The sequence below is a fragment of the Rhipicephalus sanguineus genome, chromosome 11, assembly GCF_013339695.2.
Source record: "Rhipicephalus sanguineus isolate Rsan-2018 chromosome 11, BIME_Rsan_1.4, whole genome shotgun sequence".
Classification (NCBI taxonomy): domain Eukaryota; kingdom Metazoa; phylum Arthropoda; class Arachnida; order Ixodida; family Ixodidae; genus Rhipicephalus; species Rhipicephalus sanguineus.
The window spans coordinates 85526194-85670372 of record NC_051186.1 but is presented as its reverse complement, the minus strand read 5'-3'; the positions used below and the strand labels follow the sequence as shown (position 1 = coordinate 85670372).

The following is a 144179-nucleotide window of genomic DNA, read 5'->3' as shown; positions in this document are numbered from 1 at the left end:
AAGCTCACGTAAAAGTTCTGTCTTCTATGCGAGAGACACACGACTGTCATTTTCCTGTTGCCCTATAATTCCAAACATAATAGGTCCAATCGTCACTCACGAATTCTCCTAAGACGACTCGAAGGCGAAAGTCATCTCCTTTCCTTGCTTCTTTTTTTTTTTTTTTCTCGTCAGTCGATTGTATTGGCTTGCCACAGTTTAAGTGTATTTGTGTCTTCTCTACGAGGGAAAGATCCTCAAAATCTTCTAGATTAATTTGTTTTACGTTTTTTTTTTGATGCAGCAGTGTGCTTTCACATCAATAAATTACTTACTGGAACTCGCGAGGCGTACTGCCGAAACGTATGACGTCAAGAAGCGCTAGTGCGAAAATACAAATTTGACGTCGCTATGTACAATGAGTTTCAAGAAATGTGCCTGAAAATATTCAGAATAAGGGAACTGACATATTTGCTCGCAACCTTCGGCATTGCTCTTTCTGTGGCGGCAGACGTCTTAATGTTACTGGAGACCCTGATTACGGCAATAAATATAGAAATTAAACTAAGTAACTATTTGATTAGAGGATGCAGGCGGTCGCGTCAACCTGGGAGAATTGAAGTCTTTCCTGCGATGAGCCCATTGCCGATTTGCGATTTTGAGCTTGCCGCCTTACGTGCTGCTATCCTTTATATCGCGGAAGCCCAGCCTCAAAAGTGGGCTGTCCTTTGCGACTCTAAGGCACCCCTTCAGAGTCTGCAATCAGCATTACGACGAAGGGTGCACGAGCAGTTAGTGAACGAAATGAGAGAAGCTCTTCATCAAGCTTTATCGAAGGGACATGGCGTTGTGTTCGAATGGCTGCCGGGACATTCGTGGTGCTGTGGGTAACAACCTCGCTGATGATGCTGCTCGGTCCGCCCACGAGGATGCCCAGACAACCCCAATACCCTTGTCGAGGACAGACACTGCAAGGGGTCTGCGCTCGTTCGCTGACACCATGACGCAAACTTGGTTGAGTGACCCCAGTGTCTGGAACCGTCGCCTGCATGAACTAGACCCATCGAGGAAGCTCCAAGTTCCATCGCACCTCCCCCGCCGTGATGCAACTTTACTGTGCCGCCTGTGGTTAGGAGTAGCTTTCACGAAGGCGTACTATTTTCGCATAGGAATGGCAGACACCTCAAAATGTGACTCGTGCAATAGCAACGAAACGATAGAACATCTACTGTGTTTCTGTGGACGTTTTGTGAACGAACGAAACGTTCTGCGCGATGCGCTGAACAAGTTAGACGACAGACCGTTTTCCGAATAGAAGATCCTCGGATCGTGGCCCTACGTATCGCAGGCCAGCAAAGCGACGCGATCATTACTGCTGTTTTTAAAATCGACCGGCTTAAACGACCGCTTGTAGGCATTCAATGGACAGGTGCATATGTACCCTGACAGTGCCTTCTTCCCTCTTCTTTTCTTCTTTTAATCCCTTCATCCCTTCCCCCCCCCCCAGCGTAGGGTAGCAAACCGGACGCGCGTCTGTTTAACCTCCCTGCCTTCCCTTCATTTCCTTCCTCCTCCTCCTCCTCCTAAAAGCGACCACTGGTAAACTTTGCGGAGTGATGAATTTCTACCAATTCCACCGGTGAAACTGAAGCGCCTAAGAGCACAACTGCAATAACCTTCCGAGACGTCCAGAATGAGCGAGCGTCGTTATAATCCACCAGGGATGTACCAAGGTAAATGTAAATGGTAGCGAAGCTTCTATAGAAGCCCATACGTTCAAAAAATGGCGGCTCATCAGCTGCTCATAGGGCTTAGCGCCATCTGTGTGAGGAGGGAACGCTTCCGGCGGAACAAACAATAAAGCGGATGCGATGCAATATCCGGTAAAAAAGTGACGTCAATTTGTTGACACTAGCGCGAAACTTGACCTCAAAATATTTTTTAGGCCCCTGATCGCTAAGGACTCGCGCTACAGCGAGCCGGCAACCCCTTCGCGAGTGCGCTTGAAGCCAACGCTAGATAAACTAATATCGACCCGTGACTAAACAGCGGTGTTACCGCCGTTCAATTCGCCTTGGCTTTACTAGGAAACCTTATTCTTAGAGCTTTTATTCTGCGTTCGTGACATCTTCCATAGGGTGAATAAAGTAGGCAACAGCGTACCTCTCATCTTTGCAACGTTGCTGATGTTCTTCGCACATGCGCAAGGGATTAAAGAGCGCATTGCATGTGTGCTTCAGTTCTGATTAGAAGACATGACTCCTGGTCACGCCAAAATAATGATATTTTAGTTTTATTCAATGGTCACAATAGCGCAATTTTATCACACCCTACGCAATGCGCAACAAATGTCGTAATAAGTACAAAAAGTGCGTACACTACATGCACTATGTTTTGCCTTAGGTTCCGATAAATTAACCTTACGTGTAACGTATCAAGACATGCGAATTGCAGCGCGACAGACAACTTAGCGATCTGCTCACCTATAGCAGGAAATAAAGTAGGCACTGCGTGTTCACGAAGGAAACCGGGCAGCAGGAATACTGATCCATGAAAATCCAGCAAGCACACAACTCCGAACCGTTGCCCCGGTGTCTTATCTAGACGAGAAGGCTCGCCAGGCATACGCGTGTTGCTATTGCATCCTTGGAACACCACTAGAGGTGTGCACGGGCTCCGGGTAGCCCGAAAGCCTGAGCCCGACCCGGCCCGCGGGCCGGGCTCGGGCGGGCCGACGTATTTTCACCTCGGGCCCGGGCCGGGCTCGGGCTACTCGGAGTTTTATTGGGCCGGGCTCGGGCCCGGCGCAAAGTCCGACTCAAGCCCAAAATATAAAGAATGAGCGGGAATTGTTTTCCAGCACGTATACAGCGCCTTTTCCGCGACCGCCCTTTACCGCTTTTCCTTTCCATTCGCTACTTTAAACAAAAAGGGAGCAGGTGAAGCACTGCCTCTGTTGCACTCCGACAAACAGAGAAGTAACGCCACCTGAGCTAGTGACGGTGCCACGCGACTGTTCGCGTTAGATTTAAGTCCAAATCCCATATGAGTTAAAGTGCATGCGACAGCGACGAGCGACCCGTCGTAGATCGCCTTCGTGCAAGCTGACGCTTGCATGGGCATACCCCATACACGTGACGGCTTTGGCGAGCGAACTCCATTGTTGCTGGCATGAGACCGCCTACTTGTATAGCAAACGTGCCGCGCTTTCGCAGGTATGCAATGCAAATAAAATATTTGTTGCATGTTGGTACGTAAAACATTTACCGTTGTCTCGCAGTATTTTTATATGCACGTGCATAATTATTACGTTATTTTTTGTGTACAGCTGATGTGCTTGGTACGTCGCTGATGTACTACCGTTACGGGTGTTTTGTGACTTCCGGGCGATGAGCGACGGTTTCCAAATGTGAAAAAACCGAGCGATCTCGCGATTTCGGCCACGCGATACATCACGGGAACGGCCCGTTTCGTCGTTTGTCGCTGTCGAGTGCATTTTGGCACATACGGGGTTTGGCCATTACTCGTAACTACTCTACGCGAAATCTGGCAGCACGCAAGAAGAGTGGATGTGACTCGCCGGCTGTCTCGCGTTCCGTTTCTCCTCCACCAGCCAAGCCCGGTAAAAAGGACAATAAAAAAAATTCCCTTCATTCTGTGAAAAAATCGCTCGATATAGAAATGCATTACCTGCTCGTTCAAATGTCGTTCAAAAAGCCGGGCCGGGCCGGGTCCGGGATTGTGTTTTCGTACGTCGGGCCGGGCCGGGCGGGCTTGCAGCCCTTTGCCGTCGGGCTCGGGCGGGCCTTCGACAAAGTCAGCGGGCCCGGGCCGGGCTCGGGCTCGGAAATACGGCCCGTGCACAGCTCTAAACACCACATCGTTTCCGCGAGTACCGAGGAAAGCGTTCGACGTGAAATGTTAGCCGCGTCGTGCCGTTCGGCCCGTTGAACACCGCAGCCAACACGTTCACCAACAATGAAACGCACCTCGCAACTTCGCGAACACTAAAATCAAATTCTCACCACAATAATTCACAGAACGCATGCAAGTGCGAAACACTAGAACACGTGAGGGGACGTGTGGTTGCAGACGAGTTTACGAGCGCGCCTTTCGATGGCAAGGGCTACACAAGGGCAAGGGCAAGGGCTACACTGAATAACCAATCGACCTCGGAATAACAATGACGTGCGCCTCTCTACAGAAAGCGCTAAGAGAAAGGTTTTTCGTAATAATTAAACACTATCCTACATTCTTGGCACATTGCACCTACATAATATTGTTCACGAAATAAACGTAACTTGTAAAACATCAAGATTGCTTCGCCCTTGAATAAAACTTGGTTTTTCGGTATTAGTGTTTGTTCCCTCCAAACATAGTCGCGCTTCAATCGCAGCACCCGTAATTCCCCTCGCTGGTGTCTTTGGCAATAGATTCTGAACCGCTTTTCGCCCGAAGCTTCGCGACCTATTTGGATCGACCTTGGATGTACTTCGCTTCGTCAGTTCGCGGGCTGCACTTGTCATGATGGTGCACGTAGGTTAACGAATGCAGAATAACTTGCAGTCCTGCAATCGTTGTTGGAAACAGTGACGTCATTCAGGGGACCTGTTAGGCACACTATCACACGCACCTATATATACGAGGTGTTTCTACAAATAAAGTAATATTTAAAGATATATAGGGTTATCTCTGGCTGTCATATATAGATGGTGTAACTGGGATTAACCAGCCACCCGGCGGCACGTAGCAGCGACAAGAACAAGGCGATCTTCGATGCCAGACTCATGAAGCAACAGCGTGACCAAGTGTGCTTATCGAGGTCGCAGCATAGCGTGTCATTACTTCCGTGTGCATTCTGTAATGCGGACAACAAAACCACGCATTTCCTCGTCGCCGATCGCCTGCTTTTTCCCTGCCGACGTTATTTGAGATGGTCTTGCATCAACACATTCGTCTGTGTTTCGTTATTCTCGATGAGGCGCATTTCACTGAAGGCGAAAACTATCTTCAGTGGCGTTAATTTGATTCAAAATACACTGTTACATATAGCAAGCCTGACTGAGCTGTCGACTAAGCGAGGCTCTTGAGAACACCGGCTTGGGTTTAACATATACACCCAATCAGACAAATGTGGCCCTGATTACGCGTCTGGGGATAGGGATTACTGTAGAGAAAGTGCTTAGAGGAGCCTGTATACGAACAGGCCAGTTCAGGGACCGCGAACTGCTAATAATCATAAGCGATAAGCTATACAGGTTAATTATTACGCTCATTTACCAAGAGGGCAGTCACGGAATTACTTCGTCATAATATACCGTATGACGGACCTTAGGGTAATCTTTTTTTTTTATTTAAACAATCGAAAAATGTTGCCGATAACGAGTGGCGCGTTCACTATAAATGGTGTTTCGTTGATTCAAATAACTTCTAACAGCGCAGCTGTTTAACAAATCGTTCCTTGTATCTCGTAGCACGAGACTATCGTCATCATAAACGGGTATGTGCCCCAAAAATTTCGTAAATCCCACTACTCACCACTGGTTCAATAAAAATTAAAAAAAGAAAACTATCATCATAAACGGGTATGTGCCACATAAATTGAGTAGATCATACTCACCACTGGTCTACTAAAAATGAAGAAGGCAACAGTAAGCCCAACAAATGGCTGCGAAGCGACGGCGGCGAGCCGAAGACCCCGAGTACGTACAACGAGAGAATACTAGGGAACGGGAAAGGCAACGGCGGCTGCGAGAAGGCCCCGAAGCGATGGAAGGCCTATACGCCAACGACGACGTGCCCATATGTATCTACGAGAGGTGCGAACACTTGGTTTCAGCGCACAGTTCTGTCTCTGGAGTTTGGACATCCGTGTCGTGTCTGTGACTGTCTGTCGTTTAACTCGAACCTCTCTGCGCTGAAAATCAACGGAGAAACAACCTAGCTAAAGCCTAGGAACGACCCAGAAGCAAACCTAGAAACAACCTGCATCACCTAGAAAAGGCCTAGAAACAACCTAGAAGGAACCAAATTAGTCTTCAGAATCGTCCAGTATCGCTGTTTCAAGCCGTGCGCGACTTTGTGCAAGCTTCGCAAATTTTTTTTTAAAGGCGATAATGCCTTAGACGCTCATCAAACGCGAAAACTGACCGTGGACGTCAACACGAGTGATGCGAAAAATCATAATCAAGTTGTGACTTCACATGATGACGCCATCCCATGACACCGTCGCTTAGTCAAAGGTGGGCCGATCACGGAGGCGGTGCAAAACCAGGTGTGGTGCAGAAATCTTGCAGTGCCTCCGAATCTGGAGGCAGCGCCAAATCATGTTAGGCGCCATATTGACGATTTGGTATAGCGCAACACTGACAGAGACGAAGACGACGACTGCGTTAGTGCTGCGCGACCAAATCGTCAAAATGGAATAGCCCTACCGACTCGCCCAAATGTCTACACTTTTACGTTAGGTGCAGAAAGGTTTCGGAGAGGGTCGGGGAGAGGGTCAATACATCGACTGAGTAGAAAAAAAAAAGAAAATGACTTTCGCCTTCGAGTCGTCTTATAATGGAATGCATAAGGGGACACTGTGAAATTTTCTTTTTCCTTTTTTTTTTGCTTTTGCGTGAGTACAAGAGTGCTGCTGAAATACTGCGACAGCGCCTAGCTCACTCGCGAAACACGAGACGATCTGCGTATCGCTCCCTCGGCGCAGTGCGTCCCGCTGTTCGCCCAGGTTGCGCATATATACCACGCAGCAGGTCTGCATTCGCGGTTTTCAGTTGCAGCAGAACGTTTGCGCCAGCGCTCGCGTTTTCAATATGTGAAGAGGCCCGTCGTCGGTTACAACTTAGGAAAGTACTTTTACAGCGAAAGCTGTTATGAGATCATTTCATTTTCACCGGCCGTTTTTGGTGCCGTAGTTGTCCGCCGCCGCCGCCGCCGGTGTCCGTAACCAGTATCGCTCGAAATAAGAAAAAAGAACTAAATAAGAAAAAATTCCAGGATGGAACGAGGTTCGAACCTGGGCCCTCTGCGTGGGAGCCCAGTATTCAACCTCTGAGCCATTCCGGTGCTTGAAACTGCTTTGCAAAAAGGTCCTATACAGGCTTCATGTCGGGAAGGAACCACATTAGCATATGCAATATAGCGTGGTAGAAGAGTAAAATAAGCACCAAGCGTCGCACAACGCGAATTATGTAACCAGGCGTCATACAATGCGAATTGCGCAACGAGTAGGTTGTTGAATGCTTCCAACCCATTACAAAGAGCTCTGCCATAATTCTTCATCGTCATCACGCACATCATCAACGAAGTACGCATAATGCCTTACATGCGTTTAGCAGGTAACCACGGCTGTCTGTAAAATGACAGAAAAATGGCACAGTGCCTACTGCCCTACTTCTCAAAATTACAATGATTTATAGCGTAGTGGGTTCCTCGCAAGTGCACTTCTGTTGGTTGCCAAGGAAGCCATAAGGCTCCCATGATCCATTTCCTCAGGGTCTCAATAAAGTCATTCTCTCTCTCTCTCGCTCTACGTTTCTCCGGTTAAAGTGTTTATAAAGCGTGGTGGGACAGGTAAATAACGACCGGGCGTCACACAACATGCATTACGTAACTAGTGGGTCGTTTAAAGCTTCCAACCCATTACAAAGGGCGCAACCATAATTATTCATCGTCATCAACCGCCGCATCAACAAACTGCACATAATCGCTTACATATGGTACCTCGCTTCTTTGCAGAACAACGAATAATGTCGCGCTGGGTGCTTCCAAACTTCCCAAAAATTACGCTTTGTGGCGTAGTGGGTACGTTGCTAATATACCTGTATTAGTAGCCACAGGAGAGTTTATAACGGGCTCTAGAAAAGCCGCTCTTCCAGCTTTCGCTGTGACTGTGCTGCGCTTTCCGCGCAGGCCTGGCGTTTTTTGGTTGCTAGTGTAAATACTTAGCACATTACGATTTAAGGGTTAGTCGTCAATCCTTAAAAGTTCACGCTTTGCTGAAGTTAGGCAGGAAATTCAAGTTTTCGACCCAAAACCAGTGACACGAACGTGTGGCTGTATGGGAGAATGAATCACCTGTACCTTAAATAGGCGAAAGGTGCTTGACGTCACGTAAATGAGCAAATGCGATTGGATGGGGCACCTATGCGAATTCTCTCTGGGTGGGACAGCGACGGCCGTGGGCGGAGCTTGCTTGTCAAGCAAAGCTTGATATATACTCACAGATTTTGGTGGTGGCGCGTTGCCGCGTGAAACCCGCGGCGCCGGCGAGCGTACAGATATGCGGCCCTCGAAGGTGTGTGATGGCCACACGCGTGTTTGTATGCGCCGTTTTGCAACAGCTGATTCTCTCTCGATAGTGGGCTTGCCGGCGATCAGTCGTTTCTGATATGGCGATCTGATCTTTAGTCGAGGCCGCTTGTCGTTTCTGTTTGCCACATTTCGTTGTTGCCTGAATATGAACGCATGATCGCCGTTGTTGCCTGTAGTAACCGAAGTGTCGCACTGCGTGGATGAAGGACCGATTCTCGGCATGGAGGAAGGACCATAGCGCATTGAGAAAGAAAGAAAGAAAGAAGAGAAAAAGAAGAAAGAAAGAAGAAGAAAGAAAGAAAGAAAGAAAGAAAGAAAGAAAGAAAGAAAGAAAGAAAGAAAGAAAGAAAGAAAGAAAGAAAGAAAGAAAGAAAGAAGTACGTCAGACAAGCACGATTTTTATTCTATAAACGATCGACTATAGTAGCGACAACAATAACAACCATTTTCTATAAATGCGCATGCGCATTTTTATACATTTGAAGGTTGCATCATCACGTATGCAGTTTCGCGCGTAAGAATTCCGAGAACTGCCGTAGTTAAAAAGCAACGAAAAAAGATAGACGAATCTTGGGCAATGTTGCAGCCGCAGTGTTCTTCGTATTTTCTATTGCGATGACAATTATATGGACAGTCTCGGCTGGTTTTTGCCGCCGCCGTCATTAGCGACCTCTCTCTCAGCAGCGCGTGGCGCTAACCACTACGCCACAAAGCGCAGATCCTTCATGTACCTAACGGCGACCTTTTGCCGCTGGCAGGACTCAGAGACGGCAAGTGCTTATAAGCGTTTCTTCATTACCAGCGAGATGGCGCGAGAAGCGCTACGGGCGTATTTAAAAGTCGTCGGCCAGCTCGCTCGCATCTTCTAATATTTGCGCAGGGAGATCCTTGTCCTTCGGCTGTCTGCTCGCGCAGTAGAGGTGTCTGCACCGTGCATATGTTAGGAGCCGCCACAGTCGCGCGCTGCCTCCAGCGCCAAAGCGGCCACGGCAGCAGATTTGGCGGGATAAGGGAGCAGACGACGCAGGCGGCGGCAAGCCACTGCGCCGTGCTTTGGTGCTTCGCTTGAGGCGTCTTCTCTACCGTTTGCTTCCAAAAGACGTCAAATTGTTAGCAGCTGTCAGAGAACGTAGCGTTAGCGCGTGTGCTTCTTTTCGCCAGGCCTCGTGTATCAGGCGAACGCGGCAACATAAAATGCATGAGCTGGGGGAAGACAACGGAGGTGACGAGCCCGTTGAGCGAAACTGCGCACGTGTAACGCGGGCCGCCTAAACACTCACAGCTTATCCCCATCGGGCTAACGCGGCAGCGAACTCAGCGGCAGCTTGCAACTAGCGATACCAGCAACTGCACTGTCACGGCCGCTGAATGAAAAAACGCTTTCCATCGAACGACTATGGCACTGCATTCGCTGCGCCGACTTAACCAGTGCAGCCGAGTTCGTCGTCGCGGCTCGTGTTTTGTTGCCATGGCACTGGAAAGCGTGCCAATTATTATTACGTTTGGATTCAGAGAGCTACGTGATATGGATAGTTTCTTCCGAGGAGCTAACCCGAAGAAGGGCAGGGACCTCCTGGAAGCGGGGCACGCTCACGGCGTAGGTGTTATTGCACCATGTACCTGCAGGTGTTATTGCACCCAACAACGCAGCAATTATTCCTGGAGTTCGGCATTCCTACGAATAGCGCAACCGACACAAAACGAACTGCCCGCGAAAATACGTCGCGCCGTAACAGCGGGAGCGTGGAGCGAACAGGGTTGCAATCGCGGAGCGACGTTTTATTCCATATTATTCTCATAGTCCACCACCTGCGGCTGACTGATCGCGTTGATAACGCGGACGGACCGTCACTCTGGTCACTGGCCAAGCGTGAAAAGCACGAAAAGTATAGTCATCGTAAAAAGGCATCGTTCCTCGATTTCACCCCGGTGCGAGCGCGTGAGAGCATCCCGCCAAATCTGCGCTTCTTGCCGCTAAGGACGCCTTCGCTCGGGCAGCGTAGTTACATAGCAGCGCGTCCATCACGGGCCGCTTTTCTTGCTTTCGCATTCATTAGGCAGTTTTCGAATAGCGTACGCAAAACTTTGCGTTGGCTTTTCGCGCAACTGCGCATGAGTCGTACGCTAACCGCTTGCGGTCTCCCGTTAAGTGATGGAAATAGCGGGCCGCAAATGCTAACTTAGCGTACGCTATTCGAAAGCTCCTTCGCCCTTTTTGCGGCGAAACTGTGACCTTTTTTTTATATATACCTTGATACGTTTATATAACCTTAGTTATGAAGCAGTGTCAGACACCAAGAAAACGATTACCTCAAGTGAGAACGACAGGATGGGTGAATGGGCGTAATGGTAACTTAGGTCGTAAAAAACTTACATTAGCCACGCTGTAGACTGATCTTAGCGACCAAGAAAAGACGCACCCGGAGAGTGATTCGAATTAACGAGTCCCATGGCATCGTCCACCGCAGCCAGAATCCGCTGCGGCATCCCGCGGCTATGTCGCTGGTTTAATCTTAGCCGCGGATGCTTCATTTCGGTATCGGCAAAATGCGGAAACAATGGAGTGCTTGACTTAGGTGCACGTTAACAAACCCTAAGGGATCAAAGTCTTCGTGGTGCTTCTTTACATTGTCCATTTGTGGGTGAGCTGCCGTTCTAACATGCCCCACCAAGCTACAGTGTATAGTAACCAAGCTATCCTAAGTTGGTCTTGTTCCAGGTCAAAGTTAATCCAGAGTCCCTCACAAAGGCATGTCTCGTAACCACATCACGGTTTTGCCACGTGAAAACCGGAGCAGATATTTTTTTTTTTTCAAATCATCGGTGCTATTCTGGACACTGTCAAATTGCGTCATCGGTCAACTTCGATTCGCCCAAAGGGCTTGACGTCTCTAATTGTCTTAAAATGCCGCCGTTACGAAATTTGACAAGACGGCGGAAATTGACAGCGTCAAGAATAGCCTCCATTGTTTGTACGTCTGTGACTACGTGCGCGAATGTTATCCTGACGTCACTTGGACAGAACAACGTTTGGTAACGTCGGGTAGCACTAAAAGGATGTGTGATGATGACGTCGTTATGGTCCGTAAAAATGTAAAGATTCATGGGCCTTCGTTCGTAAAAACGTATCCTCCTATGACGTGCCCACCATCACAGACAGTGAGGCCAAAGACTTCCGACAGCCGCATCACTCCAACAAACATAGCCGAGCGCAAACATTACACCCACTGCGCCTTTCTCGCGCACGCGCACTCCAACTCACGAGCATCACCTTGCGGAAGAGGGTCACCGCGCGCACTTGCGCTGAATGACGCGTGCAAGTCGCTCTCACATTTTGCGCCCTCCTTCCCACCTTCTTCGACGCAAGATGGCGCCACCTGACGTGTCTGCTTCACCTTCTTTTGTAGACCGGCGAAGGAAGGAAGGTGGCATCACGTCCAGCGGGAACAGGTGTTTTCCTTCTCTCCAGCCTCACCTCTCCTCGCCTGAGCTCGTCTTCTAAACCGGCCAGGTCTCGCCCTCACCCCTTCTCGCGGCCCCGGCCGGAAAAGAGGCAGCAACCGAGGAAAAGCCCGGCTCGCAGTCGACCGAACAGGTCGCATACCCGGCGAGCGCCCGTCCCGTCCATCGCACCGAACCCGTGCCTTGTGTCCGAGTGTCCGCACCCGCTGTATCGCCGTACCTCGAGACACCGTAACCCGGAGGCGAGGCTTAGCAGTGGTCGGCCATTGCCGCTCAAAAAGACAGACGACGTCAAAGAAAGAAAAATCTACGAGGAAAGCAGCAGCGGCAGCAGACGACACAATGGACATAATTTCCAGGTAAGCGTCCCCGTTGGTCGTTCCTGCCACTGTCCACGGTACTTTTCCTTCCTTCGTGTTTGTGCATATGCGTGGCAGTGGTCCGCGACGCATCCTGGAGAAGCGTCGCGAATTCGGTTACCCCTGAGTTAAGATGCGTGCGCTTGTGCCACTTCAGCCACCGCTTTTTGCAAAAGTCTGCAGACGCCGACGCTGTAATGCTACCAAACATCGTCATGCCGCATGCTAGGTGCTTGTTATAATTTAAGCATGAACGGAAGCTTGTAGTAAATGCGTGGCAGCAGCTGTGGACTGCACTACATCATCCCTTACTTAGTGTAATAATATCAGTAAGCTAGTTCCAAATGCACACACCTCAAATAGTTGATCTGAAATAGTTTCAAACGACGGCTTAAATTATCTAAATTCCTCAAATTTTCCGGAAAAGAGCCTCCTATACTCTAAGAAAGCGTGCGAGCCTCTTCCATAGTGTCTCGTTTTCCCAGTTCGCGTGTCTGCTAAGCGCGAAACAGGACGTGACTAAGCTATAAAGCACCTCCTTGTTACCGCTAGAAGCCTGCGCTCAAGTGACTGACCAGCTACCATTAAAAACCCTTTCCTTCCGCCCTCCCCCTTGGTTCCGCTTGAACGTTGAACTTTATTTTAATCTTATACCTATCCGCCTTCTGGTCCCCTTCTCAAAAACTTTTTTTTTTCGTTTTTAACCCAAACCTTCATCACGCCAGAGCAGTGTTCTATTCTCTGTATGGTGTTGCCATTTAAAACTGTCAGTAAGGTGCCCGCCCCTGTGAGTGGTTATGGTGCTCGGATACTGACCCGAAAGTCGCGGAATCGAATCCCGGGCCGCCGCAGGCGCATTTCGATGGAGCCGAAATTATTGAGACCCGTGTGCTTAGATTTAGACGCTCGTGAAAGAGGCCGAGGTGGTCGAAATTTCCGGGGCCCTCCACTACGGCGTCCCTCGTAATCATACCGTGGTTTTGTGACGTAATATCCCAGATCGTATTATCATTATTAGAACCGCGGGATGTTAAATCTAATCCGGAGTTCACCACTTAGGCAAGCCTCATAACCGCACGTAAAACCCTAGATTTTTTTTTTTCACATTGCAATCCTCTTTCGGAAGATATGCCACCTATGCGCTAGCAAAAAAAAAGAAACAAAGAAACTGGCATTTATTGTCGACGTCTACTTTTTCCAACGTGCGTTTATTGAAGCATGTCACGCTCTGTACTTAGTAAGCCTTTCCCCTGCGTTTCTTTCCTTTTTCCTACGTGCGTCTTCCTCGACTCTTTGTGCAAGACACAGGAAAAGGTGCCGTTGAAAAGCGTTGGACACCATCCTCATATGCGGATTACACGATACCACGGCCTTTGTCGCACCTGGTGCTTTAGGGAAATCCTTCAGTGTAGATGACTTCAAATAAGCAGCGCATAAAAAACGGTGGCAACAGTGTACGAGTCGAAAGTTTCGATGAAAACTGATTCCTCCAGCGTGCTTAAAACGGAAGTGGAAATAAATATCACGAGGGAGTGTAAGTTACTACTAATAAATCTTAGCTGGCTTTAACCCTCATATATATATATATATATATATACCTACATACGCGTGTCTTGGCTACCCATGCCTTGTCCTATCACTTGAGTGTGCGCGAATTCTGTTATTTGATGATAATACACTTGACATTTAGTTCATCCTGCGTCGCTCGGAGGTGCGTGGGTGCGTATATACATGAACTATCGTTTCTGAAATAAATTTAGTTGCGAGTGTCGCGTCTTTCTTGTCCCCTTTGACCTCGTCAAAAGTGTGCTACTTCGCCATACAGTTTAATGATCAGTCACCCCCCGCCGCGGTAGTCTTGTGGTTACGGTGCTCGACTGCTGACCCGAAGGTCGCGGGAGCGAATCCCGGCCGCGACGGCTGCATTTTCGACGAAGGCGAAAATGTTTGATTGTCGTGTACTTAGATTTAGGTGCATGTTAAAGAATCATATCGTGGTTTTGGGACGTTAAAGCCCAGATGATATCATTATCCGTTCATTGTATTCTACGTTACTCGTATCTCACACATTTTCCAAGTGCCTGTGACGTTTCTTCATACCTCGCAATATATTTCGTGCGACGAGAAATCTTCTAACAGGGACTGTCGCCGGAGCCGATGTTTCGACAAGAGTACAGCTTAGAATAATAGACTGTTGGTCTATTGATGATATGCGCCGCTGTTGAAAGGAAGGTGGGCGGGACTGCGCAGAAACGGCATGAATGTAAAGGTGAAACGCAGGGACAGCCCTTCAGTTTGTGGCAGGGGAGTTGTATATCAGGTGCCTTTCACGTGCGGTAAATGCTATATAGGACAGACAGGCCGCTGTCTGAAAGCGCGCGCCTGCAAGATCACCGTCTATCTTTGAAAGGTCAGCCTTCGTCAAATTTCTCCCTGCACTGCGGTGGGTGTAGGTGTACTGCTCTCCTGTCTGATGCCAAAGTGCTCGCACGTCATAGGGACCAGACGGCACGTAAGCTCGTTGAAGCTTTTTTTAATTTTGAAAGCTGGAGATAACTGTGTGGCAAAGCCTTCGCTTGCGTTAAATAAGGCAGGGATAAGGTAGTATCTGCATGCGCACGTCTGAGGTTTTTGGTTCTGTTCGTGGTGAACATGTGATTTCGTGCTTCCTAATAAAAGTTCACTTCTTAGTATGCGCTTGTCCCGTAGCCTTCTTCGTCTCGTCCTACGTTTCTTCGCGCTATTTTCATTCATCGAGAGTACAGCCGTGCAATTTCCTCATAATATCGCGCGAGCGTCGACCACGTGATACGGTAGCTTCTAATATCGGCGAGAAGCAGCGAGATCAGCGATGCGACGATCAGCGTCACACCGGCTTTCTGGAGACACGATCGCACAGATAAGGCTGATAGTGCGTATGCATCTCTAAGCAAACAGCGCAGCGGACGCCACTCGCGTACGATTGTGCTCTCTGCGCTCGCGCGTCATGTGTAGGACATCTCGTTACTTCTCGCCTATATTGGCGCTACCATGCCCAGGGGTCAACGCTAGCGCTATGTGAATAAAAAATTGCAAGGATGTACTTGTCATCGTACGTATACGTTCCCTGAGGAGGACAAGCCTACTAGTCATCCCCCATGGTAGTCTAGTCGTTGGTGCTCGACTGCTGACCAGAGGTCACGGGATCGAATCCCGGCCGCGGTGGCCGCATTTCGATGGAGGCGAAATGCTAGAAATGGCCCTTGTACTCAGATTTAGGCGCCCGTTAAAGAGCACCAGATGGTCAAAATTTCCGCAGCCCTCCGGTACGGCGTCCCTCGTAATCATATCGTGGTTCTGGGACATTAAAACCGCAAAAATTATTATTATAAGCCTATTTGTGGAAAGGGTTGACTCCAGGGGTCAGACATTTTCTCGTCACTATAATCCTCTATTTGCGTCTGTCTGTCCTTTCTTGTGTAAATACTGAAAAATTTCGGGGGGGGGGGATTTAAATGAAAGTACTTCATATTATTACATAAAAGGATAGCCTTCACTGTCCGTGGGAAGCAGGGTTGTGTGCCGAACAGGCGGTCGCTCAATAGGGTTCTTTTCAAGTACCGCAGGCTGATATGCTGTTTTCTTGTTTGAAAGTACTTCATATCCTTCGTATTACATACTAAAAGGATAGCCTTCACTGTCATGAATCGTCTGGGAAGCAGGGTATGCGTCACATACACAGTGCCGAGTTTCACAGGCGGTCGCTCAATAGGTTCTTTTCAAGTTTCGTGTGGCTTCTGGGCTGATATGCTTCTTGTTGAAAGTACTTCATATCCTTCGTATTCACTATAGCCTTCGTCATGAATGCAGCAGGGTACTAGTGCCGAGTTTCACAGGCGGTCGCTCAATTCGTATTACATACCTTCATATCCGAATCGTATTACATATTACTTCATATCGTATTACATACTAAAAGGATAGCCTTCCTGTCATGAATCGTTTTTTATAATTTTCAACTGGGAAGCAGGGTATACGTTTTGGCTATTTCATGTCGGTGATCCATAAAGTCGTTTTTTTTTTTTCTGCACCAAATCGAAGTGGAGAAGTACACAGAGAAAGAATAAACGTGTATGTTTCATCTATGTGCGTCCTTGTCCACTTTGATATGGCGCAAAAAAAAAGGGGGGGGGGGGGCGTTATGGTTCAACCGAAAAAGAGAAAAGCATTTTGCAAAAGCCACTCCATTCATGACCCGCGGGTCCCGCTTGGATGGGTGTGGGCTATCACCTCTGGCGTTCATTATCATCATTATCGTATCAACCACCGCCCTTTTCGTACGTAACCGTGCAAGAAATTCCTTGCCACGTCGTCTGCATCGTATACGAAGCGGGAGGCTGAGTTCAACTGTGGTGCCCTTGGCACTTCGTGCCTTGTTTGCCTCATTTCGTGCTCGTATGGTTCAGGAGGCGATTCAAAGCTCGTAGCAGCAATCAAGACACACACTTAAGGCCCCACGTCTCGCCGTAATGAAGAGTATCGTTACGATCAACGCAGCGGCGCGCTTATACGATTACGTAAGGCACTCTGAAGGCAATGGACGCACCTAACGGCACGGCCGTTATGATTCGCTTCCCTTTATTTGTGTGTGTTGGTTTGCGCGTGCGTAAGCTGTTATAATCGTGGCTGCGGAGTCTGATTGCCTGCATTGATTGCGCAAAAGCGTTGCTCGTAGTGATAGTCTTGTTCTTTTAAACCACCAGCGTTGTCCATAACCTGGTATCGTTAAGGAATATATCGGGCTATGCGACAGTGTCCAGTCAGCGGGGGTTCTTCTGAGTGTTTATTTTTTTTAGCTTCCTCGTTTCAAGAACCAAGGCCAAAAAAAAAAAAACGGGTTCCCGTGGTAAACGGAATCGAGGAAGGAAGAAATGGGTGGCACTCCAGTTCGGCGGAAGCCTGCAAAATGAAGGAAGCTTTCTGAAAGGAAAATAATATCCGGGTACGGAATGTTTCTTCATCCGCGAAGCCTTCTTCGTAAGGAAACCTGTGTAAGTTTTACGTGTAGCTTCGGGCTTCAAGCAGGTGAATGACCCTTTCCTTATTATTTTGATAAAATGGTGCCCCAGGAAGACTAAAGCCACGCGATTATTGCAATTCCGTTCTGCTTTCTGGGTGTATTAATATACTGAGGTAAATTGAGATGGCGTTAAATGTTACTATGCCAGCTGTAAACGCTTATACTCAAGAGCTGCGATGAAGATGGTGCTCTATTAGCCGAGGGAAGCCACAAATATTTGATCATAGATTCGTTTGACAAAACAAGCACCGCATGACGCATCCATCTTTGTTTCAAAAAAAAAAAAACATAAGTCCGCCGCCATGACATTTTTTTTTATGAAGACCATGCTTGATAAGAAATTGTATCGCGTCTTTTTCCTTTTTTTTTTGCAACCCTGCATCACTTCAATCTGTTTCCTGTTGATTACCTTCCTGTTCCAATGTTCCTATCTTAGGCTTCTATTTCTATTCCCTCCTCTCGAAAGAGAGTATACAGGAGGCGTTTTGCCTCTTTTGGTGGCATAAGTACATGTCTATATGATTTACCCAATCACGCTTTCTATATGTCTATATGTTTGTACAAAAAAAATATATTTGCCTTTTCTAGCTCACGCTTTGTCAGCTAGCTATGTAAGTTCGCCGTTCTTTAACTTTTTAGTTATACTGCTCATTACAAACACACGCACGCACTGCAGGAAAAAAAAAAGACGTCTATATTGCTACATGAAAACTTGACAAAATCTGTTTTTGGAGAAGCGCATTCAGTTGGCACTGTAGGCGTGCCGTTTAATCCAAGCGCTTGCAGATCAGCATCGGCCTATAGCCCAGCATGGACCTATTTTACAGACATATAGTAGAAGGTTTACGGCACCGTTTCGAAAAATTCTCACGGCTACGTGTTCGTTGTAAACTCGAGCACAACTTCCTCACCTCAACTAAATTTCGACCGCTGGGTGGTTTAGGGGCCCTTTAAGGGCACAGGGCAGGCCCTATACCTCCTGTGTATTTTAAGGCTTCTTTAAGACCCATTTTCTCGGGAACTGCTATATGTAAAGTGTTCGTGTTTGTTTCATTTTATTCCTCGGCATCTCTTCTCGCAGTTGAACTAGAATTACAAGTAAGTAAAACCTCATTAATTCGAACTCGGTTATTTCGAAATACCCCTTAATTCGAAGGGTTTCTGCGGTGCCGTATTTTGCAACGCAAATCTGAGTGGATAATTTGAACCGGCGGTCAGCGCCAGCACGGTTAATTCGAAAACTTTGGGCGCCATGTGCCAATTCCCGATCCCGATTTCGCCGCAAATCCGCTGAAGCGACGGCCCTTAGCAGCCACAGGGCAATGTAGTGTAGCGATATTAAGGAGTGACAGTTGAAACAACCCGGCCTCGCTGCTGCTAGCGCAAAAAAAAAACTAATAAAAAAAAAAGAAAACACGGTCTCGTGGCAGGGCTTAAAATCAGGGGGGGCCCGGGGGGGGGGGGGGTTGGGCCCCCTTCGATTTCTTAAGGAGGGGCGGCATGCATGTGTGTATTTATGTATGTAGGTCGCCGCCCTCTGAGGCCCCACCCCCTCCAACGAAGGGAGACTTTAAAGGAGCACTGACGTCAAATTTCAAAGTCGAGATGTGCCCTTCATTTGATTGCTCGGTATGCATAGGTCTCCTTGGCCAAATTTGAATGGCGTCCGTCGCGTGGAAGTAATTTTATTCCGAGGGCAAACAGCGTACGAAAGCTCAATGGAAGATTGATCACGCTGCGACATCGACACTAATGCTACGTAACAAGTGTGATACATTCCGCAAATACCATCCTGAGTGACGATACGCCAGTGACAGTGACGTCGACGATCTGAGTGTATTTATTGCAGGGTGTCGGAACGAAATTTTTTTCGTTTCGGTTTCAGTTTCGTTCCACCGCAAAACGTTCCGTTCCGTTTCTGTTCCGGAACGAAAAAAAAAAAAGTTCCGTAACGGTTCGTAACGGTTTTTTATGGAAAATTTTCAAGCTAAAGTAATCATAAAAAAACATTTAATTTGTGATGTAGTTACTAGTGCCGTAATTGTCCGCCGCCGCCGCCGGTGTTCGTAACCACTGTAGCGCGAAATAAGGAATAAAACGAAATAAGAAAAAATATCCAGGTTGGAACGAGGTTCAAACCTGGGCCCTCTGCGTGGGAGCCCAGTATTCTACCTGAGAGCCATGCTGGTGCTTGAAACTGCCTTCCAAAAATACCCTTTACAGGCTTCATGTCGGGAAGGAACCACATTTACCTACGTAATGTAGTGTGGTAGAAGAGCAAAATAACAACTAGGCGTCACACAATGTGAATTGAGCAACGAGGGGGTTGTTGAATGCTTCCAACCCATTACAAAGGGCTCTGCTTAATTCTCCATCGTCATCAGCCACAGCATCAAGAAAGTGCACATAATGCCTTACAGGTGTTTAGCAGGCACCACGGTTCTCCGCAGAATGACGAAAAATTGCATAGTGGCTGCTTCCCTACTTCACAAAAATTATGATTTAAAGCGTAGTGGGTTCCTCGCAAGTGCACTTCTATTGGTTGCCAAGGAAGCCCATAAGGCTCGAATGATCGATTTCCTCAGGGCCTCAATAAAGGTAATTCCATCTCTCTTTGTCTTTCTCACGTTAACGTATGTTATAAAGCGTGGTGGGAGAGTTAAATAATGAGCGGGTGTCACGCAATGCGAGTTACGTAACTAGTGGGTCGTTTAAAGCATCCAACCCATTACAAAGAGTTCAGCCATAATTCTTCGTCATCAACCGTCGCATCAACAAAGTGCACATAATGCCTTACAGCTGTTTAGCGGTAAAGCGATGGCGTAGTGGGTAGAACATCAGCTTCGCATGCAAGAGGTCCGTGGTTCGAATCCCGGTGCCGGACAATTCCCAACCGGATTAAAAAAAAAAAGAAAACGCGTGATGATGGAATTGTGTAAAAGGCCTGGGGTGCAGCCTCACTGGCGACCACAGCCAGCAATGCACTCCCTCACCAGAGCAGGATTGGCCACCCTGGTGTAGTACTTGGCCACTACCTCCCACATGAATACACCAATTAACCCTCGGCCCTCAGTCCCCAGCGGCTGCGAAGCAACTGACCAAGGCGGCGGTCAGACCTGCGACGCAGCAGAGGGTGCTAAGAATCTCTGGGTCCGGACAGGCCGCCATTGGAATCTGAACTTGGCTACATATAATGCTAGAACTTTATCTAGTGAGGCGAGTCTAGCTGTACTATTCGAGGAATTAGAGGGTGTTAAATGGGATGTAATAGGGCTCAGTGAGGTTAGGAGGCCACAGGAGGCTTATACAGTGCTGAAGAACGGACACGTCCTATGCTATCGTGGCTTAGCTGACAGAAGAGAACTAGGAGTGGGGTTCCTTATTCATAAAAATATAGCTGGCAATATAGAGGAATACTATAGCATTAATGAGAGGGTGTTATGCATCGTGATTAAGTTTAATAAGGGGTAAAGGATGAAGGTGATACAGGCCTACGCGCCTACATCCAGCCATGATGATCAACTGGTTGAACGCTTCTACGAAGACGTAGAATCAGCAATGAGTAAGGTAAAGACACAGTATACTGTACTGATGGGCGACTTTAATGCAAAAGTAGGCAAGAAGCAGGCTGGAGATCATGCAGTTGGGGAATATGGCATCGGCTCTAGAAATGCCAGAGGGGAGTTACTAGTAGAGTTCGCAGAACGCAATAATTTACGGATCTTGAATACCTTCTATAGAAAACGGACTACTCGTAAGTGGACGTGGAGAAGTCCTAATGGCGAAACTAAAAATGAAATAGACTTCATAATGTGCGACAACCCGGGCATTATACAGGATGTGGAAGTAGTTAACAAGATCCGATGCAGTGACCATAGAATGGTAAGATCTAGAATTCAACTAGACGTGAGAAAGGAACGGCAGAAACTGATACGCAAGAAGCCGATTAATGAACTAGCTCTGCGAGGGAAAGTACAGGAATTCAGAGTTTCACTTCAGAATAGGTACGCGGCTTTAACCGAGGAAGCCGACTTTAGCGTTGACGCAATGAATGATAATCTGACTAGTATCATTAAGGAGTGTGCAGTGGAAGTCGGGGGTACAGTCGTTAGACAGGACACTGGTAAGCTATCCCAAGAGACGAAAAACCTCATTAAGAAACGTCAAGCTATGAAAGCCTCAAATGCAACAGACAAAATAGAGCTGGCGGAGCTTTCGAAGTTGATCAATAGGCGTAAAGTAGCCGACATAAGAAAGTATAATATGGAGAGAATTGAGCATGCTCTAAAGAACGGAAGAAGCCTCAAAGCTACGAAGAAAAAACTGTGCATAGGCAAAAATCAGATGTATGCATTAAGGGACAAGGATGGCAAGGTCACAACCAATATGGATAGAATAGTTGAGGTAGCGGAAGAGTTCTACAGAGATCTGTACAGCAGCCGAGACAGTCAGGATGATAACGTACGAAGCAGTAATATCCCAGAGGAATCTGACATCCCACCAGTATTAACAGGAGAAGTAAAGAAAGCCCTAAAGGGAATGCAAAGAGGCAAAGCCGCTGGTGAGGATCAGGTAACATCAGACCAGTTGAAAGACGGTGGAGAGATTATGTTAGAGAAACTGGCCGCCCTGTATACGAAGTGTTTCTCGACAGGGAGGATACCAGAATCTTGGAAGAATGCCAACATCATCTTGATCCATAAGAAAGGGGACGTCAAGGACCTGAAAAATTACAGGCCCATCAGCTTACTGTCCGTTGTCTACAAGCTATTCACAAAAGTAATTGCTAACAGAATTAATACGACATTACAGTTTAATCAACCAAGGGACCAGGCAGGATTTCGTACAGGCTTCTCAACAATAGACCATATTCATACTATCAATCAGGTGATAGAGGAATGCGCGGAATACAACCAACCCTTATACATAGCCTTCATAGATTACGAGAAGGCATTTGATTCGGTGGAGACATCAGCCGTCATGCAAGCACTGCGGAATCAGGGCATTGACGAAGCCTATATAAACATAATGGAAGAAATCTACAGCGCATCCACAGCCACTATAGTCCTTCATAAAGAAAGCGACAGAATCCCAATAAAGAAGGGCGTACGACAGGGAGACACGATCTCTCCAATGCTATTCACCGCGTGTTTACAGGAGGTTTTCAGGGCCCTAGATTGGGAAGAATTAGGGATAAGAGTTAATGGAGAGTATCTCAGTAACCTGCGATTCGCTGATGACATTGCATTGATGAGTAACGCGGGAGACGAATTACAGCTCATGATTACTGAACTGGATACGGAAAGTAGAAGAGTAGGTCTGAAAATTAATATGCATAAAACTAAAGTAATGTGGAACAATCTTGGCAGAGAACAGCGCTTCGCGATAGATGGCGAGACGCTGGAAGTTGTAAAGGAGTACGTCTACATAGGACAGGTAGTAACCGCGGAGCCGAACCATGAGAGTGAAATAACTAGACGAATAAGGATGGGATGGGGCTCATTCGGCAAGCATTATCAAATCATGAATGGTAGTCTACCACTATCTCTCAAGAGGAAGGTATATAACAGCTGCATCTTACCGGTACTTACCTACGGAGCAGAAACCTGGAGACTTACAAAGAGGGTTCAACTTAAATTGAGGACGACGAAGCCAGCGATGGAAAGGAAAATGATAGGTGTAACCTTAAGAGACAGGAAGAGAGCAGAGTGGGTCAGGGAACAAACGGGGGTTAAGGATATCATAGTTGAAATTAAGAAGAAGAAATGGATATGGGCCGGCCACGTAGCACGTCGGCAGGATAACCGGTGGTCATTAAGGGTAACTGACTGGATTCCAAGAGAGGGCAAACGCGTGAGGGGAAGACAGAAAATTAGGTGGGTAGATGAGATTAAGAAGTTTGTAGGTATAACGTGGCAACAGAAAGCACAGGACCGGGTTGATTGGCGGAACATGGGAGAGGCCTTTGCCCTGCAGTGGGCGTAGACAGGCTGATGATGATGATGACACATAAACAGTGCAAAAGTCATGCAGGTGATGCAACTACCGGCCGAGGTTGCCAGGCTAAGCATAGGCGGCTAAACGCGGCTGTAGGAAAAACGCTTCAACCAACCAACACTTGTCTCGAGCAAACTATGTTGACGCTTTAAGCGGGACAGTAAACAAGTATTTCTGTTATACGTGAAGACAGCCACGGCAGGCGAGGGACTGGCGGCGAAAAAAAGCAACGTGTTGTTTGCCGTATAAAATCGTTCACCGTCTTGACGTCGAGAGAGACAGCGCGGATGAACCAACAAAGACTGGAACCTGTTTCTCCCGAGCGCGTGCACGTAAATACGTAACGACGCCTGTGACGCGCGCACCGAGTCGTCAAGGAGAAACCGAGTAGCACCACCGGCGGCACCATATAATCTCGGCACATACTCGTTTTTTTTTTGTTTTCTTTTTCTAGGCCGTCGCCTTGCGTGCATCTTAATAAACATGCTTATAGAGGCTCCTAAACATAGAATACAGAGCCATCTTTGCTGGCGAGTTGGGTTTTTCAACCGCATTGTGCTCTTTTTAATTTGCTATGCGAACCGTAGCGAGAAAAAAAAAGACAAAGAATCAAGTGCGCTATAGAATTCCCCGCCTTTCTTTTCTTTGTTGTTTCTTTATTTTATCGGCGGCGGCGGCTGCCCGCCTTTTTCCTCTAACCCTTTGCCGCTCTTCGCGGTGACATTCTGAGGCCGTCCACTGAAGGCAACTGCTGTCGCGAGGCAGCCTGCACGATGGAGTGAAAGTCGTTAACATTCGGCGGACCGTTTAACGATGTCACGGTGGGAGTTGCGTATCATGCACGTCCGCTTTTTCAAAGCGTCTAAACAGCTACCTATAGCCTCTGACAGGTAAAATTGAACGAGTTGACTTGGGGGCTAAGTTAAACTGCGAGGTCCTAATAGCGCAATGTGCTAAAAATAAAATTAAAAAAAAATACGCTGACGTCGCCTCGTCAGCAGCGCAGATATATAGTGTGGTGCAAATAGCTCGTTCCCTTCCGTGTCAGTGGTTCACTGAGCCTGTATAGTATCCCGCAGAAGTGTCAGAACAGTGTGATATATTTATTGGCGCAGTAGCTGCCTTCTGAAAAAAAAAAAATCTGACAAACTAACCACTTGTAGCGATATTTTTCACATTATACCCCTAACGCTAAACAGGATATCGATTTTTCTCGTATTAATAAATAACCCTTTGACAGCAGCAAAAAGCGCCGCCATTGCGCGAGAAGACGCTTGGCTAGCGAAAAAAACGTGCAAACAGAAAATGCAGCAGGCGACACCGCGTTGAAGTTTCAACACACTCTCCGTGACGTCATAGATTTTGACGGCGTCTCTTAGGCCCGCATAATTGTCCATCTGAAAGGTGAGTTATACTCTGTTCTAAGGGAGACTCAACATGTCAAGGTTCAGAAAACCTTATTGAGCCAAGGCGACCAAATTACGCAAGAAAGATTCGTGATATCTGTGACGCCACACTGACGTTCAGATGCCGAACTTTACGTCGCGAAATTCAAAGGCGAAATTTTTACCTCCATTTTCTCTTCTAACGATGAACCTATGATGGTGAAATTAACGGTATTAACGTCTTAAAAAGTAAGATTCACCTGTCTGAACTCATTCATCTTTTCACTTTAACGTCCCTTTATAAAAAAAAAAAAAAAAAAACAGCCGCTGTCCAGGCTTTGAAACGAGAACATTGGGGCATCGTTGAGAGAGCAAAGGGTGATCTTAAGAACAGAAGTGCCTGCACCAACAGCTGGTCCAACAGTCGGGGCAACCAACAGTCGGGGCACGGGCCCCGACTAGCTCGGTTACGCTAACCTGCCACATCGCGACCGCATTACAAACAGCGCAACGTGGCGGCAAAACGATTGAGCAAGCGTACTCGTCGGCTGAAAGGCTTTCTTCTTGCACGCAGCATGTTTCCCGAAGGTCTTCTAACCGGACGGGCAGTTTCATACCGATTATGTAGAAGCTCGTGAACAAAAGTCTGGGTGATTAAAGCCCCACGCTGATATGACGTCAAACGCAGGCGCTAGGGCGGGGACTGTCGACAGGCCTCGCAGAGATGTATGGATCCATCTGTCGCTTGCATCATCTTCAAGTGCTTGTACTCAGGCTCCGCTATATTCTCGAGCAAAAACACAAGAAAAGTTGTAATTTTTACCCTATTCAGCCAACAAGTCGTTAAGGCTCAAATTACCTTTGAACTCGCGGCTATTTGCTGTGAAAGCGTATGTGCATGTACTATATCTATGCGGCCATGCAGAAGGAAATGCGAACTGACGCTATGCGGAAGCTGCCAAACGGACGGTTTTTCTTGTTTTTTTTTCTTTGTAAAAATATGCATCAAAGGAACTGTTTCATCATCGAAAAGAGTGACCGGGTCCGTCTTCGCCCACGTTCACGCTCACGCTTCCAAAGTTGCAGACGCTTAGAGGTTGTGGCGTTGTAAGCACGAGGACTATAGAGTTACTGTATATACTACCTTTAGGTAGTAGAGTTACGCATAGGTCTGGCTAGCAACCACAGTCGTGCGGGGAAGTTGCACTCCATTTTTGCAGGAGACGTGCCTACCGTGTCGACGATTAACATGTCTGGCGTGTCGAAGAACGGCCATAAACACTGACTATCGATCACTAATCCTTAACTCAGTTCGTTGCATCGGCGGCGTCGACAAATACAAAAATTGGCCCGAGTGTCAGCTTCTCCGCAATGCATGGTTGCTAGCGGCGTTTGGAAGACAGATGCGCAAGTCTGTTACCTAAAGGTAGCATGAGTTGAGCGTAGGTGCGGCTAGCAGCCACAGCTATGCGGCGAAGCCGCACTCCGTTTTTACAGGCGCAACATGCCCATGGCGTGTATCCGATCGACATGGCTGACGTGTCGCCGAGTGGCGATAAACTTCACTGGAAATGGGTGTCAACCCACTTCTATGCAGCGGCGACGTCGGGATATAGAAAAAAAAGAATTAACCTGAGCATTAGTTTCTTCGCAATGCACGGTTGCTAGTGGCGTTTAAACAGACGCCCAACTCGGCTACCTAAAGGTATAGCAATATATACCGTAACTCTAAAGGACGCGGGATCGGTTCCCTGCCATGGCTGCCGCGTTTCGACGAAACTGGAATGCAAAAACGTCTGTGTACATAATTACAGGCGATAAAAAAAGGGCATTTTCTCTCCCGTCTTCATTCGTCTCATCGACCGTTCAGTGTCTGATGCAATAAACCTATATTTATTCGGCGCCTTGTGAGGTAACCAACTCTACGGTCGTCGCCTTCACAACACTGCTTATGCGCGAAATATCAGTGATTATCTAGGTGTTTTTTTTTTGTTTTCTGCTTTTTTACCTTGACTCAAGGATATCTCGCCTTCTGCGTTGACCTAGCAAAACCTCCGATCGCGAGCTCAGGGTCATGTGTATACCTTGAAGTCACTGCGCTGCTCGAATTTTGCTATCAGATCTGGACACTTGTAACGGGCCTGACAGCGAACTTCGTACTTTCGCGAGTCGAGTCACGTGCTTAATATGTTACGTGTTTTGGGAGTTGGTGCCAGAAGCATCATAGAAAACTTCATTACGTAAGAAGATACCATAAGAGCAGCGTCTGTGCTGGTCTGTGTGTTCGTTGTTACATAAAATGTGTTTGGTGGTAGCTCAGTGGGCTAAATGCCCGCCAGCCATCGTCGCCGACCGAGAGGCCATGGGTTCGAGTCCTGTCAATGACAAAAGTCCATGGAACTTTTTCTTAGTTTTTTTTCTTTGCCATCTGATGGCATTTATTTTCCTGACGTATTTCCGTGACGGAAATGCGTCATAAAAGTCTTGGTGGACCCGGACATAAAACACTTTCGTGTTAATAAAGAACACACAGGGCCAAAGTACGAAAGCATTCGCTCGCTTTCGGTGGGTTATTGTATTTTCTAAATAAACAAAATTTACTCAACCAACATAGCCAGAGCCACGTGCCAGCGAAGTCTGCGTCGCACGAAGTGTAACATTAATTTTCAGACGTCTACACGATAATTTCAAGACGCGCGTAGAGACGGCAGTCGCCAAGCGGCCCGTAAGTTGGCCGTTGGCCATATCTGCCTGGCTGCATTAACCCGCTCTGGTGGCACCAGGGCTACGTTTTTTTTTTCTTTTCTGAGCAACATAGCGATATGGGCAAAGAAAGCTCCAAAGCACAATGCGTGCATATCAGCACGTCTAAATGGAGGTGGTGGTGGCGCAAGATAAAGACCTACAAAGCGGCTCCATTCTTACGACAGGACCTCGAGGTGCTCGGCTTCAGTTCAGCCAAATTACCGACCTCTCCCGCTTTAAATGAAGGATAACAGCATCAGCGTGGTATGTATGATATATATATATATATATATATATATATATATATATATATATATTAGAGGTGGCACTTCAAGAAGACTTTGTTTATTTAGTCAACGTTGACTAAACGTTGACGTACCTTGACTAAATAGTCTTCTTGAAGTGCCACCTCTTATACTTCTACGGCAACCAAAGACAGCCCCTCTCCTGCTCTCTCTCGGATATATATATATATATATATATATATACAGCCGTCTTAGTGAGGTCGGACGAAGATAACGTCTCTACGTAACGGGATTGTTATCAAATTCAGATCGGTCGCAGCATAGTAATTCTGCCTCATTTCCTCCGATGACCTTGCGCAGCTGTAGCATGTGAAGGGTGTGCAGTGGACGATTGTATAACAGCTGCTTACACGTTTTCCTGTATGTTTCTGCTGCCTATAGCGGTTGTTACTTGGCGCGATGCTTCGTGTATGTGCGACGGTGTAGCCACGGTCTCGTCGATTCGCGTGGCCATGAGATGCGTGCGCTGCGGGTCATTGCGGTTACGCTTACGGATTATCAATGCTGATGTGAGCGCACGAAACGCGGTCGGCTCGGCAGATGGAGAAGTCGGCCGCCGCGCACCGCTTATCTATGGATGCACGGTCTCGGTCCAGTTAGTGCCGGCTACATACGACACGGCGCCTAAGTGGAGATCTTGCTGCAGCTTTTTTTTTTTTTTTTGCACTCTGGTAAAAACGTTTACTAAGAAAAATTCGGGAAAACACTGACACCACATTTTGGACATTTTGGAAGATGGGAATGCACTTGACTTGTGCTTAAAGGAGCCCCGGCACCAAAATTGCAACCTCAGGATGTTTGTGTTGTTTGATTGCCCTGTATACGTGGGCACTTCTGACTTGATTATTAGTGGCGGACGTTAGCTTTAAGACTATTTTAATGTGGTTTTAAGGTAAGCCTGAGTGCTCATCTGAGTTTGCAGCACCTCGCGACATCGCCACTCGTATGACGAAGATCGAGGGCCCTTGTGACATTCCACGAGTAAAGCGAGTATTGTGGACGTCACAGAAGATTTGCGGGGCGCACACAGTACCACGACCATGGCACCCGGCGAGGCCTATATTGTTCCTCACCCATCTCGCGCTGTGGTCGGGCTGCTCTCAAGGTAGTTCTGGTTACTTAGGCTGATTTGAAAAATGCGCTTTTTCAACGACACGAAAGCTTGAGTGCACGTTGTCGTAGGCGCTCCACCGCTACGGGGCGCTAGTTCGTTAGGGTTTTAGGCGGGAATTTCGAAGTGACGCAAAACTGGTTGCCATTAACGACGCTGGCATTAATTATACGATACGTCATTTACGATTCAGTTTCGGTATTACCAGACGCAAAGCTACAAATTACAGTACAAAAATCACGACCGATAATTTTGCTTAAAGGCGAAGAGAGAACGCGCATGGTCTTCACTTTTCGTGAAGACCATATTTGTCTTCACCTTTCGTCCACGTCTTACGTGCACATCCGCTTCTTCATTATGATTAACTCACATGAAATCGCTCGCTTTCGGTTTCGGTAACTAGTTACACTGACCAGCGTTATTTTCAATTCACCATCTCCCGCATGGTAAACTCGCTATAACTGATCGCGTTGACCAACATTATTTGCGACTCATATGTTAGCTTTATGCCAAGGTCTGAGACATCCACATCCGATAAAAATAAGCTGTATAAGAACGTTCGAAGCAACATAAATATGAAATGCGATTCAATAACTAGTTCTGGTTTCGTGTCCAAGAAATAGCTGCCTCCTAACAATAGTGTTCGGGCTTGATGGCACATAATGGCAGAGCAATAACACAAATTTAAGACAGGTACAGGAGTCTTGCCTCAGCTGGACTCTGCCTCAAGTTTGCGGTATAGCTCTCTTGTAATGACGCAGAAGCCTCTAATGGGGAGTATGGTGACGTCCATGTAGGTGTCGCTGGAAAGATATTGTGTATAGAAACAAACGAAATGCCAAAACAGTAATCAGACACTCAATATTTGCTCGTCTCTGGTGGTTTGCAGAATCCTGCGGTACCTGTTCTGGAGGGCTCCCGCACCGCCCAACAGGCTGCGTGAGATCCTTCTCAACTTCTCGGTGGAGCTGCACAAGCAGCAGCTTGCCGAGCAGGACGCCCTCTTTCGGGACAACGTGCTCAGCGCCCCGTTCGCCATCGCGCTGGCGCTCGCGGCCACACACGCCGGAAGCGGGAAAGCCACTGCGGCGCAAATAGCCAAGGCCCTCCACCTGCCCGAAGAGCTCATCGAAGAGGTGTGTGATATAAGCAGTTCGTATCAGAATATTATCGTGCATAGAATACTCCACCGTGACTATAGTCGGACACAACTTACGAACTTGGGAGAGGTTGCGCCCAGACGACCGAAGCGCGACAGCCGATCGCCTCCGAGACTAAAGAAAACGTCCCGCTCATGCACCAAGCAATGCTCTCTGAAGACAGGGTCCCAGACCGTCAGGATCATGACGCCAGGCTGGAGTACGGACTTGTACAGTTGTATTCGACAATGCTCAACACCTGCTCACCACTCTCTTTAGCCACCAACTGCTCCGTCAATCCGATCCGGTTTTCCGACCAAATAGCTGTTTCGTTAACTGTATCGTCCAGTAACTTTTCTAAGGAGCCCATGTATACTTTCTAGGCCACGCTTCATTGATTTCGCTTCTCGCGCTAGTGTTCATGTCTAACATGTACGTATTTCTCGTGCGCATTTAAAGTTCTCCCGTCGACATGCAGCGCTTGGTCTTGTTGTTTTCTTTGGGTTTTCATCCCCGTTTCGAGAAGAATCACTGTACGTTGAGTAATTGTTCCTTGCGAACTTCCTGTGGTCTGTAAGCGCGTTTCTATCCAAGTTTCTCAACTGAAATTCATTTTTTTCCAATGCAGGTGCGCCAAGAGTTCACGGACATGACGCTGCGGCTGGCCGACTGCGGGCCGGACTTTCGCATCCACCTCGCGAACGCCATCTTCGCCGACCGCAGCTACGACGTGCCGAACGACTACTGCGACCTGGTGGAGACCGCGTACGACGGCGCCGTCAAGCAGGTCGACTTCCGGAGCGACCCCAACGCGGCCCGCGCGGTCATCAACTCCTGGGTCGAGGAGAAGACCAAGTGCAAGGTCACCGACATCCTTCAGTCAGGCAAGGTGGACTCGCGCACCTCGCTACTCCTCGTGAACGCCATGTACTTCACGGGCTTCTGGGACTCGCACTTCAACCCGCAGTACACGGCGCTGCGCCCGTTCCACGAGACCAATGACAAGACCACCATGGTCGAGATGATGTACCAGCGAAAGAACTACAAGACCAGCTGCTGCGACAAGCTAGAGGTTGACGCCCTCGAGATGCCGTTCGTGGGCAAGAAGCTCTCCATGGTAATCCTGCGGCCGCAAAAGGTCGACGGCCTCGACCGCCTCGAGAAGAAGCTGACCCCGGCCCTGCTGGAGAACCTGCTCAAGTCGCTCGGCGAGGACCACGACGTCGAGATCTACCTGCCCAAGTTCAAGCTCGAGCACAGCTCCAGCTTCCGAGGTACCCTGGAGACGCTGGGCATTCAGGACCTCTTCACGGACCGTGCTGACCTCGAAGGGATCAGCAAGACCGCCGGGCTCAGGGTGACCGGCGTCGAGCACAAGGCGGTCGTCGAAGTGGACGAAGATGGCGTCGAGGGCCTCTTCCTGACTCCACTCATCATGATGTGTTACGCGGGCGTCAGCTTCAACTACAACGTGAACCGGCCTTTCATGTTCCTCATCCGTAGCTGTGATCCGGACGTGATTCTGTACATCGGATCTGTTCGACGTTTCTAGATGATGACGGTCCTGTCGTTCTTTGATGTGCCGTACAGTGATTCCTGCGCGTGCGTATCTCTGGTGGTTCGTGGATTTTATTGCGCGTATTACGCCACGTACTGGGATTGGTGGACCGAAGGAGAGACTGTGATGCAGGGTGTGACGTAACGGTGGTGCTACAGATGCTTTCATCGGTGCTGACGTCACCGTCGTCATCGCATCTTGTCACAGTTGTGACAAGAAGCCATCCATAGCTTTCAAGTTCGCATCACTATGCAACGCAAACGAAGACACATAGCCAGTGGTGCCACCGTTCTGGAGCCAGCTTCAACGCTACTTCTATAGGCAAACGATGGGAAGAGAACACGTCTTTACACACAGGGTCGGCGCGTCCGCAGCTCCGATACAAAACAGCAAGCGTGCGTAGTGACTTTAATAAGAAATATAGCGGCTGCGTGTCGCTAGATCTGGGAAGTGAACAAAATGGATTACCTTTGTGGAGAACCCAGTCCGAAGTGTTCCCAGTGCATGACTGCACAGTTGCGATGATGTTAACACGGTTATTGCTGTGCCGTTGGCAGCAGTAGACTTACGGATTTGTACATTTTATATACCGTTTGTTCGCACTTAATGAAAACTCGGGCAACTGTTTCGTGCACAGGAAATTTGAACTGTTATATATTTCTTTTTTACAAAAAATATACTTTATACGATTGTGCACTTGTATGTTTCATAAATGCAAATGACAATTACTTTTTCTTCTGTCCGTTTCCTCGACACGAACCTTCAATATGTACACGTAGGTTAGGTTCAGGTGAAACACAGGCCACTGATGCATGTGTTTTAGGCCTATAGCAGTCAAAACGGTGGAATATATTTCAAAAGTAAATGTGAAATTAAATACAGTCAAGCTATTCTTAAAGGGCTTCAGAATTTTCTTTATGCCTCACTTCGCCTTTAGCTTATTTTTCGCGAACAGCGTGCATTCGACTAGAGCTAAATTTCTCTGGAACATTTGACTACAAGGTCAGTCTTGGAACCATCACAAACCGCCATAGCTTAGCGCCCATGCGCGGGTTCGACTGCCGGCAACGACGACTACACTTGTATGAGAGCGTAATGCAGAAACATCAGTGTGCTTCGTGTAGGTACAAGTTAAGGAACTTTAGGTAATCAATAATTCGGTGTCCCCCGTAACTGTGCGACTCAGAATCAGTTTCTGCAGACCGAGGCTTCCTTTTTGTTTGTTTGCGGGCAACAGTCAACGTGAAGTGACACTCAAGGCAGCCTTACGAAATATCTGCTGATCTATCCTCGCCGACGAGGCTGCCCATTTCTGCAGTCTCCTACGTGTTCTTATCTTTGAGGCAAAACCGAGTCAAGGACCGCTCTTACGAGGACATCTCATATTTGGAACGACGCAGTGTTGGCACATTGCGTTACGCGATATACCTTTGCTGAGGAAACGATAAACATCTTTACCTTGTCCTCGCCTCGAAGGAAAGCGTATCGGCATGAAAAGGCGCTGTAAAGAAAGGGCACTCGTTGCATTGGATGCAAGTCTATGCAACCCATTTGGCAACGAACCGAAGCAGCAGCGGTTGCGGAGGTCCGAACGCCATTGCGTGTGTCTTGCATAGATTAAGATGCCGTGGAGACATCGCCGGAGGATGATTACACGATGTTATCAGGAACTCTAAAGGCAGCGGAGTTTAAGACCATGACGTTCTCCTGCCTTAGTATGAACCTGCACATTTGCCTTGTGAACGTGTTGCGTAACTTGTGAAGTTACCCAACAGGGTGCAACTGGGCATCACGTTTGGATTATAGCGTGCTTTAACCAGTTAAGTTAAAGGAAGCCTCATATGAACTCCTCGCGCCATTATTCACCGCAACTCAGTCTTGGATTGCATACTTAAAATCTCGAAACAACCGCGTTATGAAAACGCGTTACTCGAAGCGCTGCAGGGCCGCAAGGCGTGTCTGGCTGGCATTATGAGAAAGGCTACAGGAATAGTACGTCGATTTGAAACGTTTCCGCGACACGCGTTAGCCTTTTCAATTGACAGCTGATGCGCGACCGTTTTTGTTCCAAGCAGGACAGGCAGATGACTGTATTCTACTTGCACTATGTATGCAGAAGATGCAACAATCTTACATTCACGAAAAAAAGTCTGATACCTGTATCCTCATCAGCCTGTCTACGGCCACTGCAGGGCAAAGGCCTCTCCCATGTCCCGCCAATCAACCCGGTTCTGTGCTTTCTGCTGCCACGTTATACCTACAAACTTCTTAATCTCATCTACCCACCTAATTTTCTGTCGCCCCCTCACGCGTTTGCCATCTCTTGGAATCCAGTCAGTTACGCTTAATGACCACCGGTTATCCTGCCGACGTGCTACGTGCCCGGCCCATATCCATTTCTTCTTCTTGATTTCAACTATAACCCCCGTTTTTTCCCTGACCCACTCTGCTCTCTTCCTGTCTCTTAAGGTTACGCCGATCATTTTCCTGTGTACCTTGAACTATTCCCAAAACATTGCTGAGTGCGAAGGAAATACCGGTGCCATACGTGTACTTTCGGTCGCGATCAGGGCCGATCCGGATTCGGCTCCATCAGGATAAGGTGCTGCCCTTTTAATCGCGATCAGGCCCGATCGGTATCGAGACGACCGCGATCTAGCTCCCATGCAGACCGCGATTTGACTGACGTCAGCACCAAGCTGGATACGGATCAACTTGGATCGCGTAGCAGCGAGTCAGCGACCATTGTTGATCGCGATCAAGAAATCATACCCGGATTGGCGCTGATCGGGATCAAAAGTGCCCGTGTGACATCGGTATCGCACGTATACCTGAAGTGCTGGAGAGAGAGAGAGAGAGCGACGGAGAACGTGCAAAGCAAAGGCTAGTGCACTGAGCCGTTGTCTTGCCAGCGCTGCAGAAGATAGCGCAATCCTTTCCTCTTTATCAAGAACCTGTGGTTCGCTACCCTACACTGAGGGAGGGGGAAGTAGGCAGAAAAGAAGAGCTGGGATTACAAGTCACGAGTATGAACACGCATGGGCGTCGGCAGCGGGGGGGGGGGGGGGGGGGGTGCAAAAGGGGCACTTGAGCCCTCAAGCCACACCAGCATTTGCTCCCTTCAAGCTCCCCTATGTATGCCGCGTGTAAGTGCGCATAACGGATGACACGACAATCTATTTGCGTAACGTAAATGCTGCCATTAAGAGAAGAGAAATGATCCCGCGAACGGCGCTGTACGAGTATAACAAATGCAGCGGCATTAAGAAGTCCACAGCCACGTGCCGCCATCGGTTTGGCCAACGCAGGCGAGGGCTTTGGGAAGCCTCGTTCCACGCTTGAATGACTATGCGCCGTGAATCAGAACTAATTAATTCACATCACGTGCGCCCGCGTAACTACGCAACGAGAGTGATTAAGTGGTATTGTGGCGAGAACAACTGGTTGCGGTTGTCGCAACGGAGCGATTCTTGAGATCTATAGGGTTATTATAATTCGTTTGGGAAAAAAATCATGCACGACTTGTAACTACATCTCAACAGAAAGTCTGAGCGCACAATCCTACAGTAAAAGAAACGTTGCGGTGTTGTACTTGTGTCGCTGTAATTATAGAGTAGAAACCACTTGCTATAATGACGCAAATTTTAACAATACATCGGACGTAACGATGAGCAGTTGCTGCACGGTAAACGTTTGTGCGTCTTCTATGGAAAAATTAGTCACTTAATTATCACGTAGTACCAAAATAAAAAAAAAGAACTCGGTAGAAGCTCAACATAATTACTTTAACGACTGCTTGTAAATATACTGCCCAGTCCTGAACGCTGTAAGAGGAAGGGTTGTCATCATAGGGTTTTCGCACGACTAAGAGTTGCATAGCGTGGAGATAGAAATGATCTATGGGAGAGGGTGAGCAAAATATTCGCGACGCCGTGCCCTTCGCTTTCTCCTCTAACAGTGTCACGCACTGCGGGACATTTTCCGCGCAGAACTTATATGACGAGACGGGACAGGAAGGCACGCACACACATTATAGCGCTTGTATACGTGTGTGTTCCTGTCCCGTTCGCGTCATATAAGTTCTGCGCCTAACGCGGAACATGACGCACCAACAAGGCCAGAAATCTACCCTTGCTCTGAGAGGCAGCGCATCGGCGGAGAATGTTTGTTCAGCTGGCGCTGCCTGAGCTCTGATGTGCCTATCCCGCGTTCTTTTTTTTTTTTTAGGGGCGAAGCTCCTTATGCCGAGGGTCTGTCCATCCTCCGTTTGTTTGTAGCGTTGTAGTAGCCACCTCTAGCTCGTAAGAAGCGCGCGTTCTGGTATGCAGTAGAAGAAGAAGACGACGTTGACGAGTGACACTCTCGTGCGTGTAAATTTTGTTTGATTTGTCTCCCAGCGATATTCTTAACTTTATAAATTTTTCTATAGAAAACGCATGGATTCATCCCGAGTGGAAAGTCGCCAAAGTAATTCCACTACTTAAAAAACAGGGCGCTGGCTATGCAATCGACAATATTAGACCTATTTCGCTCACTTCAAACCTTGTAAAACTAATAGAGCGGGTTTTATATAGGCATATTGAAGAATGGGTAGAAGAAAATCACATATTGAGTGATTCCCAAATTGGATTCAGACCTGGGTGCTCTATATGGTGTGCACATGTTGATCTAGAAAGCAGAATTAAGCTTGCTCGGCACAAAAAGCAGTACGCCGCACTGGTAACCTTAGATATTGCTAAGGCGTATGACAGTGTAGAGCACGCCATCTTGATTAATAAACTCCGAAATGTTAACGTTCCTGAGTATATAATTGCATGGATACAAAATTTTTTAAGCGGACGCACATTTTATTGCTCGCAGAACGGCTTATCTTCTAAACACTACAAACAAACAAGGGGAGTTCCTCAAGGATCGGTTCTCTCGCCTATGTTATTTAATATATTACTAAGCTCTATTCCTTCTCACAATGATGTGCAAGTGTATGTATACGCGGACGACATTGCATTCTTTTCAGCTTCTAATGATATACACTTGCTATATAATATTCTACAATCATATATGAATGAGATTGAAGTATGGCTTAGTGATCTGCACATGTCCCTTAATGTTAGCAAGAGTGCTCTTCTCGCGTTCCCGTTGACATCTCCTGTGCGAATCGCACTGATGTATGGGCAGGATTTTATTCCACAGGTAGAGTCATTAAAATATTTAGGCATAGTATACACTACCAATCTTAATTGGAGCCCACATATTGAATATATTGCATCCAAAGGATTACGTGCACTTGGTTTGTTAAGGCGAATCAGCGGCGTTCGTTTTGGAATGCGTAGAAAAACATTGTTAATGATATATAGCATGTACGTCCGACCAATATTAGAGTTTGGATGCGTGTTATTCTGTGGGGGACCCGCTTATAAATTACGCCCTCTCCTAACTATAGAACGTGAGGCATTACGGATATGTTTAGGCCTTCCTAAGTTTGTAGCTAATAATATCCTTTACCATGAAACATACCTGCCGTCTCTGCAAACTAGGTTTCGTATTCTAACAGTCCAGACATTTCTAAACATCTATGCCTCCCCACAGAGACGCTCGCAATATATATTTCTTCGCGAACCGTCCAGATTATTTGATTGTGAGTGGTCTCGGTTACATCGCCCTCAAATAATTTTCGTACAGCAGCTGCTGGAGCCGTTACAAGTAACAATGCGCGAAATAAGTTTCCCAAGTGTACTCAATCATAAAACAATAATAGAATTTGATGATATGTTTCCAAAAACTGCTAAACTATTGCCTATTAGATATTTAAACGGCTTGTTGAGCGACCACCTTAAGAGTCTACGGATAAGTTCAGTCATAGCCACAGATGCCTCCGTTGCAGATGAGAAGGCAGGAGTGGGCATTTATTCAACAGCTTTAAACTGGTCCTTTTCTCTTCGACTGCCCGATTTTACGCCAATATTCCAGGCAGAATTAATGGCAATTATTCTGGCATTACGCAAACTCCCAGCATCTATTTCTTCAGTGGTTATATTGACCGACTCTTTGTCAGTTTGCACTGCTTTGACAGTACCAAAGTCATCGAGCTGCCTGTCAGAATTATATACATATATGCCCAATCATGTACGTATTGTCCGTTTGGTTTGGGTACCAGGTCATACTGGAATAACTCTAAATGAAGCAGCGGACACATTAGCGGCGGCATCAATTCAGGGCCCGGTCCTGAAGGTTCTAAGACCCTCCTCCCAAAATACTATCGCACGATTTCGATATTTTTGTATTCGAGAGGAACACACACGATCTTCTGTTCTAAACGGAGCAGACTTTCAGCACCTTAGGTTTCCATGGCATAGTTCATGGTGTGGCACAAGACAATTAGAAGTTACGTTAACTAGATTGCGATGCAGAATTCCCTCTTTAAATTTTTACTTACACAGGCCTGGTTTTGTTCCTTCCCCTCAATGTTGTTATTGTTCACAAGCAGAAACCATAGAGCATTTTTTCACAGAATGTCGCAGATATCAACATCTAAGGCAAAGATTTCTTGAACCTCCTTTCCGAAAACTTGGGCTTGAGCTTTCCGTAACGGCATTACTCTCCCTGGGGGCGTCGGCACTGGGTCACTGCAACAGGGACATATGTGAGGCAGTAATTAACTATATAAACGAATCAAAAAGACTGCCATGCTAATATTTCTAGTACACACCGGTGATTTATTTATTTCATTTATCGTTCATAATTTATTTAATGCTTTTATTTAACTAACTCTTTCTCTTCCATTTTTTTTCTATCTCTTTAGCATTCAATTGGGAAACCGCGAACACAAATAACATTTTCGCTTACCTAAAATTATCTCTTTAGAATTATCCTTTTTTTTTTGCCCCCCCCCCCCCTTTTTTTTTTTTTTCACTCACACATCCTACTGCCGCACGATTCGTGGCCGATCCCCCGTGGTGGGTTGTGCCATTCCTCTAGGATCAACCAACCAACCAACCAATCGCCTGTGTGGCGTTCTTTGTTCTTTATTACGTCTCGTGTTTTCAACGACACCCGAAGACAACATTTCAGAAGTAACGCGCCATGAGGCTCCCTCTTGGCACGCTTTCTCTTTAGCTCGGAGTCGCCAGATGGAAGACAAGGCTGCGGAACGGAGGGCACGGAAGGCGGCGGCAGCGCTAGCTCGTAGACAGAATCCTGAGGTGAGAGCCCGCGAGGCCGAAGCTGCTCGACAAGCTGCACGACTGCGGCGAGAAGACCCCGCCGTTCGAGCCCGCGAGGCCGAAGCTGCACGGCTGCGGCGCGAATCGGATCTTCAAAATGTGAAGGACCGCGAAGCGGCGAGAAAGCGCGCGTACCGGCAGGCAGAGCCCGAGGCTGTGCGAGCACGTGAAGTGGCTGCAAAACGCATCAGGCGGGCTCTGCCCGAAGGCACCGATGCGCGCTTCCAGCGGGACTTCCTTGATAACAGTTTTGGCCATAGTTGCGGTGTGTGCAACAGATTGTGGTTCTTAAACAATCTAGTCACAATATCTTCCATCAAGAAGGACCACGCTCGCGCCAATGCCATCGCCGTGCTGCAGCGCGAGTTCGCTTCGCCCCGCTCATCATCATTCACCACGTGAATATTCTGTAATTTTTGCACTACTTCGGCTCATATCATAATGCGCTACGCCCCCTCTCTCCTAATTTACCCTTCCTCAATGTCCCAGCAGACTGAACTATTGCGGAACCATCGCTCCCGCAAGCGGTCGTCAGCTTATAACACGCCAACATAAAAGAAAACGAATAAGATAAGACGGAATCGCCGAATGCATGCTCACCTCTCATACGTACGCGAAAATAACGCGCTTTACCAAGCGCCATGGAATGCGCGACCTCAATCCAGAGTCAATGGCACTGTAAGAGGGAGAGGAGGATATTTTTTGTATTGCTGTTTGTTCACCATAGTGGGCTCTCTTCGTGACCGGACACACCAAACGGATTTTTTTTTCCCCTCAGCGAGCCGAGGAAAGCCCCAGTCGGCCTCTACGGCGGCGCAGCACCACCGCCAACAACAACCGTGTCGCTTAAGAAATCCTCATTCGGTCGTGCATCGACGTTCCCGTGGCGTACGTGTAAGGGGCCCTTTTATTTATTTTTTGGCAGTACATATAAATACACGGGGACGGCCCCGTGTATTTACATGTACTGCCACCACTCGCAGGCTCCGCTGTTTTCCTTAGGGGCCGTCCCGCTATGCCTGGAACTCGCTTGCTAGGCACGGCGGAGTTCGAGACACTCGTAAAGGCTTTCTTCAGAAGCTGCAGCTAAGATGTCATCCGATCCCGCATCGTTCTCTTGATTTGCGAGAACTGTTCTCCACTCCCTCTTGTTTTGATGTGACCTCTCTATCTCTACTCAATATTTGTTCTCTCTTTTTAATCCGTTCCATGCCATCCTTTACCGGTATACCAGAGCATAGAGGTACGCTTACAATACCTGACACATTCAAAGCTCACAGGGTCCTGGTTTGGGCTAGTTGGTAGGTCATGACAATTGTTATATCGCAAAAGCAGGTCAAAGACAAAAGGTCTTCGTGTACCTTTTTTATTTGTCCTGCTTTTGCGCTATAACACTTGTCACAGGGTCCCTTGCGCATTCGCCTAAGACGACGCGAAGGCAAAAGCCACCCGTTGCAGTCATCATCATCCCCGTCTTCTTCGATGATGATGATTATGATGATGACTGCACTAGATAGCTTTCGCCTTCGAGTCCTTTTTTTTTATAACTATGGTAGCACAAAGAAACAGGACACAAGTTGAGGTGAGGCAACGAAAAAAGGCAAGAAAGGCAACGAAGACACACACACAGCGCTACTAGTAGCGCTGTGTGTGTCTGTTGTGTTGGCTGGTGGTGATGGTGGCGGCAGTGGTGGTATCTGTCGGCAAAGTAAGTACGGTGGTCCGCTGGAGTCGAAAGGAGGCAGAGGCGATGAAAGCGGCGGCGGACGTCGCGTCGCCGTCATTACCACCACTGCGCACTCGTAAAGAGCCGGCACAGAGATTCCCCTGATGATCTCCGCGACGCAAGACCTACGTGCCATCGCTTTGTTGAGGTACTTGACAAGCACAAGGCGCACATTGCTCACAGGAATGACAACCCCATAAGCTCGAAGTGCACCGCAAGTCCTGAATACCTTCGAGCCAGTCCTTGCAAGCCTTCATTAATATCATGGATTGCAGTCTACTTCATCTAAGACAGTCGAAGCCGAACCGTACTCTGTGGCAGTTAGCAGTTTGAAACCTTCTGATATGCGCGGGGAACGCTGCTATGCATGCGAGCATATTACTTGTCACCTCTTTCCTTCTTCCTTGCTCTAATCTTTTCCTCCCTTTCTCCCTCCCCCCGTGTAGGGTAGCAAATCGGGTGCCACCTGGTTAGCCTTCCTGCCTTTCCTTTGCCTTCTCTCTCTCTCTCTCTCTCTCTCTACGTTGCCTTTCTTGTGCCCCGTTTCCTAGCGCTGCCAGAGTTATAAAAGAATGCCATACCAATAAGCCCGCTTTCCAACTTCAATCACCTTCGAGTACTCCCAGAGGAACAATCAGATGATGATGATATCGAAAGTGACAATGACCATTTTGGCGCCCTCATGTCGACGGCTACGCCGACGGTCACTTTTCCCGTTTGATGAGGAATAAAAGGCTTTCTCCTTAATAAACGACGCAGGCAGTACGCACTTGACCAATTCCTGCTTAATGTCCTAACTATAGCCGGGAAAGACCAAATGTTCAAGCTTCCTGGTTATAGCCGGCCATTTTACGCAAAAGAGTGATAGGGCAAAGAAAGAAGACGGCATGGGTGCTGCGTCGTCATGATCTGCGCTGTTCCGTATATTGAAGTCGGTTCAGCCAGCCCCAATTTATCGCTTAATAGCGAACAAGATCTTCCTTTGAAAGAAAAAAAAAAGTGGACCATCTGAGCAGCGCGGAGCGGGGGCGTACGACAACTTTTTCTCTTTTCTGGTTTGTTGACGCACAAGGCGGAAGTCCTGGAACCGTCGCATTTGAAGATGGTGTTGCGTCCGCACATTACCTGTAGACCCATGGGAAACGCCCAATGATATACGCGACCGGCTTTTATGGAACTGATGCTCGACATCTGTTGCGAGCCAGCCAGAGGATGCTCGAAAGTGGGTGGAGGGATGTTCCACCAAAATACAAAGGGACCCCAACCCCCTCCCCTCGCTTGTCCAGCGAGTGAGTGAGTGAATGAGTGAAGGAGGGATCATGTTCTTGCTCTGTGTCTATAATTCATATTCCTCAGAAGGGTAGTATTCCAACGCTATTACAATTGTAGCCTCAACGCAATGTTTAGTGAGTGAGTGAGTGAGTGAGTGAGTGAGTGAGTGAGTGAGTGAGTGAGTGAGTGAGTGAGTGAGTGAGTGAGTGAGTGAGTGAGTGAGTGAGTGAGTGAGTGAGTGAGTGAGTGAGTGAGTGAGTGAGTGAGTGAGTGAGTGAGTGAGTGAGTGAGTGAGTGAGTGAGAGCGAGCGAGCGAGCGAGCGAATGTCCTCGTATTCTCACAACCTGCGATAACATCCGAGTTCGTACAAGATGCAATGAGACAGCAGGTTCGTGTCATTCGTTTACACACCTTACGCTAGCATACCATGCGCTCCCTGTGCTTGCTTGCCCGTGCCCGCAGCCCGAGAAGCACCAGATCGCGTCGGCTGGCGTCATTACGTAACGCCCTGCGTACGCGTGACCTCGAGGAAGCGCGCCCGACACGCATGCAGTCAGCGAGCGCACCGTGCATTGCGCGGCGGAGTTTCCGCCTTTTTGCTTCCTCCTTTTCGTGCGTTTGCGTACGCTTATTATACTACACTATCATTATTATTATTTTCCTTCTCTCAGGAGCGGGATACCACCCATATCCCGCCCTCCGTATACGCTCGCCCAGTTCTCTCTTTTTTTTTTTACTCAGGACCTTCCTTCCCCTGCGCCGCATTTCCTGGACCACGCGACTTCTTATGGCGCCGCTCCCATCGCGCCACGTTACATTGACCTGCTTCTACATTTTTTTTTCGTCCACAGCCTAACCTTCCTCTTTCCGCTCCGTTTGATTCACCGTACACACTTCCCCGTATATGGTTGTCCACGTCCTTTATATCTATTACTGCGGATTTCGTCGACCACGCAATGCTATAGAGTAATGATAACAACATCCGAATGTATAACCTGCTGAGATAAACGTATACCTCTTACTTCCTCAAGAAGCCTGACTAGCAATCATGAACTCTGTTTATTTATTTATTTTTACAACATACTAAGCATTACCTTGCAGTCTTTCAAATATTGATATGAAAATCTACAGACTTTGCAAGTTGAAACTGCCATTCTCTTTCACAGTAATCTGCGGGATTGCTGAAAATTTTGGGGACGTTTGCAAACCACAAGTTTATGGAACATTTCACGTTATACGTTGTTTCTTTATTTCTTTCTTTATTTATTTATTTTTATAAATATTTAAGCCCACTATGGCGTCGCAGAGGGGAACAGGCGTAACTTATACAGACGTGTTGAATACATACGGCAGGGCAGTAATTGAGCAATACCATTTGAAATATTAGAAAATTACCGCATATTCGCCTTAATTTACAACACTAAATTCTTCAGGGAAGCACGTTGCGAATTCTAAGTACAGTTATGCTACTCTGCACGCGACACCGCCGTCAACTTTTATTTTTTGTTGATATTTTTAACCCAAAAACTTACAAATTCGGCAGTTCCCACGCGTTGTGGGAATCGGTTTCATGCGAAGCAGTCAGCGAGTACTTCTATGCTGTACTTTATGGCTTTGAGTCAAGCGTTACGAGGTGAATGGACGTGTTTTTGTAAGGGTAGTAGCTATGTGCACATCGTGGGCTTACCAGGCACGTCGACAACACTGGCCTTTATAGGGTAACTTATGGTGCGACGATACGTCAGCACTCATGTTAGAGTACATACGTCACTATTATCGAAAATAAGTGCACTTTATGGTGCAATCATGTGAACATCATATGTAACTTTCGTCAGTGTATTCCTCCGAGATCGAGCAATATTTCAATATAGCTTGCTAAAACACAAGAATACAAATGTAATGTTTATTAGACTGCTACAAAAGAGGAGCCAACACTGGAACTAGAGACGTTAATCTGATATAACGCCTGTATTGTAGGAGTACATATGTAGTATTTATTGCTTTCTTGTAGAATCAAATAGCCAGCACCACAGCTACAACCAGGGTGTCGGAACGCAATGTTTTTCGTTTCGGTTTTAGTTTCGTTCCACCGCAAGAAGTTCCGTTCAGTTTCTGTTCCGGAACAAAAAAACAAACGTTCCGTAACGGTTCGTAACGGTTTTATTTTTTTTTATGCGAAAATTTGAAGTTAAAGTAATCATAAAAAAACATTGTATTTGTGATGTAGTTACTTGCCTTCCTCTTAGGAAAGTGGGACAAGGGTAAAACACGTTCTTGAGAGGAGGGGAAGTAACTGTACCACGAATTCCTACCAACTAGCACAAACCAGTATTAATTTCAAAGTCATAGTATTTATTTTCTCAAAAGACAAATACGTATTTTTTTAGTGGGCTCAATGCTTTGTGTCAAAGGAGTGAGCACGATCTCAGAAGCAGCACGTCATTGAGTGTACTCTCTGATGTGCGAGGCCGCTGTTCACAACGCAGCATAGTCACAACGAAAGCTGGAAGAGCGGACTTTGTAGAGCCCGTTGTAGAGTATCTTGGAGCAACAAATACAAGTACACATATGCAAGGTACCTACTACGCCATAAATCATCCCAATTTCTCTGAAGTAGAGAAGTTCTCACTACGCAATTTTTCGTCATTCTTCGGAGTCTCGTGGAACACGCTAGACATCTGTTAGGCATTATGTGCACTTTGTGCTGTGACTGATGATGATGAAGAATTATGGCTGAGCACTATGCAGTGGGTGGGAAGCACTGTTGCGGAATGGGCACCTCCATTCCATTCCAATTCCATTCCGGGGGATTAGAACTTGCCGCAATTCCATTCCTTTCAATTCCTCGGAATGAAAGAACTTAGCCCATTCGCACTCTGGGAATGGCCGGGTAGTTCAATTCCAATCCTGTAATTCCCCGACGTAGGAAAGGCATATTGATAGTCTTATCGAGTCAAGAATGAACGCCCCATAAAGCTGATGTCATCAGATGCATTAGGAACTGCAAAAGTACGCAAAACACGTTACCAAGGTCGAGGGATAGTAGCTTGGTGACATATCTCGTGCAGTACAACCACCCTACTAATTCCCATAAGGGCAGTTCTCACGCTACCTATAGTATTTGCATGATCAGCATGTTTGAAATAATGGTGGTGTTTTAATATTGTTTATGCTTAAATGTGTTAATGCTAAAATGACGACATAGCATATTTTTAGGTTGACAAAAGTAGTATTGAAGAAGACTAAGCAGCTTTGCCACGCGTCTGGAGCGGTCGCGGATATGGAGAAAACTAAGATTTGGTTAATGGGGAATAAGACCCTCTAGATCTGCTGGTATTAGTTGAAACAGTGCACCGCTCGGGCACCTTGTGCCTTTGTATCGAATACGGAACACTGGACCGCACTGCTCGTCAGCACTCACACTTGTCAAGCGCGCCTCGCAAGCATGAATGGGGTGAAGATAACTTTCTGTGTTCGCCTGGGCGCAGGTATGCAATGTCACGGCCGCTACATAAAAAAAAAAAAAAACAGGTGCGGCCTGCTGCGTCGCGTCGCCGTCAATGGGCAAGCGCGTCCTGGTCGAGTTCACAGTTGCGGCCGCAGTTTTTGGTGAGGACGCCACTAGCGCGGTCTGCAAAGCAGAGGCCAGTTCGTGCTACCATTATGCAGCGGCCGTGGTGCTACAATGTGGTCGGCTCGGAATTTATGCGTTGTTCTTGTGCTTTTTTGTGTGATCGTGTGTGTGAGTAGCTTTCCTCATGTTTCTTGCGCCTGAGTGCGTTTATTTGGTGTGCGCGTCTGTGGCGGACGGTTTTTTCCAGCGGTGAGATACCGCGAAGCTGTTGTGTGACGCTGTGCAATTCAAACGCGAGAAGAGACGCTACTATGAAGTACCACGAATTCCCTAGCGATCTGCAGCGTCGCGAAGCGTGGTTGTAGAATATTTCTCGCCAAGGGCCATCAGAAAAAGCAAGTAAGGGGGAGCCAAGCGACAGGTCGCTGGTATGTTCATTACATTTCACTGAGGATGACAATAAAAAGAACACGAAGATTAGGATTTGCTTCCGACTGCGGTCCCGACTGTGTTTCCCGGTTATCCGCACTACATGCAAAAAGAACAACGCGCAGCCCAGAAAACTCAGGCGAATGAATGCAGCTGATGACGCCATAGTTGGGGCAGGTGATTGTGAAAGCTCAGGAGAAAGCCCTAAGATCAAAAGTTCCTCGCACCCTGTGAAAGACGAGATCGAAGCGTTCGTTCCACAGTCGGCCTCAGAACCGAGCACAGAACGTAGCTTTCCTGTAGATCAGGCCTGCCAAACCACATTAGATCTTGCGCAAGAAAAAAAAACGGGAGACAAAAGGAAGAAGCGTACACACAACAAGCGCTTGTCAGTTCTGTGTATCTTATTTTGCCGCCGTTTCTTTACGTGCTACTGATTTCATGTCATACACCTTCACTAACCTGCCGCGCTTGTCATAGAGAGACAGAGGAAAAGTCAAATTTCGGGAGAAAAGGCGGCCACCCTCCTGAGTGCCTGCATCACTCACTACTACGTCTTGAAGAAACGCGTAAATATACTCAGCATAATTCGTAATAACGAGAACTTCTTTTAATTTCAGGTGAGTAAAGCGGGCAACCTTCATGAAGAGTACTGAGGCCCACTCTACAAATATTGGTAGACCTAGGGCAAACTGTTCACATATGTGCGGTAATCGGCATTTCTAATAACGACTTCAATATTCAAGCTGTAATGTGCAGCTATAAAACGCGTAATCTACGGCCTGATTGGAGTAAGTGTCGCGCGTACAAACGCGGCTGTCGAAGCGCTTCTCTGTGAACAGCTGGACCGGTGTGGTGGCGCCAGAGCGGGCGCAAGGAGAACTAGGCCCCGGACGCCGTTTCGGCGCCACGCAGCAGGCCGCACCTGTTTTTTTTTTTTTATGTAGCGGCCGTGGCAATGTCTTCCTTGTCGCAATGGGTATTTACGTGTGTCAGGTACTAAACTACACGTGAGATAACGATCAGGTTGTGCATAGAGCATTCGCCACTTTCGTGTGGGGATGTCAATGGGAACCAACGCGAAGGGATAACTTGTTTCTCCCTTCGGTATCTGCTGGGATAATGCATTTGTTTGTACACAAACTTACGCCTCGGTTTCTAGTAGGCGCGTTGCTTATAAATGTACCCTGCTTGCAATCAGCCAATCCATTTTAAAAATACTGCTTTACTGTTAATTTCGAGGCTTTGAATTACTAATGTTTGAAGTTTGAAAAACAGCACGTAGACGAAAACGTGCTCTATTTTCGGAAAAACACGTAATTTCATTCCCATTACATTCCGTGCAGAAGGCTCCTAATGCCATTCCCATTGCATTCCTCCGAGCGTTGTGCCCATTCCATTCCGGGGTCACGAAAATGTGGAATGATTCCGGAGCCATTCCAATTCTAATGGGGAAACTCCGCAACACTGGTGGGAAGCATTAAACAACACACTCTTTGCGCTATTAGCATGTTGTGATGACTGGTAGTTATTTTACTCTTCTGCCACGCTATATTACATATACTAACACGATGCCTTGCCCGAAATGACGCCAGTATAGAGTATTTTTTCGAAGGAGTTACAAGCAGCAGCGTAGCACTGTGGTGGAAGACCCGACTGCCACCGTGGGTTGAAATCCGATCCGATCCTAGAAATCTGTTTCTCATTTATTACAGCGAAAGCTGTTATGAGATCATAAGGGCCGTTTTTGGCGCCGTAGTTGTCCTCCGCCGCTGCCGCCACCGCAGCCACCGCCGCCGGTGTCCGTAACCACTATCGCTCGAAATAAGAAAAAAAAAATGAAATGAGAAACAATTTCCGAGATGGAACGCGGTTCGAACCTGGGCCCTCTGCGTGGGAGCCCAGTATTCTACCTCTGAGCCATGCCGGTGCTTGAACCTGCTTTGCAAAAAGACCCTATGCAAGCTTAATGTCGGGAAGAAACCAGATTAACATATGTAATGTAGCGTGGCAGAAGAGTAAAACAACGACCAAGCGTCATACAACGCGAATTCTGTAACCAGGCGTCACACAATGCGAATTGCGCAACGAGTGGGTTGTTGAATGCTTCCAACCCATTACAAAGGTCTCTGCGATAATTCTTCATCGTCATCAGCCACAGCATCAACAATGTGCACATAATGCCTTACAGTTGTTTAGCGGGTACCACGGTTCTCCGCAAAGTGAGGAAAAATTGCATACTGGCTGCTTCCCTAATTCACAAAAATTATGATGATTTATAGCGTAGTGGGTTCCTCGCGAGTGCACTTGTATTGGTTGCCAAGGAAGCCCATAAGGCCCCCATGATCCATTTTCTCAGGGTCTCAATAAAGTTTTCCCCCCTCTCTCTTTCTTCCTCACGTTAACGTATCTTATAAAGCGTGGTGGGAAAGCTAAGTAACGACCGCGGGCGTCACACAATGCGAATTACGTAACTAGTGGGTCGTTTAAGGCTTCCAACCCATTACAAAGGGCTCAGCCATAATTCTTCATTGTCATCAGCCGTCGCATCACCAAAGTGCGCATAATGCCTTACAGTTAGTACATCCCTTCTCCGCATAATGACGAATAATGTCGTGGTGGGTGCTTCCCAACTTCCCAAAAATTGATTTGTGGCGTAGTGGTTACGTTGCTAGTGTACTTGTAATAGTAGCCACAAGATAGTTTATTACAGACTCTAGAAATGCCGCTCTTCCAGCTTTCGCTGTGACTGCGCTGCACTTTCCGGGCAGGCCTGGCGTTTTTTTTTTCTTATATCACGCGATAGCGGTCACGGACACCGGCAGCGGCGGACAACTATGGCGCCAAAATCAGCTGTTGTGATCTCATAACAGCTTTCGCTGTAACAAACTTCAGCGCCGACAATGCCCTCTCCCCGTTGGCCTGCGTGACAGGCACGCAAAAGTCCACTTGAGTTAATATAAACATCTCTGGTTGCCACTGTTTTTGTTTTTCGCACAATTTCAACATATCTTTGCTTTGGAATTACTGCCTGAGGTACGCGCTAATATTGTACCCTGATATATGCTCACAATGCAGGAGCTCAGTTGCTCCGGATTGGGAAGTTTTCTCGTGAACTGAAAAAACGATTGAAAAAATTTCGGTTCCACTCCGGAACGAAATAATAGGTAAATTTTCGGTTACGTTTTCGTTCCGGTCGAAAATATCGTTCTTTTTTTTTTTCGTTTTCGGTTTTCGTTCCGTTGCGACACCCTGACTACAACTGACGTTTGACCGACATTACGTCGGCATAGGCTGTTTTTCCAAACCAGTTTATAGACCTGGCGTGGCTCTGTGGTAGAATGCCTGATTGCCACTCGGAATGCTTGGGTTCGATTTCTGCTAGGATCCTAATTTTTATTCTTTCCATTCGTCAGGTCAACGCTGCCGATGTCTCTCGCATTCAAATTACCAATGTCGGTTCTCGCCGTTCCTGGGTAGATATAAACTGTCAATCACCTTTGGCGCATACCCGTACACCGCGGCCCGTGGTAAACGGGTGTGTGCCACACGTGTCTGGACTAAAGTGTTTGACAACGTACACGACAGGATTTTCACGTTATTCATGTCACCGCCCGGCAGTCATATTCGTCAAATCCTCCTACCCTCCCATGTCACTTTTGGTCTACACCAAGTTAAGGAGGCGATCATGAGAGCACCCAGACGTAGGGGGCTAGATAGATATAGATACGTAGATAGAAACGCTCCAAGTGCCTCAGGTTATTAAAAAATTATGGCAGATGTTCAATGTCCATACGCAGTTCCTGTATGTACTGCCACACACGCTCCTTTCTATGTTTTATGTTACCGGCCCCTTACACGTGTTACTACTGCCTTGAGCAAGCCTGGAATGTTCGATATCGCATGTATAAATGCCGACGCGCCTTACCGCAGAGCAGATTATCGACGGCCGACGCTCTATTCGCCGCTTCCATTGTAAGGGTGTATCGCTTGTAGTTTGACTTCTCGTTTACCGGGCACAGGTTCGCCCGAATAAAAAGTTTATTCTTGAACAAGCCCACTGCTGCCTGCGTACACGTCACGACAGCGTGACATTACGATATGCTTCTGTGGCTGCTGGCATGTGCGCTTAATCGAACGCATTTTCGTGATCACTCAAGGCCCATGTAGCGGTCAAATTCTAGGCAAAGACAAGTTCACACAACCGCGCGCGTTCTTTGTTTTCAAAATGCGCGCGTTTTGCCTACAACGTTCCTATCCGTGACAGAAAGGATGATTTCTCAATATTACCCCAGCTGTAGGAGCAAAAATTAATACGCAGTTCTTCATTGCGGCGTCTCCCTTCGGCCCTTCATGAGTCATACACTGACTCCCTCCTTAAAGGTGTCCTAAACCACTTTTCCAGTTAATCGTCGAATGACCTCAGTAGCAGTAAACAACTTTATTCGGAAAGGCGTCAGTTTCCTAAGAGACGGCTGTCAGGCCGTACCTGGTCGCCACCTCTTCAGAGCGTTTGATGGCCTCAGCTGGGTATCCAGGCTTGTGGTCGTGATGGTTTTCTCCCAGGCCTCACTTGACGGTGACTGTAGGAGGTCTGGTGGGCTAGGGTCCTTCCAGCATCCCGAGATGATGTGGTCCACGGTCACGGTCTGTGTCTTGCAAAGGGTGCAAGTAGATATGAAGAGAATTGGATAGAGGTGTCGATAGATGTGCGGGGAAGGGCATGAGTGCGTTTGAAGCCACCGCCAAGTGATTTGTTGTGCTTTGTTTAGTTTCGGGTGCAGGGGTGGTTTGGTTTGCCTTGTTAGCTTGTGGTGCTGCGTGATGTCGTGAAAGGTGACGAGTGGTTCGTCTGCTTCTCCGTCGTGGTCCGGGTTCTGGCCCACCGCTCGGCGCACGAGTCCTCAAGCTTGCCTGTGGGCGGCTTCGTTACCCGGGTTGCCTGCGTGCGCTGGGACCCAGACGAGTTGGATGAATGTAGGGTCTTCATCGTCGGCGCTGCTGATGGCGGTGTTGCCCGAGGCGTTGCATGCCACGTGGGGAAGATGTCGGAGGATGCGTGCCGTGGTTGGGCAGACCGTGCCAAGGGCAAATCGAATGATGGCAGATTTGGAGTCACTGATGACTGTTTCGAATCCGGCCATTCGGCAAAGGCTGGCTTCTTCGGCCTCGGTTGGCTCTTGTGTGCGTATGGAGCCGGCACATATCGCGGTGGGCACCTTATCGACTGGGGTGCGTTTAGCCTACACATTAATTGCACAGTCGTGTCTGGGGGCTGCGTACCGTGCCGCGTCGACGTGAGCAGCCTTTGTGTCTGGGTCGTGAGCTCTGTGAAGGTATCGATACTATCGTGAATGCCTGGCGGCATGTTCTTCGGCAAGGGCTGCACTATGAAACGTTTTCTGATCAGGGGTAGTAGCGAGATCAAGTCCGGTCCGCTGGGCGATGCGGGGATGCCGATGCGCTGTAATATCCATCTTCCGGTCTTACTGCCACACAATCGTTCGATTTGTGCAGTTCTGTAAGCTTCGAGAAGTTCTTACAGTGTATTGTGAATTCCGAGGCTTAGGAGGTGCGTTGTCGATGTGGTGCGGGCGCGGGCCATGACTATATTGTAGTGCGTAAAAATTTGCCTACTTTTTCTTTTGCGGCCTTCAGTAGTCGTAAGCACGTTAATGCATACGTGATCCTGGTGGTTACGAAGGCATTTAACAACTGGACAAGTTCCTTTTCTTTCATGCCGTGTTTGCGGGCAGATATTCTTGCCAAGAGTCGGGCAGTTTTAGTGCTGGTGACTGTAAGCCCCTCTAGTGCGACGGAATTGTTCCTTCCACTTTGTACGTGGAGGCCGAGAACACGCTGTGCTGCACTGTCGGTATTTTGGAGCATCGGATTTTGTTGCCTCACGAATCGGACTGCCCCGAAAATTTCTCGAATCTCTCAAAAACGAGCGGAGTTAGAGTGATTTGTCGGACGCATTAAGCGCTTTCTCTCTTTTCTCATCCCGACGACAGGGCTGGAAGCTACACAGGGAGGGATGGCCCGGGGGAATTGAGCGCTCATAATGAAACGCGATCGCTGTCACCCGTTGTTACTCCTGGGCGTGGTAGTGTATCTACTGTGTAATGTTAGCAGACTATGGAGCGCGGCGCCAGCACGTTGTGGCACCCCGTAGCAAGAAGCGCATCTCACCCAAACGCCTCTTTTGGTTTGTGTCAGCTATTAGCGGCTATTAGCCAATAGCATACTATCTGCTGTCTGACGTCAAAGAGCGGGCGCCGGCAGCTCCGAAGAGAGTGAGCACGGGACTCTGTGAGAATAGAGGGCGCCTGATAAAATGACAACGTCCCGCTCCGCTACCAGTCTCCTTGCCCCGCACGACTCGAAGATTTGGCTGATCTGTTAATAGCACTGTCTTCTTTCCGCATGACGTTTTTCCACCAAGGCCGAGGGGTGATTCATGACCCATTTAAAGGGACGCTATAGTTTAGGCTGACAAATTACTCTTTGAGAGCTTTATTGTCATTCAAACCCCAAATGAAGGTCAAAGACGTTTAAATATCGCGCTGAAATCTCTGCACATGACCTTCAGCGTGACTTCACGGATTTCAGTGTTATTTTTCTTCGCATTTTAGCAACCACATTGGCTCAACAAAATTTCCTGAAACTCAGTTTGTTAAGTATCCGGCTCCCTCAGGCGGCTGAATAAACAGAGAGCTGAGCTAGTTGGTAAGCATTCATTCTAAAAGACAGTGCGTCCAAACACGGACCGAAGAAAGAAGTCAGGACACCACAAATGCCGCGGTGTCCCGACTTCTTTCTTGTGGCGTTTGTGGTGTCCTGACTTCTTTCTTGTGTCCCTATTTGCATGCCCTGCCCTCAGAAAACGTTGCGCTTGATTTTTACCGGTTAAAACTATGTAGGCCCCTGTAGACGCCGTCAAAATCTATGACGTCACGGTTGGTTTTTTGCGGGAACTTCAAGGAGGCGTGGCCACATGCATTTTCTTCTTGCGCGTTTCCTCACCTACCAAGCGTCTGCTCGAGGGCTTTTGCATCGCGAAAGGCTAATTGAGTGATATGAGAAAAAATGCAGGGTTCTTCTCTACAGTGTCCCCTCAGCACTTTCATATAGTTAATCTCCCTGATTCCCCATTTGAATTGTCTCTCTCTCAAGCCACATCATTCAGCCAGAATTGATCTTCGTTCCCAACGTTTCGACGACGCCAAGGACACTGGCCACGCACGTGAATTTCGCCACCCCTGCGATTCCTGCACTACCATTACCTGCATGTCTCAACCCAGCAGCAGTCGTCGATGCATACTTCTTGCCTTGTCAATCGATGAAGTGCACGAGAGGCTGCATTTGCTCGGGACGAGGCACGAAAGACGGCCGGCTCATGCAGTTCCCACGTTCAGCTGGCGTGACCGCCTGCAGCAACATATGTCGCAAATCACGCCTATTATAGCGGAGACACAGATGTATAAAAAGAAGAAGACAAAAAAACGTTCGCAGGAGGCGAACCGGGAAAAGGTCGTCCGACGCTCTTTGTTTTCCTTCTTTCTTTTACTTCAACGTACAACGCGGAAGGAAACAAAAACAAAGAAAAGAATAACGTTCGTGTAACAGACGATTCCCACGGTTTTCTTGCGCCCGTTCGTGCGTATGCACACGCCGCCCGGGATCTCACACAACCGAGCTGTCAAATATCGCGTGCGCTTCCGTGAACGCCCGCTTCTCGCAGCCTGTCGGTGAAAACATTCGCGGAAACGTGCGGAGCTCTCGTTTTCCGCGAAGGCAATTCCTCGACTGCTGTTTAGCCTACGGCTGGTACGTATAGGCTAAGTCACGTGTATGCATCGCACGATCTCGCGAGCAGAGCTGAGGAATTAAGCTCTTTTGACTTTACCGCGGAACAGATGGGAACGGAAAATTTGTGGCAGTTGAGCGCGGTTAAACCAAGCTCGCGGTTTTGCTTTGGGAAAGGACGAAACCATGGGCTTGCAGAGATTGAACTTTATTAATGCGAAAGCCTTAGATGCCTATTCGAACGCTAAATTTGACCGTCGGCGGCGTCGACACGAGTGATGCAAGTAATCATTATCACTTTACGACGTCACGATTTGACGTCATCACAACGTCACAGATCGCCACAATTTGTGACGTCATCACGTGACATCGTCGCTTGGTCAAAGGTGGGCTGCTCACGGAGGCAGTGCAAAACCTGGCGACGTGCAGAAAGCTTGCAATGCATCCGATCCTGGAGGCAGTGCACAACCATGTTAGGTGCAGAAAGCTGCCCGAGGAAGGGTGGGGGAGGAGGATCAGCACAATCGAGTGAGAAGAAACAGAAGATGGCTTTCGCCTTCGAGTCGTCATAGCGGAGTGCATCAGGGACCATGTGAGTTTTTCTTCGTTTGATTTAGGCGAGGACGACGAGAAGTCTACACGCTTCGACCACGCACCGCGACAAGGGATTCAACGTGTTGCACTGCTAGACAACACGCAAAACGCTGCTCGGCGCTTGAATGCGCAGTGAACAGGATGCAGCCGGCGCCTTTGACGGTGGCTTCATCCAAGCCCTACTGCAGCGAGTTCCCGCAGCACTAGTGTTTCGCTGAAGCCCTTTCGTCGGCGTTGACCTTTGCTGAGCTTGAAGGTCAGATTCACGGAACGAGTCGTTTTATGGGTTTGCACCGGGAGGAGTAGAACTACCACTCTAAAAGTTAAAATAAGGGAGAAATGGATTTGTATTCAAAGAAAACAGCTTAGTATGACACCAGCTAAATATCTGATATATCAAACGTTTCAGAGCCATACTGAAGGAACCAGTCTGGCTCCGAAGCGTCGGGTACAATAACCACACATTTGTATGGCGCCAAAACAAGCTTATTTCTTCCAAGCCCCTATAAAACCAGGCATACTTCTGTCGTATGTTCACCTTTGAAAGATGAAAGAGTAGTAAGTGAAATCCCGCTTTCGAGGTGAGCACTCGCACACTACCGATCGCCAGGGCGGGTAGCTCTCCTCCATTAGATAAGCCAGTTGGTAACAGTACTGACACTTGGGCGAGTTGGCACTGATTCGTGACCGGTGTTCGAAGGTCTGTTCGAGTTTGCGTGAAGTATGTTTTTAATCGGTTTTTATCTCATTTTGTTTCGTGGTTATTTGAGTCCACCGCCAGGGATCGTCTGTGTTAAATAAAGATAAAAGTGCATTTCGTCTTTTCTAATGAAGCAGTGGCGAGTTTGCGCCCACGGTGTCCAATTCTCTCTTTGTCCGTGTGTGTGTTGCGCAGCCAGTCATAAACCGGTGGGTGCCCGGCGGCGCTGAGAGTCGAACCCAAACGTGTCATTTATGGGGAGTCAAGGCGGGTGCGCTCGCTCCTCAAGAGGGGATCCCGAGCCCTTTCCGTATAGTTCTCAATGGGCGGGGGAACGAAAACGCCAAGTCATCTTTACTCAGTCGGACCTGTTCTGTCATTGTTGGGTTATGGTGACGCAGGTCTTTTTTTCTGAAATGGCGGTCGAGGGCCCCTGATGTTGCGTTCCAGACACTTTATTTCCCACCCTGCTAGCTCCAGAAAGTCGGGGACCAATGGCAGGCCGCTGTGAGAATAACGTCCCCATTTTCATTTTTGCATCCATTGCAAAGCTTGTTTACTTTCGGACTCGACGAATCGGGAAAGAGGAAGGGGGAGGGGGGGGGGGGGCTGCGGTGAAACTTAGCCCCTTCTACTGGAGAACCACGCGCACGCCTGTGTTTGCCACAGAGCAAAGTCCGGTAGTGTGCCTTGACCGTGAGCGATTTCTCCGCTGTAGGGTGAGCACATCTGCGGCGTCTACTGTACGGCGCAGCTGCCATATTTGTGCTCACGGCGTCTCCCCGCTCTACGAAGGCGCCGCTGAGAGAGAAAAACTATTTGCAAGTGTGTTTGGACCCCCCGGGTCCCTGGACCACTGCGCGGTCCCACGCCACGAGTCGGCGTGGCGGCACTACCCCGTTCAAAGAGTGGCAACACCCTAAGGCTATATAGACTAATTTGGCAGGGCGCCGCATCATGGCACACTATCCGGTGGCCGATTCCAGAGACGCGCAGCAGGTGCGGAGCACCGTGGCGTGGAGGAACCAATGAAAAAAAAAATAAATAAATGTCGGAAACATTCATGACCCTGGCGAGAAGGACGTCAGACGCGTGCACTCGACTCCGCGGGCGGCGTACGCGCCGCTAGACGCGTACGTCGTGCCGCAGGTGGGCAAACGCTCGGCCTACTCGGTCTGTGCGTCCTGGAGACTGCGCGGACGTTCACTTTCCTCGTCGACCTTCGGGCAGAGAAGGAAGAGCTCGGCGTACGTGCGCGCGACGTGGGAAAAATGAAGAGACGCGGTCGACACGGTTAAGCAACGAAAGTCGAGGAAGCCCTGCTTGCGGGGGCACGGAAGTTACGTGCAACGCACGTTCGCGAACAGTGCGCCGGCAGTGGCCCTGCGAACATACACGTGCACACGAGGGGGGCAGAGCCCCCCCCCCCCCCCCCCAATCACCTAGGGGGATGGGGGCGCAGTCTGCCCCATGCCGTTACTACGTCGAACCGGTTCCGTCATTGTTTAACGAGCACGGTTATGGGCACGCAGGTTTTTGACAATAATGGCGGCGGAAGGCCGTTGGTGTTACATTCCAAGAACTGTTCACTTCCCATCTACTCCCGAAGAGTCAGGGTCCAAGGGCAGGTCATTGCGAGAAGCACTTCATATAGCTTCATTTTCATTTTTCCATTCATTGTGAAGCATGTTTTCTTTCGGACTCGACCCCGGGGATGGGCTGCGATAAAACTTTGAGCCCCCCCCCCCCCCTAATGGGTCCCTACGCATGCCTATGCCTACGAAGGTGTGCATATCTGCGGGCGCGGAAGTGCGCTTTTTATCCATATAAGTCGCATGGCTGTGCACCCACATCTGCGGGGTTGGGTAATGTACTTACAGTACCGAAGGTGTCTGTGACTCTAATCGCACGAAATCTCTCGGACGAGGTACATGCTCACTTGCACGTCGACAGCTTGCAAGCCCAGCAAAAGGCGCAGCAAGTGATCGAACTGATTCGAAAAATAATATACACGCGTGCATAAACTGGGATCTTACACCATACCCTGTCTAACAAAAAGCTGTCTAACACAGCTTTTTTTCACAGTCCTTTCTTTCTGTACAACAGAATGGAAAATAAACTGACTTTGACCCTTGTTTGCAGAAAATAAAGTTAGGCATGCAGACACGGACATAAGCAAAGAAAGTGTCCCCCCAGAAGCCGGTGTTTGTGGCACGTCTCTGCCTACATACATGCGTTCGCGTCTGTAGCTTTAACCTCCTGTTCAGTGGCGTAGCCGTGGGGGGGGGGCACGGGCCCGGTGTCCCCGGAGAAAGTTTTTTTCTGCCAGGTGTTACGGAGCACGAAATGACACACTCGACCCCACTTACCTGCCCGGACCACGTACGTCAGATCAAGGGCGTGTCCCTCCCCTCCCCCCCCGAAAAAAGTTTCTGCCTACGCCACTGTTCTGTTCTAAGATTACTCCGTACTAACCAGCTGAACTGTCCGTCGTTTTTCAAGATTATTACATTACTTCTGGCGTTCACCAGCACTACCCTGTAAAAGGGCGCTTGGCAAAGCGGTTTTCAGACCGTTGCTCCGTGCAGCAAGCCGTAAAAGGCGGTGCACTGGCTACCTAGCGTGCAACCCGCGGTTTTTCGAAAGGCTGAGCGAGCCGGGATGGCTCGACGCATCATCCACGTTGTATCCACCGGCACCCCTAATAGAGACTTTTAGCACTGGGGTCCCAAGCCACCTGCGTACGCACGCTCTTGCGTTCCTTTGTACTCCCAGCCGCATCCACCGAGAATACAAAAGAGCGCAAGGGCCCGCGCGCCCCCAAGCCCGCGGGAACCCAGCACTAAAACTCTCTATCTCCGCGCCTCTAATGTGAGAGATCGCGTCATCTCAGAGGAGGCGAGAGGCAAAGCGAAGCGTATGCTAACACCTGCTTCTGCTGTTCATCACGCCAGCGCTGTTATCACTGAGATGTGTTTGCTTGTGCGCGCACGACGCCGCGTGCTCGTTTATCTCATCAGAGCCTGAATGCCAAACGAACCACGCACGAACGCTCGAACCATACGAGCATTACTTCGTATGGCCGTTTCACGTAGTGCTGTCGCTTCTTCACCTTTCAGGCGAAATTGACCTTTCCGTCTCCTTAAAGGGGTCATGAACCACTTTTGCAAGTATTCATCGAATGACCTCAGTATCGGAGTTTATTGCCCAGCGAATCGATTGCCGGAAAAATTTCTCGAACACGCCAAAAAGGAGCGGGGTTACAGGGGTTTGTGGCGCGTTTTGGACGCTTTCTCTCTCCTGTCCCGATGAGCGCACTGATCCAAGCAGGGAGGGATGACACGGGGGAAAGAAGTGAGTGTGGCAAACTGTGTAATGTTAGCAGACTATGGAGCGCTGGGCCGGCACACTTGGGCACCCCGTGGCAAGAAGCGGATCCGAACGCCGCACTTGATATATGCCGGCCATTGGCCGATAGCATGCTACCCGCTGTTCGACGTCAAACAGTGGGCGCCGGAAGCTCCGAAGCGAGTGAGGACGGGCCTCTGTATGAAGAGAGGGCGCCTGAGAAAATGGCAACTGCGTCCTCCGCTTGTATAAGCTCCCCTCGCAGCGCATCACTTCAATATTTGGGTGAGATGTTCACAGTAGTGTCTGCTATCCGCTGGATGTGTCTTTTTCATAAAGTCCGAGGGGTGCTTCATGACCCCTTTAATAGAGCGACGGGTCCCAGTATGTAACAAACACTGCTGCTCCACATGATAAGTTCGATGGTACCTGCCCAAGTCTGCACCTAAGTCAGCATGCATGTCCTCTTTAGTGACTCTGGGTTCATTCTGACAAATAGAATGTTCACAGTCGCAAAAAAAAAAAGAAACGGAGAACGTTGTTTGTTTTAGCTATCAAGCTGATAAATAGACTGGACAAGGCAGAAGAGACGTATGTAAGACAAGCAGGCATTTTTTTGCGATGCATTGTACAAACTTAATTCCCCTGAAAGACTGCATTAACGCGTGCGTGCAAATCACAGGTCTCAAAAGCTTCTAAGTTCTCGAATGCTCCCTTTTTGTACTTCGTGCAATCAACGTGCATGTGGCTAATAACACGAACATCGGTGTGCAATACACTACTTATTCCAGTCACATAATTCTTTCCAAATGATGCCAGGCTAAATTAATGAATACGAAACACAATATGAAAAGATTAAAAGTTGCTGCAGCTGCTTTCCAAACAGAGAATCCGGCCTAAAAAAAAAATTAAAAAATCGGACACCAAAGTGCGTCACTGCCCAGGAGCATTTCCTTTTGTCACTGCCTGTTAAGCACTTGGCATGTTTACTGAGAAAGACTTGACGCACACACAACGTAGTGTTTACATAAAAAATGCCTATGTACTCGAAATTCACACACTCGCAGCAGTGGTGCATCTGAAGCTGCTGCGGGCTTTTTTTTTTTCAGCCTTAGCGTTTGCTAGCTTACCTATACCCCCATAAAGTCAGACAAGTTGTTAGTTATCTATTCCAACCAGAAAAACTTGGGCAGCCAACGCTTTTGGAAATGACGTAGCTTGCCGATTGTACACCTAGTGTTGTCATCACGGACAGTACCCAGTTTCAACAGTGCCTTGCTGTTTAGTAATTCACAGCAAAGTGAATGGGTGCTTCTAGAACAAATCGCTCTTTCCCATTCAGCATGAACTAGTGTATTAGTAAAATTATGCCTCCTGTGCTTCCTTACATACAGCGAGTGATCACATACATTTAATGAAGTAGCATGAGTAGTGTGCAGTGTATAGAGAAATCGTGGTTTCCTGACACCTGCCCATTGGTCACCACAATTCCTCATTCAAGAATTATATTTAAAAAAAAAATGGCCGTAACGTTACTCAGTGTCACAGCTCTGGTGCTTTGAGCAGAGACAAAATTAGAGAAGCTACATAATGATAAATGTATTTGTACCTTTTTAGTGCGACAGTAACTTTGTTATCGTTATTATTATTTTTTCTGTCTAAAACAAACAGACGTCCACAATACTACATACGCTGTACATAGTGAAGGCTCCCTGTGTCGTCCTTGCCTTCTCTGCCCTTGATATCCACTTTCCATGGAAAGTGGATGGCTTCGTTTTTTGCACCTACGGCACCACCCAGCAGGCGGTGCTGCATTAAAATGGATATCCTAGAACACGTTGAAATGAGTGGTACTCGGACCAAGCACATGCACACACGCATGCAAGAACAGAGAGAGAGAGGTAAGGAGCAAGACGAAACCTCCAACTCAACAGCACTCTTTATTCTGGCCCCCGCAAATTACTGAAAATGCAGGTAAGACGAATGAGCAATGCATTGCACACGGAAGCGGCATTTTCAGTCAGTCACCTTCAGGGGCACCGCTTTTACGAGATGCTAAGAAAAACCAGCAACCAGATTGCTCATTTATTCTCCAGTGAAGAACCGTTGCCCTAGATGACACATCGCGTGAAAGTGAATGGCTGAGAACATGGCTCCCAGTACCATGTGTAAAAAAAAGAAAAAAAAAACAACCCTGCAAATCTTGGCATATCAAAATTAAAGCAGAAAACAAACACAAAACAATGTAACAAAGGAAATAAGAAACAAACAGCCAGGCAGCAACAATGAGACAAGGGTCAAAAACTTGGAACCCCGAAACAATGAGCAACCGAACACAAAGTGATACGACACTAGCGGGTCTTTGCGTACACATCAGCACACACAAGGCACCTAGGTGGCGCTTTTGTTCAAACGTAAATAAGTTCGAGAAACTAACAAACACGAGGATGAAAAAAAAAAAACGATGGCATGAGACAATGAGTACTGACAAGATGGCATCTTAGGAAGTTGGCTAGAGCTTGCCGCGGTGTTGAGCTTGCGTTACAAAAACACGTTTATGTACACTCACGTCGACCAGTTTCATCGTTATGACTTTGGTAAGCAATTATATGAAAGGCGTTATGTACAAGGCACATATACACAGCAACATCATACGAAGACGAGCACGACAACGTTACGACGCCCATGTGACTAACGATCCACGGCCCCAAAGCTCGGGCTTGCGACGAGAAAAAAATGTTCCTCGACACACGATTGTACTGAAGAGGGCCGGGGAAAAAATGTCAACAGGTGACGGCCAGTGGGCATCGTCACGTGCAAGCGTGGTCCATCAGGTGTTTCTCGAAGTCCTGAAAGTCAAGAGTAAAGGGCAGTGTTGATGACAAGACTTAACTGGAGAGAAACTATTACTGAAACATAGTAGAATCTCGCTAGGAACGATCTTCTCGTGAACGAGTAAATAAAACGTCCAACCCAGAAATCATATTAATTTAGCTCTAAATACACTCAAACATCGATATAATGAACACGGATATAACGAATTATTGGTTATAACGAAGTAAATGAAGAGTAGTCTTGTCATAGGTACAGTGTTGCGAATAAACGTTTATAACGAATTTTCGGATATAACGAAGTTATTTTCGTGACAGATGCGACTTTGTTATAATGAGGTTTGAGTGCAGTATGAAAATACCCGTACGATAGTTGTTTACAACCTAAGAATGAATACAAGCGCTACCCACTGCGATCACTGTCCCGCCCAGTGAGAATATGCATAGACGCTCCATCCAATCCTGTTTGTGCATTTCCATGACGTACCTATACACCGTGTTTCAGGTGGTGTATCCAAACAGGCACTTGTTCATGTCTCCGGTTTTAAGTCGAAAACTTGAACGTCCTGGCAAGTTTCAACGGAGATTCTGACATCACTGCTTAGCTGGAGATCATATTTTAGGTAGGAACAACGAACCTTTAGTTTTCGATATGCATGGTGTCCACATTAGCACAGAAAAAGTAGTTACGGTTAAAAGGAAACCGGCTTGCACAACTGTCTTACATAGGTGATTGATGAGCGCACGGTTTTGCGCGTGGAGCTTGCGTTTATTCTTAGGTTGTAAGCAACTATAGTTTGTGACTGACTGGATAGCAAAGGCTTGCGTGCCATAAAACCACACTGCTCAGGAGACAACTACCTAATCATGAGGTCCAGCGTAGTTCGACGCCACATGAACCGCAGCCAACGCACTTTTATTCGGCAACGCCATACGACACTGCCCATCTATGTCGGCATAACGTAACAAGCTGGTTGCTGTGCAAGCGTCTGCTTCCGGCGAACGATTTTGTTTTGTGTTCACCTGCGCATGTAGTAGAGCTATTTCATATTGGTTCAGCTTGGCAGTGAAAACTGAATGATTTGTAATGACTGAAACTTTGATAGAAGACGACGACTCTGCTCCATGCATCACATGACGTCACACACACCATGGCAAAATGGCGGTCACCAGCTGGGGGCGGGGTTTTGTGACTTATTCTGCACTCTTCGGCAGAATTCGACTTATTCTAGGGCTTATTCTGCACTGAAATATTCTTTTACAGTTAATGTGTTCCACATGTACAGGCACAATAGACCTTTTACTTCTATTTTTCGCTGAAAACCGCAAATTCTAGGGTGAGCATGTCATGACCCCTTTAAAGGTTAGCAGGGCATGAGGAGTGTTACAGCGTACACAAATTTGCATACATTCTACAGCCAAACTGCTGCACTGTGCACACCTTGTTGCAGTTGGGTCCCGAAAAGCTCATCTGGCACTGGTTCCACGGGCACGTCATGGCGCCCTTTGCTCCGAGACCGATGTGCTCGCGCTTGAGGTGGTGCACCAAGTCTTCCTCCCGTGCGAACTTTAGGTTGCACGAACGAATCTTAGATAAAAAGAGCACGAGTACTTGACAATGAGAATTCGCTCCCACAAGACCTTTGTGTATCTTGTACAGCGAAGTCGCACTTATGTGTAACAAATAAGGTACAAAAAAAAAAGGTACTCTATATAAGGAACAACAAGAAGTGTGTAAGTGTCATAAAATAAGAAATTAGGTCAAAGGATCTTACATGCCAAACCACAATATGATCGTGAGGCACTTCATAATGGTCCTTACATATGCAGGTCAAAGGGTTTTCTGAAGGAACTCTGATAATGCTTTGAGGACTGTGTACAATCCCAGATTGTTGGTAGCTTATGTCCTTCAGATCATTAACAGACTGATTTAGGCATCCTGCATAAAGTGCATAGTTTATTATAACATTCTTATTACATATCAACATCACTATGGATGGCAGCAGTGCAACTCTGAATTTTCAGCCCCTCCTGCATTTGGAATGAGGCACGTATCGTGACGTCACTTGTGCGACCAATCTGATTAGCTTCTTGGTATTTGAACCAAAGAAGATAGACATAGTGGCTGGGTATGTGATGGTCCCTGGTGGTGCAGAGATCAACTGCACAAACACAAAGCTTGACTTGTGAAATCTTCCATGCCACAATGAACGATCGCAGAAAAGCAGGACTTCAGCCTTTGACCATTTGGTGAAGAATAAGAAGACAAAAATCACGGCTTGGAAGAACGGTAGTCTTTAAAGGGGTACTGACAAAAATTTTGGCCTCGCGCATTTTTGCTGCAATGTGTTGCTGGGGGCCTGTTAGTCATAACACGGCACATCGTTTGCTGCAGTGCGCGACAGATAACTATTTATCAGGCTCCTCATTAGCGACCAGTGTCAGTTTCAAAAACGACAAGCCTCCAGGTGCAACTACCACCACCTAGCGGGTGCAGCGCTCGATCACGTCAGCACACAGAACTGTGACGCACTTCCGCGCGGTTCACGAGCAGCCACCGAGAAGTAGGCTGCTGGAGCGAATGCGGCAAAAAATATGGCGGCTATGATGTCATCATAACTTGTTGCAGCGTGGTCACGTGAGGGAAGTAGGGGAGTCACCGAGGGTCACCTTTGAGGGTGTCAACAGCACGAAGGTGTCGATCACTCACACAAACTTCAAAATTCATTTAAAATATCTTCAAAGTTATATAATCGCTGTTGATATTGTGCAGATGATATATGCATGTTAATGGGAATTGATCCCGCAGGCTATCTCGGACCGCGAAATTTTGTGTCAGTACCCCTTTAATTGCCCATAGCTCCAACGATACCATGTACTTCGCTTAAGTTATGGTTTCATTCAGTCTAGTTGTTGCCTAACTGCTCAGACAATACTCGGATAAACATTTTACTACAGTGTTTCAGAGACCCTCTAAAGTGCAAGCGAAACTCAAGTACTACGGTATTTTTAAATTTCATCCCGACTGAAAAGAGGCCGCCATGGCTGGAGATTTGAGCCCATACAATCATGCCGGGAAGCAGAACAGCATAGCCAATGTTATCAATAGAAGATATGCAAACTATAGAATGGGTGTATCAAACTATATACTATGAGCACAGCACAGAATTGCCTGTGTGATGCTTTTCTGAATAATCAATACATCTTTCTCTCCCTCTCTTTCACACACACACACACACACACACAACACACACCAACACACCCACACACACACACACACACACACACACACACACACACACACCACACACACACACACAACACACACACACACACACACACACACACACACCACAGACACACATACACACACACACAGTGTGTGGTGTGTGTCACATTTATGCTGTCTCAGGGGTGAGATGGCTGAAATCGATTTGGAGCAGTTTTGGGAGCAGCAAAATTTCAATTTAGGAGCAGGAGAACCTTGTTTGGGAGCAGTTAGCGGCATTTATTATGTCGTTTTTGGAGCTTGAAAAAAAAAAAAAAACAAATTTGTAGCAACTTGAGGAAGAAACGCACATTTAATCGGCTTAGAATAGACATAAACGTTCAAAGAGCCTTTGGAGAAAGCTTTTTTTTAACATATTATTGCCAGGTCTGAAACTACACTACTTTTACAAACTACGCAATTTATATAACCCGGTAAACACATATGAATAGATAAAAAAAGTTTTTTACCTATAGGTTCACTTTACATTTGAAAATAAAAAAATGAAAAAACATCACATTTTTCAAATAATAAAAAAAACTGATTGCACAAGAATTGTAGTCTCATAGCAGTAGGTCTTTGAAAGGTCAATGAACGATTCTTACTAGCACGTGATTGCGGCGACGCCTTCACGTGTAACATCAGGAAAGAACAAAAGCGGTATGACGGCCACCGATGAAGGCATGGGGGGGGGGGGGGTCACATATATTTACAACCACTCAGAGGCGATTACCACAGCACTATGGAAGCCTCCATTACAAAGGAGCGTAGAAGGACACGCTTGGGCGCGTTAACGTGTTCTGCGAACCTATCCCTGTCGCTGCTTCTAAAGTTAGTACGTTTTCCCACGCTGAAACTGATGCAGGCTTGAAAATTCTTGCTTGCGGGGCTGTTTCGGCGCAGTTTGGCGCAATTTTTGCAATTTTTATGCTTTCGGAGCAGCTTGGCGCAGGAAACGGAATCGTATCAAAATGCGCAATATGCGCAGCTGTCTCACCCCTGCTGTCTTTGTGCTGCTATTCATTCGCTATCGATCAGAACCATCCAGCCCACCAACAAACCTTAAAAATGCTTTTCCGAAGCTGTTCTCAATTCTCTGTTTAATTTCCTAATGGTGTACTGTAAACCTTACCTCGCAGGTCTGTAGGCTTGACTTATCAAACTTGACCACTTCAATCTTGCCCTTGCGGTTGCCAGTGGCAATCTACACGTGCAGCAAGAAAGCGAGAACACGCTACATCACACATCCAGGCACAAAACGCATTAGAAAGCAGTTTGAATAGAGCAGCGACGCAGGTCCAAATGGTTACATGAAGCTGATTGTGCCAATTTCCTTTCGATATGACCCGCAAGCAGTCTTTTCAAAACTCTGGAACCTCCTGCTGCAATCTTCTTAATATGTAACCATAACATGACCATTTCTATAAACTTGACGCGACTTGAGGCCATCTTGAAACACCGAGAACTAATGCTTCCACCTCTATTTCCCAAGTTCAGGCACCTGTGGCTTATGTACTATGTCTAACAACATGGTGCCTTTCAGAAACACCTGGTTGTCATCCAACATTGCGCTTTTAGCGAATTATGGTTCACCTACAGTGGCCACAACAAACAGTAGTTTCATTCTGACTTGTTGTGCACAGGTCGCGCACACTGCTTTAAGAAATATGCGAGCAATATTTGTGATTGCATTGATAGCGATTATTGTTTTGTCTGCAGTGGTTCTTTTTGTTTTCTCATAAACACCAAGTATCCTGACCTAACTGTTATTAACTACATAATTATGCGGCATGGGAACTTTGTACTAGTGAGCCGTCTGTTTCACCATAGAAGACATACAAAAGCTCACCATGCAGCGGCTGCTTATATTATCTCAGATATACTGTTAAGACCAGTGTCCTTATAATAAGCTGTTTTGACTGCATTGCTATAAGAAGCAATTAAGCGTGAACTTCAATGTGCCCAACTGCATTTAATTAGCAGAACACACTCACCAGCGGGCCACAGACGTCCATGCTCATAACCATGTTCTTGCCTGCACCATAGTAGACCACTTCGCACGAGAAGTCCTTGAGAAGAGGAATGTGAGTTCGAAATGTTAGGCAAAAAAAAAAAAAGGACTGCCAGTCAAACGCTTCGTTCCCTGATTTAAACAGTTCTCTGCTTGCGGCCACAGCCATAAGCAATACTACTGTTGGAACACCTAGCTGTTATTCTTCAGTGGTGGACATATCTTGCCTTGCAAGTGGACACTGTCTTTACAGTACTGAAAGAAAGGGCCATAAGATCTAGTATAAATTTCTGGGCTTCCTTAACCCTTTCACTCCACTTGATGAGTATAGTCGTCATGAGATTTTGTACCAAAATGACTGATGAGACTATGCTCGTCATCAACAAAAATTGCTCCCACATGGAACCAATGGCAACTACCCTTGTCATAGTAGTGTTTCTTGACGCTAGATGGCCACACTTGTCCATGTTGTGCTACTTGTGTCTCGGCTTTAATTTTATTACCATCTTTCATTGCATTGCCACGTGGTGAAGCCACCTTCGAGTTATCTTTTTTTTAAATGCAATCAGTGAAATAAAGGAACCCCATTGAATTGAAAGAATGGTACCGTTTTATTCAGATAAAAAGCTCTACAAAAAATTCAGCGAAAAAAAATGTTAGGGAAATTTGATAAAATTATCTTTCTTCACGGGAGCAAAACGGTTAATTTAACAAGTACCATATCTACTCGAATATAAGGTGGCCCTGGTTCTAAGCCGACCCCATAATGCATAAAGCCAGAAAACAGAGCTGGAGCTATTCCACTTTCCTCTCGTCAGCGTTCTTCATAAGCTGCTGCTCCTCGGGTGTTGCCACGATGAGCGGTCGACCCATACGTGCCACACACCACCTAACCAATGCAGCGCCTAGACTCAGCTGACAGGGTAAGAAGAAGAAATAGTAGAGAAGGAAAGGCAGGGAGGTTACCCATTTAGGCAAACTGGTTTGCTACCCTACACATGGGAACAGGGTGGGGGAGATTTAAAGATGGAGAGGAAAGAGAGAGAGAAAGAGAGGACACGACACAACACACGCAGTCACAGTCCGTCACTCTTGCGCGGTACGCGGCATTACGGTCACAGCCACTTGTCCAAGTCAAGCACGTACAAAAGGCATATTGCTCCACTTAAGTTTTTTGCACAGCCTGCACTTAAAGGGGCCCTGCAATACTTCTCGAGCATAGTCAGAAAACACTGCTGATCAGTAGTCAAGGCCCCTGAGGACACGTGAGCGAAACATTATACCTCTGCTAGCGACCTGGACCAAAGTGAGCTAGAAATCGCTCGCTCCTCTCTCGACAAATGATGCCATAATCAATGATGACCGTATCATAAACACAGATTCCATGGCTATTGCCCGATTTGAGCACTGCGATCTCCATAGTTGCTGTGGCTGTCACAGGGTGCTGCGATGAGCCTGCGCGTGCACTCACAAGCACACGGAAAGCAAGCCGCACGTTCGGAAAAAAGAAAAAGTGCTGAAGATCATGACATGCACTGGCGAATGGATGTAGCTTCTAGCTCCTTTGTCATTCCCCCTGCGCAGCTTTCAGCGCACCTGCTGGTACGGAGGGGGAGAGAAACCGCTTAAAGCGTACGACAAATCCCTGCAACTCCGCTCGTACTGGACTGATTCTAAAAAATTTTTGTGGCAGTCGATTTGTGAGGCGATAAACTCCTTTGCTCATGACATTCGATGATTACTTGGAAAAGTATTGCAGGGCCCCTTTAAAGTTTCCGCACAAATGGCTGGTGGAGCTAGTCTCACCACAGCTTCTCACCTTGGCCCTGTAGCAGCGTATGAGGCCGTCAAAGGAGCAGCACACGATGAGGCCTTTGTGGAAACGCAGACCTGTGGCGGCACTCCGGCATTCGTACACCTTCTGGAGGATTCCCGTCTGGCAACAAAAGAACGACAAAAGCTTTCCACCACCACTTACTCTGCATTGTGCGAGGCATTGCACTTGGCCTTAGAATAAATATCAACAAGAAAAAGAAACTGGTAGTACTCGGCTGCCAGTCCTAATAAGCATGCTGCCATGAGATACAGAGCCCTGGCATCATACGGACCCATGTCCCCAATCTCTTTGTCAATGACCACCAATACAACGACCACTAAAATTGCTATCACGAATGGCAAGATACCAAACCGCACCCACTAATGGTGCGCTCTTACAAAAGAGGACTTTTTGTGATTACACACCCTAGCGACAAATACTTGCTCAGCGTCTTTCTGTCACAGGATGGCATGGGCAACAGCCAAGCAACGCGGGTGATCGTCATCGTTGTCATCTTCCTGACTGCGCCCACTGCTGGACAAAGGCCTCTCCCATGTTCCACCAATCAACCCGGTCCTCCTGTGCTTGCTGTGGCCACCCAAAATACTACCCGCAAACTTCATAATCTCATCTGCCCACCTAACTTTCTGTCCCCCTCGTGCGTTTGCCTTCTCTTGGAATACAGTCTCACTCTTAAACCAGTGGCTATCTTGTTTACGCGCTACATGCCCTGCCCATGCCCATTTCTTCTTGATTTCGACTAAGATGGCCTTAACACCTGTTTGTTTCCTGACCCACTCTGCTCTCTTCTTGTCCCTTAAAAGTTAACCCCGTCATTTTCCTTTCCACTGTTCGCTGCATCATCCTCAATTTGAGTTGAACCCTATTTGTAAGCCTCCAGGTTTCTGCTCTGTAGGTAACAACAGCGGAAGAGAGCCATGTTTTGCGATAGGTAGCGAGACACTGGAAGGTGCAAAGCAATATCCCTGCTAAAGACAGGTAGTGACCGCAGAGCTGAAGTAGCTAGAAAAATAAGAATGGGGTGGAGAACATTTGGCAGGCATTCTCAAATCATGAATGGCGGTTTACCACTATCCCTCAAGAGCAAGGTGCATAACAGCTGCGTCTTACCTGCACTCACCTGCGGAGCAGAAAACGGGTGCATTTTGTGCCAAATGCCAGCAGGCTTTGTGACTTCGTCTTCCTCTACTCACTTTGGCAATATATCTCTCAGTGGCTCACAAACTAATATCATTCATCGCAACCCCAACGAGCATTTGAGTAAAATCAAAACAAAGTGCATGATATTTCATGCACTATTGCAGGTACTTCTTTGAAATCCGTGTCCACAATATTCTGATCAATTATCACTGTATCAACGAGCTTAAACCAGATATCAGAGTCGTTACAATCCCGACCCGCACAATGCTGAACACCGAGCGATTCTGCAACGATAAGCTCCGCAGGCTCACCCGAAGCTCGTGGATGCGTATCGTGCGGTCCGTCGAAGATGTGTAGACCGTGCCGTTGTTGACGGAGATGTAGCACGGAGGCTGCACGACTCCCTCGAGGCACCGGAAGAGGAGACCGGTCGATGGGTCACGGACCGTGATGCCGCCGTCAAACGAGATCGTGCACAGAAGCTTCTGGGCTCCTTCGGTTGAAGTTGTGATGCGGCTCAGAGAGGTGTTGGAGCAAAAGAAGTTGTCTTGTAACTTCTGACTCTGTGGGCAGAACAAAGCGAAGTTTTTAATTAAATACGAGGCCTTCCTTGGCAAACCAAAGGCTCTTTGACCGTATTATCTCGCCTCCTACGTAGTGATGCTATCATGGTTATTCGTTATTTAGGTGTACAGTCGCCGACTGATTTTTCGAACGCCCTATTTTTCGGCAATGACTACACTGAATACCTGGACTCTGCCATGGCACCGTCACGTGCTCCATAGAGTCAATGTATAACACCAACCAAATTTTGGACATTCTCTTTTGGTTTTTCGGACTTTTTTTTTTTTGATCGCAAGTCAGAAGCTACTGAGAACTGCCGAAAACACAAACAGCCATCACTGCCATTTTTTGTTTCTGCAGCCTTAAATCCGTGTTAAACGTGTATCATCAGCTGATCTCGCCAGTTGCCCACGGTGCCGCATGTGATCGGCTGTGCTGTCTCCATCGCCGCTTCAACAACCGATAGGTGTTTCATTGCCAGTTGTTATCGATGGCGCTGATGCCACCTTCCTGATCTGCCTCCTCAACAAAAGCTTAGAAGTGAGGAAATGACAGCCAGTTGACGAGGGAAAAGGAGGCCGCCATTATCAGGCAAGTGAAAAGTGGCCGGTCCCAAGTGGGCGTCGCAAAGCAGTTCGAAATCTTGAAGCAGAGAATATCAGACTACCGTATTTACACGATTGTAGGTCGACCCATTTTACCTTAAATTGAAATCCGAAGTTGGGGGGTCGACTTACAACCAAAACCAAAACAAACGAGAAAGTCTGGCACGTCATGGCATGATTACGACACTGTGTTTACGTTCCTGGCTCTACCTGAAACATATATCGTATTTTCTTGCGTATAACCCGCACCCTCAGCAACGTTTTGCGGAAAATTTTCTAAGAAATTATTCCCGGGTATTGCCGCGAAGCTAGCTTTCCTGTATAGCTTTGAAGCACTGCCGCGAAGCCACCTTTGCACACCAGAATTTTTTTTTTTTTTTTTGCCGTGCGATTTTAGGGGTTTCGACCTACATTAGAGTCGACTTACAATCGTGTAAATACGGTACCTAAAAGGCAGGGTAACGATACTAGAAGCCGCTGAGAAGTCAAATGGATCTTGACATAAGAATGCCAGTCAAGGTGCCCACCCAAAGCTTGAGGAAGCTATTCTTATGCGGCTGAGCAGTTCGCTAATGTTGACAGCGAGATGAAGCTCTGTGCTGAACTTACCAATGACAAAAGAGTTCTCCAGGTGCTGGAAGATGATGACATGGGCTCCGACAATGAGGAGCCAGTGACTGGCTGCCAGTTAGTTCTGAACTAACGCGAGCCCTCATGGTGCTTTCTGCTGTTTGCAGTGAGAACGTCACCCTTGCTGATGTCCAAGCCGAACTGTTGGTACAGCAATGTAGTACCCCACAGAAACAGATTGACCAGTTTTTTAAGCCGCTCAATAAATAAAGTTACTTTTTTTTGCGTGGGTTCATTTTCTAGGACTGCCTGATTTCCCAGGCGCTATCTCGGCCCCTTGAGGGTACAAAATATCGGTCAGCGACTGTATATCAGAATGTGCACGATGTGACGTGGATGTCTGAAAAAAAAAAATGAATTACAGTAGACTCGGTAACGGAACCTGAAGGGACTAGGAAAATATGTTCCGTCTAGAAGGAGTTCCACTGACTGAGAGATGAACAAGTGTGCAGTATTCAAGCCTGAAACCAATCATATTAAGGCAGTTGTTCCATTTAAGCAGCAATTCCATTTTAGAGATTTTTGTTTACTGAGAGTCTACGGTACATGTCACGATATTAATGGCATAAATGACAAGATGTGTATGTCGTTAAAAGCCATAGTGGTTGTTTCATAACATCGTATAGTATATATCAGTGCATAAGACGAAACGCGCGCACGACAAAGATGAGTTACATGCCATGTATGTCATGACATGAAGGGTTTAAATAAGCTGATGTTGCAGCATTAGCGTTTCTTTTTTCTCTCCCTATGTTTTCGTCGTATTCAAGGCCTGACAGAATGCATCGCAGGGGATGAGGTATTGCAAACAGCAGCTATTGCAGCAAAGCTATATCTGGTGGCTTGAATGGCCCACAAGCAGCAAGCAAGCCTACAAGACAATCATATGTGATAACGTTGACCACAAGGTTGTAGATTAATGATGGAGCAAGGTAGCACTGCCCACATGCCAACTATCTGAGTGGCAAGCTGCTGGTAGTGAATTATCAGGTTTGCATTCTTATAAAACATTCCTTCTTTAACACTGAGCCTATCATAGATTTTTTTTATTGTCTGTTGATATCGGTGTTTGTACTTTACTGAATAATAATCAAAGATAAAAAAGGCACTTTTGTGTCTCGCATGACTCGAGAGCTGCGTCCTCTAATTAATAGCGTGCAATTACACACCTTGAGGTTGAAGACAGCAACGTGTCCCGTCTGGAGGCCAAGGTATATTTTACCCCACGCTAGTGCAGTGCAGATGATTGGTGCCTCCGCGTCGAAGGTGTTTGTGCATTCCCCCGTCTGTAAAAGTAACAAGCACCATGTAAAACCTATGACCTGAATAAAATTGCAAGAAGAAAACTCAAGGCAGAAAAGAATTATTCACACGCAACTTATAAAGAAAGAGCAATGCTCACAGGAGGGTACTGGGCAGGTTGGCACATAACGAAGTGGAACAAGCAGTGAAACAACGCGATATGAGGATGACTGTTTGTCGTCTTTACCATGTTCCATTGTTGCACTGTTTGTTTTGCTTTGTCAGGAATACTTCATTGTTGCTTGACAAAAATGACAAACACCTAATGAAATTGTGCCAAACTTGTGCAGTTGTTGTGTGCGTGATGCATTAGCTGTCATGCAATGCAGTGGAAACACTGCCGACAGTTAGCCAGCCCTAGTATTAAGGGCGGAGCTACCCCAGAGAATGACACTTTTTTTTATTTTTTAAGGATATCTGGATGAAACTTTCAGGGCATGTTCACAACACTAAAACACAAGGAACTGCAAAGTTTCATGAAATTGTATTTATTAGTTCCAGAGTTACTGAGGTTCAACCGAGTCGTTCACATGGGTGCCTGAGGAAGAGCCTGGAGAAATCCCAGGACATAGTAGGAAGCTGAAATTCATTGTAGTCATCCCTTGATAGATATCCCAGGGGGTTACAAAGCCCGTTTTTCTAATTTTCCCTCCGATAAGTTTTCACACAACTTTGAATTTGACGTTGCAAGTAACGACCAGATTCATCAAAATGAATTGTTTATTATAAATTAACGACACCAGTTCTCAAAAAAAGAAAAAAATAAAGAAGCATGTGACACCTTGACAAAGTCATTCAGGAACAGAATGAAAAAAAAAAAAAAGAACTGCACACAAATCTGATGAGTGGTTTCTTCAGTAATCACGCTTCTCGGCACCACAACTAGTGAAAAAAGCAATTCAGAGAAAACGGGCCTTGAAAGCTAAACAGATATATTTTCTTCAGAAAACGCCAGCAGAGTAGCTTCAAGTGTCCTTACTAGGCTTGTGCAAATAGTAAATTTTTGGTTCGAAGCGAATTCGAAGCGAATAGCAATTTTGGTCGAATAATTTCTAATCGAATTCGAATAGTATGTATCACATATTATAAAGAAAAACGAGGATATTTGTCATGACCCAACCAACCTGTACAACATTTTTTTTTAAATTGTAACAAGGTATGTGCAAATGTCATTCTTTTTGGTTCAAAGGAAGTGGAAGCAACTTTGAATAGTAGCAGGATTTGGCTTTCGGTAGAATGCAAAATGATAACCTATAAATTTTGTTACGTTTTAAAATTTACTATACTTAGAGCATATAAGCCGGTATAAAAGTTTTTAAACTTAAAAAATGATGAATCGATGTGAGGGTAATATGTTGATTTAACCTTGAAGTGGGGCTTTGTGCCAGTGCGGATTTTCCCTGGAAAATCCGCACTGGATGGGTGCCATACGGTATTCACCGTATGGCACCCATCCGCTGCAGTGAAACCACCTTTACAGAAGACTGCAAGCGGACAGTGCGGATTTTTTTTGAAAAGGTGTATTCACGGCACAGCACCCCTCCACTGCAGTGAAACCACCTTTACAGGGAGTTATAAGCGGATTAATACACACATATTCGTTCATTTCGAATACTTCGAAATTTTCAATAATTTAAATTCGAATCGAAGCGAATTCGAATACTGTATTATTTGTTCAAGTATTCGAATTGCTCGAATATTCGCACGAGCCTAGTCCTTACGCACTCTTTTCTTCTTTCGCCTTGCCTCCAGCTTCTCTTGGTGTTGCTTGGCATTTCTTTTCAGGCGTAGAGCATCTTTTTCAAGAGCTCGCTGCATTGCTAGGTGTCCTGGTTGGAGTCCAATAGAGTCCAATATAACTTGGGTTGCTTTCCAGCAGCCGGCATTGTAGCGCAGCCCTGCTTCATGAAGTGCTGTTTCTACAGCAATCAAGGACACTCGCTGTTGTTCCGGCATCAGGGACCAAAGAATGGAGCGGAATGACTCTGACGCATTCTGAGTTGTCGCTCCCAAGCGGCGCTTGGAGAGACTCCTATGAAAGTCGTTGGTAGATGGACGGCATAGCTGCAGCAACGTATCCGGAAGGTTCTTCCGCACAGAGCAACATAGTCCAGAAGGTGCTTTGGTTGTGGTTCATCCTTTGCCTCTGCAGCTCCGTGGCAGTACCACGCTTCAGCTCCCTCTGGGCAAAGTTCATGGTGAGGGTCTTGGTCAGTTGATGTGACGTGGTCATAGGTTGCCATCACTGCATGCTGCAATGCTGTCACATCATTTGAGTTGTTCCTCGGGGCTCAACCACAATAATATGTAAGCTTCTCAAATGAGAGCTTAGTGAGCTTCTCCATCCCATTCAGTGGCTTATTGCTCTTCTGCACAATGTTTCGTAGTGCACTTCACATCCTCTCCCAGACGTGGTTGAGGCACTCTTCTTTTACAATCGGCACAACGCCATAAAAACTCTCTTCTGTGAGGGCAGGGAAGGTATGGCTGTCCCCATCAGACACATGGGTAGTGTAACGCAGGCCATGCTTGGATATGGACCACTTGAAGAGAGTCAGGCCTGCCTCCACCTCGATGCTTCCGGATTTTGTATCGGTGTTCTTTTGGCAAATGTCTGTAAGTTTGGGCCAAGGCAGTGCTTGGAGAGAACTATGGTATACAAGATGAGACCTGTATTCCCACTCCAACGTGCGATGTGTGCCTACGCTTGTGACATGCTCATTGTACACCACGGTGATGTCCTTGCAAAAGCTGGGGTCCATATTTTTATACGCGGTAATCACTGCTGTGGCAGAATCAGCATAAAACATGCCCAAAGCTGTGGCTTCTGGCTTCCTGAACGTCTCTTTCAGATGCTTTTGAAATGTCTTGTGACGCAGACCTCTGTAAATGACATTCACTGCTTCCCAAAAATCATTGAAAGCTGTTTAGCCTTTGCCTGTTTGCTTCATAGCCATTATGGCGCAGAGATTTACGCCAAAAGCCTGCGAATCCTTTTTGCGGGTGGATGTCCACAATTAATCGACGGTGCCACAAGAGGAGCATACAACTTCGAGTTTTGTTGCCAGTCCAAGCTTGGTACTTTCTTGGACAGTCATACCACCTTTCAAGCAACGTTTGCACACTGTGCAGTCGAGCACGACGCTAAAGACATTCATCTGAATGAGAGAAAAATGCTTGCCCTCACTTGTCACTGCAGGTGTACGAGCTGGCTGCATTAGTTGGAATTTCTTCTGGGTTGCTGGCGTAGAGTCGAGCTCAGCACGAATGGCGTCACGATGTTTCGCATTCGAACAGCTAAATAGCGCGAACTTCAGGGACGAAAGACAGGAGAATGCGACACACACAGGCGCTAACCTAATCCTCAAATCTAGAAACTTGATTTCGTTGTTCTGCGGCAACTCGTGAGTTATGACAAGGGGCTGTAAACCTTTGGAAAAAATAGATAAGATGCCGGATACACTTGCGTCGAGGCTAGCATCACTTGGTTCAAACAGTATAAGATAATCATCGACAAAACGGAAAATTTTTTGCACCCCTGCCTCTTTAATTTCCATTGAAATATGCCTATCGATGCTGGCTAGGAACAAATCGCTCAGAATGGGGGCGATACACGAACCAATGCACCACTCCCTCTTTCTGCAAGAACACTTCGCCAGACCATTCAACAAAAGTTGAGGTAAGGTACACTGTTAAATGCTCAAGAAAACCCGCGGCTGACATGCAAGCGTCATTCTGAAAGGCTACAACGCCGAACTGATCAATGCATTGTTCAACACATGTTAGAATATCTTTCTGGGGGATCGAAGAATAGAGGTCTTAAGTTTAGTTTAAGTTGTTTAATCTAGATGACCCGTTCCACGCCAAAAACTCAGAAGCAGTGGTCACTTATTTGCAGCAGAATCACAGGACAAAAATGTCAGGTTTTTCAGTAGACATTAAAGACCTCTATTCTTCGATCCCCCAGAAAGATATTCTAACATGTGTTGAACAATGCATTGATCAGTTCGGCGTTGTAGCCTTTCAGAATGACGCTTGTATGTCAGCCGTGGGTTTTCTTGAGCTTTTAACAGTGTACCTTACCTCAACTTTTGTTGAATGGTCTGGCGAAGTGTTCTTGCAGAAAGAGGGAGTGGTGCATTGGTTCGTGTATCGCCCCCATTCTGAGCGATTTGTTCCTAGCCACCATCGATAGGCATATTTCAATGGAAATTAAAGAGGCAGGGGTGCAAAAAATTTTCCGTTTTGTCGATGATTATCTTATACTGTTTGAACCAAGCAGGGCTGGGCAAAGATACTTTGAAATTGTATCGCGATACGATACAAGATATTCAGGCAAGAAGTATTGAAGATACAAATACAAGATACTGCTGCAATAATTGTATCCGATACGATACTTGGCAATTGTATCTTAAGATACTTCGATACATTCTCGAATTTGTTATTATATATCCATATAATGTAGCAGCGAACGCCTATACACGAAAATGTCTGCTTGAAAATTTCTTAACTCTGACCTATTTTGTTTCACTTGAAATAAATGTCTGTTATCTCAAAAGTTTTGCCCTCCTTGCTCAAAGTGAGTTAGTTTCCTTCCAAAACAACTTATTGGGGCTTGTTTTAGCTTCTTCACAGGACAACTCTTCATACACTTCGCTGACAGGGGTTCTGGCTTGTCATTTTTGCAATTGATGGGAGTCGCTGCTCAGCTTGCCGACCATGCTAGCGGGTTGCCAAATAATCACAATAACTTCAATAAAAAAAAATTAAGCCTTCGCATGACTGCGCAATTATCGGTGTAGACTTTTACCTTGTCCGTAAAAGAAGGGTTGCACAATACCGTATATCCGAACAGGTGTACAGCAGCAACAACGCTGGTAGCGACTTTTCTTTTTTTTGGAGGGGGGGGGGGGGGAGGAGGGGAATGCAATGGTGTACGGGTTTGTGACCGTTCGCTAGCGGCCCGGCTGGAACACATGACCGTATCCGTCCCATTTGTTTTTATTTTCTAAATAAGTATGTTCGGTGAACTACACAGGCATGACTGGTCTCAAGCATTTCTTTCGTGAGGAACATGTGGTCACCATGTGCTGAAACATAACCGTGGAACAAAAAATCTACATTTCGATCCGCGTCCAGATTTCACTCGTTCTGTACATCGGTATCAATGTTTCTCGAATCCTGACTCCAAATACCCTTCAGAAATCACTTATATATGAGATATGGGAAAGGTTTTGTTTCAAATTGCAACGTCATTTTGTTCAAACTCTCTCCGACCCCACCATCTTCACTGTACCGGCCCTTGGAGCTAATTTTGCGACTGAGTTTGAGCTGAGTTTGAGACCCCTGGTGTATACGTAGATGACGTAAAACTGCAATGAATTTTCACGTTCTGCTTAGCTGCTGGCGTGAGGGATTCATTGTTGATATGCTCACTAACCTGCAATCTTTTGGCAATTTTTCTTCAACGAGAGAACATGTGCAACACATAAACGTTGCAGGCGTATCGTACAGTTGCACTAAGCGTCGCAGGACACCGCAGCTACTCGCGCTATTGCCGCTTATAGCTCCCATTACGTGGCGATTAGTAATAGAAAAAATATTCAAGACGCCCTAAAACAGGAAAACAAATATAAGTAAAATAGAGAGGTGGTTTTGTATCAAACATTCACATTGAATGAGTACAGAAAAACAATACAGACGGCGCCCTAATAACTATAAGCATGAAGTATCGTAGACTTACCTGTTGAGAAAATAGAAAATTCAGTGCCTACGGAAAATTGCCTGAAACGGCTCGTTGGGACGCTCATCAGCAAAACAGGGCATTCAGTAAAGCAAAGTTTCTCGAATCCCCTTCCTAACATCTTCAAGATGGCTCCTAATTATATCCATTATTATAACGCAAACTCAATTTCGCTATTTTCTTAAGCGGTAAGCAGAATATGTTGTACTGTATACTCAAGGCACACCCACATAATAATATATTTGTTTTCAAAATCGCCTTGGCAACGTCTAAATGTGTAAACAGTAGTATAAATAAAGCAGACAGAAGAATAAAGCAGAAATCTTATTTTGGGAGCGCGTTACAGAAGACATACTGCAGTGACCAGACTAGAAAAGCAGTCCAGAGACCTAGGTAATGTATGTGATGCAAAATGACAGCTAAGAAAGCACTTGTGCTAATAAAGAAATTATGATTTCATAAATTCTTTGAATAAATGTAGATGGAAGTGAAAATTACGGTACGCGAAGATATTTTCTGTTAGGTAAACGCTTGCTCTGTTAGATCTAGCATCTGTACCAGTGGTGCTAAAGTTGTTAGAACTTTATTTGCATATAAGTTAATTCATTGCATGCAAGTCAAACTTACATCCACGAGATCCTTCAAATCGCTGATATGCAAAATCTACGCGACGCAAAGCAACCCCATTCTTGCACACATCACATTCGTTACGGAGCAAGACACAAGAGAATCTTCAATAACGACACTGTAGCAACATCAGAATTTGCGCGATAGACGCCGCACGCAGTGGAGTACGCGGCGCAGGACAGTGGCTATAAGAGCAAGTATCACGGCATTGGCACAACTAAAAAGAACAGAAATCAAGAAAACAAAAGGTGCGTGGGCTGTTCGTAGACGTCCGCGTGCTTGTGTTCCTCATCTTCTACCCTCACTGGAGGACTCTGGCGTAAAAATAAAATAACGCCACTGCCCTTAGACTTTTTCAGATGGCTTAGTGGCACCAGTACCAGCTTGAGAAGCGGAGCTGGGCCAGAGATTATTGTTTCGCACGGTTGTGTTGCGATAGAAGTATCTTGTATCTTAAGATGCACGATACATTATCGAATGTATCGGAAATACAGATACTGATACTCGTCTTTTGAGACGTATCGCGATACAGATACAAGATACCCATAGAGTATCTAAGATAGTATCTAAGATACATGTATCTTCGATACTGCCCAGCACTGGAACCAAGTGATGCTAGCCTCGATGCAAGTGTATCAGGCATCTTATCTATTTTTTCCAAAGGTTTGCAGCCCCTTGTCATAACTCACGAGTTGCCGCAGAACAACGAAATCAAGTTTCTAGATTTGAGGATTAGGTTAGCGCCTGTGTGTCGCATTCTGTCTTTCGTCCCTGAAGTTCTCGCTATTTAGTAGCTGTTCGAATGAAGTACCAACTAGCCCAAACATGCACCTTGCTAAATTATATTTCGCATTCACATCAATCTTTTCCTTATTTAGAAAATGCGTCCGCAGATGAAGGGTCGACGGTTCATTCACACTCGATGGCACCAATTCAGAACACATGCTTTGTCTGGCGATCTCGGGAACACTCGGTGCATTTGTGGCACCAGGCACACTCAATGTGTCGGATTCTCGACTGGCGACAGCCGACAACAGTACCACCGTTGCCAGCGTCTACGCAGTCAACACTCGCAGCAGAATATTGGAATCTAGATGCTCGTACAAGCCGCATAGTGCACTTCTGCACATCGAAATTCTGCACTGTCTTGGGCTTCATTGCCATCATCACGTGCAATAATAAAGATGAAGGGCACAGAACTTCTGCAAAAAGAAAAAAAGACAAGAAACTGATCTAAAAGATAACGCAAGGCAAAAAGCAGCTTGTAAGCAGACGTCTGTAGAGGCGGACAGAGCAGAGAGCAAACAACGAGATGAGCGCGCTGGACGTGGCATCAGTGGGGGGCAACAGCCTCGCTGCCAGCGCAGCAGCCAATGGCGGGCGCGCTTTGGACCGTGGGATATGAATGCATTGTTCTAGCCAATCAGCGCTCCGCATCGCATTGCGGGAGAATTCTAAAAGTGCCTCAACCATGCCATCAATGCCATTTTGCAAGCCGGCAAACGAGAGAGAAAGAATTCACGGTCAAAGCAACACAAAGATGACGCCGGACGGCCACATGGTCCAGGAATAGCGCGAGCACGAAGTTTGGTTTGATTTCGGCATCTGTATGTGTTTTGGGCACTGTGGTGGCCTCAAAAAAAGCATTTTTTTGGCACTTTGCAGTTGAATTAGGTGCTGATAATTACAGAATAGGTAGTTTATGGGACATACTACCCAAAAATATGTTTTTTAACAAATTGTTTTTGCAATTTTTCGGACTTCAAGGGCCACGTCCCCGCTTAACACTTTCCCATCCACACGAAAATAGGCCAATTTCGGGTACTCTAGTAAACAATTTTTCTACTGCAACAGAATGTCATTGATACTTTAATATATGATATGAACTTGTAGAACAAGAAATGCACTTTCTATTGGTATTATATTTAAGCAAACATTTCTAAAGAATTTTCCAAAAAAAAAAAGAACTTTAATAGGAAAATGTTTGACAAAAATGAGAACACTCTGTAAAAACATCAATGGTGCTTTGCACCAATTGAACACAAAAGAAATTTTGAAATTACATTTTAACCACAAATGCCATATCCATTACCCCTGCAAATATGAGCATTTTATCTCTAGTTGTTATTTAGATACAAAAGAAAACGTTAGCCCTAGTGGCTATCGTGCCGCAGCGCAATGCAGTTACGCGATGCAGCGAAGCACAGGTTTGCACAGCGTGTTTAGCAGAAAATGTTCATTTCCTGTGTTACTTTTTGCTCAAGAGTGTGCATGCATGCATATTTATTAGTTGTGCCGCACATCTAGGCGATTATTTCTCGGGTAAAGAAGCCCATGAAGAAATCGACGGCTCCGACGAAACGACGCGTGGCACTACGGAGCACATGTCGAGATCCACTCCGGGGCATTTTCTCGCGCTGAACTCCACAATTCAGCAGCCGGCGGCAAGTTTTCGCTGTCTGTGCTGCTACCAACATAAAAAAATTCCGACTTAGACTCGCTGGAATCCTCCGAAATTTGCTGTTTCCGAGAGGCAGCGGCGCGCGATGTCGACACTATATTTGAAGCTACGAGCGTTCGGTCCTCTCGACTTAAGTGGCACTTCAAAGCTCTCTCTGCGGCGGAAAAAATAAACGAATACGGAAAACGGGAAAAACAGCTCTTGTTTTATACGATGGATGATGTTGGCTGTCCATAAGCGCTCGTAGCGTGGCAAAAATTTCAAGTTGAAAACCATCGATAGAGGGCTATCGATGGGTATAGGCACGGACAGGAAAGTGTTAAGGATTCAGGGGCCTCCGGTTCCTAATGGTTTCTTAGTGGAGCTTACTTTGAAAATAAGTTAATCTTACAGTTATTATTTCGTACTGAGAATAGCATATGATAGTGCAAGATGTCCTGCTTAACATCCCTAGCGTCTACTTTTGAAAATTTTAGCTCCTGAAAAATAGTGTTTTTTTAGGCAATTTCAATAACTGCTTTCGAAACTTAGATGACTTTTGATAGAATACTTCACATAGAAAGAAATACTCTGGTCACGGTGTTAGAATAGGTTAGGTGTACCGACGCTCCGCCTCCGCCGCGCAGCCTCTCTGCCGAACACGGAGACGTGCTTCGCATTTTTTCCGACAGGCGGCGCTGGGTGTATCGAGGCTTCAGGCCAGCCGCTTCAACGGGGGCCGCGTCGCTTACAAAGCTGCATTTGCGACAACTCTTCAACTGCTGGCCGTTCGTTTTTTATCAGGACAACCGCACATATCACTCTGATTTGAAAGTAAATGCACAACATCAAGAAAATTCAGTGGCGGTAGCCAACAGATGGAAAACACATAGGAAATATAGCTTCTGCGAACAGCGATAATGAGTTTACAGGTGAACACGAACTTCAAAAATATTTCAGCTCGTGCACAAGTAAGGCCACCCTGGCAAATTGGGTGAGGCAGCCGTGACGAACTGGGTTAATAATCACTGGGTCAGCAGCCGAGCACCTTAACCACTGATCCACCGTGGCGGACCCCAAATGTGTTAGCAAAAAGAAGGTATTCCCTGAAAAAGAAAGCGGGTCGAGGGGGGGGGGGGGGGGGGAGGGGGGGACGTTTCACTAAATGATGGTTGTCAGAAGAAAGCACCACATTTGAAAATGGTAGGTTAGAAATTCCTCTCATGGGTTGTCGTTGTGCATGCACCATATCGGATGGATTCAAGCAGCCGCCTTTGCAACTTTTACACGTGCTGGCTGGCGTGTGGTAAAGAAGGTTAACGTCCGTTTACCGACCAATCCATCATGACTCACAATGTGCCATTCAGATTGTGCCTCTCGTTATTCGTCACAGACATGCTGTTTGTTGCAGTAGCAGAAGCAGAACTTTGTGCCCTGCTCTGGGTGCACAAACGTGAAATGTTTGTCCTCGTTTCCTTTTCAGCGTCCTAACCATTTGCTTTCTAGTTTCTTCGGGAATGACAGGAATTGAGAGTGACACCATATTCCGTGACGTCACTGTCTGACCCGTTAAAACTAACACGCCAAACCAGATGAGGCCCCATTCGTGCACATACGTTATTCGCCAGTCGAAACGCCAGTCGATACGTTCGCCAGCCCAAACTTTCTTTCTCACATGTAAACCCAAGCAACACCGAAAAAATGCGTGTGAAGCTTGCAACGCAGCTGTTCAGCCTCAGTGTTGCAAACGGTTTAGAATTTTACTCGCAGAAGGGAACGGTTGGCTTATGCAATGTAAAAGGGACAGTTGATTTTACTGTAAGGATGAATAACCTGTTCGATGCCTTCAACCTCAAGCACCCCAAGGAAAGCAAGCAAAGATTTCAGCATCCTAGAATCAACATTGCAATGGCTGAACAACTGAGGTAAAGATGTCAAGCTAGGTAAAGTAAATCCTCACAACTTCCTGTCTCAATCAATTGCTGAAGGTATGCGAGTAACAATACTTTATACAATTCAGCTTTCAAAGTATTTGTTAGAACAGTGCGGCTTTAAATATGTGCTAACAGCTAAATTCTACCAGGACGTTCTTGAAAAATTCTTTGGCGCATCATTCTACATTATTTCGTATCATTTAGCCGCACCATACAATACTCGAGCTAAAGCAGCTTTTTCAGGCAAAACTATGCCAAATTCGCAGATCTTGCCAATACTGTAATAAAATTCTTGGCGCACCATAACGTATATATCTTGCAGTCTATTTATTTGGAATATATCAAAGAGCGGCTTCGTAGCCACCGGTCACAAGCTGGCGCCCACTTTATTGCATTCTCTTTCAATCCTATATTTTCCGACGTGGGAGCGGCGCGTCACGTGCACGCCCCGAAATACCTAAATAGAGTTATTATATTCCATTACATTAAAGCAATCGTCGTCTCGCAAATGTTTACGGAATTTGCAAATAAGCGGTTCGTAGTAAAAGATTCTGTACGGTCGCTTGACCTCATATGCGAAATGCCCCTTATGCATCATACCTGCTCTTTATATGATGCTGACCACAAATACATCAACTGATCTTTCGAGGGCAAATGAAGGGTGAATTCAACACGCGCCACGCAACTGCAGATTTATTTTGTAGACAAAGTACGGCACGATCGCCTAGGCCACGGTGTCGCCGAGGCCGAAGGTGGTGTTTCACGCCGCATGCCGAGCCGCCATGCATAAAACACTACTAAGTCTTTATATTTAAATTATGTGTATAATATTACAATACCACAAATCCCCACGGGGCCTTGCGATATCGCTAAACACGCTAAAACACCGAATGTTAGAAGTGTCAGGTTTGCGCTGGGTATAGCCAGGCAGCCACCGTCTAGCACGCGTCTCCTTTCGGCAAGGAAGGGAAAGAGGTCCCCGATTTCTCCTCATTCCAACGCGGCGTTGCTCCACCTAAACTATTTTAACACCGTGACTCTGGTGTTCGATACAACAGAAAATGTACATTTGGCATGCCTAAACATGAAATAACACCTTGCATTTGTAGACAAAGGATTTTGCAGCCCATTCAATCTATTTTTTTTTACGTACCACCATGAAATGAACCGATAATCAATGACAGGGGTCGATCAAACATAAAAGATATTAAAAACTCTACAAGCAGACTTTCCTGTAAAAATGCACCGCCAGAGATAGGTGCAATGGCAATTGGAAGCAAGCTTAAGATTTTGAATGTTTTTGAGCATTCTATGTCATGCGCTTGAGCTGGCCACACACATGAAAAAAGAACAAAAGAACATGCAAACAGAAGTGTGAGGATGCATACACATGTTCAGTTTTTTTGTTTGTGCATAACAAGGTACAATGTGTACAATGCATGTTGGTGGAAAAAATTCGCACGTTCGGCAGCGTACCACCTGTTGCTGACAAAGACTGCATCCGAAGAATTCTTCATAAAACACTCATCACAGGCAGCTTCAGACTACAACAGCTGCACTGAATATGCAAGAGACGTGTAAAATTATGTACTGCTCATAATTTATTGAATTCATTGCTTCTTACAGTGAGGTGCTAAGTATAGCTACGCTCAAACCTTGATCTAACGAACATGGATATAATGAATTATCGGTTACAACGAAGTAAATGAAGAAGTGTCTTGCCACAGATACAGTGTTATGAATGCATGTTTATAACGAAGTTATATTCGTGTCAGGTACGACTTTTTATAATGAGGTTATAGTGTACAACCGCACGCCTGGAACTACAAGCCCTCTGCAGGGCTCTGCAGTGTGTTGGAAAATATGCATGCATGTGTACAACACTTGCAGTCTGGGGTGATCTCCAAAAGTAATTAAAAGAACACATAAGGGACAGAGCAACGTCTTCTTTTCATTAACATTCTACAGATGCACATGTTGCGCAGTTAATGGCCGAAAAGTGCATTTCGTGGTACATTATAAGCAGCACTGTGACAAATACAGGTTCGATTGTACATATCGGAACACTCAACTCAAGGTTATGTTCCCAGGATTCAAAGAAATACAGCAAGTTCCACGTCCCGTAAGCTTTTGTGGGCAGCCGTACATCATGGTCCAGCGAATGGAAAGAAGTTGCATGCAGTGTGGGAGATGCTACTGACTTCGAGGAAGCATTACGTGTAAGCTGCATAGCTCATAATGAACTCTCACCTCAGGGTCGTACGACCGAAGGAGCCCGTCGAGCGAAGCAGTGTACAGCACCGTAGGCTGGTTCTTACTGTTGTGCACTTCGATTGCATTCACCGTCTTGGTGCTTCCCAGGTATATGACACACTGGCTGGAATCCTGTGTTTTTTTTTTTTTATTTTGCCAGAAAGGAAACCCAGAATTCTTATTAAGACGAACAAATGTGAAATGTGCACAAACTAAAACATAAGCTTCTTAATGAGAACTAGCAGATAACAATGCCAAGGAAAGTATAGGGGATGTAATTAGGATATAAATAGAAAGAAATTAAAGTGGACGAAAAGATAACTTGCCGCCGGGAGGGACCGAACCTGCGACCTTCGAATAATGCGTCCGGTGCTCTACCACTGAGCTACGGCGGCGGTCATCCGACCGTCCACCTTCTAGGGCATATATGTGCATTTTAAATCTAGGAGTGTTAGTCAGTGCCGATCGCAGCCAAAGGCGGCAAGTGTGGAACACTCTTTTTCTGCCTGTTGGCGCCACGAAACACGTGATCTTTTTACGAGCTGGCAGCTGACCAATAATCCCTCGTATACTACCTGAAGGCACAAAGTCTGCCAGAATGAGACCCTTGCTATGAATGAAGGAAAAGAAGACTTTTAAGGGCTTGTTTTTCTTTGTTGGACACAACATACAGCATGTCGCTCCAAGATGAAAAAACGTTCATAATTAATAAGCGAGACGTGTGAACACAAGTAAACAGTAGTGTTGGAGCATAAGAGCAAGGCAACGAGCTTAGGTGGTGAATATATATATTACCAAGCGTCACCTTTCTTTCATGTAATAACATGTGAATTCATATGATTTCTTGTGCAAATATAACTTTTTGGTTTGAAGTGAATGGTAATTGGTATCAAATAATTCCGAAGTGAATTCGATTAGCAGCATGGTGCAAATTATAAGTGGTAATATACACTGACTTTTAAAATTTGACATACTTAGGCCATGCAAACCAGTACAACAAACTTCTAGACATTAAAAAAATTAACCAGGGCGCAGGACAAAAGCACTCTTAACCACAAAATGTGGTTTTGCGGTAACACAGATTTCCCCTAAACAGGCATAGCACCTCCATGTTGCAGTGAAGCCACCTTTCAAGGCAGGTTGCATGTAGTAAAGTACGTCTACTTGTTTGTTTCGAATACTTCAAAATTTCAGAAATTTTACATTCGCATGTAAGTGAACTCGAATGGTCTACTATTCATTCGAATATTCAAAACAGTCAAATATTAGCACAGGTGCCCATGATAAAGATTTTTCACCAGGAGAATTTTATCAAAACTGCGTGCTCCGTCCCAAGACAAACCTGCATAAGCTTCCAGAGCACACTACAGATTGTACATGTTCCTTACAGGAAATATCAGTGACATGACATACAGGAGTACTGGCTCACCAGGAGGTTGTGACGACGAGCAGAACAGTCGTTGGAACAGGAATAGACGTAATGCCCGACCAGCTGAGAAAAAAAACGGCAAAACAAGAAATTTGTATACGTACACTAGACTCTCATTAAATGGAACCTGAAGGGACAAGGAAAATATGTTCCGTTTACTGAGAGATGAACTGGCTTGAAGCACTCAGGTAAAAAACCAATCATATTAGAAACAGTTGTTCCATTTAAGCAGCAATTCCGTTTAAGACATTTCTGTTTACTGAGAGCCCGCTGTGCATCAACGTTGCTGCTTGCCGCCAAGATGTCAATGGGTTGGACTGACGATGATGATAAGGTACTAAGTAATGTTATGGAAATCACGAATACATGGACAGCGCAAGCAGAGTTTCAAGATTGTAGTTGCTGTTGCAGTACAGTACACCGATGGTAAATGGAGATAAACTTAAAAGCTGCTGCTCAAACTAAACAACTGCTTATAATTTATACTTGGTTTGGTATTTGGGTGCTACAAACCTTTTTTTTTTGTAAAGTGCTCTTAAATGGAACATACTTTCTTGGTTCCTTCCGATTCTGTTTAAGGAGATAACCGCTTATAATTTATACTTTGATTGGTATTTGGGTGCTACAAACCTTTTCTTGTAAAGTGCTGTTAAATGGAACATACTTTCTTGGTTCCTTCTGAATCTGTTTAAGAAGATAACTGCTTATAATTTATACTTGGTTTGGTATTTGGGTGCTACAAACCTTTTTTTTGTAAAGTGCTGTTAAATGGCACATACTTTCTTGGTTCCTTCCGATTCTGTTTAAGGAGATAACTGCTTATAATTTATACTTTGATTGGTATTTGGGTGCTACAAACCTTTTCTTGTAAAGTGCTGTTAAATGGAACATACTTTCTTGGTTCCTTCTGAATCTGTTTAAGGAGATTCTACAAAAATTGCACACATTGAGAGAATATGACACAAAACCATCGAGCGAATGAAGCAAGAGAATTTTGAGGGCTCGTTTCTTTGTTTGACACAACGGTAATTAAGACTAGCAGATAACGAAGACAAGGAGAGTTCAGGGGACATTAACTGTACTGTTTCAAGTGTATTGTACTAATTGTGATATAGACGTGAAGAAAGTAAAGTGGAAAAAAGGACAATTTGCTGCTGACATTAACTAACACTCCCAGGGTTTGCACGCACATAAATAGAGTGGAACCCCGATTACAGTCACCGACCGTTTATTCGGACCCTGAAAATTCGAACATGCTCGTTTATTCGGACATGTTTGCGGCACCGCCACTCGTCCTACTGAAGTAACGTAAACTCACGACCGAAAATTCGGACGCCCCACAGTCTGCCATTCGATTTTTCGGACTCCGGCTGGCTGATAGAGTGCGATGTTGAACACCATGACAAGCTGTCAGCAATGTTTACAATATTTTTGCTAGGTTGCCAGCACTGAAATCTTGCACTGGCTATAGCTGGAGATCGTGCCAGTGTCAAAATCCACACAGAAATTACCGATCTCGAACGCTATGTTTGTTGGCTACACGTAACGATTGCCTTTTGGCTTTAGCCAGTCAAGTATTCATCGAACGGCTACCACGGCCAAACAGCAGGCCAAGCCAAGCCAAGATCAAAATTGGCTTGGTGCGGCGTTTGAGGCTTTGAGGTGAATAACAGCACGTGCGAGAACGACACAGATCCCAACTCGGATGAAGAGAAAATGACAACACGACCACTGCAGCACCAACTAGCCCAATGTCGATCCCTTTTGGCGTTTGAGGGTTTGCGTTGTCAAATATTTCTGTGGCTAGGCCTGATCTGCATTCCGCACTTCATGTCTCGCTTCCTTGTTTGTTGCTTGGAGTGCGAGGCCTGATCTGCCGAAGTTGCTCCGACGGCGCCTGTTCCATGTGCGCTGTTGAAACTAAAGAAACGCGGCAACTGCAAGGCCCTGACGATGGCGAAAAATGCAGTGATTATTCACCAGGTGGAAGGCGGCCGGCCTGAATCTGAAGTTGCTGGGTGTTTTTGCAGAGTTGGGCGATGAGATCATCCGTCAGCTACTCGAACCAGCGCATGTGGACAGTGACTGCCGAAATGACGCGCCTCCCACACCACAGCCATCAAATGCAGATTTAGCGTAGGCCATTGCAGTGCTATTGCTGACCCATAGGGGTGGCCAAACAGTGGCTGAAATACAGGCCAACTTGGTCACGCGTAAGAGTGGACATATACACAAGCGCATTGACAAGTTTTGTCCGGCCGCTGGGCCAATAAAGGTACTTTTTTTCTGGTGAATCCTTTTTTTCGGACTCCCGATTATTCGGACTTTTCGGCGGTTCCCACCGAGTCCGAATAAACGGTCGGCAACTGTATACGACCTTGAGGGAACCATGTAAAACCGTCGTATAATCCGGGCATCGTATAATCGAAAAGCTAAGAATAGGCAGTGGCAATCAGCCTTGCCCAAAAAACGGGAACAGACTGCCTGAATGAGCCCTTGCCATGACCCTGTGCTTCTCCAAAGAAAGGTAGATTAGATTTTTTTCGAAAATTGCAGCCAATGGCAGCATTACTTAGTTGAAGGAGGAGTGAGCGAATCGTTATTCTCAACATTAAAACATCGAATCTAACGCGCATCTTTCTCCTGATAAATCGAGTTCGAAAACTGCCTGCGTGTGAAAACGAAACTGAAACCGTGTCGGCAAAAGCAATGACACTGTGTCAGAAGAGTCGGACACAGTGTCATTGCCATCACGTAATGGCGATGGAGCACGAGCTTGTGTAGGATACTTTCGTGCGTGACTGATCTGTGCGCATTGTATTGTTCCTTCGTGAAGTACAACTGGTGATGTCCCACTGTTATAATGAACATTCACATCAAGCGAAAGTTACTTTGCACGGCGAAAATAGCTGCGTCACGTCCTTTTGCATACATCTACAATACAATACATCTAAAGCAGTACAATTAACCTCCTTATCTTTCCTTGGCTTCATTATTTGCTGGTTTTCATAAACATTGTATCAAAACCATCGGGTGTTTTTCACACTCCAATGCCTGTTGGTGGTTTACCATAACAAGCCCACCAGATCCACAATAACTACGTTCCACAATCACGAATCAGTCGCTTGTTCCTGCCGACTACCATAACCGCATCGGTACATTGTGCGCATTAAGTTGTTGTGTGTGTTGTATTGGCACCATATTGAGTTACAGTAAAAGTTCGTTAATTCGGATTTCATGGGACCGGAAAAAATGTCCGAATTAACCGAATTAACGAATGAACGGGAAAAACAACATTGAAATCAAGTTGGAGAAGTATACCTTTATTTGCTGAAGTATTTTGTAATGGTCGTCTGCATTTTTGCGCAGGTTCCGGCTGACATTAGAATTTTTCTTAACTCTTCCAAATGGCCAACAGCACGCAAACTGTCAGAAATGCTCAGGCAAACGTCCTCTAGTGTCAAAAGCGCCTCCGAGACTTCCCGAGAGGTGCGATGAGGTCGCGACATCATTAATAATTTCTTGATTGGTCAGGACACCAGTCGTGGCGACACAATCATGAATCGCGATGTAGTCCTGAAGGGTCACATCTGTGGGAAGGACAGCATCGAAGGTCGGGCAGTCATCGTCGGTGGACTCGGCTGACACCTCGTTGATGCCATCGTCAGCTACTGCCGCATGCTCGGGCCTCACATGCGAACACAGTCACAACGAAAAAAAAAGGAGAACTCCGCAAGAAGAGACGGTGCCGACACAACACAAGGGAAAATGGCATCGGAGGCGCAGCGGAGCGAACAAAGAAGACGCCGACGTTCGGTCACGCTGCGATCGCCCCCACTAGTTTATGACGATGGCGATGTCACTCAGGTTTCGGTTTCACTCCAGTGGTGCCAGTGCTGCTTTACCGCACTTTTGTGTAGCGACAGCCGTCGGCATTTGTCCGAATTAAGCGGTGCGGAGCCGAATTCTGACAAATTAACGAAGGTTTGGTCCTATAGGTTAATGTGCACTTTGGCCGGGACCAATAAAGCTGACCGAATTATCCGAATTAACGGGTGCCGAATTAATGAGCTTTTACTGTATTTGTTATGTTACTGTAGTTATTTGAAAGGTTCGGCTAGCGGGCTCGACGTTGCATAAAAGCTGCTAATAAATGTACATGTGTTCGTTACTCTAGGGTGTGGACTGTGTCTGTTTGTTCCATGAGCGACTCTCTTCCAAGAACCCACAAACTAGAAATAATTTTCCATGATCTCAGAACCACTACAAACACCTATAGGTGAACTTTGAACGTATTCCTTTGGGGAAAGAAATTTCAGGTCACGAGAGGTCAACGGATATCAAATTTCTCGATATGCAATGCACTACTGCCAGAAACACAGTCGGAATGAGCAACAACAGACAAGCAGTGAGGTCAGTCAGGTGGCAGTTATATACCTTGAGCGCCACAACGGGCGAGTCGTGCGCTGAAATTTCTTGGCAAGGAGGAATCTGATCCAGCTGTGACTCCTCTGTAAGGCAGTGACAGAATAAACTGAGAAAACGGAAATCAGGAAGCCCTGGCAGACAAGGCAAGTTTTTCAGATTCACAAGCAGCATTCAGTCATGGAGACCTCAGACCTCCTTCAGATGGGAAAGGCGATCAGTAAAAGTGATTTCTGGACACAGCGGAGAACTAATTACTACAGTAGAGTCTTGGTGATACGAGACGAATGATTATTATACACACAAACCTTATTATAACAAATTCACATATGCCACGAAAATAACTTCGTTATATCCGAAAATTCGTTATAAACGTTAATTCATAACTGTATCTATGACAAGACTATTCTTCATTTACTTCGTTATAACCAATAATTCGTTATATCCGTGTTCGTTATTACCAAGGTGTGAGTGTAGGTTTCAGACTTGTTTTTGCTTTGCGGACACTCTCACAAGTACACAATTTTCTTCAGTGCGCTCAGCCGCGCAGTTTGCTTGTGCTTTGGAAGTGTGCGCCGGTTTCTCGGCTACAGAAGTCAGCCTAGCGGTGATTCTTCCAAATTGCTGTTTGACTGGGAAATAAGAATCTGATTCAGTAAATATCAGCCCGTCATACGAGGCGTTACGAGTTAAGATTGAGACGCTGATGAGTGCGCGACATCTAAAAAGCGTGTGCAGCGAGACGATCCTGACTGGATAGAAGGCGGCTGTTCTCCCTCCGTGTTTCCACTTGACACCATTTCGTGCACTTGTTTTTGTATGTCTATGAACTACACAGACGTTTACTGCAATGCATAATTTTTTAATAGTCATATAGGTTTTTCTTTAGAATTTATCTTGCTGTTAATCATGGAAAAAACAATGTGCATGTAAGAACACAAAAGATTTTTTTTTTGTCACTTTACGGTCACCCAAAAATATCCTAGACAACTTTTTTTCTTAAGTAGATTCGTCTGAAGAACTTAATTCAGCAATAAAAAAATACACATTTTTGGGACGCATCTCCTGAAAAAAATTGACCATCAAAGGGTTAAAGGCAATAAAGTTGTAAAAAGCCACAGAGCGTTGCCGTGTTCCTGTTGTTTGCTTATGACTATGGTGGAGCAGACTTGGGCACTCACATGAAGCATGGAGGTGTGCGTTCGCGGCAGCCAGCTGCGCCGTCCCTTATTGGTGCGTTTGCGTGTTTTCCAGAAAGACATACGCGAGTTCTTTCAACGGAAATAAATCTTCTGTGCATATATCGCGACGGATTTCGCTAGTTTCCTGGTGATTCGAAATTTTGGGCGACACAAATCTTTTCTCTGCCCTTTCAGATTCGTATCACCAAGATTCTACTGTATATCGACATTTTTATAATGGCCCTATTTATTAGTGCCAAACATACTTGAGCAAGACACTCAAATTTTTTGTAGTGCCTTCTGGACAGCGTTGGTTCTTTATACCCTCACGAGCAAGTGCGCATGCTGAGGACAGCATTTGCACTACCAATCATCACCGTTGCAAAACTAACAAGCACTGGCTGCAAGAGTTGCAAATGGCACAAAAGAGATGCAATACACCAAGATGCCTGAGAATCTTGAAAAGAATAGAAACGTCAGAGTGAGAAAGAGAGTTAAATATTAACAGTCACACATTTGTAGACATGACTGGCAATAAATTATACTACTACACCTTCAAGCCTTCAGGCATTCCTGAAGACATTTTGCTACACAAGAGCCAAATGAGAGCTCACCTTCTCTTGGTAAAACAAGCCACATCGAAGTGAACAAGTCTACAGAACTTCAGCGTTATTGTGAGGTGCTTTGGCTTCCCTACTGGTACCAAACAGTCGTTCTTCAAACACACAACGAACAACACTGCCAACTGCCAAATACTATAGCACGAGAATCACAAACACAAAATTTGGGTTCTACAGTAGAACCCTGCTGTTACGTTCCTTTCTGTTGCGTTTTCCCGGCTGTTACGTTGTCTTCCACCGGTTCCGGCAGAGCTCCCATAGGATACAATGTATTGGGAACCCCGCTGTTACGTCGTAACTGTCGAACCGTTCCCATATGATACGTCATGAAGTGCGCTCGGAGCTGACCGAGTGACTACCGAAGAGAGTGGCCATGGTTACTTTTCACGCAGCTTGGCCTGGTTTGACTGTAACGTTAGCCACATGAGAGGCGCAAGCAGCAGGATCTTTCGGTTGACGCAAACAAAAGCATCGCCTTCAAGATTCGTATTGGAAAGATGGCGTCTCTGATGCAATTGCTCGAGAAAGCAAGGGCCTTCGAGAGTGGTATTTACTATTGACAAAAGCATAGCCTTTGAGATTTGTATTGCAAACATGGCGTCTATGACTATGACGTAATTGCTCGCAAAAGCAAGGCCTTCGAGATTGGCATTTACTTCTGCCATCGCGTTGGCGTAGACTCATCATCATCGTTATTTGTCGGAGGACTGGACGAGTTCGAGCTGGTTGGAGTTCGCATGGTCGATTGGTTGTGCGCGCGGTGCGCGCTCGGACTCGCCGCGCTGGTCGTCATTGCGTGCGCTTAGTTCTTTCATGCCTACAGCTGTTGGTGTTAAATAAAATCACATACAGTCGCTGACCGATAAATCGGACACCGATAATTCGGATATGCTTGGTAATTCGGACAGTTGCGCGGCACCGCCGATGATCCCATAGATGTAATGTGTAAAGACGACCAATATTTCCGACAGCTGCGAGATCTACATTCGATAATCCGGAACCTGTCCGAGACTGTCGCTCACGCCGAATCGCCAGCCATTATCTCCTACGGCACCCGTACCATACGAAGTATGGCCTCAGAGATCAAAACGAAAGCTAACTGGTGATCTATGAGGCTTTATTTCGATCGCTACTTTATGCCTCAGAGATTTGTGATTGGAAATGCCGATCTTGGAGGCACTGGTCAACTGTGGGAAATCATATCCACATCGCGAACATCCTACATTCCGGTTCCTGTATCCCCGCGCTGCGCTGCTATCGCCCGCCGCCATTCTGTCAATGCGTCTGCGGTAAAGCGTTTTGTGCGCGCGTTCATATTTATCTTGAAACTTGCTTTATTTTACGCTCTGCTGTCTCGAAAGATCCGAGTTAAATGGTGCCAACAGTGCCCTCACAGCCAGCTCCTAAGGCCGCGCCGATAACAACGAAACGCGTCAGATAGTAAACTGCCGATTTTTCGGACGCCCGATTTTCCGGACATGCTCGAAAATTCGGACGCTTTCGCGGCACCGTCACCAGCCCCATAGACGTCAGTTGTCAAGAACATCAGAAATTTCGGACGCTAAAACTCTTCGGCGTCCGATTTTTCAGGCTTTCTACCCAAATTGCAGGTCCGAAAGGCAATAATTGAAGACCCCGCTTCTGCCGCGTCTGTCATCTCGTAGGTTCGAACCAGTGCTTTCGCGAGTCGACCTGTTTGCGACAGTAGCAGAGTCCGAAAGCCAGCTTTGTCGCGATGACGAAGCGTTATGGGGTGAAGCAGACCAGAAATTCAAAGGGGCCGCTATCACGGTGCCGTGTGGCGATGTTTTTACAGATAAGCAGCGGAAATGCGCGGAGGCATGATGGCGGCAGCTGGCAAACGTGCCAGTATGGCTTAATCGCCGACAACTCTTACGATAAGCATCTTCAGTTAACTGCTCGGTAGTGCATGTGGCCAGGCGCAGTTGCAGGCATACTGCACGCATCTAATAGGCGAGAACTCCAACTCGCTGCGCTGCCATTCTTGCTGCCTCTTTGTGCAAGACCGCTAAGTGCACTGCACAGACGCATTGCCTTCACGGACAAAACAAGCTCGCCATAGCCGTGCCCGTGTGCGGTCAGGAACGAAGTGCGCATCACGAACCATTTCATGATAAATGCGTGCGTACGATACAGCAACAGTACAGTGACGGCGTCAGCTTAGTTGGCGATGTGCTGCACACAACTAGAAACGACCGGCTTCACATGGCAGCAAATGCTGAGTATCGGCGGAGATTCGGCGATGTGTGTACGTGTCGTTTTTACATGCGCACACGCATTGGGGAAAGCCGGACGAGTCGTTCGCTCTTCCGCCACAGTTTTGTTTTCCGCGTCATCGTTTCCAAACGCTCCATGCGAGAGAGCCGTAATCTATCCCGTACTTTGCTGGTATCAGCGGCGCTCATCACGAGATGCATTCTTGTAAGTGGCGGTTGGCACGTAGTTAAGTAGGGTTCGCAGCAGGTACCGAATGTATTTGCGAGAGCCTGGGCTCGCACCAAAATGCCTGATAATTGTACTGGGAGGCATTAAAGCTACAGTTGAAACCCGTTATAAGAGGCACGTACCAGGGAGCAGTTCGTGTCTCTTATATAAGAGGTCTCTTATAAGCAGGGTGCCATTTTTTCATTCTATATTCAGTCCATATTTCACTGTGGGCACACTACAGCTAAAATAAGCACAAAAAAGGCAACATACGATTACAAAACATTTATTTTTCACAATTTGCTTTCAAGCCACTTCACTTGTAAAATAGTTCTCCATTGTTGTCTGCTTCAGGGCTGTGTCGATACCATTATTCAGCATAGCTCCTTCCAGCCTGATGACAAGGTCAAGGGCTTCGTGGCCACTAGGCCAAAGCTGTATGTGTTTGCGAACTTTCCCCAGCACTGTCATGACTTCACCAGATGTCATTGGTGGTGTACCGTCTTCGCTGGCCGATACATCAGTGTAACTATCTACCCCTTGCTCTCCTTCCTGCACCATTCTAATGATGCTTTCATCAGAAAGATCTTCTGCCACAGCAAGATTGTTGTCTGCTTCAACGAAGTTCTGGAATGTGCCAGGCTCCCCAAATCTCCTCTGTATAAGTGGCCATGATTCTGGCTCAACTGCACATTGCAGGTCTTCATCTGCAACATCCTCCTCTGTCTCTTCCTGCTGCAGATTGAAAGCCGCTTTGTGGAAACAACCTGTCACGGTACTCCTGTGAATGTCATTCCACGAACCTGTCAACATCTCAATTGCTGTTCTCACATTGATGGTCGTTTCGCGCTTTTGCAACATGTCAAACAGCAGGCGTTGAACGAGTCGAACTCTGTATTTGACCTTAACTGCGTTAATCACCCCTTGATCAAGGGGCTGTAGCAGAGCTGTGCAGCCTGGAGGGAAATATCTCAGCTCAACAGCTTTCAATGGTGGTGGCTTCATATGAGCTGAACAGCTGTCTAGGAACAGTAGAATTCTCCTTTTCTTCATGGCCATCTTGCGATCAAAATTTGCAAGCCATTTATTGAATATTTCAGATGTCATCCAAGCAGCCTTGTTTGCTGTGTATTCAACATTTACTGAGTAGTTTTTTAGGCAGTGTGGGTTTTTTGATTTGCCTTTAACTAGGATTTTTTCTTTTTCTGTTCCTTCCATATTTGTGCAAAAAATGGCTGTAATTCGTTCTTTCGACTTTTTGCCCCCGCTGCAATCTTCATTGGATAAAGCAAATGTTCTTCCGGGAAGCATTTTGAAAAATATTCCCGACTCATCCAGATTGAAAATATCACTAGCCTACCATCCCCTTAGCAAAGTTGGCAACGTCTCGTCCTTCCATTGCTTGACGGAATTTTCGTCGGCAGCTCTGCTTTCGCCACAAACAGCTTTGTAGCTGATGCTATGTCGGCGCTTGAACCTATCAAACCACCCCTGACTGGCCTCGATCTCAATTCCAAGACCGAATGCAAGCTGCTTGGCTCTTTCTTGAATTAAGGGTCCGTTGAGCGGGATGTTTTTGCTTCGTGCATCCTGTATCCACAAAAGAAGCGCATCTTCTACAGCAGGATGGGATGACTTACGCAATTTGGACCTGTTGGCTCCTGTTGGCGCTTCTTTCAAAAGCTTCTCTCGCTGGGCCCAAATCCCGCCAACCGTCTTTCTTGACAAGCCGAATTTTCTGGCGGCGTCTGCCTGCGTCATGCCACACTTTATGTCTGCTACAATGTCTAGCTTTTTTGACACTGTCAGGCAAGCGCGGTGTTTGACGGAGCATGCCGCCATAATGAGGCAGCGAAATCCAGATAAAGGCAGCGATCACGGCGTAGCTCCGGTGGTGAACGGTGGATAACGGCAGTGACAAACGTTGCGATTACGGCGTGGCGGCGAACCAAGTCTAGGCTAGCAGCATCTGTTGTGCACTGATGCTGGCGGCTGGCAGTGCACGCTGACAGCGATGCCGGGATCACACCAATCACACAATCACAAAGCGGCCCCGAAGCGTGTAGTTCGCAGTTATCACGGCAGCGATAAGCCTACTGCAGCACTGCAGGCGCTGCGATTATGGCGCGGCGGCGAAGCAAGTCTAGCGTCTTGTGAACTGTTGCTGGCGGCTGGCGGTCAACTGACAACGACGACGGCGATCACACGATCACAAAACTGCACTGAACACGCAACAATACAGCTACGAAGTGTGGAAGGCTGGTAGATGGGTTGGATGGGTGCTTCAAGCATCCGTTTTATAATGGGCCGGTGACTTGTGCGCCACCAAGCCACCAAGCTCGAGAAAGAAAAAAGAAAAAAAAAAGGTTGCACTCGCAGTGAAGCTTAGCCTCAGAGACTTGAAACTCAAACTTTTTTGCACTGTTTGAGCGGCGGCCTAAACTATAGCCTCTGAGACTTGCAACTCCAATTTTTTGTTTGTATGTTCTGGCTTTGGCTTGGCTCTAGACGTGCTTTGAAGCTTTCGATAACTAGACCACGCTATGGTGATAACCACGCTGATCGAGTGGCCATAGTTTGACAAACAGCGTAGGGCTGACCTCTGCGTTCACGCAATTCTTACGAGAGCATTCGCTGTGCACTGGTGCTATTTTTCGGGCTTGCGGAGACAACACACACATGTGATGCGTTTTAAGTGGAAGATTTCTACAATGTATTCACGCCGCGTGCTCGCAGTATTGGCAGTATTGGCTCCTTCAGGTGCCTGCGAAGTGCACGCTTGGTCGTGCTCGTTCCCTTGGCGGTAAGCTTGAAGTGCATATCTGCGATGCATACTAGTTTCGAAGACCTTTTATTTTTGTTTTTTTACTGACTGACCCACTACACATTTGCTGGGGCAGGGGTGAGACGGCTGAAATCGATTTGGGAGCAGCAAAATTTCAATTTAGGAGCAGGAGAACCTTGTTTGGGAGCAGTTAGCGGCATTTATTATGTCGTTTTTGGAGCTTGAAAAAACAAATTTGTAGTAACTTGGAGGAACAAGCACATATTTTAATCGGCTTAGAATACACATAACATTCAAAGAGCCTTTAGAGAAAGCTTTTTTCAACAGATTATTGCCAGGTATGAACTACACTACCTTTTTACAAACCACGCAATTTATATAACCCTGGTAACAACATATGAAATAGATAAAAAAAAGTTTTTCCAAGTAGGTTCACTTTACATTTGAAAATAAGAAAAGAAAAAACATCACACTTCTCAAATAATAAAAAAAGTCACAGTTTCACCGCAAGAGCGACGCAATGAATGCGATAGCAACAAATTGTAGTGTTACACGAAGTAAGGCTGGCAGCTAACTGTTTTGTATCCGATCTCGCGTAACTATAAAACAATGGTGTAAGTAAATACGGCCGCTCCAGGGAGCCATGTTCTCCGCATAGTCACTTCGCTTTGAGAGCGCAGCACGTAGAAGCGTATACGAGCGCCGCCCGCCCCGCTGTGATGGCTTTCGAGATAGCGCGCGCCAGTGATCGCGACTGCGCAAAGTTCAAAGTTGCTCGTTGCGCGGCACTCCCCCCCCCCCCCCTCGCGTCTTCGTGTCTTTTAAGGCTTGTTAAAAACGAGCAGGGTGTTTCCTGTCTGCTTCTACGGCAGACCTTCCGAGCGGGGTGATGTTATCGCATGCAGCCTCCGAGCGACGGCAATGGGCCGGCTCGTTTGCTTCGGCCGCGTACGTCGCCTCTGGTCGCGTGCTTTTACCCGCTGTAGAACATACAATTCGCGGGGGGATCTTATCAATTTGGACTTCATACCGGAAGGACATGACGGCGACGGCAAGAACCCCTCGAGACTGTCCATATAATTGATATCGCAATAAAAACTGATTGCACAAGAATTGTATAGTCACATAGCAGTACGTCTTTGAACGGTCAATGAATGATTCCGACTAGCATGCGATTGCGGCGACGCCTTCGCGCGTAACATCAGGAAAGAACAAAAGCAGTATGGCCACCGACGAACGCGCCAGTATGACCACTCCCATAGGGAACCCAAGCTCAAGTTTGCGGCGCGACGACAGCGCCGCGCTGCGGCTCTGTCGGAAAACTCTGAACCGTCGCGCGGCCGACTCAGCCCCTTTCATGGTAGTGGTAGCGCACGTGCGCTCGCGTTCTTCTTTCGGTGCGCGTAACTGTGGGGCCGTCAGCTCGGCACGTTGAACCGAGAGGCTTGCTGTGCGAAGCTGCGCATTTCAGCAATGGCAGAAGTGACCCCACGGAAGCACAAGCGTGGTCCGAAGTATTGCGGTTTAGCGGCCAGCCACAACAGTGCACACAACACCAAGGCACGCGATTCACGTGTTAAACTGTATCGTTTCCCGGGCGTGTCGTACGAGAAATAAAGGCGGCAAGCATGGATAGCTGACAGCGCTGTCTCGCCTTCTATTTTTGCTGTCTGAGTTCATTGCTTTCGTTCGTTTCGACTACCTGAATCGGTAAGTAACGCGGCGCATGCACGCAGCGACTACATTAATGATTACTCGCTGTCTTCTCGTATTGTTAAAGTTCAGTTACGGTTGTAGGTGAAGCAACTTTGTGTTTTGATTCCCCGTGTTCGTGAGACCTACCAGTCGTTGTTGAACGTTCACATTCGCGTTATACCGTTAGCATTGCGCGGTTGGTTGAATTCAACTGAACTCGGCACATCGTCAGAAGTTCGGCGCCTGCATTTCACGCGTCGGGAAGGCTGCTTTATCACGCCGGAACGGACGTCTGTGCATTTGCAGCAAGCTTTGACATCGTTCTGCAGGTTTGCTTTGTTTTTGTCACTTTAATTGGGTGATATATATTTAAGCCGCTAAATATAACTGGCACTTAATACATGCTTTGCAATTGCAACCTTGAAGTAACCACCTTCTTACTTTGTGCGATTTTCTAGCCGCGTTCACGCAGCAGGTTTTATACGCCTGTCAAGTCGATATCATAAAAAGAGACTGCAAGCATGATGCGAGAGCCAAAAAAACGAGGCGAGCAGTTCATCTTGCTTCACAGTGGTTAAAGCTCAGCTAGCTGCCTCGCGTCTTAATCGGCGGGTGATTCTCCAGCGGCACGGAGGACTTGACTCTAACCTTCTCAGGAAGCAGTGCCATGGCCGTATAATCTTTTTTTCGCACGCCGCAAACGTTTGTTCACGAAAGTACACGGCTGCTACTGTAAGCATGCCATATCAAAACAACAATCATATGATTCGTACTCGTAGTCCACGCCGCAGAACATCGATAGCGTGTACGGCTTCATTTCGGAGTGCATGTCGACCATTATTCATCTTTAACATGACAGAGACTTACCTCGAGGTATACGTCCTACACGGTGTAATCGTGACTTGAGAATGCATTTCGCTTTGAGTTGGGCGTCGTTGTTATCGATCGTCTGCTCTTCACCGTTAACGTGATTGACGAGCCTTTCTCATTTTATCAAGTTCGCTTTTCGGAAGTGCCAGTCAAGCTTGAAAATCCTTTTGAAGCCGCACTGCAAGCGGTACATTGTGAGACGGCGCAAGTGCACCGCGAGAGCTCTGCACGTGCAAAGCGAGCGGCAACGCGGTGGAGAGAAGGGAAAACGCGCGCTGCTCACGCCCCAATTTCTCTTTTTCTGCCAGAGATGGCGCTGCCTGTCAAGAGCAGCAGCGCCGCTAAGCGTTGCTTGGGAAGACTATAGGCGTGCACACGAAGGGGGGGGGGGGGCAAAGTCGATACCGCCCATACTTTGACTTAAAGGGCCCCTGACAGCCGATTTCTTGTTTGTGACATTTATGTTGTAATAAGCAGGTCTATGTCTTGTAATCACGGAATGACACCGTAAATCCTCCAACGTGATGTCTAAATAATCCTAGCAGCGTGAATTATGGTCATTTTTAGTGTAGGTTCAAAACGCGCGCCGAAAGAGGATAAGAAACTAGCGCCGCGCCGCGGCGGTGGCGCCTCGGGGCACGCGTGATGACATGCGCTCGGTATTAGGTGACGTCAGCCACGCGCTTGTTGAACTGCCAGTTGGAGAACACACACACGGAGAGCTCACGCTGCCTGCCGACACGTACCGAAGAAGAAGGTGGGAGAGCAAACATGCTTCGCAATAAACCACAGTGCATGCACCGCGCATATTTCTGTCTGTGACGTCGACAACACTTGCTTTCCCTCTGCAACGTCACAAGGGGCCTACGTCTACGTCATACTAGTGGCTATGTTGATAGGAGTTCAAAATTCAGATGAGCACTCAGGCTTACTTTAAAACCAAATTAAAATATCTTAAAGGCAACGCTCGTCACTCATAATCGGTCAGAAGTGCCCCCGCATGCAGGACTATCAAACAACACAAGCATCTCGAGTTTCCAAATTCGGTGTCAGGGGTCCTTTAATCGGAAGGAGGGGCGCTGCGATTAATATTTGCCCTCCCTGAAGAGTGAACCCTCAGGAAGCTTTCGAATAGCGTACGCAAAGCTTTGCGTTGGCTTTTCGTACAACTGCGCATGCGTCGTACGCTAACCGCTTGCGGGCTCCCGTTAAGCGACGGAAATAGCGGGCCGTAAACGCTAACTTAGCGTACGCTATTCGAAAACTGCCCAAAATAAAGCGCCTTCAGCTATCTGGTCGGCTGCGCGGGTGGTGTAGCGTCAAGTGTACCGCACGCTTTTAATAGGTGATAACAAAAGTGCGCTGCGCCACCGTTCGCTGCCACCTCGTGAGGGACCGCCTTCAAAAATGCGTCGCGAGCGCCGAGAAACCTTACCCCTCGGACACGTTGTTACCGCTCGGACACTACACGTATTTACAACCGCTCAGAGGCGATTATCACAGCACTATGGAAGCCTCTATTACAAAGGCGCGTAGAAGGACACGCTTGGGCGCGTTAACGTGTTCTGCGAACGTATCCCTGGTGCTGCTTCTAAAGTTACGTTTTCCCACGCGGGCTTGAAAATTCTTGATTGTGGGGCCGTTTCGGCGCAGTTCGGCGCAATTTTTGCAATTTTTATGCTTTTGGAGCAGCTTGGCGCAGGAAAACGGAATCGTATCAAAAATGCGCAATATGCACAGCTGTCTCACCCCTGCTGGGGTTATAATAAACAGGGTTTGCATACGTCTGTTGTTTCTTTATTTCCAAAAATGGACGAAAGTCAAGTTAATGGTCGATGGCGCTACATTTAGGTTAGAATGTCTGTTACAGGCGATGTTATTGACCAAAATCAAGTGATAACTTGTCCTTTACAACCGATTGTCTTCTATATCGGGTGTCTCTTACAAAAGAGGTCAATTTAATGGGAGAGATAGGCTGGCCGTTACATCCGTGTCTCTTATAACGAGGTTCAACTGTATTTCGGACGTGGCTGTGGCGATTTGACCGCTTGAGCGGAATAAAAGCGCATGAATTCGTTTTTTCGGACTGCCCGATTTTTTGGACGATTTCGCGGTCCTTAGGGAGTCCGAAAAATCCGACGTTGACTGTATTTTGTCGTTTTTCCTGTTTTTTGGCTCTTGCGTTTCCCGTCTATTACGTTTATTTCCTATGGTCCCTTCAAAAACCTATCAGCGGGGTTCTACTGTATTTTGAATTGCCACCGTAAGCTTATCCAGAAGTAGTCAACTAAAACGTGGAACAATGCAGACCCAACATAAGGTGCAGTTACTTTTCAAATTACATTGAGTGAAAGCACTCACATAGAGAAGAAAGGGAATCCAGTGAAGACTCATTACTCCACAATTATGATTTCGTAACAGATAAGACAGTCATTCAAAGTAAGTGCACATTAATGCCTCACCAGATGTCACCCACTACAGAAAAGAAGAGGGCTATGCTAATTTGGAGAGCTCTGCATCAAACATGATTTTATCGGCCAATGTAATCGATTCGTAAGCAAGGTTACCGCTTTGATGATTTCCGAAGTGTATGAGAGCGCCTGTGAAGGTACTGATACATGCCCTCACACAGACAAAAAGAGAGAAGAATGTTGGCTCTTAGCTCACCAGCTTCTCCATCTGCCTCTGTCTTCGTTGTCCTTGTTCTTTTCCTGTGATATTAAAAGAAAGTAATTTAAGGGGGGGACATGGCTTGTGCATACCAAAAAATCATCAAAGAAAAAAAAGAAGAGTTCTTCTATTACATTATTGAAATCTGCAGATATTCCTTCACATGCAAAGCCTAATTTAAATGTTATAAGATCAGTGCGTATTTCATTCGCAGTTTAGATCCATACAATGAGTATGAGCTGAATCGGAATGTTTTTGGGTCACTTATTTAGCTTGGCGGAATGATCTCATGATCTAGAACAGCTAGAGCTGTAATTATTTTTTTAACATAAAGACCTAACTGTGTAGCACGAATGCTGAGAGCAGAATTCTCGCTTTCTGCTTATACATTTTAAAAATTTTATTTTGTTTTTTCTTCATGGTACATGCACTTAATTTTGATCAACTCCAGAATGACTACACTCAAACCTCATTATAACAATGTTGCATCTGCCACGAAAATAACTTCGTTATATCCGAAAATTCGATATAAACGTTATTTGTAACACTGTAGCTATGACAAAACTATTCTTCATTTACTTCGTTATAACAGATAATTCGTTATATCCGTGTTCGTTATAACGAGGTTTGAGTGTACTTATGATTTGATTAAAAAACTGCAGCATTGCGCTTAGTGCATATCGTAGTATCTATCCATCTGATAATATTCACTTTCTACTGAACAGATTTTTTTCCTACTGTCTCCAGAAACAAAAGAGAGGCAGCTTCGTGTATCTCGTAAACTAGTTGACCTCGAAGAAAAATTATTGCACATCTGAGATGAGCATGAAAACCTGAACACGTCTATTTGGTTTCATCAGGTTTGGGCACGAAATACAGCAAAATATCTACACGGCACCTCCACGTTTAGGTCAACGTGTACCTCATGGTTGGCTCTCCGTCCCTCGCTGTTTTCCGCTTCGCTGTGGCTCGTCTTGACGACGGCCCGCCGCTCACTTCGGGTGACATGGTGGGCATCGACAAGCCACTCTGACCCAGCGACGTGGACAGTTTGTTGATATCGATGTCCGTGCCAAACTGCTGGAGGTGCGGCAGCAAGAGCTGGGCGATCTCTGCAGCTGAGGGGGTGGGTCCTTGAGAAAATGACCCTCCCGCCTGTAATTTACATACACAGTACACTATAACCTCATTATAACAAAGTCACATCTGACACGAAAATAACTTCGTTATACCCGAAAATTCGTTATAAACATGCATCCACAACACCTTATCTATGACAGGACTATTTTTCGTTTACTTCGTTATAACAGATAATTCGTTATTCCGCATTCGTTATATCGAGGTTTGAGTGTATTATCTCCATAAACGGGAATCACTTAAACAGCGTTGCTGCTTAACGGGGGACATGACACTTAATTTTTTTTTTCTTGGTCGAATTTGATGGAAACATGAGAAGTTTATGTATATTTGTGTGCTCATTTCAAATACAGTATAACCTCGTTACAACGGATCTGTTTACAACAGACATTCGGATATTACATACCAATTTGCGGCGTTATGCCGACCTCTGTATTTGTTCCATTGATTGAGCTTCGTTTACAACGGATTCTGGTACAACGGACATTCGGATATAACTGACTAAAATGTCAGGCCACCAAGGTGTCAGGACTCCTTTAGAGCGGACTTTTCCACCACGGTCATTAACTTTCGACTTCAAACATCGCTTAGCATACTTTCGGGACGGGAACAGCGCGCCGCGGATATCGACATAACGATTTAAGAACGAAGGCCGCCGATCTCCGGTCTGTCAATGATCAGCTATGCCTAGCTGTAGCGACAAAAAATCGGCGCGCAGCGTGCTTGGTGTTGCGTTTTGGGACGCTGACACGCGAAACTGCGAGCCGCTGCCACCGCTTCTCGGAGCGGTCGCTGCGCGGCGAGCTTGGCCGGGGGGTCCGCTGCCGATGCGCAAAATGCCCATCTGCGGTTCTGAGGAGCCAGCGGGCGATGCGATTCGTTGCTTGCGACGACGAAGGACATTGCGGCTTCTTCGCTTTCGCATGTTCGCTAGCGCGATGTTCTTGTCCGCAAAGTTCGGATTTGTCTCGTGTACATCAGCACCGCGAGCGGAGTTGGGCCTAGCCACGACATCGAGTAGAAAACTCAGTTGCGATGTGCGTGGCCGCGGTGCCCAATGTTTCAAAGTACGTCATGCTCGATTGCGAGTACAAAGAGTTGTCCCGCAGTGGTCTTCGTGAATAGCTCCGAAGTGCTGACAAGAAGAACCTCTAACAGCGGGTCCAACGAGTCAACACTATCACAGCCGCACGTCTGCGATGTTCTACGCACGTCTGCAGCACTATCGTAATCTGATGATTGAGCTTCTGCTTACGCCTGCCAAACTAAAGCGTTCTTAATTATCGTCGACCCGTAAACACAGAACGAGTGTGAACGCGTCACTAAGTAGCGCAAATTTCGACAGCCACGACCTCGCGACGCACAAGCAGCAGACGACGATCCCGAAGCGAGCATCACGGAAGCAGCAGCCAAAACATGTGCTTTTTGTACACTTGTTACTGAAAGGAGGAGCCAGCTGAAACGGAGAACTTGAACACGGAGAAATGCTCCTTACGACGAGCCCAAAATGGTGGTGCCCGGTTGCGCCGTTGCCGACCTATAATTTTGAAAAACGCGTTTTTTTTTTTGCTATTCCCGCAATTTTCGCAAAGTCGGCAGACGCAAAGAAAAATTTTTATAGCACTTCTACGTAGTTTTCATTGCAGATATAATTTGGAATCAGATAGAAAATGGGCTACAGAAACTGAAAATGCGATTTTCCAAAAATTGCATTTTTTTTGGTCCCCCGTTAAAAATAAGACCATGTTTGTGACTCATAATTCTCTCCGGTTATCGGTTATGACAGACCCATTCAGTGTTTACATAAAAGTCTGTTGTAACAGTACTTGGATTTTACATACTCCTTTTACAACAGACCAAAATCTGCTTCACTATGAAGGTCTGTTGTAATGAGGTTATACTGTATCAATTATTTTTCTAGTATGATGTGTAGTTTTTAAAATACAAAATAATTTACGTGCCCTTTCGGGAGCAAGATTTTTTCTAAACTGAGAGTTACAAAGTAAATCAGCATATCACAATAATCTGGAAGCATATCTGTGTGCAGTGCAACAAAAGTGGATGTTCTAATGGGTCTAGAACATCCATGTTTGTTGCACTGCACACAGTTAGCGAAGCAAGTGAGCGAAGCAAGTGAGCAAAGCAAGAGAACGAAGCAAGTGAGCGAAGTGTGCATATTGAACCAAACAAATTGTTCGATATTACAGTAGACTCCCACTAATTCAAACTTGAGGGGATCTCAAGATTTTATTTGAAATATCAGAAGTTCTCATAAATATGACTCAGGGCAACACACCAACTAACGCTGCAATGTTTATTGTTTCTCAGTGTTGCAGCAACATCATAGACAGCTCTGCATGATTGCCAGTAAAATTTTTAGATATCAGCAATAATACTTGTTATTATACAAGGCGCACACACGTGCATAATTAAGGGACGAAATGTGTTGCGTCCCACGACAGTTGCTAGCCCCTTCTAATTCTTAGGATGCTTTCTCGTATGATGTACTGCAGAAGAAGTGACTTTAAGAAACACTTGGCACCTGATAGATCAAGGCTAGACTGTACTGTTTTGTTTTTTCTTTCTCGGTCAGCACGCAATTATTGGTGCGCAAGGTTCGGGTAGTTTCGCCATTTTGTAGGCAGGCAATCGGCTTTATTTGCGCCTGTTAGTAACACAACAACACGAACGTTCAGCTAGAAGCAACAAATGCAGCAGATATTTCCAGGCATGGACAAGCAAAAAGTTTGTTTGAATTAACTGCATTTGTGCAGTGAGGAAGTTTGAATAAAGCAGCTTTAAAATAAATTGAAAACGTAGTGGGCCAACCAAAAATTTAAGATTTGATTGAATTAACCGAAAGCTTGTATCAGAGTTTGAATTATGGAGAGTCTACTGTATTTACCTGTCCTGCGATGACCGGAGGAGTGCCACCTGGTGGTGGTACCTGCGAGACCCCAAACATCACGTCGCTGCCACTGGTGCCAAAGGAGGAGAACATCTCCATGGCTGCGGCGCTCTGCGCTGGCAGTGTGAAGTGCAGCAGGGGTTGGCCGTCACCAGGCAAAGCTGATGCAGCCCCTGGTAAGTTAAAAGCAGCACAAATGACACGCAGGTTGTTCGGCTGTCCTGCCAATGGCGTAAGCCTCAGAAGAACACTGGTTTGGACGCATTGGAAGCAAGACACAACACTAAAAGGTAGTTTTCCTTGAATTTCGATATGTGGAAGACCCATAAACTGTGATGGTACTTAACAAAATCAAAAAATAAAAATAAATAAAAATAAAAACACACACACACACACACACTGGTGTACATTTCACTACTTATTGCTACTCAAGGGCACAGCAATGTCACGGACAGTTTTGCATGATTGCCAGTAAAGCTATTAGTTCTGGACGGCGATCATGCTTGTGAGATCACACCAGCCCGTCAAAACGTCATAGATTTCAATGGCATCGTTTAGAGCCTGCATAATTCTTTATCAGTAAAAAAAATGAACTGAATTCTCTTCTAAGAGAGCCAGACATTAGTGTATTTCCTGGTGTACTCCGCTGAGCCCCCTTCGGGGGAGCAAACACAGTTTCGAAGGCAAACCTAGCCTGCAAAGGTGGTTCTTGTTACGAGGATTCCACGTGGATGACTTTTGAGTCTGCTCAAACCAAGAATACGTGCGTTCGCACTTGTGCGTTGCAAAACACAAGAGTTTCTCAAACTCGCAAAAGCTTACAAAGCGTTCCTATTACAGAACCAGTGAAATCATCGCAAGTCACTAGGCCGGATCAGTTTCGCACCGTGAGGGCTGGAAATGGCAAGCAATGATAACAACAAAAAAAAAAGATACAGGCAATTTGGTGTGAAATTTAAGATGCGAGTTATATGCGAATTTCAGTGTGCAAGGTAACCTGACAGCAATGCAAGGAAGGCTGAGGTGGTGGCTGAATGTGACAGTAGGTGAAGACATTGGAATGACACTAACGACTGAAACCAAGTGCAAATAAAGCTTTTGCAACCTTCGAGCATAACTAGTGGGGTCATTTGTATCAAGGTGCAAAGTTAATTTGCACAGCTGAAATTTGCGTGCTATAAGCAATGTTTTTAAAATATTTCCCGGGGTTCCACTTGGCACCAGGCCCGTAGCCCGGGGGGGGGGGGGGGGGGGGCTAGGGGCCCAGGCCCCCTCCGAAATTTTGGTAAAGTAGGTGCTTTTACCAGAAATAGATAATGAAAATAGGTGTTTTTCTCAAATAGTCAAGGTTTTCAGCGAGTGGCCTCCGCCTTCCCCCCTTCCTTTCCCCCCCCCCCCCCCCCCCCCCCCCCCCCCCCCCCCCCCCCCCCCCGAAAAAATATTCCTGGCCATGGGCCTGCTTGACACGAGTGTGTTACTATATGCAGGAGCAGCTTATGCGTGAGAAAATACAAAAAACACGGCAGGTTTTGGAGACTTTTCTTACAGAGTCAACACAACCGAAACACGGAAGTATACTTGACATCTGTGAAATCACGATGGCATACCGATTGTGGAGTTTTGGCGCGAAATTCAGAAACTGCACCTTTAACTATCAGTTTCTTTTAATAACCAACCTATTATCATGATTTCAATGACAATAGAGTTCATGAATAATAATTTGGCATGAAAGCTCAACAAAGCTCAATCAATAGAACAGATAGGGAGGTCGGCATAACACCGCAAATTGGTATGTAATATCTGACTGTCTGTTGTAAACAGATCCGTTGTAACGAGAGGTTATACTGTACCATACTTGTGCGGTGGGCAGCCTCATTTTTGCGCTTTTGTTGTTGTCTTGTGAATCTATTTGAGCTCTGAGGTGCTTTCTTTCTCGTTCTTGACCGGTGGCCGATGAGAGCTCACAGTAGCATTCAAGAAAACAGCGTTCGCGAAGGCACGAAGAAATCTGGTCTGAAGCGTGTGAAAGGCGTGTCGGGATGCTAACACACGTGAACGTGAGTCACAAACAACAAGTCAAAGTTTATCTTTGCACAGGTGTTCTCACTGCTCCAAGCTCACGGGATGGTCTTTCTTTAATGTTACTAACAGCGCAAAAAAGGACGAAGGACCAGGAAGAAACACAGACAAGCGCGGACTTACAACTGAAGTTTATTTCCGAAACGAGACAGAATATAAGGAAACGGCACGTGGACAAAAAAGATTGCAAAGTACTTATTTGCAAAAAAAAAACACAAAACAGTGTTATCAGCCCACATCACTTGCGGTGGTCATGCGCACGGGACATGTATCGAACTTCTTTTTCCATCAAGGCAATGGACGGGACACTCACGCACTTATCGCCAAGTTTCGCGATTTCTGCAGCCTCAATTATTTCCTGCATTAATTGAGAAGCAGATCGCCCCACCACACGGCACCTCTCAAATAGGGGTTTACACTCAGCAGAGTCACACGTGCTGCAATGAAGGGCTAAGTGTCCACTGTTCATTTGCCGAACATTGTTGCTATGTTCGCGCAACCGGTCGGAAAGCAGTACGTCGGAAAGCGTGCGGAAAGCAGTACGTCGGTCAAACTGGCCGATGTGTGAACGACCGGTTGCGCGAACATAGCAACAATATTCGGCAAATGAACAGTGAACACTTAGCCCTTCATTGCAGCACGTGTGACTCTGCTGAGTGTAAACCCCTATTTGAGAGGTGCCGTGTGGTGGGGCGATCTGCTTCTCAATTAATGCAGGAAATAATTGAGGCTGCAGAAATCGCGAAACTTGGCGATAAGTGCGTGAGTGTCCCGTCCATTGCCTTGATGGAAAAAGAAGTTCGATACACGTCCCGAGCGCATGACCACCGCAAGTGATGTGGGCTGATAACACTGTTTTGTGTTTTTTTTTGCAAATAAGTGCTTTGCAATCTTTTTTGTCCACGTGCCGTTTCCTTATATTCTGTCTCGTTTCGGAAATAAACTTCAGTTGTAAGTCAGCGCTTGTCTGTGTATCTTCCTGGTCCTTCGTCCTTTTTTGCGCTGTTAGTAACATTATGGATCACCAACTTGCCCAACGAATCGCTCTCTTAAGGTCTTTCTTTGTTGCATCTTGCGATGCCGGTAGCTCTGGTTACAGCGGCACGTATGGCTATGATCAGCGGGCAGATCGAGTGCACCACAGAAGCATTCGCTACTGGCGGACGCTGAAGGACCACATCACGACACGCAGTGATCAGAAGAAAACTCTGTTTCGGTGCCAGACCGCAGCGTACCTAGAGCTGGAGACAAAGCTTGCACAGTTTAACTGGGAGCCACGCTCACGTCGTGATTGCTATCGGGGGGGACTCAAAGTGCATCCAAACTAATGCTGTCAAGACGGTTGTGAAGTTTTTACGAAGATAATGCTTGAGCCCGTCTTTTTGCTTTCTGCCATGTGGAACTTACGTGCAAACACTCTCGTACAGTCAAATCCCGCTACAACGAAATTGACGGGGCGCGCGAGAAAGTTCATTGTTGCGGAATTTCATTGCAGCAAAATTTCATCTATAGACCACAAAAGCTAGGAAGATCTGATGATCACGACTCGTCCTTTGGTCCCGGCAAGCGCATGCACTGTCCTTTGCGTTTAACTCTCGCTAACTTGGACGCACTTGGCCGCACACCGAGTGAATATATTTTCTCGCGCATAACACGCACAAAATATACAGAAAATTTAGCGCTAAACTGGGGGTGCGGGCTATACGCGAATTTGCGTAAGCAAGGAAGGCGGCTTTGCATCAATATGTCTATGGGCGGCTGACGGGGAACAGAAAATTATTCGTTGTGGCGGAAATTTCGTCATAGCGGTATTCGTTATAGCGGGATTCAACTGTAAACAATTTGCATATTCGTTGTGCACTGTTCAAAATAGCGTTTCTTTAACAGTAAACGTGCCTTCTTATACTTTGGCCGTTTTATGTACTTTTGTTTTTTCGATTTTCAGTAGTTAGAAGTGGTGGGGGGGGGGGGTCAACCTTTATTCTGGTTTTTATGGTAAGCACATGGGCCTCAAGCATTTTTGCCTCTACCGCAAATGCATCCGCCGTGGCTGGGATTCGACCCTGCAACCTTCGGGTCAGCATTCAAGTACCATAACCACTAGACCACCGCGGCAGGTTCCTTTCAAAATGAGAAGAGCTGTGCATATGATGAATACGTAGAGATGTCATACCTTGAAGACACTGCAGTATTTCCAGCCTTTCTTTCCTAACTTGGGCTTCCCTTGCAACCAGCTAGACCAGAAAAAAAAAAAAAAAGCCGATGGGAGGGTGGGGACGTGTGATGTAAAAAAAAAAAGACATCAAAGTACGAATTAGTCAAGGCAGCCAGCACAAAGAGAAGCAAACACTACTGTCAAGCCTCGTTATTGCAAAGTTTTCATCTTACACAAGAACAGCTTTATTAAATTCCATATTTTTTTGCAAGCATACAAACTGCCTCCTTCCAAAATACAAACCTTCACGAATGGTTCCTTTTGCTTTCAAGTTCTTTAAGGGGGGAAGTGGGTTTTTAAAAATCATCAAGATTCCCTTTACCAAATTTAATGAAACAGCCTTGTTTAGTTTTCTTTGCTGATTCCAAATATGCAATTATTCTTCAAATACAGTCAAACCTCGTTAATACGTACCCGCTTTAAACGTACTAACGGTTAAAACGTAGTTGCGACGAATCCCCGACCGAGTCCCATAGAGCCCAATGCATTCGCTGACCGCTTAAGCCGTAGTGGTTCGCCCTATGCCTACCGGTTAGTGCGTACCCTGCGTACCGCGATGACTTTTTGTGCCATAATATTTTACTGCGCCGCTCAACTTCCCGATGCCAGAATGTGCCGCCAAAGGTCTTCCGCCTTTTTGAGAAGTGCGCAGGTCAGTCGATCCCCGATTCCGACTTCCGCGCGATTGCGGCGACACCTTTGCGGTTAAGCATCGGGAAAGAACGAAGGCGAGGTGGCGGCCACCGACGAATGCGCCGACATGACTTATCGCCGACAACCTTATCACAATAAGTATCTTCAGCTATCTGCTCGGGCCACTGCGTGCGGCGCAGCGCTACTTTTTAAGCCTACTGCACGCTTTTATTAGGCGACAACCTGAACGCGCTGGGCCGCCGATCGCTGCCGCTTCGTTGTGCGTGGCCGTCTTCAAGGCTGAAGTTGAATTAATGGCACAAATGCTCGGACAGGGACGAAGAACTTCAGCCATGTACCAACTAGCCCGACAGCAAACGCTACTAAGCAGTCATCAGGCGCGCACCGCTTTGTAGAAGCGAAAGCAGATCGCTGTTGCGTAGTTAGCGTTGCGGGTCGCGGGCGCCGAGAAACCTCGCTGCATTGACGCTATCACACTAAACACACGTGTACGATACAGCAAGCGTAGCGCAGTTGTCACCATACTGCACGCTTTTATTAGGCGACCACCCAAAGCGCCTCCGTCCGCTGCCAGGACCGATAGAGCATCGCGGAGTGCGCATCGCTTGCATGAAGCTCGTCATCGCTGCGTTAACCGAACAAGCTACTCGCCGCATCTGTGCACGATCTGGAGCGAAGTGGGTACGAACAACATTCCCACGATAAATGCGCGCGTGCGGCACAGCAAGCGGCCCGGTAGTGACGGCGTGAGCCGAGTAGGCGACGCGCTGCACGCAACTAGCCGGGAGACGATCGGCGCCACGCGGCCGTACCGCGTTTCACTGGAACTGTGTCAGTTTTCGTTTAGTAGCAGATCGCGGTCAGACGCATGCACATATGCCGCGGAAAGCAGACACTGTCCGTTCTGTCGCTATGTCGGTCATTGCGTTGACTGCGTATCCCGGACCCTGCAATAGTTTCGAAATGTTCTTCGGCGTCGCCACTACGCGCTATCGGGCGGTCGTGCGAGTGTGGCAGGATCTTTTCACCACTTTGGCAAAAAGAAACAAAAGGCTTTGCGGTGGATACTTTAGGCAATATTTGCTGTGGCACTCTATTTATTTGCTGGCGGCGATGGCGTACGCTAGGAGATGCAAACTTGGTGTTTAATGCGTACTACCGTTTAGTGCGTAGCTATGCTGCGTTCCCGGCAGGTACGTATTAACGAGGTTTCACTGTACGTCCATTAGTTCTGAAGTTAATTAAAATTAATTAGCATTGTTTCCGGGAACAATGGAGCAAGAACTACTCATCAAAATCTTGCTTTAGGCACATAGCCGGATACTAGGAAATATAAGCTTCACAAAGGAAGGAATATTTTTTTGATGTGCAAACTATTAACAATTATACACCATATCAAAGCTTTCTGTTCAAGATATGATATACTGTATATCAGTATATCAAGCTTTGATATGCTGTATAATTGTTAATAGTTTGCACATCAAAAAACTTTTCCTACCTTTGTGAAGCTTATGTTTCCTAGTAATCCGGCTATGTGCCTAAAGCAAGATTTCGATGAGTAGTTCTTGCTCCATTGTTCCCGCAAACAATGCTAATTAATTTTAATTAACTTCAGTACTAATGGACGTATTTGAAGAATAGTTGCATATTTGGAACCAGCAAAGAAAACTAAACAAGGCTGTGCAGTTTCATTAAATTTGGTTAAGGGAATCTTGATGACTTTTAAAAACCCACTTCCCCCCTTAATCATGCTCACCTTTGGTGGCTTTTCGACAGTAGTCGAAACACGCAACGCCGATTCGACAATCTTTCTGCCTTTCGGCAGTTGCCTCCAGTTTTTGGCATAGTGCTTGCACGTAGCGGATAGAAATTACGCCTTTTCCGCATAAATCACGACTGCAATCGAGTATACCAGGGAGTTCAGATCGAACGAGCCTTTCTCGTCAGATTGTCACAATCTGTCGTAAGGAGGCTTGGCTGTATTGCAGGAAAGCAGTGCTGAAAGCTGGGTGAGCTTGTACGGATTCATCTCGTATCAAGCTGCTTCGCAGCATGGCACAAAAAGAAAAACCGCGTTTTCTCACATATAGCCCAAACCAAAAATGGGAAAATGTGCCTAAAATTGGAGGTGCGAGTTGGTTATATGCAGGGGTTATATGTATACATTTTTTTCTTTGTAGTGCTAAAAGTTAGGGGTGTGGGTTTTATGTAGGGGTGGGTTATATGCGAGAAAATATGGTAAGTGAATTGGAAGAGCACAGTCTGCTCACTTTAAAACATTTAAAGAGACACTCCACTTTAAAACGTAAAAAAAAAGAAAAAAAAGAAAACATTCTTGATTAATTTTTGATGAAACTTGCTGAGATTCATGCTATTCATTGCTATTCATGTGCCGATTTCGAGTATGCAATTAATTTTCTCATGCAATGCGTAGTTTGTAAAATATCCAGCATTTCATGTGCTTTTTGGGAGCATAATAATAATATCTGGGATTTAACGTCCCAAGCTTTTTGGGAGCAAGATCTTTCGTACTTTTGAGAGAGTCGTGAGGTAAATCAGCATGTTAGAACAATCTGGAATGAAAACCGCATGCAAGAAAACAAGAATGGACGTTGTAAGCCCATTTGAACAAAAGTTATGGTATTTTGAACATTCACGAGTGAAACTGCAGCTTGTCATCAACTCACTTGTTAAAGTTAAATTTAAGTTATCATAACTTTTGCTTAACTGTGTTTACAACATCCATTCTCGTTCTACTGCACACAATTCTGGTTCCAGAATATTAATATACCGTAAGATCCTGAGCAAGCGCCCCTACCCTAGCAAGCACCACCTTTCCCTTTTCGGGAGGTTTGAAATATCAGCCAATGATCGAGCAAGTGCCTCCTCCCCCTCTTCTCTTGCTATTTTTTTTTTCAACCTGTTCACCGCTACAAATCTTGCAGCAGTGGTTCCTGGGAACCCAAGTTCTGTGAGTCTTTAGATACGTACACAATTTCTTAGCACTTGTACAGTGTGGTGCCTCGCGGTTACATTCTGAGCAGGGGTGTGCGAAAATGCGAAATTTCGAATATTTTTCGAATAGTGTTTGTTACTCGGTTCGATTCGCACTGGAATTTGACTATTCGAACTATTCGAACTCCCCAAAAACAAATACAGTCAACGTCCGATTGAAAGTGACCCCTTGAGATTTTTCAATATGCTTCACCTCATTACACTCTCGTATTGCGGCAAAGCTGCCTTCAAATGCTCCGTTACGGTCGAACTTAGCCAAGACCAGTCAACGTCCGATTGGAAGTGGTCCCTAGATTTTCAATATGCTTCACCTCGTCACACCCCGGTATTGCGGCAAAACTGCCTTTCAAGCTCCGTTACGGCCGAACTTTGCCAAGACACAGTCAACGTCCGATTGGAAGCGGTCCCTAGATTTTTCAATATGCATCTCCTCGTCACACCCCGGTATTGCGGCAAAACTGCCTTTCAAGCTCCGTTACGGCCGCAAATGTATTAACTCAAGAGAATGCTGATTCCAACATGGAGATGAAAGATTTGGCAGAGGTTGGGGCTCAATTAATGCTGTTTTGGACCTGAAATTGAGCAGGAAGTCCGAATAATCGGAAGCCAAAGCTTTTTTAGCATCCAAAATTTCAGATGTTCTTATATATTGACGTCTACGAGGCAGTTTTGGAACTCCGGACTTAAAGAGAGCACACCCTTGTCCGCCACATCAGTTGGGCTTCCACAGAATTTGAAAGAGGAGGAGAGGCTGAGGAAATGGCATCTTTGCCTGTCACGTGTAAAGTGTTGTCGGTAACACTTCGGTTGCACCAAATCATGTACATAAATACAATTCGTCCTCTACATTGCCTCATTCTTGATAAGACAACTACAAAACACCACCCCGTCAGCGCTTCATCAACCTAGCGAAAAGAAACACTTTCATGTTGCTATCTCATGAGGATATGCTTAGGAATCCTCTCTAACTTTTTTTTCTGCAATTTCGCTTCGAAGCATTCAAAAAATATTCTAGAAATATTCGAGAAATATTAGAAAAATATTCGATTCGATTCGCACTCACACTTCAATATTCGAATTCGCTTCGCACCCAAAATTTCGCTATTCACACAGCTGTAATTCTGAGTTGTCACAAATTGTCGGAACATTTGAAGAACGTCTTTCGCCACTTGTCATAGCACATGAAATTGCACATGAGGATTCCCTCCAGTTCAGTAAAAACAGTAAATGCGTGCGTATTCAACAAAGCATTTCCTTAGAAGCCCTTCGTAGCGGTTCTTTCGCTGCCATCTTGAATTTGGGTCCGCGACCGAGCAACGGCACCCCTCCAAATCTTGTCAGATTATTTTTCATCGTAGAGGGGGAGGGGGGGGGGACTTACTGGGATTTTACGGTATGCTAATTTACTTTGCAATTTTCTCAGTTCAGGAGAAAATCTTGCTCCCAAAAATGCGCATAAAATGTTAAAGTGTTTGATTTTCTAAAAGCTAAATACACTCAAATCTCATTATAACAAAGTCACACCAGCCACGAAAATAACTTCGTTATATCCGAACATTCGTTACAAACGCTTACTTGTAACACTGTATCTATGACAAAACTATTCTTCACTTACTTCGTTATATTGAGGTTTGAATGTATTCTACGAGAAAAATAACTGCATAGTCGAAATGAGGAAACAAATATCCACAAACTCAAAAAGTTTCATCAAAACTGACCAACAATTACAAAAAAAAAAAAAGCGGGACGATCGCACTAAGTTGTGCAAAGCTTTGCACAGTGAAGCTGGTTCAATCCTCAGCTCATCGTGCTGCAGCACGGAAATCACAACGTCGGCAGCGATTGGATCCAGCGTGCTTGGCAGAAGAAGTGGCAACAAAGAGACGGCGACGGGCGGATCCGAAATATGTGCAAGACTTGCACTCTGAATGTGTTGAAATTGCTGTCCTAAGCCACGGTGTAAGAAACTGTGGCGGTTGCTATGGCGACGGCTTGGTGCCTGCTGCTCCTTGGCGCAGCGGCAACTTGGCTCAGTGCAGCAGGGCTGCTTTGTTAACGGACGCCTCACTGCCAGCATTAACAGCTTCACTGTTTCAAAAAATTTTGAAATGCGCCGTCTTCCCTAAAACCATACCTCAATTGTCTCTCAATCTGCACTCAATCACTAATGACCGAGTGCAGACGACTGCAGGAAACCGTATGGCTACAAAGAGTCGGCTCTCGGAAGCAATGGCGGGCTCACCTCCTCTTTCCTCTTCTTCAGCTCCTCCAATGAGGCGAGTGCGGAGGCAATGCCCTGCTCGACATGCGCAAGTTCCTGGCGGATGGTGTCCTCCAGCTGGCATCGCTGCGCCAGGTCGTTGACCAGGCTCTTCATGGCCACTTGCACGGGCGGCTTGGTGTCCGTTGGCATGGTACCCGACGGCACGGCACCAGATGGCATGGCACCCAGTGGAATAGAATTCAGTGGCACCGTGTCGTCTGGCGGTGTGGCAGCAGGCGGTGGCGTTGGGGGCGGCTCCATTTTCGTGATAACTGTTTCCAGTGGTGGTGATGGCGTGGGTGCGACACTTGGCAGCGGCGAGCGCCCCGACGCGGGCTGCTCCCACGGAGCCTGCATGATAAATAAATAAATAAATAAATAAATAAACAAACAAACAAACAAACAAACAAACAAATGCATTACGATCTGTGCAAACATCAACAGCCAGGCCTCAGAGACAGCAAAGAGTTGTCTTCTTAACCTGTTGAGGGTTTTTGCCATGTATGTACAGTGGCGGTTTCCTATCCCGGAAGGTTCTTGCCCCACGGGAATGGTTTCAACTAGAGCTGTGCGAATAGCAAAATTTTGGGTGCGAAGTAAATTCGAATATTGAAGTGCGAGTGCGAATCGAATCGAATATTTTTCGAATACTTCGATGCGAAATTGCAGAAAAAAAGTTGAAGAAGATTCCTAAGCATATTCTTATGAGATAGCAACATGAATGTGTTTCTTTTCGCTAGGTTGATGAAGCGCTGGCAGGGTGGTGTTTCATAGTTGTCTTATCAAGAATGAGGTAATGTAGAGGTTGAATTCTATTTATTTACATGATTTGGTGCAATCAAAGTGTTGCCGACAACACTTTACACGTGATAGGCAAAGATGCCGTTTCCTCAGCCTCTCCTCCTCTTTCAACTTTTGTGGAAGCCTAACTGATTTGGTGGACAAGGGTGTGCTCCCTTGAAGTCCGGAGTTCCAAATCTGCCTCGTAGACATTGACATGTAAGAACATCTAAAATTTTGGATGCTAAAAAGCTTCGGTTTTCGATTTTTCGGACTTCCTGCCCAAATTTCAGGTCCAAAACAGCATTAATTGAGCCCCCACCTCTGCCACATCTTTCATATCCATGTTGGAACCAGCAATTTCGACCATAGTGGAGTTTGAAAGGCAGCTTTGCCACAATACCGGGGTGTGATGAGGTGAAGTATATTGAAAATCTAGGGACCACTTTAAATCAGACGTTGATTGTCTCTTGGCTAAGTTCGATCGTAACGGAGCTTGAAAGGCAGCTTTGCCGCAATATCGGGGTGTGATGATGTGAAGCATAGTGAAAATTTAGGGACCACTTCCGATCGGACGTTGACTGGTCTTGGCTAAGTAGCTTTGCCGCAATATGAGAATGAGGTAAAGCATGTTGAAAATCTGAAGGGGTCACTTTCAATCAGACGTTGACTGTATTTGTTTTTGGGAAGTTCGAATAGTTCGAATAGTAAAATTCCAGTGTGAATCGAATCGAATAGCAAACACTATTAGAAAAATATTCGAAATTTCGAATATTCGCACACCCCTAGTTTCAACCCTTCGTTTGAAACTTCGCGCCATAATCATGATGCATGCACACTGGGAGGTGCTGCCACCTTCTAGAACTTACAAGAAGCATTTGAAATTTGTTTGCACCACCTTCTTGTAAACAGAACTGGTTTCTGGCTTTAGCATGTTGCGCAGTCTGCAGCAACAGCCTTTCATGGTTTCGGTATCGCCACACGATCGCAACAGAGGCCCGCGTAACTTGAGTTTTATCTTTATTGCTACTCCCAGGGGCGGCTGAAGTTGATTGCCATCCTTTTTTAGCTTGTTTACTGCTGACGCTCATGAGGTATTTTCGCTCTCCTTGCTTAGCGAGTTTCCTTCGAGTTCTTCAGATGCACGGCAAAGCAGCATGTGGCCGAATGCAACTGGCTGCTTCAAGAGGAGAACAGACATGGGTTTTATGTGTGCAGACTGCGATAAGGTGCTGTGCATAGACACGTGTTTCAGGGAATACCACACTCTGAAATACTATTGAACAATGTGCGGTACTGAGTGATGCTGACTTCTTTTACAATTTTTTTCGCAACTTTCCACATTTTGTACATCCAAATTGAGCAATAAAGTAACTTGACCGTCTGGTAAAGTTTTTTTAAAGACTAGCAGTTGTTCCGTGTACGAATACAACTGATAAGCGAAGCTCCGTAGAAATGGCACGCAAATGACTATGCGCCTGATCTCGCTGTTGTCTTTCATGAAGGTGGTAGGGTGGGGGCAGATGAGGAGAGCGTCTGCTGCGCTCGGTGGCGGGAACGATTGAGCGAGTGAGTGTGCAGCGAGCGCAGCGCAGGGAGAGGGAGACTAGGTGGGAGAGGGGTGCGTGCAGTGATGCGGCGGGGAGCTTCAACGGGGGCGACAGAACGCCTCGCGCGGTGTTTGGCGTGTGCAGCGTTTCATTGTCTTTTTGCGCTGGCATCGGGTGGGGAGAGCGTCTGCAACTACCTTCGACAAAGCACCCGCAGTGCACTAGAATGATGGTTGTCATTTCACAATCCACGATAAAGGTGGTGAAAGTGAAGACGACCATTATAACCAGTTGTGCACAGAGCTTATTCCTTTTAACCTCGAATTTCTGGTGCACTAGAACCAAACCGCTCAAGGCCTAAACGCTTCCTCTTAAATCGCCGGCCACTGCAACCTAAAGCGATGCTTAAGAGAAGGGAGCTGCGGCAGCGACGGCGGGTTGTGGGCCTAAGGAGCTTCGCTACTAACAAAAGAAAACATTTAGGCAGCTATGCACTACTAATGGTGCGAAGACTGAGGAAACAGGCAAGTTGGGAGCCTTCCCCTCCCCCTTACCCCCACTTCCCTTTCACACCCCTCGCTATACTATACTATACATGGCTAACCTATGCTTCCTGCTCTCCCCTCCTCTACCCTCTTGCTGTACTGTACCATGCATGGTTATGCTATGCTAGGAGCTGCTTGGCCCATACCCACTTTCTGCTTTCTGTGGTGCATACCCGCCAAGTTCTGTGTGAACTTAAATGGCCTTACCTCTAGCTTAAACGGCTGCACCGTTAAAAATCGGCCCTCGAAGAGCTAAGTATTTTGTGACAGTGCTAACAGTTAGCAAATACTGTTCCTAGCAACTGCTGCCACGAATGACTGTGCATGCATGGCATTTTCTATGCATGGCTGGCTAGGAGAAAGTGGTAGCCAGGGCAGTGGTAGTAAAGGAACACTATGTTAAAATACGTCAGTTCTGAAACATTATTTGAAATTAGCGGCCAGTGTGCGGATGGCTGGCGCACTGCGGCAAGCTGTCACAAAGGGGCACAGCAGTTACTCCATCAGCAGTTAAGATGAGGGTTGTGCACAACGTAAGGCCTGATTCACACAGCCATCAAACGCTCAGTCACGTCACCGTCGCGACACCGCCGTCCGTCACACAACAACGTTTTCTCCGCTGCATCATCTAAAAATTGTATGACAATGGCGTTGGCCGATGCTTTTAACAATGCTAGCATCCTAATTTCGATGCACAAATAGCAAGAAAATGCTCCCTCGCGATGGACACCAAATGGTGACGTCGTAGGGCGACGGCTGTGCGAATTAGGCCAAAGATGTCCTTACAGACCGTGAGATGTTACGAGTCACAAACAGAAAGGATGTAGCAAGCGCCAGAGTTTTGCAATCATGCCAGTTGCAAAACTCCGTTCCGCAATTCGGACATGCCCACTGATGAACTTGCAGAGGATGGATGGATGGATGGACGCTATGAGTGTTCCCTTTATAACGGGGCAGTAACATGCGCCACCAGGCCCGAAAAAAAAAAAAAAAAAAAGCACTCTCATTTTTTTCAAGTTGGCCTAATCCCTTGTCTACTTCGATAAATTCGATCTTACCACAAAGAAAAACAAATTCACAGCCTAGCATTCTGCCCCTTATGGCAAAATGACCTTATTTTTTCCACTATTTATTTCTGTCCTTTCTCTCCACTTTTCTGCCACCAATACTCTAGCCGTCTCTTACTTATTTCTATCACGGACGTGTTCAGCTTTCCATTATTGTCCCTAAAACCCAAAGCTTCATGTAGGCTTGCGCGCAAACACACACCTGGGTGGATATATCCACATACAATCAGAACATGCTCCGTCATGTTCACTTCAAATGGTAAAGTGTTTCCCCTTGAATTATCATAAAATGCTTCGCTCCTTAATTCATTTTCGCCCCTTCCGTTGATACTCAAAGCCGTCTTTTTTTTTTTCCATCACTGCTATCCAATAATTCCTCTCCGCCTCTCTGACTTTTCGCTTAAAGGGACACTAAAGGCAAATATTAAGTCGACGTTAATTGTTGAAATAACGGTCCAGAAACCTCGTAGTGCTACTTTTGTGCCAAGGAAGCGCTTATTTTGAATTAAAATCACGTTTTAGTGGTCCGCATCGCGTTAGCGCGCTTCAAATCACCTGCCTGAAAGCGGTGTTTCTCACGTCACTGCTGCCGTGCCAAACGTTGCCCGCCTTCACTGCGCGGCGGCGTGCACTGGCTGCGTGCGCCATTCGGGGATCCGACAACATCACATGCATACCGCATTTTGTCGAACTTTCTGTCAGAGCGACTTTCACGAGCGTGCAAAACACACGCGGCAGTACGCGATACCGGAACTACCACTTGAGACGCGACCGTATGAGCGAAGCAGGGTGCCAGGCGAAGCGCAGTTCGGCGAAAATGGAACCTTTGAACCACGCGCGCCGTTCCCCATGCCAACGCCAAAGAGGTTCTTTTTTTCCATGAATCAAACAGAAACAAACAAGCAGCCTTTTATTACGTCTCTTGATGCACGGAAGGTTCTTTTTTTATTGCAGCAGTTTGATTAATAGTGAATAATTGCAGTCGGACTCTCTCACGTCATCGGGATCATTTCCAAAATGTGCCGCTCGTGGCGCTCATCGTGTGATACATTTAACTTAATTTCTCGGTAAGTAGGGCACTGCTTTTGATAATATTGCCGTTTTAGACTTGTCATACATTGAGCTTTCTCTCTGACATAAATTGTTATTTGCCTTTAGTGTCCCTTAATGCTCTTTAGTGACATATCGCCTATACTACCAGCCGTATATTTACTAGTGAGTCCCCTAGTTCTTTTTCTCCACTGTGTGTCCACACTCTTCCTATACAAATAACAGAACACCCTCCCTGCCCATCTACTCTCCTTCATATCTACTCTCCTTCCTCTCTCTGAACCTTATTTTGCTCTGAGCTTCCCTCACCTCAAAACCTGCCCATCCCACATCGCATCTTTACAGCCTCATTTGTCGTCTTCCCGTGAGTGCCCAACGCGAGGCGTCCCACAGTCCTTTGATTCACATCTATTCCTGCCTTGTACCTCTGACCTCATGCACACCACTGAGTTCACAAATGTAAGCCCCGGAACCATTACACCTTTCCACAGACCTTGAAGCACCTAGTGTATCCCCATAACGGCTCTGTGCTTTATTATCGCAGCATTCCTCCTTCCCATTGCCGCCGAGGCTAACATAACAAATCCTATGTGCCACCTGGGAGAGATGACATAAAACACATTGTATTGCCATAATCACTGCAGTCTTTGCTGTCATTGATTCGTCTGCGTAGCTCTTGTCTGCCGTCGTTGTGAACTTTGCAGTGCTGCTTATCTCATCCACTCATTGTGCAAGTTGCTTTAGCAAGAATAAGAAAGGTCGAAGAGTTCTATGACGCAGTATCATCTGCAAAATGCAAGCCCCAAACGTAAACAAACTGCTCTGTTATCAATTGAGTATCGCTTGCAGGCTTGTGCATAAGAACTCACAAAAATGCCATTTATTAGCTTTTTTTTTCACCAACAGGTGGTGCCACAACCTGTAGACCTCGGAGATTTCGGCCAATGGCGTGTCCGGATTTTGATACATGGTAGTTTCGCAACTCGTACAGCTGGAGAACTCTGGGAAGCACTGCCACTGAGCATGACACGAAGACAGCGGGCTGCACAAGAGCAGGCATGGGCGAATATTCGAGCGCTTTGAACATCCGAACGAATATTATATATTCAAATTTGCTTCGACACAAATTTAAATTATTCGAAATAAATGAGTAGACCGCATGTAGCACCCTAGAAAAGTGGTTTCACTGCAGTGAAGGGTGCTATGCCATGAAATCACCTATCCAGGAGATATCCGCACTGCCTCGAAGCTAGGCGTCAATGTAAATGCACATATTACCTGCACCTTGATTAATATATCTTTTTAAGTCTAAAAGCACGTTATACAAACTTATATGCGATAAATATAGCAAATTTTAAAGTGTCGAGCATGACAATGTTTTAACATCAATGAATAAGAAAATTTACGGCTACATCGAACAAAAATAGCCGGAACACTTCAGATATAGAACACTGGGCAGTGTAAAAACACCAAAAAAGTAAGCTTTCTCTCACGGAATGGGACTTTCCCGCATGCATTTGGGGGAGAGTGGGCGGTGTGATTACCAGGGTGCCACGCAGAGCGAGTAGGAACTATCGCTTGCCATCGCGTGCATTTTCCCGTGATTTCTTGACGCCGTGGTTGTCGTGCGGGGTCGCCGTCTGTTGATGCAATGGCTGCCGTAAAATGGAAGCACCTGGCTGTTCTCCGCGAAGCTGGTGCTAATGAACACAGACGAACGTAAAGAAAAGAAGTCTGATGTCACCGCTGTGTACAGCATCCCAAGAAATACGCTTAGCATGATACTGAAAAACAACGCCAATGTTAGGGGCAAGGCAGACTGGAGGCTTCCGGTGCCTGACGAGTACATGTGGCTGTGTATGAAGATGCTGAGAAGCTGTTCAGATCAATACTGGATTTTATGACCTACAACCCGCCCCTGCCCATAACCTGCACCCCCACTCCAAACCATGGAAAATAAAAAATAATGAAAAACCCCTGTGTATTGCCGTAAGCCGCCTTCCTTGCATTATCATAAAGCGGTGCCGTGAAGCCAACCTGTGTGCTAAAATTTGAACCAAAAATACGGTAAAATTTTAAAAAAGTTTTACAAAGAAGTATATGATATGATCGAACTCCTGTTTTTTAGCAAATTCGATATATGCGGATTCAACTGAATTCGCCCATCCCTACGTGACAAGAGGACTCCCCGGATGATCCTCCCAATTCTATCGACTCTTGCCACAACTTGGCACAGGAGATTACCTCCGGAAATGTGGATGGCGAAACTGACGCCTGTGAACGACGTCTGACGCAGCTGATCGACGTGGCTCCCGATGACGAGACGGCGGGCGTGGAGGCAGTGCAGCTGTTGGAAGTGGTGGGAGTGGCGCTCTTCGACCTCGACGGTGGCCTCTTGGACTCCCGCGGGAATTCTGCCGCGGCAGTTTCGTCGCTGCTCGGCTCGACAGGCGGTAAAGGCGTTGGTGACGCCGCGGCGCCATCGACGAGGGTGCTGTCCGCACTCCCGGAAGGTTTCCTGCCTTTTCTCCGAGCAGGCTTCTGAACCCTGCGCACCTGCTTACTGCGTTGCTGTGCCGGTGGTGGCGATGACAACTGAGCAGACTGTGGTGGTGCTGGTGATGGTGGTGTAGCCTGAATATGAATTTAAAGAAAAAATTGTACCAAGCACATGAGAGATGCCACGTGTATGCAAAAAAAAAAAAAAAAAACGAAAGGTAGCACTGTTGCCTTGAGATTCTCTAATGCACCAACTGCTGCAATGTCACAGGTTTTGAAGGTGTATTGCTAGGGCCTACATAAATTCTTCATCAGTAAACACTGCGTGCTGAGGAAGCCAGAGGCCTCACCTGAAAAGCTTCAGAAAATTTTACTGAGCCAATGTCACCAAAATATGTGAGAAAGACGCTTATATCCGTGACTTCACAGCGACTTTCATCGGCTGGGGTTTCACTGCAAAATTCAGAAATGAGAACTTTGACCTTTACTTTCTCGGCTAATAATAAACCTTCGATTGAGCAATTGGCAAATTGAGCTGTCAAAGGATAACTCACCAAGAATATAAACCGATTTAATGATTCACTCTAGTGTCAGCTCCAATGTGGGAGGTACTGAGTTCGATTCCCAGTGCTTCAAGGCACGAACCGGTTTTTCTAAAGAGGAAAGAAGGTACCCAGGCCTGGTGCTCAGTTTCCTTGGCATGCAAATCCGCAGAGCACAGATATTAAGCATACCCGTACATTGTTTTACAAACATAAGAAAATCAGAAAAAAGAAAAGCTCATTAACGCAGTTTTGAGGCTTACATAGAAAAAAGAAAAACAAGAATAAGGCATACAGACAACCATGATGCAATCCACATGTTTCTAAGCAGCCTAACAATTCTACAAAAAAAAAAACTGATTATGATAAATATTGCATGTTATGATTATCCCTCATGTGTTGCAGAAATATGCATCTTTCTCATCCTGAAACCAACCACTACCACTACTCTAGTGTCCCTGGGGAAAATGCCATTAACGACCCCTTCAAATGAAAAATGCAAACACATTGAGTAGAATCTCATTAAATGGAACAGGAAGGGACCAGGAAAATGCGTTCAGTTTACAGAGAGATGAACAAGCGTGCAGAATCCAAGTACAAAACCAATCATATTAGCGGCAGCTCCATTTAAGAGATTTCCGTTTACTCATAGCCTGCTGTACGTTGCCATGAATAATAAACAGTGCTGGAACGTACCTTTCCTTCCAACACCTTCACTGTTGGTGTTGTTGTGCTCGGCCTGTTGTCCTCCTCATCTGTAGGGTTATGCTCGTCAGAGTCTATCACCACGGGCACCACTTTTTTCTTCGGCGCTGGAACCACTACACATTCATCCTCCGAAGACGAAGTGCCGGTTGAGCTCGGTGCCGCCGCAGACTTTACGGACTTGCCCGAAGCACTCTTCGCACTGGGGCTCTCAGCTGCGCTTGAGCTCTTCGCGAGGGCCGTACTCGCCTTTGTGGCGGGAGACCTCGCAGCCACGCTGCTGCTGCCCGAGGGCGTCGTGGACAGTGGACTTGACCTCAACTCCGGCGTTGCGCGCTGACTACCGCTCCCTTTCGAGCCGAGGCCCGTCGCGATTGGCGGCGGCACTTCACCTGCGGTCGAGTGAGGCTGCTCCGCATCAGTGTTGAGAGCGTGCATCAGGCTCTTGAGCATCTCCTCGGGCAGCTCGCACGACTCAACCTGCCTGACGAGCACGTCGAAGTTGATGCTGGGTATGCTGCCCAGCAAGGGGTCATCGTCCTGCCCCAGGCGGGCTTGTGTCGTGCACAGCTTCATCGTCTTCCGCGGCATCACCGACTGCGCAAATCGATGAGGGACAAGCGAAAGAGCTTGGTTAAACCGTGCCTTGCACAAAACAGTCCACGCATTTGAAGCATACTGTGGCATTCTAGGGCTCGATACAAAGGACAGGAACATTGTGAGGCAATAGTAGAGAGTTAGCGTTAGATCACTGTGTTGGCAGGCTGGTTGGTGTGAATCCTTAACAACTTTCTAGTGCAAGACACGTGTGGACTGATTACAAAAGTAGACCCAGTCTAACCTGAAACTTCCTTGATACTACAAATTCTTTTCTCAGAAACTTTCCCCTGCACGTGATCACATCCCCAAATATGTGCAAGCGTTTAGAGCGAAAAATTTGGGGCACCTACACCCTAGTGGTGCGAAGACTGAGGAAACAGCAGAACTGGTGGCTTTCCCTAACATGTCTGCAACCTCCAACTCAACTCCCTCCCACACTCGCCTCCGCTAAACTATGCTATACCCCCCCCTTCTCCTTTCACTTCGCACCATCACATTCCTTTTTGACCCCTTGATATACTATACTGGTATACATGGATATGCTATGCATTACCCTCTCCTCTTTTCCCTCCCATTTTTGGGGGGTCACGCATATTAACAGCCGAGGATTTTGGCAGCACCCAGGGTGCCTTCGTTGACAAGGTGCATACTATACTATACATGGCCATGTTTTGCCGAGCTTCTCCTCCTTTACCTCCCCTCACTTCCCTTTCCCATCTCTTGATATACTATACATGACCATGCTTTAAACCCCATCCCCTCCTCTCCCTCATTACCTTCCCACTTTGCCCTGATAAGCTATACTATATGTATAGTATAGCTTACCCTATCTGTATGCATGCTATATCTCTATGTATGCTATACACTATCCCCTCCTTTCTATCCTCACCCTCACTTTTCTTTCCCACCCGCCTGCTATATTATACTATGCATTTACTCTCCTCCATCTCTCCTACCCTTGCATCACACTAGCTATACTCGGCTTTCCTCCTCTCTTAGCTTCACTCTTTCCCACTTCGCCAGTTTTGTGCGGTCAACAAACGGCACTACTCCGATCTTAAACAGCTCTGCTGTTAAAAGTGTGATCACGCAGGTAAATATGGTCATGAAGTCTGCAGTGATGTCCGACCAAAAGCACGAACTTTCAATTAGAGTATAAGAGACTGTGGCCCCATCTGTCAAAAATACAAAGCAGTTTTGTTTTTCTAGAGTCTGATTATACTAGCCAAATTTAGATTGAGAAATATGCATGTCTGATCAAGTACTGCACAAGATGGTACATATGCATATATATCTACATGTCGGGCACCCTTGACACACCCGCCCATCACCCTGGTCTGCTGCTGACACGAACAGTTGCTGTCTCTGATTTTTCAAGGCAGCACTTGAAACAACTGCTCGTAACCGTCCACCCGGACGCCAGAGCGGCCAATGGCAAGGGTCCGAAGCCGCTCCCAGGAGGGTGGTATGACTAAGCAGGAGCATGCAACGCTCCTTCACTTCTGCACAGGTTGCGTGTGGACAGCGGCGTGCTGCACACCAAGGGACCGCCCCCTCTCAACAGCCTGCGAACATTGCGGCGACCACTGAGACACCTTGAGCACCTCCTCTGTGCTTGCCCAGCGTTGGCGTAGGAATGCTCAAGGCTCACCACTGCCTGCAGGCAACAGGGCCTTCTCACTGCGACCCCGGACGACCTGCTGTTCCCTTCACCTCCCAACCTGCAGGCTCTTCACAGCCTTTTGGAGTTTGTGAAGGCGACCAGGATCACCGCCTACCGTTAAGCGGCCGCAACTTGCTGGACTTCCTTCACCATCACCTTCCCCTGTGACTGGACGAGACCCCGGCTGTTTCTCCTTTTCTTCTGCTATCCTCTTTATATCCCGCTACCCCTTCCCCTTACTCTACATATGCCTTGTACGTGATGTCAGACATGCAGCATTCTACAGCACTGGTACTCCAACATGGCAGCTATAGGACGATATCAGTGTAGCATAATGCCACGGGTTGTGCTGATGTGTGCGCAAGCACTTGCAGCAGAACACTGCACACTTCTGTTTCATTGAGACACAATTGGAACGCTGCTGGCGTGTGTACGAAAACATACAGCAGAGCCAAAGTGTCTAACCACAACATGTGCAACTTTTTGACATCGCTGGACTCCAACATGGTGGCTTTGGCTAAGATGACGTCAGTGCATGCCATGAAGAGTTGCAATCAAAACAAGAATAAAAACACAGTGGCACACTGTTTACCCTTTGTGACTTCTGCATTTCCATCATCCACTTGTTGAGCTGTGCCTGCACCTGCGGCGACGACGGAAAGTTCACCAGCTTGTCCAGCACATCTCTGCGGTACACGTCTTTGGTCGAAAGCGGTCCAAGCTTAGGGCTCATCAACGTCCTCTTTGCCTGAGCGTCACCCCTCTCCGGGCTGGAAGACAACACTGGTACGATCTGCCTCGCCCTCGGCACCGCCTTCTCGGTCGTCGATGTGTTATCATCCCGTCTTGCCTGTCGATTCGACGTTTCCTTGCCGTGAGCGTCTGTGTCGTCCTCTTCGGAGGAGACGAATATGAGGTGGTTCCTATTAGAGGAAGACGACGACTGCTGCTGCGGTGGCTTCTGCCTGAGCTTCCCACGTCCTCGACGGGCTCCTTCTTCACTTCCACCGTGGCCTTGCTGAGAACCGCTGAGGGCAAAGTGCTGCCCCTGGTCGTGAGCCTTGGTTTACTGACGAGCTTGCCAGACAGAGTCGAGGAACTCGTTGCTCCTGTTTTCGACGAGCCTGCCAAAGCTTTAGACACGTCCGGTGCTCTGCTTCTGGTAGACAGTCCCAGATTGACCATCGGTTTTGCCTTCCATGAGGCACACTTGACGGAGTGTGCCTGGGGTGATGGTTTCTTTAGGATCCTAATGATTTTACTTGGCTCCTGCACCGTTGAATCCTTCTTCTGAGACTGGCACGACGAGTCGCTCTTCACACCGCTTTCGCCTCTCCGAGCAGCCGGTTCCTTTGACGAAACGGCCACCGTCGTTCCTGCGACCGTCGATTTCAGAGACCTTGTTGACAGTGGTGACTCTCTGTTGCTGATGTGCACACTGATAGCTGCCGCAGTACTCGACCTCAACCTGGCACTCACTGCAGTGCTTGACCTGGCCGGAGAGGGTTTTTCGTTGGAAATGTGCAATTTAGATAAACTGCCGCTGCTGCGAGCTGATACTTTCTCTCCACCTTGTTCCCTGTTGTCTCGAGTGGCAGTACGCTCGCCGCGACTACCTGTCCCTGGTGCGCTTTCTGGCGATTGGTGACGCGACTTGCGACCGCCGTCTCTGCGACCATCGTCCCTGTGAGCGTTGTCCCTGCGACTATCGTCCCTACGACCATCGTCCCTACGACTGTCATCTCTATGACCGTCGTCTCTATGACCATCGTCCCTGCTAGCACCGTCGTTGCCTTGCCACGTGTCTTTGCGGGCGTCCCAATTCCAACGATTGCTGCCGCCTTGCCACCCGCCATTTCCATATGGCTCGAAGCTGCAGTCGTAGTCGTCGTTGCTCCACGGTGGGTGGCCACCGGCCGGCGGATGCTGGCCGTACCTGTGGAAGAGGTAACAACAGCATGCTCAACGCAGAACTACACTGGACAAGAACAGCAGCAATAATGTTTTGCTGGCAACAAGACCTGACAATTGAGGTTGTGGGTTTCGTGCTCAGCTGAAAAATGCAGTGTGCTAGTAATGCAGGCCGGACATTCTGGAGTGTCTACTCAATATAAACACTCAGACCAGCACAAACTTCAAACTACTATCCGCCTCCTATATGCGCTAGCACATATACATACACATCCCAGGTTAAAAAAAGTTTTATGTAGGTGGGACATCATCACTAGAGCAATTTTACTGGCTCTCAGAAAGTTTCCAAGTGTATGTGGACTGTTTAGGCACACTTACAGTAGCGCACTGTGGGTTAACCTTGGGCAAAGGGCAAATACGCAGTACAGTCAACTGCCGATTTTTCGGACGCCCGATTTTCCGGACATGCTCGAAAATTCGGACACTATCGCGGCACCGTCACCAGCCCCATAGACGTCAATGTATAAGAACGTCCGAAATTTCGGACGCTGAAACTCTTCGGTGTCCGATTTTTCGGACTTTCTGCCCGAATTGTGGGTCCGAAAGGCATTAATTGGAGCCCTCACCTCTGCCGCGTCAATCATCTCTTAGGTTTGAACCAGCGCGTACGCGAGTCGATCTGTGTGCGACAGTAGCAGAGTCCGAAAGTCAGCTTTGCCGCAATGCCGAAGCGTTATGGGGTGACGCAGACCAGAAATTCAAAGGGGCCGCTATCGCGGCGTCGTGCGGCGATGTTACGGATAAGCAGCGGAAATGCACGGAGGCGTGATGGCGGCAGCTGGCAAACGCTCCGGTACGACTTAATCGCTGACAACCCTTACGATAAGCATCTTCAGTTAACTGCTCGGTAGTGCACGTGGCCTAGCGCAGTTGCATGCGTACTGCACGCATTTAATAGGCGAGAGCCCAAATGCGCCGCGCCGCCATTCCTGCTGCCTCTTTGTGCGAGACCGCTAAGTGCGCCGCATAGACGCGTTGCCTTCGCGGACGAAACCAGCTCGCCATTGCCGCGCCCGTGTGCGGTCAAGAACTAAGTGCGCATCACGAACCCTTTCATGATAAATGCGTGCGTACGATACAGCAACAGTAAAGTGACGGCGTCAGTTTAGTTGGTGATGTACAGCACACAACTAGAAACGATCGGCTTGATACGGCAGCAAATGCTGCGTATCAGCGGCGATGTGTGTGCGCATATGCGCACACGCATCGGGGAATGCCGGACGAGTCGTCCGCTCTTCCGCCACAGTCTGTGTTCCGCGTCATCGTTTAGAAACGCTTCATGCGAGATAGCCGTAATCTATTCGGCACTTTGCTGTTATCAGCGGCGCTCATCACGAGATGTAAAAGTGGCGGTTGGCACGTACGTAGTTAAGCGGGGTTCGCGGCAGGTACCGAATGTATTTGCGAGAGCCTGGGCGCGCACTAAAATGCCTGATAATTGTACTTGGAGGCATTAAAGCTATTTCGGACGTGGCTGTGGCGATTTGACCGCTTAAGCGGAATAAAAAAGCATGAATTTGTTTTTTCGGACTGCCCGATTTTTCGGACGATTTCGTGGTCCCTAGGCAGTCCGAAAAATCGGCAGTTGACTGTACACCCAAACCTCGATATAATGAACATGGATATAACGAACTATCGGTTATAACGAGGTAAATAAATACTAGTCTTGTCATATATAGTGTTACGAATATACATTTATAACGAATTTTCGGATATAACAAACATATTTTCGTGTCAGATGCAACTTTGTTATAATGACGTTTGAGTGTACATGTTTTTCACGGTATATTTTTGGGATGGATATTTGCAACAGATGAGCGACCTGCTTTGATATAATGCACTGTTATGCTCAGAAGGATAAAAAGCTGAGCAGGCTAACACAGATCCTTTTTACAAAGGGCAGGGAGAGGGTACCCTGAAAGATGAAAAAGAAACAACAAACTTTCAACAATACTCACAACAGAAACAAATATTTTCTCTAGCATAGCTTCGGATTTGCTGCTATAGAAGTAGGCAAATACTGACAAACATAAACATAAACACAAGCAGGATCAACCCGCTTCGCTCTGCTAAGCTTTGCGCAACTTAGTGCAAACTTCCCGCATTTTTTGTTCTTAGGTTACAACCGAGCGTAGATGCACGCGAAAGTTCTCTTGAACAATTTTGCAAGTTTCCCGTGCACTTTAGCGTCCGCTGCATTCTGGAAAAGAACTTACGTATTGAAGGATGACCTGGGACCATCGTACCGGTTGTACGGCGGCTGTAGTGGAGGAGGGGGTCTATTCCACGAATACATGCCCCGTCCGCGGTAGCCCCCGAAGGAGGCACCTCGGTTGTATGGGGCCATCGGGAAACGTGGGGGCCCGTTCCAGTTCCTGTTCATTTCGTCGTCGTCCACGTACTCTTCTCCCGGAAGCGAGTCGGCCTCGAAGGAGTCGTCCTTGGAGCAAGGGCTGTCGGAATAGTCTGTCGATTTTCGACGGTGCGATGAATCGCTCCTGCTCCGACCGATGGTCGCCCTCTTGCTTGGCTTGCCTCTAGATTCAGCAGATGGCTCCCTTCTTGAGCGCTCCTTTGGCTCCTGAAAATAAAGCTTGTGGTGAAGTTGAGTGCAAGCTACTGATGGAACAAGAAAATCACAGGGTCCCTTGTTGCATGTTAAGATGACGGTGAAAGCCATTATGTGTGCACTATGTTGATGTCATTTTGAATTACATTCAATTACCGCTTAATTATTGTCGGTTACTTTCAGTTATCTCTTAGATGATCTGAATTACTTCTTAGTTACTCTTAGTCACTTCTTTCTTCAGCTTATAGTGCTTTAGTGGACGTTAGGTGTGTTGTATGACATATGGAGCTACGAGGTGCGACTGTTGCCATTTTGCTTTGTCTGATTTTTTCAACCAAGCACATTCAGGAAATGCAATAGTAACGATAACTGCTGGGACTTTAGATGCCGAAACCATGGTATGATTATGAAGCATGTTGTAGTTGGTGGGGTGCCTGTGGATTCATTTCGACCAGATGGGGTTCTCCAATGCTGTGCACCTAAACCTAGGCGCATGGGTGTTCATTGCATTTCACCCAAAACTCAGCCGCGGCAGCCGGGAATCGAACCCACACCCTTGAGTTTAGCACCGTGACACTTTGCGTGCTAAGTTACCACGGTGGATCAAATTCACAAAGAGTGGTTCAATACAGGTTCATTCCTGTGCACAATTTATCCCAGGCATCGGCTACCCGCCGCGGTGGTCTGGTGGTCATGGTGCTTGACTGCTGACCTGAAGGTCGTGGGATCGAATTCCGGCCACGGCAGCCGCATTTCAATGGAGGTGAAGTTCTAGAGACCCGTGTACATAGATTTAGGTGCAGGCCAAAGAATCCCAGGTGGTCAAAATTTCTGAAGACCTCGACTGCGATGTGCCTCATAATCATATCGTGGTTTCGAGACGCAAAAACCCCCATCAATCAAACCAGGCATCAGCTGCGGACACTAGACAAACAAGCCTTTTACCACTGTCAGGCAGCAACACGGCATGAACGGCAGCGAATCCAGTAAACTTACGGTGTCCTCGTAGTCTTGTGAACCGGTGTACGTTGAACTTTGGTACCCTTGGTTCCCGTGCCTGGTAGTTCGATCGCAGTTTCTGACGACGACCGTGCTCTTTGTTGGCTCCTTCGAGCTTCTGTACTGCTTGGATGCTGCCTTTTCTGCTTGCTCGCTATTGCAAAGTTGCGTCCTCTTGTTGGCTCTGGACTTTGGTCTCTCGCTCTGTCTTAGGCTTGGACTAGGCTCGGCTCTGGATGCTTCCTCCCATGCCAAACTAAGCAGTGGCAAAGACAAGAAGGATTAGACGCACACACAGACGTTTGCTTGGCAAGAAAGGAGCATCACAGAAATGTTACAAGTTCCATCATAGCTGTGATCACACTGCGTCAGAACTAATAAGGCAGGCTTTAATGTTTTTATACAGTGGTTGGACTGTGGTACAGAGTGACATAGAAAATGCAGACGGCAGAAAAAACCAGCATTGAAAACAGCCCGTTAAATGGGAACAAGTGACAAATGGGGAAGGCGACTCCAACATGTACTGTAAACGCTATATACTTAACTATAAATACCAAGCCTATGCAAATATTCTCGTGCTTTGAGTATTCGAACAAATACTGCAGTATTTCAATTCCTTTCAACGCGAAGTTCCAAGCGATGTATTGTAAGTACTGGCACATATTTCGAGCAATGAATTTCAAGTATTAATTGTTAAGAGCCTTGATGCAAGAGAGATTTCCCATGCCATGGGTGGTACAAAAAACACTTATACCAGTGTCACACAGGCCCTTTTGATTGCAATGAGGCCCTATACGATTCATATTTCGTGATCACAATCAATTATGGTCGCTGCTACATGGTCCAAACTAATCCAACTCAAGTTTGGAGCAAAAGTAAATCAAATTGCCACATGGAGCTAGGTCGTGATGTCTTGATCATGATTATCTCGAACCCAATAGGGCCTGATCGCGATTAAAGGTGACCGCGCAGCGGCACCGGATCTGGATCAAGCCTAATCAGGATCAGCCCTGATCACGATCAAAAGTGGCCGTGTGACACCGGTATTAATGCAGCAGATGTGCTCGTGAACACAGAGTAAGCAGCAGTGGCAGTGATAGCAAAGACAAGTAGCGGATTGTGCAGTCTGCATTAATTAACGATAAACTTACTATCAAAAGGATAGTGTTTAAATGTGTGGTGGAGTGCAACCACAGAGGAATATGGCAGATTACAATGCATCTCAAACTAATAGCGAGAAAAATAATACATAGGAGCTTGGTGCTGTAAGGGTGACACCTCATCAAAAGTTAAAAACAGAAAGATAAATAATGATAAATGCAGTCCTAACACGAATCTACACAGTACTGCCTAGGCATGACTGTGAATAATGCAGAAATTTTGCCGGCTCTGCATGCAGCTGACGGAATTGCGATGGGATTGTAGCGTTAAGGAATTGTAAATGGCACGGTTACCGTTACCTTACACTTGAGGCCTTCAACAACTGGGAAAAAGAAACGGTGGCCACAGTAGAAACTCAGCTCCCTACAGCAGCTAGAGTTTTACCTTCTTTTGTAAATGTGACCACCATGATCACATTTCGCACAGCAGATGCCTAATGGAACTATTTTTCCACTCCCGTGTACGCATACAGGAGCTCTCGAGGTAAAGCCTGCCCATAGGAGGTTCAAGTGGAAGACTGCCGAGTTATCTCTGCCACTAGTGCAGCACCGAAATTCAGTAGCCCTCTCTGAAGACAAGAACACTAGGTCTGTTCGATTCGGCCGCACCAGTGAACCAGTTCACGGCGGGGCGCGAGAATTTCAGAAATTGTGCAGCTTGAGTTCAGTGGTGCAGACACACGACACACAAAACAAGCTGCAAGGTGCAAACATGGTGCAAGCACCAAGTTTTGTCTGCTAAGTGCACGCATAATTGCGGATATTTGGGACTGTTGGTTGTACGTCAGAAGCGATTTGTAGCGCGAGAAACACTGCCTGACTAATGTAGTTTACAGTATTCCGCTGTCATGGGTGAACGATACTTAAAGAAGATGGGGGCAATCTTTGAATGAACGGTCGAAATGCACAGTATGGTGGGTAGGCAATGCACTGCAATGCACTGCAATTCTTGCGGCTTTGAACCTCTTTTTGCACAGTGCGCTGTTGTCAGCAGAAGTGGTGACAGGCTTACCTGTGAGATTATAGAGGCAGAAAAGATATCTTTATTAGGTGCAGCCTGCGTCAGCCCTCCTTCTGTACACCTGTCAGATAAAGAGTTAGTCTTTCTTAGAGAGTAGCGAACGCAATGTGTGAAGTGATGAGCACGGCATAAATACATGTCATGTTCAGTAAATCTTTGTTGGCAGTTAGCACTCGTATATCGTCTCGTGTCTTCTTTTGCGTCTGTGTTTCTTGCGCTACAAATCGCTTCTAGTGCACACCCTCCGTATAAATCCAATAGGTCGAGAACACCTCTTATGGGTCTGTTCGTGAGGTGTAGACACACTCCACGTTGTGCAAGCGCAGCAAATGCACATCAATGAGAGTTCAAGTGCGCCCTACACCTGCCTGTCAGTTGCATCCTCTGCTATGCTGCTCCACAACCACACATTTGTCTGTCCTCGGGGAAGGCACGCGAAAATTGTGAACCAGCCCAGTACACCTCTTGAAACTTGGCGGTGCAGTTCAGAGGACACTACCATGACACTGCCGAAACGAAAGATGGAGTGCAACACCTCGTGAACCGTGTTCATGCGGTGCAGACGAATCGAACGGACCTTTTTGTTAGTGGAAGCACCCGACGAGATGCTGGGTGAGAGGAGGAGGAGGCTGCGGAAGCCGTCCAAGCAAGAGAGAAGATAAGAATGACCCGTTTTCACACCGGCCAGGCATTCACCCACGTTTCCTTGTACATGTCAAGCGCCCGCTGGTGTTTGCGGCCGCGCAGGTGGTCGGTGAAGTTTTGCAGCGGCCCCGCCCTCTTCTTGCACAGGTCGCAGACGTGACACCACGTCCTGAAACACAAATGTGACATTGTGTTTGCCTTCAGTCTCCTTCAGTGTCCCATCCTAGGTCCCGTGCTTCTCAAATCTGTAAGTGGAACACAACCTTCAGTTGAATGTAAACATTAACTCATCACTGACAAGCTACAGTGCTAAGCAGAGCCAGACAGAGGAAAGAAGGTCATGACACAAGTGCTAAAAGCTTCTTCTTTCCTCTGCCCACATAGTCTTCTCTGAGGTTACATGTGATGATTTTCCGCAAGATGTTTCGCATTGTTCCAATTACGTTTCCTGCCACGGAGAGCCTGAACCCGTGACTCATGTGATGTGTATTATACGTCCCTGGATAGGCCTTCTCTGTTGTGACGGCATCTTCAGGGTTGCTGAACTGATCACAGTGGGCCAACACAGGAGGCAGTGCTACACATACTGTACAGCATGTTACTGGTGAGAAACTGAAGAAACATGTGCATAAAACCATAAGCCTAGATAAAGCAGGAATAGAAAGGTTTTCCTTTATTAAAGGAATTGTGCTCTTTGTCCCCGATGTTTGTTGCATAAACAATATTCAAGTACTGTTTGTCATTTCACTGCATAACTTCGTAGAAAACAAAGTCATCAATCAGCATAGCCACAGAGGTAGTTCAGATGGGGCTACATACAGGCCAGTACTGCAGATGGCACTCCACGTTTTTCATTAAAAAAAAAACTTGAACATTTAGGTTCAGCTGACCTCACTAGCCCCTGGGACACTAGACAAAAAAATGCTATGCATTAAAAAATTGCAGTATTCAGTCTAAAAGGCCAATAAAGCATTACAATTTAACTTTACAAGCATAGCAATAATTCATATTATGCAATCAGTGCCATATCTGCATGTGCATGTCGTGCAACATGGAAATCGTACAAGTTCACAGAGTGGTATGGAATACCAACTAGCACGCTCCCTAGCCTCCTTTAACCCCTGCGCATGTAAGCATTGTTTGATCTCCCTCGATCAGAGCTTGCAGCAAACAGGCAATTAATTTGAATGTTAACGAGCTTCGTGCACTTATTGCATTGCTGGGCACCATTTCTCACAAGACTTAAGAGATATTCAAGCACCTCCAGATGCTTCACACCTTGTGTGCTAGTACCTGACACCAGGTGAAACACTAGCGAGCTCCTCTGCATAAGTTCCAAAACGCATTTTTCACTCGTTGCAGTGGAATTTCAGTGTAGAAGCAAAATATCCAACTTGTTATCTGCTGTATTTACAGCAAGCCACAAATGCCACACTGCTTCTGACTATAACTACAGCGAGAGGTGCGTATCTACCATCATTGTCATCAACCTCCTCGCCATCCTATGTTTATGAGCACTGCAGGATGAAGTCCTCTCTGAATGGTCCCCAATTTACACTGTCCTGTGCGGACTCATTCTATTCAATGCCTACAGGTACTCTAATTTCATTGCCCCATCTAACTTCCTCCGCTCCTCTGGTGTGTTTACCAGCTCTCGACAACCATTTTGTTCATAAGGCTGACCACCAGTTATATGCCCTAAGCAATGCACGGCCTGCCAAGCCGTATTTTGTTTTTCCTCTCAGGGTGAACTACAATATCGGCTACTCAGTTTTTCTACGACCAACTGGGACGTCATCCTGCTTTTTAATGTTAATACAGGTAAGCTAACGTGTGGTGCTAAAATTTTAAATTAGATGCCGTGGTGTTACGTGTCAAAAGACGAATGATCCGTTTACGAGGCATGGCATGTGGTAGGGAACGCCAGGTTACCACCTGAACTTTTTTTTTAAACGTCTGATCAATGCACGGCCCACAGATGTTTTTCTTTTGTTTTGCCCCCGTCGAAAGATGGTCACCGTGACTTGATTGTGCAACCCCGTGCTTGGCAGGGCGTTGCCATAGCGATTAAGCCACCACGGCAGTTCGCACGAAATTAAAGTGCAGGACTGAGTTAGCTTCAAGTAAAGACTACGAGAGAGCTGGCACTTACGAGTTGCTCTCCTCGGCAAGTCTTGTGTGGTGCTCCAAGGAGAAACTATGCTGAAACAGCTCCTACACAGAAACACGAAGGGAAAATATCTGTGCGCATCTGCGAAGCAGTAGTCCCTCAGCATTTTCAGCAATTAGTAGCACTCACGATGCAGATTACTTGCCGACCTGTAAAACACCTACAATGTTCACTTGACATTGAAAATGTCCCACTAAGTCTGCCAATTTTGTAACAGTACTCGTTTAATATTTCATTATGTGTTCTTGTCGTTTTATTGTGTGCCATTGATTCTGCATGCATGAATCGATGTTGCCATATCCATTCCAGGGGCTGAGGGTGCATCCAGCTCTGTTTATGCAGCTTTAAACTCAGAATTCAAATTATATGCGTATTATATAAATGTACATAATCTGACAAGTCAAATAGCAAGATGCGATAGAAACCAACAACCACCATGGTGAGCAATGTTTTTGTCCAGAGAACATAACACGCCTCAATTTCTGCAGATACTATTTCCCTTACAACTTCACCCGAATGCGACATGGCATGCAAAGCGTGGAAAAGAACCGGTGGCATTCATTCGTACTGCTAGATTTTTGTGCGGTGAAATATCAACTGCGTCGGCTGTCTTTGCTCACCGCAACTGTTGCACAGCTGACTAAGAAATGAGGAAACATTGAAAAGGCAATGTTGCACTAGTCAACATTGCTGGAGTCAATGTGACGTTGAGTCAATGTTGCTGGAGTCGACAAGACGACTCCTTCAATGGACTCCCCTTGTCACCAAAGCCAAAAGGGAATGTTCAGTTCAGCAACATTTTCTCTTCAACAATTTGCGCGGACAAATTCTTTTTTGAAACACTGGCTCCGGTGATATTCCCTGTTTAATGACGTTGCACCATTTCCAGCCTCCATTTTCCTCTCAACTTGGTGTCTTGTTTGGATTACAACCGACTAGGCTTGATTTGATTGCTTAGGTTACGCGAAATGTTTCTCAACACCAAGACTGGTCCCATTAGTGAGAAATTGTACACTTATGCAAGTAGGCCTGGCACTTGTACACTTGGTACCAGTTATTTATCTTTCTTTTTTTTCTCGTGTAATAGTATCGGCTGTTTCAAGCTAGCTCTGCGTTTTCAAGACACGCGCGTCAGATTGGTCAGGTACTGAAACGAAGCTCGCATAACAAGCCTGATTTCAGCACAACTCTACACACTGCATCTCTGCTAACTTTTCTGTTATGTCGATTAATTGCAACGTGACCAATTGATCGCGGTACTTTCGTTGGACTTTTCAACTTTAAAAGCACACAAGTTGACGGAGGTCGAAAATCGCACAGTGAAACAAGCGGATCACATCTGTGCATGCCTTCACGTATACGAAGAGAAGGAATAGAAGAGACATTTACGAAAGGTCAATCAGTGTGGGCTATCGAAATGTTGTCAGTAGAGTTCAACGATGGAATAAACACGTCACAGGGGGATAGTTTGCGCTCAATTTATCATTTAGCGGGGAATCATGCTCGCAGCGGAACCCAAACACGATGTCGCAGCGTTCGAGACCTACACAGCTGAGGCGCGATTGGCCCGAAGCGAGCAAGCAATCGAGGCACAAATGCGACGTTCTAGCCACGCCGCTGTACTCACCTCCTTGTTCTTGAAAGCCCCGATTCCGCAAGTCGAACATCCTTTAGTCCTATGGGCGGTATCCATAACGCGACATCACTTTGGGACCTTTAGCAGTAGTCGCACCTTTCTGGGCAACGCAAGAGGGAACACTGGGCGCGTTGCTCACGATGCAAAGCGTCCACTCGCCCTGCTTCTTTCTATACAATAAGTCGTTGCAACGGGCGCCGATTTTCGTCGATATTCGCGGCCGATCGACGAGTGATGGATGCAACCACGTGCTTCCAAAAGCAACACCCCGACTGCTTTTTCGGCGGCGTTGTAGGCGAGGTAGACAGACACAGGGGAGTCGTCGATGTTTTTCAAGCTAGCACTACCACTTTAAAACTGAACAAAATGCCAAGGCCCGATGCAAAGGTGGCGAGCTTGCCCCGTTCTCATCGGTCACTCACAAGATTTCTCATATTTCGCGCTGTCACGGGCCACAAAACGTATTTTTTGAAAGGCCGAGTACGCTTGAAAAACACGCCGTCGCACACCAGCGACATGCCGGCGGCACGCGCCAGCATCGTTACTCTAGAACCAGTTCTCTACTGAGAAACATACGTGATTGTTCAGTCATGTATCACTAGGACTGTGTAATGCACGTTTTAATGTGTGAAACGTTTACTGTTTCTGTACACGGACAACTTTAAAAAATGAGTAAGCGAAGTAGGTGTTAAGGCGTCTGCAAGCGAGGCTTTGCGTTACGTCACAGCCGCAGAAGAGAAACGCAACATCCGTTCGCCAGTTTCCGGTGTTTTGCGGCGAAGAGGCGAGATTTTTGATAGGCGCCCGTAAACGCCTGCGTGAGCTGCGTGCTTTGGGGGCGTCCGTCGTAACGCGAGTGTATCGTCGTGCCTGGCCTGTGTGTGTGCGTGTGCGGTTGTCGGCCGAGCCTCCCAGCGACCGCGCCGTCTCGTCGTCGACTACGTTTGTGGGCAACGCAGGCAACTCCTTGACGGGTGTTGTGTGCGCGTTTCTTGTCGCGTGGACCGTGGGAGTGTCACCTTCGGCGATAATCAGCCTCACGGTGAGTACCGGAGAGCTTGGTGCGTGCGTGTTTGTCGTATGTAATTCGCGCTCCGTGGCTGGCTGTAACCACCGGCGTTTGACGGAGAAGCGCTCCCGCCGCATTGTCGTCCGCGCACGAATCGCAACTACCACCACCGACTACTACCTACTCTGCGGGATTGTTCCATCTATCGTAGGTCCGCGTGTCGTGCGCCTTCGCCGGCTCGGTGGGTGTGATTGCGGTACGAGACTTGCCGCTTATTAAGCCTAATTAGAGCCGCAACCAGTGTAAAAAATGATGACCGTTCCTTCTGTTGCCAAACTCTGTACACTCCCCCCTCTCTGACGGCGGCGCACGGGTCCTGCGGCCCTTTAAACGACGCTGCACTCTGTGCAACGCGTGGACGCGCACTTCGTGTGCCGAGAAATGAATGCGCCTCTCTCTCTGACCGTTTTTCCCCCACTTCCTTTCGCTTTTGCTCTCTGACACGTTCTGCAGATCAATGAAAACCATTACGGCCCGCGAAGACCGCATTCGTTCTTCCGAGGAGCGCGCTTGTGTCGTGTCAGGAAGGTGTTCTAGCTGCTCGATTAACGCGATAATCTCCGATTATCCTTTCCCGATCCCTTGCCGATCCTGTGGATGTCTTATTACCGAGCTAGCAGGTTGAGTTTTTTTTTTTTTTTTGGCCAGCGCCGATCAAACATCAAAGAACATGCTGCGGACTACGTCGGTAGGCCGTTTTTCTGAGACCGCATGGTCTTTCATTGTTTTTTTTTTTTCGTCGAAATGAAACCGGTCAGGTTCTAGGCGTCGTCTTCACATTCATCGGCTTCTTTCGTCTTTATTGAACATCGATTAATAATAACTTTCGGGACTTTTACGTCCCAAAACCAAGACACCACCTGGGGTTCTTCAACGTGCGCCTAAATCGAAGTATACACGGGCCTCCAGCATTTTCGCCTCTATCAAAAATGCTGTTGGGATTCGATCCCGCGACCTTCGGGTCAGCAGTCGACGACTCTTTCGTAGGCTGCGCGCGCGTATCTATTAGGTTGATTGCATTATCGGCGCTGACGCCGTTCAGCTATGCGTGCCGATTTGCGTTTTCTTCGGGAGGCGACCGGATACATGCCCACAGTTGTTTTCTGGTTTAAAACGGGTCAAATGCGATTGGTTGGCTCTGACGTCACGCCGAGAACGTTCACACCCACATTTTGCGCGAGATTATTCGAGCCAATCCCGTCGAGCGTCATTATGACGTCATCTATGACTTGGACGCCCATCTAAACGCTTCCCTGCACGACATACACAGCTACCTGCGTCTGTTCTTAGGAAATCGCGGTTTCGAATTGTGCTTTTAATAAGTATAGTATTCGTGATTGGCAGATCTACTCCATTTGAATTTGTATTCAGGCACGGTAGATGAATTTAGAAACGCTTGACCAAAAAAGAATGTCGGCGTACGTACGATTCACTGATTCGAGCGCGCAGTCGAGGTCATCTGCAAAAGGCGTAGACGCCGTCCGTGACACGCTGGCCTGAGGTTAATGAATAGAATGACCTTCTCGGATAGCCTGCGCTTTCTCTGGTGGGTACTACGCACCGTCCAAGACGCCGTGGTAGCCTTGAATGGTATAGGTCATCTTAACACATCATTCTCGAGTTTGCATAGCCCCTGCTGTCAACCGATTCTTCTTGATCACTACTTCTTGCGCAAAATTTTCTAAGACGACGGACGAAACAGACACGGACGGGCGCAAACTTCCAACTGAATTTATTATGAAACAGAAGTTAGTTTGGAAGGTTTATGTAGACCGTACTTGAGCTCCTCGCCGAACGGTGAACGCCGCACGTTTCACAACTTGGTGGTGATCGGCAGTGGCGTAAATCCAGAAAAATCACAAGGGGGGACACCACTGATCTCCACTAAATGGAGATCACTGGGGGACACACATCAGACCATGGCGGCCATTTTGTTTTTATAGATAAGGGCTGTATTTTTATTTACACAAGAATTAAACCATGGTTTGATATAAATAATAATAAAAAAAAAGAGCATGGGGTCCCAGCTCGAGCAATTGCATTCTTCTATTCTGTCTTCTTTGAACCGATCGAACGGCTTTTGCGATTTTTATAGTCTGACACATCTGAGGGGTATTGAACACAGGTGCACACTAAAAAATAATCAGTTTTTAAAAAAAGTTGAATGCGCTGTACTTAACTGTCAAGAAATTCAAATATATGATGTTCTAAAGCTAAATCTCAAGGGGAGACAATTGCAAGGGGTCCCCCCCCCCCCCCAGCCTGAACACAAGT

At 46.7% G+C, this 144179-nt stretch overlaps 3 protein-coding genes across 5 annotated transcripts in view; 2 read left to right on the top strand and 1 right to left on the bottom strand.

Moving 5' to 3' along the window:
- Positions 1–11875: 11875 nt before the first annotated feature.
- Positions 11876–32143, top strand: LOC119374368 (leukocyte elastase inhibitor). Its single transcript, XM_037644454.2, has 3 exons — positions 11876–12119; positions 29608–29854; positions 30486–32143. Exons 1-3 carry the CDS (start codon positions 12103–12105, stop codon positions 31407–31409), a joined length of 1188 nt encoding a protein of 395 aa, XP_037500382.1. The 5' UTR covers positions 11876–12102; the 3' UTR covers positions 31410–32143.
- Positions 32144–60009: 27866 nt separating this feature from the next.
- On the bottom strand, positions 60010–133316 carry LOC119374059 (uncharacterized). The gene is made up of 20 exons (XM_049411196.1): positions 132853–133316; positions 129860–130601; positions 129258–129713; positions 126394–126999; positions 124901–125290; positions 117644–118015; positions 111691–111751; positions 107436–107611; positions 104316–104548; positions 103391–103434; positions 91140–91213; positions 86703–86765; positions 85271–85405; positions 72144–72260; positions 69487–69738; positions 68018–68134; positions 66182–66256; positions 65320–65391; positions 62361–62507; positions 60010–60937 (listed from the first exon to the last, which is right to left on the bottom strand). Exons 1-20 carry the CDS (start codon positions 133314–133316, stop codon positions 60899–60901), a joined length of 4635 nt encoding a protein of 1544 aa, XP_049267153.1. The 3' UTR covers positions 60010–60898.
- Positions 133317–141578: 8262 nt separating this feature from the next.
- Positions 141579–144179, top strand: part of LOC119374441 (synaptosomal-associated protein 25) — a 302757-nt gene continuing 300156 nt past the window's right edge. The window contains exon 1 of one of the 3 annotated variants that reach the window (XM_049420426.1): positions 141579–141878. The gene's annotated coding sequence lies outside the window, so the exon portion shown is untranslated. The remainder of the gene's footprint in view (positions 141879–144179) is intronic. The other 2 variants (XM_049420425.1, XM_037644539.2) reach the window with 2 other exon arrangements.

Coding starts and splice junctions, on each gene's coding strand:
- LOC119374368 (XM_037644454.2), top strand. Junction 29,855..30,485: donor CCGAAGAGCTCATCGAAGAG/GTGTGTGATATA, acceptor TTTCCAATGCAG/GTGCGCCAAGAGTTCACGGA.
- LOC119374059 (XM_049411196.1), bottom strand. CDS start 133,316: ATGGCTTTCACCGTCATCTTAACATGCAACAAGGGACCCTGTGATTTT. Junction 130,602..132,852: donor CCCAGGTCATCCTTCAATAC/GTAAGTTCTTTT, acceptor CCTCTTCCACAG/GTACGGCCAGCATCCGCCGG. Junction 65,392..66,181: donor TGGACGTCTGTGGCCCGCTG/GTGAGTGTGTTC, acceptor CTGCACGTGTAG/ATTGCCACTGGCAACCGCAA.